This window comes from Pleuronectes platessa, chromosome 13 (genome assembly GCF_947347685.1).
Source record: "Pleuronectes platessa chromosome 13, fPlePla1.1, whole genome shotgun sequence".
Taxonomy (NCBI): Eukaryota; Metazoa; Chordata; class Actinopteri; order Pleuronectiformes; family Pleuronectidae; genus Pleuronectes; species Pleuronectes platessa.
In genome coordinates, this window is record NC_070638.1 from 19867293 (window position 1) to 19996599 (window position 129307).

Below are 129307 nucleotides of genomic sequence, written 5' to 3' on the forward strand. Positions count from 1 at the left end.
TTCAAAAGTATGTTTTTTTCACTTGTCACTTTTACATTAAACGTAGCTTCTTCTTCAACATCTCACCACAACTTTGACACAATAAAATACACACGCAGTTGACACTCCCTCCTCCCTTCATTACTCAACCCGTCGGACTGATAGATGCCGCGATACAGGAGAAAGGCGGGTAAGTAGAGGGAGGATCTTCATGTAAAAATCACTTAGCTGCCATATTTTGTTTCCTCCTGGACAAGATTAATTGTGTTATAAGTTGTTTCGGGTTGGGGCGGAGGCTGTGCGGAGAAAAAAAGAGCTCGCTGGTCGAACCCGAGCCCCTTCCTCCTTCCCCAACTCCCTCTGCTCTCCCCTCCTCTCGATGGCGAGCATCTCTTAATACATCCTGAGAAATTGAGGTTAAGAGGGGATATCCAGGAGGTTATCTGGCATCGCGGCACTCGGCGCGGGGAGATTGATGGTTTTAAGAGCCGGGGTGCCGTGGTCATATTCATATGGTAATTCCTCCCTATTGTCCCCACGGAAACCAAGGCTTTCTTTAATCTGAGAGGGAGGCCTCTCTTTCCCTCGCTCTGTTGAAACGAAGCCCGGCGTCACTTTATCATCTCCACAGATGCTGATGATGACGACGGGTGGTCGGTGACGTCTGGATGGATGTATCACAATAACCCGTTTTTCCCCCCGTAAATTAAAAAGCAGATGAGGTGGGAGCATTGTTGTTAGGATAATGTTGGTGGGTGATTTAGGGGGGGGGGGGGGGTAGTGAATACAACTATGGCTCTATAGTAGATGATATTTTAATCCCAACTCCCTCCCAGAAAAATAAACGATAACCTCAATCAATTTGAGAACAGGAAGCATTCAGTCCAATTCCGAGATAGCAATCCTGTGTGATAAAGGTATTCTGCTGTTACACTTGTAAATCCATCCATTCAAAGGTGCAGGATTGTATAAATGCCTCCTACCTTCCTATTTTGCTATCTAGTATTTTTTGTTACATATCTTCCTTTCGAATGGCTTTGTTCAAAGGGAGCAAACGGATTTTTGAAGAAGAGGAAAAACGTTTATTGTGTTAAAGCTTACATCTACAACTTTACATGGGTTTCTAGTCCCAGTATGAACCATGAAATGTGGTTTTCGCTGCTTTCTGTTCATTCTGTCTATTTCCTGTCGGTGGATCACAAGGAAGCCAATGTAAATTTACCAACCAATTTCTCTGGAGACACCGAGCAGCGTTTGAGCACAGATGCAGATACTGTGCAGTAAACCTGTCTGCCGTCGATCTATACACTCACATGCTGAATCTATACACGTGGACTGCCATAATAAATGGCTTATCTATATACTTGGTGGATCTATATATCCAGTACATGGCTGATCGATAGTAATGAATCTGAGCTCAGTAGATAGACAACGAGATGTCTCCTCTGAGAGTCAGCTATATAGGGCCAACACACACTAACACAGACACACACAAACACATATTAAGTCTGTACAAGATAAGTCGGTCTTTGCTGGATTTTCAGCAGTTAATGTAACTTTATAGATAATCCACTTGAATACAAAATCACATACATCTTGTGTTTTCCCTCTCATTTATTTAGTACATCCTGTGACATCCTCTTACATCACGGTCATGAAGGGGCTCTAACGGTTACAAACTTATATCTTAGCAGAGACACAACCTACCAAATATTTGATATTTTATTTAAGAGGGCATTTTTTTGTATTCGTGACTTTATATTTTCATCCAATTAAAGTCACTTTTGGCAGCTCAGATTACACTGGGTGTCATCATGTGGCAGGTCATATTCTAATTGGAGAGAGCACTTACATATGAAAGTAAAATAAATAAATATTTCTCCATATGCTGTGCAACTGACAGAGTGTACATAGATCTATTTCCACACTGCAGCTGTTAACAAATTTGTCAGATTGTTTATATGACCATTGAGTTCAAGTAAAGGCTGCGTTGCCACAGTCATGGGTGAAACAGGACAAGATTAAATACACACCAGGATATTGAGTTTAAAATCTTATCTCAGCGCTGTACGGCACTTTATCTACAATTAGTAATCCATAACGACTACAGCACTATTTTACCCATATAATAACGTAATTGATCTGTGCATTGTCAATAAGCTTGTTTTGACCAGTTTAATTATTTTCTTTAATGTTGATAAAAATTCAAAATTATTCTGTTCATTTTAATAAGTTACTTCTCAATCACCCGGACTACACAGGGATGTAACAATTAATTGCAGTGGTTTAACTGACATAGCTCAAAGCTGATGTTGGTTGAGATGTAGATTTTGATTGGCCCCCCCAGCCCACACTGGACACTCCAAACAATCAGAAGCAGTCAAAGGAACTGTGATATTTCATCCCATGGTCGAATGCCATCTTGCTGCTTCTCTGGACCCTTGATGCTGGAAAAAGGTGACATTTTTAAGACACCTATGTAAATATGGTTACACTAGTATGTAAAGTAATTAGATGAGTAAACTTGCTCAGGGGTTAAGGATCATTTTCATCAAATTAAATTCACCAGCTCTGTGCCTTTTGTAAACCTGCCTACTGGGAATGGACTGTTCTCTTGTCCTGTGTTAATGCTCCGGAGCAACTTGAGAATTATTCCTTACCACAAAGTTAAACCTAAAATTCTAGTCTGATTAAGTTGCACAACAGTGATGTTGAGACAGACACAGAGTCGGAGGCCGAGGCCAACACTCAAACCACAGCTCTGATTAACTTTGGCTGCAGTGATTTTCTCACCACTGCTCTGATCAGTCTGTTCACCGGCCAACCATTGACTTCCTGTAGCCCACTGCTGGTGTGCGCACTTTCCTCATCTCATCCCTACCGTCTCACACACACACACACACACACACACACACACACACACTTCTCCTCTTCTTAATCAATACTCATATTAATCATCCAAAATATCCGTGTGACAAACCAATTATTAATCTGCACCGTCAAGTCCAATACAGAGAGATAATGAATTTAGTGGGAATGCTGTGGACTCCATCCGTTCATTAACTGCTGATGGCTGCTGTAATGACTGCTCAATGTCACCTGGATATTCTACCGCTATTGATGAAGCGGAGTTGGTGGACGTGCACACTCACACACACACATACTTACACATGCATACGTATACAGTATATTCACAGTACATAGGGAGGCGTCTTTACATGATACAATTGCAGATGAACAAGTAGAAATGCATAGGTTAGATATCTGCCTCATCCACCAGAGGGTGTTGTTGTTTTCATTCCTCCCTCTTTCACCTTCACTCTTCCGCCCCTCCTTTCATTTCGTCCCCTTATCCTCAACTTTCAGTCCTCTTTCTTCCTCTCCCCCCACCTCCTCCTCCTCCCCTCTTCTTCATATTGATGTCTTTGCTCCTCGCTCCAATAAGCGTCTAATCAACGGCAGAGGGGATCAGATCCGATCACAGCCGGATGATGGATCTGGGAATCATTTACTAGGACTGGCCCACTCTGCTAAACCACGGATACGAATCTTCAGGATGATAGCTTGATGAAATGATGAGCTTGGCGTTCCACACCATGACCTAGCAGCTCGCACTAGATAAGACCAGGAGACACATAAAGGTATAGTTCACCCAAAAATGAAAATTCACTCATTATCTACTCACTGGTGGGGTGGTCGTAGTGTTTGAGCAGTATGGAGGAAATATTTCTGTTGAATTTTAACATTTAAAGATGTGGTATCTTGTGTGTGTATTGAATTTGGCTTTATATAGAGCTTTTCTAGTCTTGATGATCACTCAAAGCGCTTAACAGTACTTTTTCTTTTGCCATTCATAACACATTCATACAGTGCATCTATGGGCAGCACCTTTTCAATGAGAACAGGGTAAACAAAAGCAGCTTCTCTACAAATGCTGCAATTTGAATACACACATTTTGTCAATTTCAGAAAATGTTGCTTTACTGGGATTAGAATCATCACTAAAGTAGAAATGTGACAAGTGACAGCTCATTTCCAGAGACACTGAATCTTGACTTTCTTCAGAATGAAGAAGCCAACACTCATCCCACACTAGGCAAGGACACGTCAGATCCACTCTGTGTTGAGGTGGCTTCAGCAAAGTCATCATCAGCCCTTCACCAACATCTTCAACTTCTACCCTGTAGTTCCTGTCTGCCTGCTGTGTTTGGATCTGCTGCTATACCAAGTAGCAGCAGATCTCCACTGGTTGTCTGCATATGAGGACATCGTCAGAACTACGTCAGCTGTTTCCCCCCTCCTGCCCGTCTTGATGCAGATCTGAGCTCATTGCTTGCTGGCTAGCTTTATATTTAGCATGCAGACATGAGAGTGGTATTGATCTCTGCTTTCAGACCAGAATAAATATACAAGCATTTAACGAAAGATGTTTTAAGTCTTTAAGTGGGTATTAGGACGCGGTTGACCACAATCGACAACCAAAAACTCTAACCTTACAGGTGTCTCCTCAGTTTAATAAACTCTATTCAATAAAGTTATATCTGCATCTATATCTGATTTTAATTTGAGATGACTTCAAACAACTTTCAGTGGGTCAGACTACCACCACAACGCCTTCAATGTTCATGATCCGTACACCCAAAATAATGATGAATCATGTCACGCAGGCTAATGACTCTCATTAGAAATTGGTAGTTTAGTTCAGTTGAGTTTTTTGTTGAGTTCTTACTCCATGAGTTGAAATAAAGAAGCACCTCATTATTGTGTCATATTTCCTAAAGCTCATATTTATTACACTGTTTTTACATCATGTTAAACTCATTACCCTCTGTAATTATGGAAAATGTCAACAGTTGCTTGTTACTCATGCCTAACATTACTTTTCCTATTTTCAGATCAGGGCTGCTGATATTTCACCTTGCAAGATTTGGATTATAGAAGATTTTGGACAGTGGGTTATGGAATATGAGGCTCTGTGGCGCAATGGATAGCGCATTGGACTTCTAGCATCAGCACTGAGGAAGTGATTCAAAGGTTGTGGGTTCGAGTCCCACCAGAGTCGATATATAATTTAGCATGACAATTTAAATTAAGCACACATATGACATATTGTTGTTGGGCAAGATACTGAACGCCATAGTTAACTCTCATAGAAAGCAGTGCAGCCCATAGATACACTGTTTGAATGTGTGTGAATTAATCCATTACTCTCATGTGGTCGGTAAACAAGCTCCACAATGTTCTGTCATATTTCCCGAAGCTCGGATTTATTACCATGTTTAAAACTCACTTTTAAGATTTTAATGTCATTACCATCTGTAATTATGAAAAATCGCAACACTTGCTCATTACTCATGACTTACATTACTTTATGAATTACTAGCAATAGTAGTTACATTACACGCTCTGGCCAACGTTCCTGCGTGCGGGTCATTGTTTGGTGACTACTCCTGCCCTCCATGTTGTCTGATGCCAGCTCCTCTCTCCCCTCCCAGCAGCCTCCACATTTGCATACAAATGAACATCTAAATGGGCTCAATGACATAATTGACTCACAATTAGAAATTTTCTTGAGTTGGTCACTTTGCACTGGACGGACCATGTGCACAAAATGATTAACAGCGCGCGCACCCACCCACACACACACACACATACACACACAGAAGCAGAAAAAAATTGCTGCTGTTTTGCATATTAATGAGAGTCATTAGCTGTCGCTTGGCAATGGCTGACAAGGGGACTTATTTATGTCGTGGCCCTCGATGCCTGACCAGGGGAAAGTGTCCAATTCAGCGACTAGTGCTAATTGTTCCTGAGCATGTTGTCCGGACGATCATCATCATCATCATGGGAAATTAGGCTCGCTTCAGAAAGACGACTTGGCTGACGTGGAGCGTGGCCTATTATGATAACTCTGTGTAAAGCTTTTAACTTTTGCTGCTCTACAAGAGCCAAGCTTTTAACATGGAGCCATTAAGGGCCTCCTATTTTGCTGTTTCACATCGAGTAACAACTATTGGATTCCAAAAAGCTGCAGGATGAGCCAGAATAGCAAGTGACCCAAGATGCAGACCATTATGCTAATATTTTGATCAATGGGAGAGGAGGCGTTGCAGCAGCTACACTCTAACGAAAAGAGCTATTTTCTGTACTTAAAACAGACCGAATTCAAATAAATGTGTAACAACTATGTAAATTGTTACAGTTACATGTTAGTGAACATTGAAGTAAACCTTTCTATTTCACATGATGATATTCCCCCTTTAAAATAACACACAGCAAAAAATAACGACCTGTTATCGGCCCAAATACCACATTGTAAGAATATATGATGAAAACATCCGAATATTTTTTTAATTATAGCTGCTATGCAGCAAATATGAGGCTCTGTGGCGCAATGGACAGCGCATTGGACTTCTAGCATCAGCACTTGGGAAGTGATTCAAAGGTTGTGGGTTCGAGTCCCACTAGAGTCGTTATTATGAATCATCAACATCTTGTCCTTGAGGACCTGGGTTTGGCTGCACAAACACTTATAGGTCAGTGTAGCCTGCACGTAACCATTGTCAGAACCAAAAAAACTATTTCACCTGTATGTGCATTGCCATTTATCCCTGTTCACCAGGACAAACATTTCAAAGTACCATTGTTTCATAGATGCAGATGAATTTGAAATTGAATTGACACAAATTATCATTAGCTGCATGGTACTCGGACACTCAGTGTGCAAAGTTCTCGTTTTAAAAGACCATTGTGACTGTGTACCTGTGCTCATCTGTGTTGTCTATTCCTCCAGAATATAGAGGCTCCTTCAGCGAAAAGGTCTCTCTCCCCCTCTCTTTCTCCGTCTCTCTCAGCTGGAGTGCCAGGCAATCCAGCAGAGGAGGAGTGTGACAACAAAGAGGTGGGGGACAAGGAGGTATTAGTGCACACACACACACGCACACAGACACACACACACTGAGCAGTGTGCAGTAGTTATGGTCTCGACAGCTTTAGCACCCCCATATTGTAAACAGGGGGGTGGTGACCGCCTCCCTGTGCTTGTTAAGATCATCTCCGTCATTCAGCAGACGCAGCACTGTCAGCGCCTCGCTGTGCCCCAACACAATCAACATTAACCATGACACACACTCACAGTTGCACAGACACACCGAGTCTGTGCATTCATGAAAAAAGAAACTGCACATACACCACATCCCCAGACTCTCAGCAGCCAATTTGTTTACGTAGTCTGCGACAAATTTGCACAAAATAAATACACAATTTTATATTTATATTGAGATATAGATACACGTGTGTGCACATCAAACCTCTCCGGCTCCTCCACACACACAAACACAGACACACACACACAACATATCCTGGCAGCGGCCGGTGCAATCAACATTATCCTTGTGAGCCCCTTAATGGGCAACTCGTAAAACAGACGACAGAATTGCTACCAAAACCATCCAGAGACAAACTACCTGTGGTAACACACACACACACACACACACTGAAGATACACAGAAATGTATCTCAGCGAGTAGAGCAGTACACAAACAAATGTGAAATTGGTAGTTTAGTTCAGTTGAGTTTTTTGTTGATTTCTTCCTCCATGAGTTGAAATAAAGAAGCACCTCATTATTGTGTCATATTTCCTAAAGCTCGTATTTATTACTTTGCTTTTTACATCATGTTTAAACTCATTACCCTCTGTAATTATGGAAAACGTCAACAGTTGCTCATTACTCATGCCTAACATTACTTTTCCTATTTTCGGATCAGGGCTGCTGATATTTTACCTTGCTAGAAAATGCATTATACAAAATTTTGGACAGTGAGTCTTTGAATATGAGGCTCTGTGGCGCAATGGATAGCGCATTGGACTTCTAGCATCAACACTGAGGAAGTGATTCAAAGGTTGTGGGTTCGAGTCCCACCAGAGTCGACATAATTTTGTTCTTTTCATCCAAATGAGAAGAAAAGAACCAACAAGGACAGAAAATCAACACACACCACAAAGCAGGGATGCACTTCAAGGCTCAGTCGGGTAGAAGATCCTATCAGGTAAAGCTGGTGCCATGCCACGGGGTGTGTATATGTTTGCGTGTGTGAGTATGTGTGGTCACCGGGACATAAAAACGGGAGCACGCCACCCATGTCGGATATGCTGCCCTTTCTGTTAACGGCTCCAGAGGCCACAGAGGCTAACTGCCGTCACTGCCCCCACCGCCACCACCCACACACATCCTCTCTTTCTCACATGCACACACACACACACACACACACTCAGACATGCATAGGGCTGCAGTCTGCTCAGCCGCGGTCATCCTATGCGTCTCCAGCCAGCTCGTGGTGACGTTCCCGTCACAACTGCCAGTGCATTTGACCTTTCCCATCCAGGCCTAATCGGATTGTGTCCCTCTTTATGAAATCAGACGCTAAAGGTCAGCTGGCTGTTTAACATGGGGTGGAGGCCCAGAGCTATGGAATTTGCCTTGGCAGTAAATTACCTTTATTATGTTTGGTGCGTGTGATTCTATACCCTCCCAAAGGCCGCAGGGCGCTGGACATGGTGATACATGGAGATGGGCTACAAGGCCAGAACAAATCACAAATAAAGTCTTCCCTGTGCAGAAGGAAGACTGAGCTCAATGTGTCTCGAAAACTGTTGCAGTGTAGTTTGCACAACCATGTTTATTTTGTCTGTAAGATAACTAAAGATTGTTACCTTTGAAACCACTTTCTCATTAACGCAACCTTGTGAATGGGTTTTAAAGGAAAGGTGTGTTATTCGACCTTGACACCAGTGCATGCCTTTAGTAGCTGTTCTGGAGCTTTTGCTCACATTATGATCTTCCCTGACATATAGAATGTTTGGTAATTGTAGAGGCTCAAATTCACATTGTTTCATCATGTCAATGTTGGCTTAAAGATTACAACTCAAATTTGATTGCAGAGGAACACATAGGAAGACTGGGTCAACAAATCTGTACATTGATTTTTAAACCAGTAAGGCCAGTTTTGGAGTTTACCCTCTTTAGCATGCGATGATTTGTCTTTTTAGATTCTTAGTTGATCGGGAAGAAGATTACTTGGTCTGTTGTTGGAGAGGAAGTATTCTTAATGTTTTACTAATGCTAATAACTGCAGCATTCCAAAGTGAGACTATAATGAACCTTGCAGCTACAATATGCAAGTTCTGCAAATCAATACAAGAGAAAAGGCTTGACAGAAAACCACTTTGCTTCTTCCATCCCCTCCCTCTTACTGCTCTGTTACACTGCTCGTCACGTCTGCTACCTCAGCGGATGCAGGAGGAACCAAAAACTTTCATGCCTCTTCACCCCTCTCCCCAGCCAACGGCAGCTTTTTGTGACTGATACACAAATCTCTGATATGAGCACGGCCTCCATTCAACATGTGTATTCATTATTGACTGGCTTAAAAAACATCCTGTTGACCAACCACAGAGATGGTCCCTCAAATACAACATGTTCATGGTAAGGAGTGTGTGTAAGAGACAGAAACAAGGACAGATCAGAGACAAGGGATGAAGATAAAGACACAGACAGACAGAATGACCTGAGATGAAGAAAACACATCATCCTGGATACTGGACGCTGTCTATTTCTATTTTAGGGACTGATCTCTCTCGTCTCTCTCACACACACACACACACACACACACACACACACACAGATCATGACACGTTGTGCTGTCCATTTGAGGGATGCGTCTGTCAACCAGGAAGTCCTCGCTTGGTTGTCATGTAACCCTTTGATCCATCACGCAAGCCACTTCCTGATCCCTCACCCCTTCATTCCTACTGATCATCACTCACATCACACTGGGTGGGTGCCTATGTGTGGGATACTGAACACATGTTTGTGTCACTAACTGACTAAAAGTCTGCTGTATCCATGTTGACATCCGTCATGCTCCTGGCTACTGGCTACATGATGATCGAGATGAAACTGATACGGACAGACAACAAAGACAAAACCTCTTCAAGGCCTTTTACCCACCGATCATGCTAGAAGGCGGATAGCAATGGGGTTACCAAAGATGACAGTCATTAAAAAATTATAACCCTCACGTTCAGTCATTTATTAAATTGTAGCAGTAAACATGTGTTTGTACTCATAATCTATTGGTTGTGTAAGTATGCAATAGATACAAATCTGTATGAAAGCGAGACAGAAAAAAAGAAAGAAAAGGTGAGCAGTGGATTCTAATAGAATCTTTAGTCATCTCTCACTAAAAGCCTCCTCCAGAAACAATTACAAATAAAAAATGAACATTGCCTATTACGAACAGAACATGCACCCATTCATAACCCCCTAAACCAATTGTAAAAATGGCCTCTTCTCCGGATGAGCTGCAAATGTTTTCAGACTAATACCACTTCCCTCATCAATCGGCTGCTAATGACTGCGAGGTTTCAGAGTTGATGCGAGGGAAGGGTCGCTGGCACATGACTTTGTCTGAGGAGCATTCTCTGCAAACTCTGGGGACTGATGCTTTACAGTAGAGGTGAATCCACACCGTTTACATATGTGATTACCATGAACCAGGCCCATTAAATCAATATTGACTTTCTATCCGAGCCTGAGAACAAAGAGCAAAGATTGTAATTCGTAACGTTAGTGAGGGGTACTTGCTAACTATCAAACAGCAAGCTCGTTAGCTTTGATGTGAACACGACAGTAAGGTCACACAATTAATATTCTTTTATTTTTTTCCTCATCTCATTATTGGATTGTATTGTCCTTGACAAATTGCCAATATTGACTTTGTTCACGCCAATAAAGTATAGTGAGTTTAAATAATCTAAGAAGCAATTGTGCTGTGGAAACCTGTCATTTAATTTATAACAACCTAGTCTCTTCTTTGAGTCGTTAATATCCAAGCAGCGCGTTAAAGTGGATATAACATGCTAATATACTATGATAGGCTCTTCTCTCTGTCCTATTTACGAAAAGCACTGTCGTGATAGTTAGCTACTTGTCAGTAGAACGAAAATGCAACAATACATTAGAGATTCTCCCTCTCCAACAGAAAGGCTTTAGATTTTCAGGTGATTCCATTACGTGGCCTCTTGTCTCCTCCAGCTCTTGTCTCTTCTTTGACAGCTAAAATGCCCCAAACCCCCCTTTTCTGCTTCTTCAGAGAGTTATTTGAGGACTTGTCAGTCTTTCCCTGCCGTGAAAAGCCAATGTCTCTCAGGAAGAGCTCCCTTCCCATGGAATTGTCAGCCAACTATCAGGACACCCTTCTGTGTTGCCGACCAAAGGACGATGTCAGGTCTCAGAGTGGTGGAGGTGATGTCATTGACCTGTCATTTCCTGGGACCAGGACTGATGTTCTGTCCTCTGAGGGGCAGCTCTTCACAGACTCTGTCCAACTGTTACGAAATGGGCACATTGTTTCTGACGATGCTTGGGCTTCTTGTTTGCCAGTACTCTCATGTTCTCTGTGTGTTCTGCCAGCTTCCTTAGCACCTGTTCATGCCTCTATCTTTAATAGGCCTGGGCCAAGACAGTCTTGCAGCCACAGAGTATATGGTGAAGATTTACCTGGGCCATTGCACACAGGCCACATCTCTCATCTGAACCAAACCATTTTTGCCAGATTGGCTGGTCTGTCATTTGTGGCTCTTATTAAAAATCTCAGTCTTGACTGATGGATCTTCCACAGCTCACTCCATCCCAATAGCCTTGGGTGAATGCCGCCGTACTTTTTCCACCTTGGACATGAGCATCTGTTGTTCTCCCCAGCCAAGGCAACTTCTTCATTGTTAAATTCTTCTGACAATTTCTTGGTGCTTCAGTCTAGAGATGGCATTGTCTACGCAGTCTTCAGCCTTCCATAATTTCCCATGTCTCATCTTTGTACATGCATTCCTGACCAGTTGATCACTTGACTGTCTAAGTTCCAGCACCAACCTGCTCTTCTCCAGCTTGTACCCAAGGGTTATGTTCTTCAGTGGCTACTGTAGTGCAGTTCTTCCAAACAGCGCAACATTGAAGAGGCACCTCGCAATTCTTAGCCACTTCTGGATATATTTGTTTGCTTTGGCATCCAGTTTTGCGACTGTTGTTGTTGTTATTTTGCACATCATCAGTGGCCACATTATACATTGGCAGAGTGTGACAGGTAGTTGAACTGATAACAGACTTGCAAAGAAGGTAACACCCTTTCACTTGGTCTGTGACTCTAGTTGCCATGTGCTTGTCTGTGAGATCAGTCGTATACCCTGGCAGATTGAGAGGCTGCTGCATTTGGCAGTTTTTTTTTTATCCTGGCCTTGGACAGTAGGTCTTCATGACTTTTAAGGAGCCTTGCTGCGCATGCAGCTGTTGTCTGTCGGCGTATACATCATCTGTGAAGCAAAGGAGGGATGGCAACCGTTGACCTGCACTGTTGCGCACTCCTTTGGCCATTGTCCTCACTCCAATCAGGATGCGCTCCAAAAATGCTATAAATAGTATCGGTGAAATGGAACATTCCATTGCTATTCTCCTGTCAAGTTGCTGTCAGTTGGTTGTATAGTCCTGCAGCAAGTGGCAAATCTTCAGATCAAAATAGTAGCTCTCGGCGATTGTTGACTGACTCAAGGTTCTTGACATAGACTTGTATATGGAAGAAGTCCAGGGAAAACTAATCAGCTGATGTGGAACAGACCTGTAGGTATTTTCTAAGTCCAGTCATACAACATGGAGGTCCTTCTTGTCTCTCTTGGTGGACTGAATCTGATCCCAGTTTAGTTTAGCGTGTTCTGAACAATCTGAGAGGGACTCCAGCTTTCTGGCAGCTTGTGTCGATATAGTTATTGTATAGGAGGATCTTGGTTATCCTCATGATGATCACAGAGAACAAAGTCTTTCCTTCCACATTTAGCAGAGCGATGCTTTGAAATTGTCCAGTTGTTCCAGATCACCCTCATCAGTTGCCATAGCTCTTTAAGGACCTGAGGGCATCTTTTTTCAAGCTTGTGTGGGATACCATTCGACCCAGGGGCAGAGCTAGACCTTGCTCTTCTTACCACGTCATTTACTTCAACTCTGTGGATGGAGCAGTTAGTTGGGGCACACAGCCAGGGGACCCAGGAGAAAGATAGTTTCTGGTATCTGAGAACTGCCCTCTCACGTGCCACTCCATCTTTCTTCAAGCAAGCTTCTGGCCATCCTGAAAGGATATTTTAGGAATTCTAAGCATTGACTCTCTTTCTGATGTGATGTTAGGCTGCTGTAGACCTGATTCCATAAGGCTTTCAGACCTCCCCTCTCGTGTTTCTCTGCCTTCTTCCAAGCCTGAAGTAGTGTTCTTTGTTCTAATTGTAACCAAACCCCCACAAACCTGAACATACACCATTGTGAGGAACCATCTTTAAGAAAAAAATAATTTGACATGCCTTTTTTGTTTGGTTTACGTTCCATCCACTAACAAGGAAAAGGTAGAATGTATGAGTTATAATGCAGGCAGCTACCAGGAGGCGATTGAGATGCTTTGGCTTCACTTTTGTGGAGCTGCAATGTCAGCCATCTTTGAAAACACTAGTTTCTTCACGGTAATACTGTTGCATTCAAAACACTCTTGTATAATTATCAGCGATTCACAGTATAAAGAAATGAATGGAACTAAAACAAAGACACTTCAACAACAGGCTAAAGCAGGACTGACACCTGTGAGGCAGAAGTTTGGCTGAAATGCATCTTAACGCTCATTACATTACTCCACTCATAAAACTATAACCCCCATGATAAAAAACTAATTTACTCATTAAACACTCTACACTTGTTAATCTGAGACTCCGTTATCATTACAAAGTCCACCACTTAAGCCCACAACATAAATACAATGCTGCAGTGGACTGTACAGCGTGCACATGACTTCAATCAAAAATTAACTTGAGTAGCTTTGATAATTATACGACAGTGTTAAATATTTAACAGCGGGCGGTGAGAGAGCTCGATTGAGCATCAACTTCATCCAACGCCATAACAATTACAAACTGCTGACTGCTCTCTCTCTCTCTCTCAGCCACTCTACCCACACTGTTTCACTTTGGCTCCCTCTCTCTCTAGTTCTTCTCCTCTCTTTCCATACCTTTCTATTTGCATCTCTTGCTCTTTCTCTCTCTGTGATGAAGGGAAGGAGGGAGGGAGGGGAAGGGAAGGAGATGATTTAAGGTAATGAGAGGAGTAAAACATCATTAGTGCAAATTAACTTTTGTCAGCTGAGGTGATCTTGGTGGGGGCGCTTCTGCCACCGGCGGCAGCTCAGATAATGGCAATTTATGCATTAACGTGTGCTACAGTGTGTGTGGCTTTCAGTTTGTGTGTGGATGTGTGATGATGGCCACCAAGGACGCTTTCAGTCTTAAAGGGCAAGTCCAATCTCATGAGACCTTTCTAAGGCAACCCTAAATACTTAATAATGCTGTAGTTCGAATATTAAGGGGGCCAGAAAACACAGAGAATGGCTTATATTTGATCAATTTAAGAAAAACAACCAACAACAGGAACAAATCATTTTGTTTCAAAAGAAATCCTGAGTTTCCTGACGCCTGAATTCCTTTGGTAAACTGGAGATTATTTCCCAATGTTGCCATTTAATGAAACAACTTTACTTTTATAAACAAAATCACTTTCCATTTAAAAATCCAAACTCCATGTTCTTGAATTGAGCTGAACATCTCAGGAGCTTCTGGTTCTAGAATAATTACTTAGTTGCAAGTTAAATTGAGCTGTAGCAATGTCCCTCAACATGGAATGCACAATCGATGGGTGTCCGAACACTTCTGTGTCGGCTAAACCCTCCTGTAGCTGCCTTGCAGTCATGTGGGGGTTGGGCTTTGACTTTCTACCTTTCACACAGCAGGTTCTACATTCAAGATTTCTTGGTCCTAGTCCATCTTGTCTCGACTTCCATAGTTCCGCTCAATAGCATGTTTTTCAATTTAACAGCGTCCCCTGCTGAGTAGACATCAATTTTTTTCATTTTCAGATCCTCGGTTAGGTACTTAAGGGAAGTCTTGGTTGCTGAGTGAAACCACAGGCTTTGAAGAAATTTATCTCAATGTCTTGTCCTGCCTTATGAGTTTTAAGTAGTTAGTCGGTGTAAGGAGTAAAGATTAAAGTAGCAAGGACTTAAATAAGGTAATATTTGCACATGCAACAAGAAGTTTATTTTATATTATTCAAGGACATCATATGAAAATAACAGTTCATTAATATTTAAATAAATCCTTTTAATATTCTTTTTTACGGTGGCCCTGAGAGCTCAACGAACAGCAACTTAAGAAAACACATGCAAGTTGACAAAACACAAGCAAAGTAAGAAAACATCTTCATCAATTTCACAACACAACACAACACATTACAGAAACGCGCAGCAAATAGACAAACGCGCTGCAAATAGACAAACGCGCAGCAAATAGAGAAACGTGCAGCAAATAGACAAATGCGCAGCAAGTAGAGGAGAAAACACAACGGAAGTGTTTCCAGAGGACAGCTAAAAGTGATGGACACTGCTGCCACAAAAACGTCCAATACACCATACAAATCCGGCTCTACACAGGGTTCGGCCACCCGTGGCTCTGGAGCCCATCGCGGCTCTTCGGCCCCTCTGCAGTGGCTGTACAGTTCAGGTGGTGTTCATATGTTTCGCAAACGAATCAGTTTTCATATTATTAACGTGAACGTTACGATGAACGTGAGTGAACGTCACGTTAATTTTTTTAATCATCATCGTATCAGGCCATCATGAAATACCAGGAGCGGGCGAGTGTGTTTGTGTGTGTGTGTGTGTGTGTGTGTAGCGAGCGCTCCGGTCCCGGGCATAGACTGTGTAGGTCCCGGGTCCCGGGGCTCCGACCCCGCCCACTCGCTCTTTTGATTGTAAAGGTTTCGTACCCCTGCACACTATGGACAATATATTGCCTCACAAACAGGGGCTTGCTTGTTAGCTCTGTTTATTCAGTTTAACAGAAGACGACATGTCTCTAGATCGGATCATCTTCCGTGATCAGATGGGTCTCTCCGAGTAAGTGGGCGGGGTCGGAGCGCCGGGACACACGCACACACACACACACACACACACACACTCGCCCGCTCCTGGTATTTCATGATGGCCTGATACGGTGATGATTTAAAAAATTAACGTCACGTTCACTCACGTTCATCGTAACGTTCACGTTAATAATATGAAAACATTAACGTTAATAATATGAAAACTGATTCGTTAAGTTCAGCGTTTGCAAAACATATGCTCAACACTGTACTGTACAGCCACTGCAGAGGGGCTGAAGAGCCGCAATGGGCTCCAGAGCCGCGGGCGGCCGAACCCTGTGTGGAACCGAATTTGTATGGTGTATTGAACGTTTTTGTGGCAGCAGTGTCCATCACTTTTAGCTGTCCTCTGGAAACACTTCCGTTGTGTTTTCTCCTCTACTTGCTGCGCATTTGTCTATTTGCTGCACGTTTCTCTATTTGCTGCGCGTTTGTCTATTTGCTGCGCGTTTCTGTAATGTGTTGTGTTTTGTTGTGAAATTGATGAAGATGTTTTCTTACTTTGTGTTAAGTTATTCTTCCCCACTTAGCGTAAAAAGTATGAGCAAAGCGTCTCCTTCAAAAGTACTTTATTTTTTCCTGAACACCGGCTCTGTTCATCCGTTAAGTGCACAGGTAACGGGGACCAACTGACACCAGTGATACAAACAGATACCGTAACATCTCTAACAAACGGGCAATAGTGCTACCGTAAAACAATAAGAGCGTTCTCTATAATGATAATTTAACACTTTGCTTGTCTTTTGTCAACTTGCATGTGTTTTCTTAAGTTGCTGTTTGTTGAGCTCTCAGGGCCACCGTACTTTTTGCAAGAGATGCATTACTTCTTTTCACTATTCACAATTCAATAAGTTATGTATTTTGTAGAGCTGTGAAAAATAACGCGTTAACGCGTTATGATTAAATTACAGGATTAATTCGTTTTTGTTTTTTTTTAACGCATTTAACGCATGCGCAGAAGGACCTTCCAATTCCGCCGCCTCTGCACTAGTCGCCGCCGCCGGGTTCACACCGGACGCGGAAGCGACGCCGAAGCGAGGCGTAAGCGCAGCGCCAATCCTCTGGCTCCCATCCACTCCCATGTTAAACCGCAGCGCTGAACACACCGGAGGCTGAAGCGTAGCGTTGTGCCGCGGCTGCCTAGCGCCGTGAAGCGATCGTTTCGGCGTCGAGTCTATTTTTTCCGCTTGACGCGAGCGTATCGCGACAGGAAACACACTGAAAAATGATTTTAAACGATATAGATGACATATTTTATATGATGTAAATGATCAAATATGCATCCCATACTTTGTATTCACGTTCTGTTGTCTTGGAGTTTTAATTTTACCACTTTTACCAACCACATTATTAAATGTCCCCCTCTGCCCAGCCACTACAGCCACACAAGCAGTCATAAAGATAAAAAAGAGAGAGGGGGGGGGGGGGGCGGCTACGTATTCTCCACATAGGCTTGAGTGGAGAATACGTAATTTACCCTCGACACCCGACATTTAACGGAGCAAACAGCGGAGAAGTTCTTCAACATGGATGACATTAAATGAATCATTGAAGTGGAGAAGTAACTTGAGTTGTTGATTCTCAGCATATGTTGTATAAAGACAACACCAAAAAAGACACATGTTGGGACGCTGTTGCAGTTAATGTTGGAGCAACAAGTAAGTATATGCTTGAAAAAAATGATTAAATGCCGTTTTTACTGCAGGCTGATAACAGCAGAAGTATGTGATATTATTAGTAATGCGCGGCGCTTCGGCGTCGCTACCGCGTCCGGTGTGACCAGCCAAGCGCCGGCGCGCCAGGGATTAGCGCTTACGCCACGCTTCGGCGTCGCTTCCGCATCCGGTGTGAACCCGGCGTAATGCAGTCAGACGGCAGCTGCCATTCAAACAAACAAACAACATGGATAATTCTGATGAACCTGAGGACCTTCTGGACGGGAAGATCGTGTTCCAAAAAAACAAAGATCGAACATTCAGTAAAACCAAGGTGATATGCACACTCTGCGAGAAGACGTTATCACTCGCCGCACACATTGTGCAAAAGAAGCGGTCAGCTTTACTGTCAGAGAATTTGAACAAGTTAGTTTGCCTCACCAACTGGCTAAAGACAGAGTAGCTAAGAGGGCCTTTAGAGGCATTAGATTGTATCATGGTGTGGTTAATGGTTGTGTGACAAAAAATATAAAAAATGTCAACCATCCTATGGCTAAGAAGCTCAAATAATTTCTGTTTGATTTAAAAAAAAAAGTTTTATTCAACCACACAATGGCTAAGGAACCCGAATTCTGTTTAGGATGAAGATTATATTAATGTTCCATATGGAAAAGCAATGATAACTGCTGAAGAACTGCTGAGTTGCAGCACAAAAGAAAAGTTAAATGTCATAAATCTTGTTTTCACAAAAAAATTCCGAAAAAATCGGTAATGTGATTAATCATGATTAATCCATAGAAACCTGTGATTAATTTGATTAAAAATTTTAATCATTTCACAGCCCTAGTATTTTGCCATGGTGTGGTCAAACTTTGGCCTCTCAAATCTAACACCAATTTGTTCTTATCCATCATATTCTAATGTTATGTTCTAATGTCATGTTACAGTGTTGCGGGTGCATGTTGTTCTGTTTTGTCGCTTCCCTCTCTGTCCCGCTCTCCCTCCATCTTTCTGTCCTCCCAGCTCTGGCAGCAGAGGGAGGCATGGTCATCTTTAATGCATGGGGTTTGTGTTGCACTCAGCACTGGAGAATGGGCTCCAGTCCATTAATTAGTAACAAACGGCCATTGGAAACAAGACAGGCCCAGCACAGGTCATCCAGCTCCAAGGTCTGGAGTGATGTGGACACTGATGTCTGCCCTGGGCCATCTACTGTCTGCAGCTGGGCTTCACACCGAATCTTAACTGAGCCACAATGGCCACAACACTGGGCATATTCTTCTCTGAATTACTTATCTAGGGGCTTATTGGTATTTGCGCATGCTTCTGGTGGATTGTTGAAGAAGAAAAGGGCGTAATGATTATCTGAGTCCCATTCTAAGAAACTGCAAAAGGGGCTGTGAATACCAATTAGGCTGTTTAACATTTTGTTAAAATCATATATTTTGGACAAGGGTAATTTGTGAAAAGTCGTGATCTTCATCAGCAGCCACAAGCCACAAAAACAATGCTATTTTTGACACAAAAGCGTGCAGGAGGCAGGACATATGAATTCTGCTGCTGAAATAACATGATTCTGTTTACGGCACAATTTAACCTATTCCTCTGCATCTTGTACGTGTATGTCACCTCTTTTTGATCTTTTAGATTTTTTTCAGTTTTGCATCCATTGCATATTAGAAACAGTGTCAATGCAGCCACTCACTTTCCGTGAATCCTCCAGACATTATCCTCCTGCACTCTCACATGCATTGGCTTTTTCAGACATTCTCCGGAGAATTCAGTTGGGGTATGCGAGGAAAAACTTGTGAGATTGTTCGGAGAATCTGATTCTAAAAGACCTTTAGATAATAATATGAAAGTATAACATCTTTAGCTCCTTGTTACAGAGGCTGAACCCTGCACCTCAGTTGGACCAACAGATTACATACATTTAGTATGATCTGGTCGAGCAATCAGATTATCAGTATTTCAAGTACTTAAGTGGAATTACTAACAAGAGAAACATGAATTGTAAAATGTGAGGAGAGAACACAAACTGCTTCTCCTCTTGTTAAGTGGCTGTGACTTTTTGGCACATCACACTGCTGCTGAATCCGAATTCTCTTATTTGAATTTCCATGTGAGCTTTGTTTTCTCAGGGGTCGATTTAAGTCCACACCGCTCGGGCAAAAGCAGAATCTCAGAATCTTATAACTTCCTTAAAGCCGACAGCAGCCTGCTTCAAGTGATTTCATATCTGTGAGCAAATATTTTGTTTTGACTAATAAACGTACAGCAAGATCAAATGACCTGGCTTCACACACAGTCCTAAAGAACACAGTGTTTCCTGGGACTGTGTGTGGAGAATACCTGTTAATTAACCAGGAGGAATAAATTATTTGTAATTATCACCACAGGACCAAAACACAGAGAGGAGAAGAGGGAGACAAAATCGTGTATGTTAATCAAGCCATGATGAATTGTCCATGTTCATACAAACGCGGCCTCTTCACGAGTCCCCTGTGCATGGCTCTCAGAAACACACACAAACACACACACACACACACACACACACAGCACAACAGAGTGGGCGGAGAAGAGAGAATTAATTCTATGAAGTGAGCTGGCAAGGAGACAGTGTATGTAGATAAGTAGTGGGGGTGTGGACGACACGTGTGTTTCTCTATATGTGTGTGCTTGTGTGTGTGTGTGTGTATGAGAAAGCATGGGATACAAGTGCATTTGCATATCTGGAAGTGTTTGTGTGTGTGTGAGTGCGCAATAGCCAAGCAGAAGTGAGGTTATATGTAATACAGCAAGGTGTTCCCCCATGTGTGTGTATGTGTGTGTGTGTTAGATCATAAGTAGTGTACTGTTGTCATCCTGGTCACGGTGGCACTGACATATCTTAATCTGCTTAGTTAGCGGCCAGGGGTCTTTAGCTAACGGATTATCAGCCATATTTGAGTAATAGACTCCTCATTTAGCTTTAATGCGTTTTGCATAGAGAGCAACCTCCCCTCATCACTCTTTAAGATGAATCGGCTTTGCAGCTACAAGATAAAGGAAGAAAAAAAAAATTCTAAAGATATTAGTTTGCAAGCAACTGCATAAATCATAACATTTTGCTAATGGAGGCGAGGTTTAAACACTAACACAGCCTCTGCAGTACATAACACTGCTATATGCACACAGAGAGAGGCAAACATACACCCACCTGTACTAATACCATCACGAATTAGCATCCCTCTTTTCACCGTTACTTAGGAAATTGGACCATCAGTCCAGGACTAAACCAAATACACATTCTAGTCCCCAACCTGTGGTTTCCAACGAAGTATAGAGTTATGGGTTCCTTGTTCCTTGCCTAAGTCAGCCCTTGATTGAATAGTTAGATTTGTTAGAATTATACTTATTTCGTTTTGTGGCAATAGTTGCCTCTCTCAATAACAGTGACTCAATTCAGGGTCTGTATCCTTCAGAGGAGGTGGTCTATGAAGTTTACGAAGACTGCCTGCTTTGTGAGTGAATACCTATGCAAATAAAAGTAGAACCAGCAGCCCGTTAGCTTAGCATAAAGACTGCATCAGTATACAGCTCGTCTGGCTGTGACCAAAATCTGTGTAAGACTCTAAATCTCACTAATGATGATGCTCTATCTTGTTATTTGGACAAAGACTTAACAATAAAAACAACCAAACAAAAAGATTACATTTAAAACCACAAAGTTGTGGTTTAACAGAAAATGAAGTGCAAGGGCTTTTCCTCCTACTTCCATCATCATCTTTAGTAAACTGCATTTGTGGAGAGTTGTTTTTTTTAATGATTTCTTGTTTTTGTCTGCATCATTCTGATTCATGTTTAAACATGGGTCATATTTACAGAAGTAGTAATATCACATCCACTCCCCAGATTAAACTCTGGCAGCAAAACATGTAATGGAAATATTTGGGTTTCCTTTTTTTGGGCTTTCATATCCTATTAATCACTTTGTGGCCTCTCTTATTTTGTTTGCATCCCAGTGTGAGGTCACAAACCCAAGGTTGGGGACCACTGCCTTCTTAAATATGTAATGAGCCACAAATTGACTTTAGTTTGGAGGATTTGTCTCATATTTTGCTTGTCAAACTGCACACAGGCACACACACAAACACACCACACACACACACACATGCGCACACCAAGTGGGATACCCTGCAAATGATGCAGGGTTCAAACATAAAGGTTGCTTGCATCTGTGTCTGTCCACACTGCTTGCAGGAAACCTGAAGCTCTCCGTTGTTTTTTTTTTAAATCATTCATCTGATGTTCATTATATTATTTAATCTTTATTACTGAAAAACATCAATAAACTTCAAATTGAAATGGAAAGGTAATAATGTGACTGGAAAATGTGTGTGTCATATTGTAACAATTATAAAAATAAGCAGTACCTGATCACTGATTTTGATATTCTATATATATTATACAATTATTTTCCCTTAATGACTTCTGCACACTATCCATCCATGATCTATGCTGCTCATTCTTTTCAGGGGTTGTAGGGGGGCTGGGGCCAATCCCAGCTGAAGTTGGGCAGGAGGCTGGCTGCATCCTGGACTGGTCACCAGTCTATCATAGAGCCGACATGTAGAGAAAAACAACCATTCACTCTCAATTTAAAGTCTCCAATTACCCCAGTGTGCATGTCTTCAGACTGTGGGAGGAAGCCGGAGTAGTCTCCACAGAGAAAGACCCCGGCTCAAGCCAGGATGTGAATCCCGAACCTTCTTGGCCCCAACTTCTGATCATTTAAAATCCTCAGAATAGAGACATAAATCTTCAGTATGGTAAAGCTGAGTGTGTGTGTGTGTGACACTCGTTTCCCTTTTAGACCCACCTCATTAGATTCTTCCGTCACACATATGTATTTGTTTATTTCAAACAAGTGAAAGATGCATATAAAAGAAATGCATGCCACAAAATCCTAGTATCCTTTTCACCCACACACAAACACACACAAACATACATATATTCACCCACAAACAAACACAGACAAAGCAGCCCTAGGCCTACCACTGCCATCATAGACGCGACTTGGCCTGTCTGTGTGACATGCACAGTTTGTTTGGTAGTTTTAATTTGACAGGGCTCTGAATAGAGCCTCTGAAACGCACACATCTGCACACGCACGCATACACACAGACACACGCGCGCACACACGTTCTCAGACTTACACACACACCTTTAATTTGACAGCGCTCTAACAAGAGCCTGCTGCTTGTCAAATGTTCTCCAGTGGCAGCAGGGATCCGCAGAGCTGAGGGGGCTCTGTTCAAGGACATCTGTGAAGAAACATACACACACACACACACGCACCAAACACACACTCCTTCACGAACACACACTCGCTTTGAATAGGCTGTGAGAGGCAGCCTGCTGAACCACACGATGGGAGGGAGGCTGCACACACGCTGAGGGGTTTCTACACTGCTGTTCCTCTCACTCTCCATCATCCTCTCTCTCTCTCTCTCTCTCTCTCTCTCTCTATGTCTTTCTGTGTTTTTTATTCTTTATCCAACATTCCATCGCATTTTTTTTGCCTCTTTTGGTCTTAAGTAGAGGGCTGAGGGGCTGAGATAGACCAGAGGAGATTTTGATGACGGCTCCCTGTCTGGTCCAACAAGCTGATTCCCTTCTCACACCACACACACACACACACACACACACACACACACACACACACACACACACACACACACACACACACACACACACACACACACACACACACACACACACACACACACACACACACACACACACACACACACACACACACACACTTATAAACGCAGTTTTCACTTCTTGCTTCAATCCAAAACACCAGGACACCTTTTAAAGTTTCTCAAAGGCGGACAGGACTTTGGTCCTGATCCTCTGCATTTCATCCCATTGAAGGTGCCCGCCTGCACTTGTGACGCATAGAGTCCTCTTTGTGTGTGTATACTGTGTGAGTGTTCACATGGGCTTGTGGGAGCTCCCATGCTGTCTCAGACTTAGCTTCCATGGGACACTTTGCTCATTAGAGTGTAGAGAGGGCAACTTGAGTGACTTCTCGTCGGCTCCCTGCTCAACTTGATCACAGGGCCGGTCCCGTGGAGCGAGAGAGAGAGGCGAGGTTTCAACGCCACGTGTGTCACCTGTAAAAGACAGCACGACCCGCCTGGAGTGTGTGTGTGTGTGTGTGTGTGTGTGTGTGTGTGTGTGTGTGTGTGTGTGTGTGTGTGTGTGTGTGTGTGCGTGTGTGTGTGTGTGTGTGTGTGTGTGTAAAGAGAGATACAAATAAGAGGACTATAAAGATTGAGAAAAGGGAAATCAAAGTGAAATCAAAAAGTGTTTACCTAACACAAACTCTTGGGAACAACATTCATTATTGCAAACACAGCACTTTTGTTTTACCTTATTTTAGACCATCTGGGTAAAGAAGCACTCTGCTGGGAAAAATCACTGTTATCGCTGGCCAGAAAATCACAGTATGTCAGACCAAAAATCAAAATGTCAAACATAATACAAAATCAGTCCAGATCAGCGGAGACAGGGACACAGAGATTTGCCATTAGATCCTATCTGATACTTCTGTGCGCCTGTCAGATAAAATACTGCACATCCCCACCCAATGATCTAGAAAGTGGGCTCAGAGGGTCCCATCCAAAATGTCAACGTGTACATAAATAGCCACATTTCTTCAAATCGTACTGACATTAAACCAAGGACAAATTGTTGCCAAGAATAAACAGATTTCTTTTTTATTAAAAGAGTCGGTTTTGGGCTTTGCGTGATAACCAGAGAGGAGAAGGGAAACATTACCCTGTTTCAAGGTGTTGATTGTATTTTGTGATAAAACTGCCACTGATGTGACTCCAGGCTGAAGATGTCCTGCAGGTCCTGCGATGATAAAGAGCCGCTCGGCTTATTTGAATCCTGTAAATCACAGCTAAAAGTCAATGTGTAAAGCCAAGGTCTATGAAACTATCAGCGTGGAATAGAGAACATAGACGATATGTTACCGCATTGCCAAGTGCTACCACTTAATACCATTAATCTCGGTGTGCCCCCCCCCCCCCCCCCCCCCCCCTCTCACTCCATCTCTGCGTTGGAGTGCTCGGCGTCCTCTAAAAGTATGGATCTTGACCGCAGCCATTTTCCTCGGAAGAGGGAAAGGCTAAAGAGAAAGCGCTGACCCCTCTTCGCCGCAATTTTCCCCTCATCAACTTGTGAGACTTCATTAACTTCCACGGGGTAATTTCTTCTTTCAGTGCGTTCGTATGTGTGTGTGTGGGGGTGTGTGTGTGTGTGTGTGGGGGGGGGGGGGGGGGGGGGGGTGATATGATGACGCTGTCTTCCCATCCATTTTCGGCTCTTCTCTGTTCATATCTTCATCTCCCACTCAGAGCTGAAAAGACACATTCCTATTCCTACTTTATATTTGATGTGAAGCTGTTTTGTCTTTTTTGGAGGTTTCATGAAAAAAATCGGAGAAAGGCGAAGAGAATGATTATGTGAAACAAATGTTGCTGTTTATCTGCAGAAGTTCTTCATGAATAAATAAACTACACAGTGTTCAACTTTTCCCAATTTTTAAGGTGAGCCAGAATGCACAGAAATTGCTTTGGAGGGTCACGTTACAAAGCCTTTCTCCCTCAGGAGCCCTATAAAACATCCACTGCTGAACCTGATCCCGCTCGTACTGAAGCGCAGTTGAGGCCTCAGTGAAATGTTGCATGATGGGAACTGTGAGGCAATGCTGCCCTCTTTAGGAACCTCAGAAACACTGGATGGATAAAATGCCATTCAAGCGTTGTGTTTGCCTCTTGGATGTTGCAGCGCTCAGACGCCATTTGTGCTCCTTGGTTTCCCTGTATTACTTTACAGATGATATGAAAGCATTAGGATATATTTATATATATTTTGTAAGTAAATCATATTGTTGCAATTCATTCAAAATGATTTGCAAATAGTATTAGGATTGGCACTTATCTGCCAACATTGGATTTACTGTTTTCAAGAATGAATGAAATCTAGATATAAAGACAAGAGACAAACTAAATTCCCTGTGGTATGTAAGATATTTATAATGTCAATACGATTGATCACAGTACAGTATGAGTTTAATTAAATGTATGTAAAAGTACAGAAAAAAAATACTTCAAGAGATCTCTGGGGGTTTAACATGAGAGAATGATTAAAGCCGTTCCACCGTTTGTTCAGGTTCCAGGTGCCTACGTGAGCTGAAACTAATGAATTGCTGAGAGCTGTATTTGACTCTAATGTGCAGGTTTTAGTTGTCACAGTGGGGAAAGCACAGGTGTCATTAACAACACAGCCTGTGGCTCTGTTCTGTTCGCGTGTGCCAGTGAGACGTGACAGTGGGACAGGGAGCCACCAGAACTGTGCCAGGCGGGAAACTGAAAGCATTAAGCCTTCATTAATTTGACTTACACATGTTTCCTGCTGTGGCTAAATGTCTCGGTGTGATGAAGGACGATTGTGTACGTTTGCTCTGAATCTGTTCTCGCTGTGATGAATCTAAAGGTCTAATAGAAAGCTTGATTGTCAGTGTTGAACTTACGTACAAGTTTCGGGGGTTTACTTTTGGTGTTATATTAAATGTCATCCTATAGATTTCAGGGAACATATTTGATTGACATATAGCTGAGAGCCATACTTACAATCACCACCATTAGGAGGCTTACTTGTACTTTTTATAAAAATCTAGCTGATTATTTTACACAAATGTAGATGAATTTGTATCACTTCATGATCTATTATTATTATTGTTTTTTTTTATATATTGTTATATTGATCGATATTGTGTTTTTTAATTTGTTGTTTGTAAAGTGCACAAACCACACCAAGTCAATTTCCTGTATGTGCAAATATACATGGCAATAAAAATAATTCTGATTCTGATAAAAGATTAAGATACAAAACATTACAGTTGTTAGATTTATACATTTTCAATGGATCGTTCTCCAACAATTATTGTTTTACATTACAAGCTGTAGTGTATCAATGTAGTTCTGCAATGTATTATGGTGTTAGCATAAAGCAATTAGAAAACCATGTTTTGACTTATTGTACAAAAACCTTTGTCGACTTATTGTACTTGATTGATGTCATTAAAATAATTACTTCTGTTTGCAAAGCAATGCAATAATACTACAGTAACCAAGAAAACATTTAATGATCATTTCATTTAATTCCATGAAAACATTTAAGTGTAGCAGCAAAAAATGATTGTTAGTTCTGTAAGTAGAATTGATATTGGAACATTTTCCTTTTTTTTATATTGACTTATTGCATAACTTTTCTGAAGAAAAGAATCTGAATACATCTTTCACAATTAATGTTAAATCTATTTTTCTGAATCATAAAAATATGACAAATCCAAAATTTTGCAGACATAATTTCTGGTCTCAAAGTTACACAGTTCACAATAGTTGTTTCCTTGTTGTCAGTCAACCAAAGAAGTGTGTATTTGTAGATCCCTTTGATTCAGAGTATGCAGAGACATCAAAGACTTCCGATGTCACTGAAACAATTGCAGCAGGATCACAGCTGCCCGTCTCGTGTGCACTCCGGTAAGCGATGTTCATCTGTCTGTGCCGATATGTAAACTTTCCTCTTTCTCCCATTTCCTGCCAGCAGCTCTACATGGTACATGAAGTGCCAGGGCCGGGCCTGGTGCAGAGACAAATGCCAACCACTTGCTCTTTAAAATGTCAAACTTGACATGTCCTCGACATTCAATAACCGTCCCTGCTGGACCAATTCAGAGGCACGCTCTTCAAACAGCCGCTGATGTCTCCTGACGGGAGGCGAGTAGCTGGGTTTTATCTGCCTCTGGGTGTGAGATCACATAGAGACTCCCTCACTTGATGTCTTTCTCGCAGTAAGTTTGTGAGGTTTATTACATACAAGTAGTGCCGACTGGTCTGAAGGTGAGCAAGATGAAGAAATTAGGTGAAGTTGAATTAAGACAGCGCTCATAAACTGTCCCTTTTCCCTACACTAACTTTAAAGGCCCCATTAAAAAAAAGTTAAAGAAATGTAAGCCTGTGGCCTTGTCTTGATTAAGCAGGTACACTTTTGCCATATGCCCAATTTCTTTTTGAATCTGTTAAATCCTCAAATTTGCAGATGACACATCAGTCATCGGCCTCATCCAGGATAATGATGAGTCTGCATATAGGCGGGAGGTTAAACAGCTGGTCCTGTGGTGCGGTCGAAACAAACTAGAGCTGAACACGCGGACTTCAGGAGGAGCCCCCCAGCACTGCACCCCCTCACCATACTCAACAATACTGTGTTAGCTGTGGAATCATTCAGGTTTCTGGGATCAACAATCTCCCGGAACCTGAAGTGGGAACCCAACATCAATAAAATCCTCAAGAAGGCCCAGCAGAGGTTGTACTTTCTGCGCCAGCTTAGGAAGCACAACCTGCCTCAGAAGCTGCTAATCCTGTTCTACACTGCAGTCATCAAGTCTGTTCTTTGCACATCCACAACTGTCTGGTTTGGATCGGCCACCAAACTGGATAAGAATAGACTCCAACGGACAGTCAGGTCTGCGGGAAAGATCATCGGTGCCAACCTGCCCACCATCCAGGACCTGTACACTTCCAGAGTCAGGAAACGGGCAGGACACAACCTATTCCATCTCCTCCCCTCCGGGAGGCGCTACAGATCTCTGTTCACTAAAACCTCCAGACACAAAAACAGTTTCTTCCCCCACGCCGTCTCACTCCTGAACAGCCAATCCACCGTGGCACTGTGCAATAACCCTGGTTCTTTATAATAACCACTGTACAAATACTCCCGAAGTTATATTATATTGTAATTATATTTAATTATATTATTTATTTCACCCTCACTGTACAACTGTAATACTCATACCATTCAATATTTATCCCTGCACTTCATTTCTTTCTTTTTCTTAGACCATCACATTGTTTGTTTTGTTTTGTGTTATGTGTATTCTATGTAAGAACATTGAGAGTCACTTCACCATGTCAAATTCCTTGTTTGTACAACTAACTTGGCCAATTAAACTTGATTCTGATTCTGAAATCCATGGGCGTAGGCGAGGTTGGCAGCGAAATGTCGTCAACAACAGAGAGATGATAGTCATTGCAATTTTCCATGTTGAGTTAATTCCTGTAAACTTTGCCTTGGGGTCATGGGGGAGCTTCATAGCTATTGGATACTGTAAATACCAAGTACACACATCAACTCCTCCCATAACTTGACTTACAACAGAAACAAATATACAAAGCCTATTTTGCTGCATCAAGCAGTGACTGAAGACAACTGTTGAAAACAAGTCAGCCAGCAGAGGGCAGCATGGCAAAAAAAAGGAGGGCACAAGGAAGATTAAAACTGCAATTTGGACATTATTTCACTCTGTTTGGACAACATGCTCGCTGTACTTTCTAAAGTATGGTTTTCACATTCTTTAGAAAGTACAAATCACTCAGATGCTTCCTGACTGACTCACAAAACATCTGAATCACAGGCCGAGGTAGCTCGAGAACCAGAACTTAACATCCAATGCAATTGCACAACACTATATATTCAGTAATTCAACGTTGAGTTTTGTCACTCGCACATGTGGATCTTGACACCATCTCAACTTGTGTCAAATTTTCATTTTTTAACTGTAAAAGAGAAAAAAACATGTCTCCTTGTGTTGATCCTCTTAATTAATGAAGTCTTGCCAACCTATGCAGGGTTATCTAGTGAGAACCTCAAAACATTCTTTCCTGTGCTCTCTGTAACATCCCAAATAGAGAAACAACACATTTAATAGGTGGCTGGTCTTTCCAGGTCTCCCACAAACAGCAGCTCGCTCGACAGCTGTAAGTAACAGTTAATTCATTGTTAGCAACCGTTGTCGCTGACCTCCGCTGTAGTAGTGTTTCCGTTATGTGGCTTTTGAATTAGTTTTTCATCTCCACGCTTGTGTGGTGACAATTAAATAATCTGCAAAACAGCCAATATCAGTTCAATGATTCATGAGACACCAGACATCATGACTGACAGCGATCTCAACTCTTTTTGCCACCATTATAAAGCCAGTGTTTTGTTCTTTCATAACTGGTGCTTAACTTGTTAACACTGCTATCAAAACTGTCTGATGTAATTTGTAGTTAAAAAAAACTTTAAAAAATGAAACAAGCAGCTATAAAAAATAATTTGGTTGACAGTTTTTAATGAGCATTCTGGTTTATTGAAGGCACATCAGTTAAAAAGAACAGATAGGTTGTGCTGGACATATACATTCATCGTCAATCACTTTATCCCTTGAACTATATCAGTTTGTATCACATATTAGGGGCGGCCTATTCTACAATTTCTGGACCTAAAAATGCACCAGATTGCATTAAATGCTTAAGGCAAACATTTTGATACCTTAGGAAACATTAGGAAAACACTCACATTGTAATGTTCATAAGACGCCTTCATCGTAAGCACTCTTATAAATATAAGAGATTAATGTTGTTCAATAAACAGTCGTATTAGTTTAGAATCACTACTACTAATCTACAGTTTATCACATTTAACAGCAATATTAAATACCATTTAGATCATCATACTTGAGTCCCAATTTTCCAGTGTATAGAAATTAAGTTTGTATCATCATTTTTACATGTGGTGCATGACAGTAGAGTAGGCTGGGTTCAAACTTTGTGCCAGAGGCATGTGAAAGACAGTGTTTCATAAGGCTGGTTTTCCAGATGTGTAAAAAGCCCAACAGAGCAAGACCACATCTGAGGAACCTTCCCACTATGTGCACTGGGACAGAGAAACGTTGCCAGTGTCCGATACGAGTTCAGCGAATTTGACAGAACTACTGCGAAGGAATTAAGTTGGACTGTTGAGGACAGTTTCAAAGATCTTTCAGCAAACTCCTGTGAGGGTTCACGGATTTCGAACCCGGTGTCTCTTCTTCATATCGGTCCCGTCTGAGTCCTTCATGCAAGTGGCCAAAAATTCCCGACACTTGAGAGTATACTGCTCAGGAAATTCCCGGAAGTGCCCGACATGGGGACTGGAGACAAAATCAAAGCTGTCCACAGGGACACCTTTCTGCTTCACGGCTTCCACGAAGAGCTCGATGTCCCTGTGCCTGATCACTTGGTCGCCTCTGGAGTACAGGTAGAAATGAGGCCAGGCGGGCGGCTTCTCCTGCACCGCGTCGTAGTGGTTCTTGTGGATGTACTTAGTAATCGGGTAGAGCACGACTCGCAGGAGGAAAACAGTCACTGCAAAAAGCGCTAAAAGGACGTACCGCAGAACAGGACTGATTTTGGGCCCTAAGGTGGCCGTCAAGGCGCGCAGGGCCCCTCGGACATTCCCACTACCTGGGGCGCTGTCCACCACAGCCCCGATCACACACAGGGAACTGAACTGCTCGTCACTGTGCAGCAGCTCGACAATGTACCGGTACAACATGAAGCCGCCGTTGCTGAATACGTGAAAGCAAATAGGACTGTTCTCCACCTCGTAGTCAAAGAGGATCTCCAGCAGCTTCAGGGCAGTGCTGCTCAGCTCCTTGTAGCCAAACGACTCAGAGATGAAGACCGTCTTCAGGGGGGCCGTGTAGCGGATGGTGACGCATCCCTGAAAGGGGGGGTGGGGGGAGGAATGAATGACAGGTTAGTGACAGGTCTGCACAGGTGTCATGCCACACGGCTGCCAACACAGGGAGAAAGCAGAGCAGCTTTGCTAACTAGCCTCCACCTGCTCATTGTAGATGGAGCTGTACTTGGAGAGGTGCTTGTCTTTGCATCCAGCCCAGCCGAGCAGGATCACCACCGGCTCCTTGGTCCCCTGCCAGTGTCTCTCTGAAAAACAACACACAAACATAACCACACAAACACACACAGCTATTCGTTATCACTGCTGTCACCGCGGGCTAAGCTAACGTAAGCTAACAAAAGAGTTAGCGGGGTCTGCGTTTACACGGCGCTGTCACGGTGTTAGCACGATAGGCTAACCGAGGTACAATGAAAAGGGGGCTCACCCGATGTCGCTGCATCTGGAAACACGATGTTGTAGTCTATTTCCTCGTCAGCCATGTCTGTGCGTGCGAGGGGATCAGCTGCTGCTCCTCTCTGACGTGCGGTTCATTGGGCTGTCGAAGGGAGGAACGGGAAGAAGAAGCTACTCGCTGCTGGATGGAGGCAACAGCTGAATGAGCAGCAGATACACCACGACTGTGCAGCCCGGTCATGTGATTTACCCAAACCCGGGCTGCGTTCGGAGAGTCCCAACAATCTCCTTTTCCTAACCCCTCAAGGGAAGGTGTGAAGGAGACGACGCAAGGAGCGAGGAGAGGAGAAACGTTTTGCGGAGAAATTCCCAACTTTATTTATAACAGAAGATACGCATTAAATGCACAGTTCTCTGTTTTCAGTTCATACAGAGAAAACATTTAATCATCACCTACTCACAGGAGATAACAACACAACAGATTTGATCGAAAAATAAAACAAACTGAAATCAAATAATAACAATGTGAGGAATCACTATGTGGGGAAAGAAAATTATATATGTGGAGATAGAAAATGATAGTGTGTGTCTGTGTCGGATAGAGACAACTTCTATACAAGTATTAAGTTGTGATGATGATGTTTTGACCTATAATGTGTTTTTTATCATGTTTGTAGTGACTCCAGACTAGAGAGATGTGACAGAGAAGAATCAGACGATCACATCAGTTCTGGATCATGTCAGGAGAATAAAACAGCTGTTCTGTTTTTTATATTTACGTGGGTGTGTCCAGGTGCAAAACATTAAAACATAAAATCTAACTTGCAGACAAACCACTGAGGAGTGACACAAAGCTTTATAACATCACTTTGCACGATAGACTGTTTAAATAAATAGAAAGCTCCCCACACAACGTCCAGCACACAAACAATAAACAACAATAAACCCTTGACAGTGTCCTTTGAGTGCCAGACAACAGGAAAACACTTGTTCAGCTCTTGTTCTACCACATCCCAAAGGTTCTGCTGGATCCACACCCAGTAACTGGGGAGGTCATTGAAGTTCCCTGAACTCACTGTCATGTTCATGAAGTCGGTTTGAGACTTTTGCTTTGTGACATGGAGCATTATCCAGGTCGACGCTTGGAGTGGACGGAGCAAGCCCCTACTCCATCCGCCTGTTCCTGATGTGATTTTTCTATACACTACTGTATTTGAAATGGAGCGAAATTATACGGAATGTACACATTCTACAATTCTCATTTTCTTCTTCTTTGTTCGGTTTATTGGTGAGTGAAAAAAAAAATACATCAAGGTGCATTAACACCATCTACTGGATCTCAAATGTCTACATCATACGTCACCACAGAACGCGATGATCTACCCACCTGCATCGTCTCCATCATTTCATCTTCCTTTGATTTATTGGCGGGTGGCAACCAACGTCAAGGTGAATTACAATAAGAATTCTCAAATCGAACATACCGAACTGAATTTATTCAAGCAGGAAATTCCACAAAAAGTCTGACCAAGAGGAGTTGATTCCTTCAGGTATTTATGGTAGTCGAAAAACTACTATAATGGTACTTCCATAGTGCAATTAGTACTGGATTGAAGGCAGTTCTTATGGTCACATTTTAATTAATTTCTTACAAGGTGAAGGAAAGTTCATGAAGTAGAATGACATTACCTACAAGGTTTAACACAAAGAACAGTCTGAAGAGTCTGTACATTAGACTTAATACTTAAGAAGTAGCATCAAAGGCATTAGAGTTGACATGAAAAATCAAAGGCACTGATGTTTAATCATGAATAAACCGACCCACCCGCCAATAAACCAAATGAAGAGATGAACCTTGCTGTCGTCTTGGGTTAAAATTCGCTTCAGAGATGTCGACTGAAAGTCCGACTTCAAGTCCGACTTCAAGTCCATTGCCGACTTCATGTCCGACTTCAAGTCCGACTTCAAGTCCGACTTCAAGTCCGACTTCAAGTCCATTGCCGACTTCATGTCCGACTTCAAGTCCGACTTCAAGTCCGACTTCAAGTCCATTGCCGATTTCATGTCCAACTTCATGTCCGCCTTCATGTCCTTTACTGACTTCAAGTCCGACTTCAAGTCCGACTTCAAGTCCATTGCCGACTTCATGTCCGACTTCATGTCCTTTACTGACTTCAAGTCCGACTTCAAGTCCGACTTCAAGTCCGACTTCAAGTCCGTTGCCGACTTCAAGTCCATTGCCGACTTCATGTCCGACTTCATGTCCTTTACTGACTTCAAGTCCGACTTCAAGTCCGACTTCAAGTCCATTACCGACTCCAAGTCAGCCTTTAGGTATGCTGATATAATAGTCAGAAAACACTTGTTGCTTGCTTGTGATTGTGAACCAATCTCAAGATTATATGGTAACAAAATAAGCATTTTAGTATTTTAGTTGTTATTTGAGTTTAAACAGTAATAGTCAGTTGTCTTTTAACAAAGTTAAAATGTCTGTATATGTGGTTGTGCAGTAAAGCCTTCAGGTGACCCTTGTTGATAAAATGAGATTAAAATCAATCTGCATGTACTGTATATAAGTGCTGTTATGTCGACTGTTGACTGCATCATCCTCGATGTAACATCATAACATCATTTCATGTTAATCTTATCTCGTCCTCTACAGACAACTTCACTGTGAAGGAAGGTGCCAAGCTGGACTGCAGGTACAAGGTAGTAGCCTTCGTCGGAGAGGGGGTCTTTGGAAAAGTTGCCAAGTGTGACGACATTGAAACAAAACAAAAAATAGCCATCAAAATAATCAAATTTGGCAATAAAGAAGAAGCACAGAAAGAGGTAGAGTACAAACTCATTAGCAAAACTGAAGAATGTAAAGAAATGAAATGACAACTATGCAGTTTGGCTTTTAGGTGACAGGAAACAGAAAAATCTAATGTTTTATTTCTTCAACAGATTACAATTCTCAAGCAGCTTCAGACACTGGATGACAAAGGCCATTTTGTGAGATGGTATGGCTCATTTCTCCATGAGGACTTCATCTGTCTGAAGTTCGAGCTCTTGGACCTCAGCCTGTTTGATTACATGGTGCAGAGAAATTTCGAGTCAATGAGCATGGCTGAGATTCATCCAGTTTTGTATCAGGTGTGTTGAAGATGGCCATGTACCATGGACTCATGTAGACATCACACTTACATCATTATCTAAAACATCAATTTTTTCTGTATGTCTTATCTATCTCTTTGTGTCACTATTTTTACTAATTCAAAAACAATGTGTGCGTTAAATTTTCCTCTTAACTATTTCCAGAACCCTCTAGTGTTCAATTTCAATGTACATTTAAAATCTGATGAAAAAGAATCCTATGAACTTACACTAACAAATATTTGTGCATCTTTAGGTGACAACTGCACTGCTGCATTTGGAGGCCCTGGAAATCATCCATAGTGACCTGAAACCAGACAACATCATGATTGTGGATCGCAGGCAGCAGCCACTGAAAGTCAAGCTGATTGACTTTGGTCTGGCTCACCTTGTGTCCGACGTTGACGTAGTCAAATGTGTGCAGGCTCTGTGGTTCAGGTAGTCACAACAAGTCTGGTATCCAACAGGAGAAGCCTGTATCTGTATAGGCAAAAATAAGATTAAACAGCAAGACAGAAGTGAGATTTCAGTTTTTTTACCTATCTTTTAACTTTATTATTTTTTCTGTCTTGGCTCAGGGCTCCAGAGGTCATTCTTGGTATCTCATACAAGCAATCAATAGATGTCTGGTCGCTGGCTCTCATTGTAGCGGAACTTGCTGTGGCCTTCCCTATCTTTCAAGCGATAGATGAACATCACATGGTTAGCATCATCCTCCCAGAGCGCAAATCGTCCCAGCAACCTGGATTTGGTCATCAACAGTGTTTTTGTGAGCTAGAGATCTACTCCTAATGTCAGATCATATCTTTTTCCAGATGAAGTTCATTGTGAACACATTGGGTCAGCCACCAGATGATCTGCTTGAAGCTGGAGTGTACAGCAACACGTTCTTTAATTCTCAGGGGGGAATATGGGAACTGATGGTATGCATCCATCCATCCGTCTATCATCCATCCATCAATCAGGATAATTTATTTAACTGAAAATGTTTCGCTTTGTAGGCTCTAGAAGAGATCGAGGATCGTGAGGAAGTCAACGATACGAGATGTTTTAACTCTCTACAGGAATTGGAGAAGGTGGGTGGCTTAATCAGTCAATCTTTAATGTTATTACATGAAAAAAAAATCTTTGACTACATTTCCATAATCTCCTAAGGCTATAATAATAATAATATTCTGAACATTGTTGTTCCAGTTGATCTATTGGGACCATCACACTGAGGAGGCCGAGGTGCGAGACTTTGTGGACGTCCTTAAAAAGATGCTGCATTTGGACCAAAATCAACGAATAAGACCTCATGAAATGCTGGAGCATCCGTTCCTCTCTGCTGGAGCCCACCAACACCAAGCAGCCTACCAAGTTCATGGCTCTTGAGAAAAAAGTAATAGAAAGTTTCTTTGTGCTTTCAAGAAGTTTTACTTGAGAAAAAGTAGAAGAAGAAGAGGAAGGACTATAAAAACAAGGCTTTCGGTGTCATGAGCTTCTTCAACACCTTCAAGAACACTTTCTGTTGCTGTTTCGGCTTGGCAGTGAAACGCTGCAAATCAGCATAACATTCTGGTCCATGTGATGATTTGCATAATCTACTTTAGTACTTCATTGATTATTTCATGTAGTACGTCATTGGACCATGCCACTGGGGTCGCACAGACATAGCCACCAGGAGAGGAAGCCAGTCTACCCCCTGAGGCTCTCCAGGGTCGAGTAGGTGGGCTTCGCCCGCACGGGCGCCCTGGCAACAGGAACAGGGCCTGCAGGGGCTGCGAGCGTCGGCAGACCAGGAACTGGACCAGGCGTGGAGACAGGACCAGGTGACGAGACTGCAGCATGTGTCGACGTCACAGCCATCGTATCCAGAACCATGTAATATTGTCTCTGTCTTGTTTACTCCGCTCCCTTCACTGGTTACCAGTGGCTGCCCGCATCTGTTTCAAAACAGTAGTACTTGCTTGCGTATAGGTAGCACTTATATGGATCTTACATATAGCACTTTAGTTTTGCTATCCTGAAGAAAATTGTACTTGATTGATTCTTGGTGTTCTGGGTTTGTACCCTCATGGTTGAATGCACTTATTGTAAGTCGCTTTGTATAAAAGCATCAGCCAAATGTAATGTAATGTAATGTAATGTTTACCTAATTTCATTATTATTTAATTAATTTCTGATAAAGCCTATAACTGACTTCAAAATGTGTTCATGATGTGCTGAGACAACACACACACACATACACACACACACACACACACAGACTCATGGTGATCGTAGTAGACTCTGGGAACAGAAAATGTGAAAACACCTCCTTGGTGAAGGGAATAAATACAAATGAAAACATAAGCTCCTTGGCAGAGGTTACAAAATTCGTAATTTAACCAATGTTCTTACCAATTCACCAACTGGGCCAAACGATGTGTGATGGGCCAAAATATGTGTGATGTTTAGCTTCAGTGTGTGTCTACTTAAATTTCAAATGTCTGTTCTTGGCTGAGGGAAGTGGAACCTGACATGGTCTGTGCTGTTGTAGAGTATTCACCTCAAAGTTTGACATGTGCATCCTAACGTGCTTTTCTGCTCACCACAGTTGTTAAGTATAGTTTCCTGATGTTGTTTACGCCTCACCATTCTGAGTAAAGTCTGGAGACTGTTGTGTTTGAAATCTCAGGAGACCAGCAGTGTCAGAAACAAAATCTTGTTGGCCGAAGTCACTGACATCGCATCTGCCCTCACACAGTTGCTGCGGAAATTCACTGAAGCTTCTAAGCTGTGTCTCCTGGCAGATGATTGGCTGATCAGGTGTACAGGGGCTTGGTGAGTTATCCTATAGACAGATGGAAAGGCAAATCAGCACCTAAACAAACATCTACTGAGAGCAGGGACAGAGCCGTTGCCACTCTAGTCTTTGTATCAGAGCTTCAGAACATTAGGCAAGGTAAATTATTCCAGTGTCAAGACATTTTATCGTTTGACTCCATGTTAAACCTGTGGGTTGGAAGCTAAACTCTTGGAAAACTGCTCACCTGGAAGTAGTTGGAGACAAACTCAAGAAAAACAGAGGAAGGCAATTTATTTTAAACGTGACCTCTTGCTGGAAAAATGGCTTTTAATGGACCCCCCATGGAGGAGCACCTGCTGGCCAGAGTAAGACAGTGGATTTGCTACTATGCAGGTAAAATGTGTTTGAATATAAAACCTGGTTTGATGATGTACTGGGGTTAAGGAGAAAGGTCTCTGAAGGTTTCCTGTATTGCATACAGGACATGTATTTTCTGTAAGTAGCTCATCATGTTATTTGTTAAAAATAATTGTTGCAGAACTGGAAGTTATATTACATATAAAGGTGGTGGTAGGACCTTGTATGATGGAGGCTTTTCTACATGGTGGATGGGTTGCATCTGGTGTGATACAGTGTTCATATTAACGCTGTGTCCCAATTCAGGGGCCACATCCTTCAGAGGTCTCAGCCTACAGTAGAAGGACAAGGCCTACGAGTTGACCTCGAAAGCTAAACCAAAATGAGTCACTATGGTCAACAGAGGACTTTCTATTCCAACCATCTGCATATCCGACTGTTACCATTGCATAACCACTTTCAGTGACTGCCCTTAATGTGGCTTGTTGGCTTCGTCAACAGCGGACAATGAATCCTGGGATAGATTGTCCTGAGAAGGTTCCATCTCGTGCCTCCAGGGTTACGGAGCCCTTGAATTGGGACACAGCTTTATTTTCATAGTTACATTTATTGATTAGGACTTTGAGCATGTTTCAGCATATTTAAATGAAAAAAAGAATGTGACTTTTGATACTTTCCCCTACCCCCTTCCAGGTGCCTTATTTGGGCCACCGAACAACATTGAATGCCCTGATGCTCAAAGGCCTGAAGACAACATCGTAATGGACAATCCTTCTCTCCCCAATCATGGAGATGATGAAAATGGTGATGGTCATGGCAGCTTTGACCGGCCAAATAGCAGGAGAAGAGAGGAAAGAGAGGAACAGCTAAATTATAATGATTATCAATATGTCAGAGCTCACTCTTTTCTGCTACAACAGTTCCCACCACTGACCTGTGGGATGGACTGGAGACAGCAGGGTGCTGCTGGTCATTTTCCAGTTTATTATTCTCAATCCCACGCTTACCCTTATGAATTTGCTTTTGTTTTCCCCTGTGCTTATCCTTTTGTTTTTCCCTGTGCTTTTCCTTATGCTAATCCTTTTGCTTTTGCGTATGCTCCTCCGTATGCTCCTCCGTATGTTCCGTCTTATGCTTATCCTTATGCTTTTGCGTATGTTCCTCCTTATGCAACTCCTCAAGCTGCGCCGTATGTTCCTTGTTATGCTGCGCCTCCTGCCAATCCTCTTGCTTTTTTAAACGTTGATCCTCATGGAATTCTTGAGCAGCTGATTGCCAGGAACCAACACGAGAGACATGGACAAGGTCCTGGACTTGATGCCGATGGTGTAGATGAAGACAATGGACTTGAGGACCCTGAACTCGAGGGGTTTGGTCTTGGTTTTCCTGAGACCATTGGGCCACTCACTACAGAGGAGTGTTTCGAATTATTTAACGGCGACAGCTCTCAAGACGAAGAAGATGCTGTAGTTCCTTCAACCAATGGTGTCAGCTCCTTAACAAGGAGGAGCAGGGACGAAGGCAGCGACGAGGAGACTGCTGCTAAGAAGCCAAGGTGGTCTGATGCAGGGGCGTCGTTAGGCCTGTTTTAGGGGGGCTGAAGCCCCCCTAAAATGTTCTTCAGCCCCCCCCAAATAATTATTGTGATTTTTTTTTTTTTTTAATTAAACTATTGTTTTACACATGGACAAGTTATTTATAACTCTAACATGCTACATATGTGAGTGCGTTTCTGGTTTGTATGTTTTCTCCCCCTTCAAATTACAATCCAATAGCCTCTCATCATACTTAACATTAAAGATCGGGCACTAGGACCTTGGGGAGTCTGCATCGCTGCTGCGCTGGCTTTCTCACTCTGCCAAGTAACGTCTCTCATCAAGACAGCAGGATTATCATATGTATGTGTATTTTTCTTTTTTATTGTACTCTGACATTCACTTGACAAAACTTCTGATCCTTTTACTTAATATTTATGTTTTGACCATGGACCGCGGCTACTAATTTTGATGTGCTTTGTTCTGTATGTTATATGTGTTTGTATGCACTGTCTGTTCTAAAAACTGAAAACTTCAATAAACATATTTAAAATAAATAAGACAGCAGGATTACAGCCAAGGAGTTTAGCTCATAGTAAATGATGCACGGAGTGAAATTGTAAGTACAGGTAGTTACAGAATGTGGCTATCTGTAGTTGTTAACGATTGTTACCTGCTTAAATTTAGGTTTACTTGAGGCAAATGAAAGGGAATATTGTAATGAGCTATGTTAACACTAAGCTAGTTAGCTAGCTATTTTGTTAGAAAATGTCTCCAGTGAGCGTGAACGAGCAAATTTGAAATGTAAGAAATAACTATCGACAGCTCTCTATTCTTTGCATTAATATCTATCTTTAGTATTTTAAAACAATAATACCAGTGCCTATAGAATGTTGTTGTTTATAATCAGTTCATATTTGTGTTGTCAAATTTCACAATGACCCTGAAATTCTGTCTCTTCTGTTATCTTATACTGAATGAATGCAAGCAAAGATACAGAGAAAAATCACACTCTTTCTGATTGAACCAATCTATGAACTGTATGAAACATGAATATCCGCAGACCCAAATGAGCCCCAAAAAAATTGGCGCATTCACATTCAGCATCCTTAGGGGCTGAGCCCCCCATTTCTTTCAATCCTAGAAACGCCCCTGCACAGGTGTATCATTACCAGAAAAACGAAAAAGGCTTTAGGTGCAATTGGAAAAAAACGACTTTTTCGTTAAATCAACAATTTGAAAATAAAATCACTAAATACATCAAATATATGATTTAATGAAAATCCAATGTATTTATAGTTAGACCACCACATCCATACTGTAATATAATTTATATAATTAATTTACAAATTGATTATATAAATTAAATAATTACATTGACTTCAGTGCCATGAACATGTCTTCTGATCTGATATTGACCTCAACCATAAATAAATTGAAATAAATTACAGTAAATATATAAATGATAATGACTTGTGTGTGTGTGTGTGTGTGTGCGTGCGTGTGTGTGTATGCGTGTGTGTGTGTGTGTGTGTGTGTGTGTGCATGTGTGTGTGTGCGTGAGTGTGTGTGCGTGTCAGATGGGCGTGGTCAGTGTGATGGATGGGCCCTCAGATGAGATGATAGTATTATTATTGTATTGTTGTCATAATTAATATATAGATTTGACCAAATGTAAAAAAGTTAAGAAACATTGTTTGTCTATGCTCTGCTGTGTTCGTATGAATAGTAGCAAACTAAATGAATCACACTGATTTGTTTCACTCCAACACTGTGTTAATTGATCAATGAATCCTGTATCTATATTCAGAAAGACAGAGGTAGATGTTACTGTACTAGTTATTTTTATTCAAAAAGTTTAACATATCTACAACACATCATTAGATCATTTCAAATATGTACAAAGGGGGACAGGGGAGGGGTTTGTTTTGAGGAGTAGAAAAAGGGTGAGGGCGGGGGCTTCTCCACCTCTTCTCTCTCCTCCAGCTCATCTCGGCCTCCTCCTTTCTGTAGCTCAGTCCCATAGTTGGAGTTGTCTCCTGCTGCAGTTTCGTCTCCTTTCGGCCCTGAAGCAAGCACCTTCTCGTTCTCGTTCTCCTTGTCCTTCTCCTTGTTGACCTCCACCTCACTGCTCCTTCTTGTCTCAGCTTCCTGGTGCAGGCTCCTGATGCAGACTTGCTTCCAGAATTTTTGCCTTGGCCTGACAGTCAGTGAGCTCAGCCAAGCAGTCAAGATAGGCCCTGAGGCGAGCGCGCCGTTTCTTGACCTCCTTCGTTATGAATCATCATCTTTGTCTTTCAGGTGGTTTTCCAGCTGCTCCACCTTCTCCTTCAGAGCCTGGATCTCATTCTCCTTCTCCGTCTCCATCTCCTTCTCGGTCTCAGTCTCAGTCTCAGTCTCAGTCTCAATCTTAATCTCCTTCTCCTTCTCCTTCTCCTCCTCCTTCTCCACTGCCATCTCTATGACATCATCTCTGTCTTTAAGCTGGTTTTCCAGCCGCCACACCTCCTCCTTAAGAACCAAAATGTTCCTGTTGGCTCGGAGGATTTCGACATTGTAGATCGTCACAAGTTTCTCCTTCTCCTTCTCCTTCTTCTTGTCCTCCTCCTTCTCCTTCTCCTTCTCTTTTTCCTTATCCTTCTCCTTCTGTTTCTCCTTCTCTTTCTCCTTCTCCTTCTCTTTCTCCGTCTCCTTCTCTTTTTCCTTCTGTTTCTCCTTCTCTTTCTCCTTCTGTTTCTCCTTCTCTTTCTCCTTCTCCTTCTCTTTCTCCTTCTCCTTCTCCTTCTCCTTCTCCACCTCCATCTCACTGCTACATCCTGTATCAGGCTGAGGTGGCTCCTGGTGCAGCCTTGCTTCCATAAGCTTAACCTTGGCCTGACAGTCAGTGAGCTCAGCCAAGCAGTCAAGATAGGCCCTGAGGCGAGTGCGCCGTTTCTTGACCTCCTTTGTTATGACATCATCTTTTTCTTTCAGCTGGTTTTCCAGCTGCTCCACCTTCTCCTTCAGAGCCTGGATCTCCTTCTCCGTCTCCTTCTCCTTCTCCATCGCCATCTTTATGACATCATCTCTGTCTTGAAGCTGGTTTTCCAGCTGCCACACCTCATCCTTAAGAGCATTAATCTTCCTGTAGGCTGTGAGGAGTTCGTCATTGAGGATCTTCAGAATATCTGGTTTCTCCATGGTTTACAGCAGAGAGTAGATCTATCTTTTGATGAAGCTGTTGGAACAGTGGATGCACTATTTTCAGAAGAAGTTTCTGTTCTTGTCTGGATCTTGAAGTCAAATGGCTTTTGTCTGCAGGTGACAGGATGAAATAGTGTGTAAGATTTAGGTGAATTTGATCTATCAAACATTCAATATAAAACAATTGACACAGATAGACACACGCAGAGAGAAGGAGAGAGAGGGAGAGAGACAGACTGGCTGGTTTAAGCGGGCGAGAGAGAGTGAGAGAGAGAGAGAGAGAGAGAGAGAGAGAGAGAGAGAGAGAGAGAGAGAGACTCCCCTCCTGCTACGTGTGTATCTGGTTGCCATGGAAACTCAACTGAATGCACCTGTTCTCTCCTCACTGGGAAGAGAGAAATCTAAACTCTGAGTGCACCACTCAAACAACTATAATTCAGAAACTTTAAGTCCTATCTGTGAAATAAAGACATCGTGAGAATTCCAAGACTTTGCCGGACACAAAGATATATTTGAAATTTGTGAGAGTAAAAAAATGGGACCGTGTGAGCAAGTTATGCAAGTTGATGCTCCTTCCAGAAAAGTTTTCTCTGAAATAACATTAGACCCAATAGAGAGGGATTGTTTTTTTCCTTAAAGGAGCTACAAACCTCATGTAATGTGCTCCTAGCATTAACTTAAGCTTCCGTCAACATGTTCTTCAACACATTCAAACTACACATTTACCAAAAAATCTTTTTGAAATAAAACTTCCCTCATCAATCACCATGGCACCAAGCCATTGTTAAACACCAAGATTAATCTTCCCAATGTAACAAAAATCACATTCTTTGGTAGAATAAGATGTGAAATGTGAAAATATCCTGGTGCTACAGGTGTTTTGTCCACAATGCCTCGCTCTGCCTGGCCTCGGCGACCTAACGCTACTTAGCATTACGTTAACACATATCACTCATTAAGATAAGCAGCAGAAAACACAAAAGAAGCCAGCAACAATATTTTCACATTTGTCATAAAAGCAACAGAAAACAACACATTATCAACATGTAACAGCAGAAGCTTCATATTATACAGTGGTTTAATTTCAAACTTGAATAATGAGCCTGAATTGTATTGGTTAGCATGCTGGGTAAATACAGAGAGAGAGTGAGACATGACTTACCTCAGTCAAGGTCAGAGTGCAATAGCAACTGTCTTAAACTTTAACAGTATTTAAAGCAATCAACAGCCAATCAGTAGCCTGGATGCCAGACGAATTTAGCCCCGCCCACAACAGATTTGGTCGGGCAGTTCGGTCTGGGGTCGCTCCATTGGGAAAAAATTATGGCCGGACCGGGCCAATCAGATTGTCAGGGCGGGCTTTATACGATGATTGACAGATGATCAATGGTGACGTAATCACCCACGTCATCACAGTGCCCTCGGGTTGAATTCGTTTTCAACAAACATGCCTGCCGCTGGCGAGCTGAGATGTGTAGATGCTGCCATTGAGTCTGTTTTAGAAGACATCGACAGCGCATTCATTTTGAAAGAGGAACACAGAACGTGGAGGCGACGCCAGAGCACCGCGCTAATCCCTATCGCCCCGGCGCTTGGCTGTTCACAACGGACACTGAAGCGACGCTGAACCGCCGGGCAGCGCTAATAATATCACCCATTGATCCAGTAGATCGCTGCACGGCTTTGTGCCAGTCACACCGGAGGCTGAAGCACCACGCTGCGCCAAGGCTGCCTCGCGGTGCTTCAGCCTCCGGTGTGACCGGCACAAAGTTTTAACATGGGAGTGGATGGGAGCCAGCTGTTATTTAAGGCTTGGCGCTGCGCTGAAGCGTCTGGTGTGAACCCGGCGTTAGTAAATAACTCACAATGCGTTGCTTAGCATACGTCACATACTACGTTGCTCTGATTGGTTGTAGGTCTATCCAATTGAGCGAAGAGGAATTTTACTTCCTGGTCAGTTGAAACACGCCCCATAATTTTTTCCCAATGGAGCGACTCCAGACCGAACTGCCCGACCAAAATGTTGTGGGCGGGGCTAAGTTCGTCTGGCATCCAGGCTAGCCAATCAGAGGTCTCCTATCAAAATACCAACTTTGATGCTGTTCATCAAAGCATCAAAGGAGGTATTGAGAGAGTGTCCCTGTCAATCAAAAATAATCTTCTGTTTCAAATCTTAGCATCTGGTTGCTATGGTGATAGAACCACCTACTGATGAGGAAGTTTTGCGATCATTTATTTCGGTAAATAAAAACAGGACGTTTCATTTTGGTGGACTTTTAATTGCGTCATTCTTGCAGCATCTAATCTTTAATTTTTTAATGGCTCCTGTCTTATCACCTTCTTGTCTTAGTATTAATATATATATATATATATTATATATTATATATATATACAATATATACTTACATATATGTTTATATACATATACATATGCATGTATACATACATACACATACACATTGTGTGATGGTAGAAAATGTATTTTGTTTCATTTCATTCTCTATTGTTAATTTCGTCTTGTAACTCTTAGCCGCAGTATTTCATCACAAACGAACACGTGAACATTATACAACCCAGGATATTTCCAAACAAATTCAGACTTACATAGTTTAAATTTATTTTATCAAGAGGTTCATGTCACACTGTATGGAGAACATTTAAGAAAAGACGATTTTCTACAACCACAAATTCCATTGCACAAGTGTTTTGCAGCAGAAAATACCTTCGTAGGTGTCTATGGATGAGAGTAATACAGCTTAGAGCCCAAAAAAAAGCCTAAAGAATAACGGAGACGGATGACCAATTACAATACATATGACTAACTGGATATGAAATGACTTCTACAAGAGGATATGAGATTTTGATCATTTTGTTTAGCTCTAGTTTTCATTGAAATGCTTGTTCTCTCACATGAAAATACTTTGTTCTTTAAAATGCACAACAATGTTTGTCAGTAGGACTTCCTGATATCTTCCTCAACGATGAATGGACACACATTCTGTTCATCCACCGACTGCCCTACCTTACACACGGCATGAGAGTATGATTTTGAAGGTCAGAGTTCAAAAACATCTCAGAGTTAATTTTTACTGTTTTAGATTCTTACTACTGGAGATCCTTAACATCTTTCTGTCTAAAGTATATTTTAGGTCTATTTAAGAAGACGTGTACTGTTTGTAGTGATCTATTAATGCAAAATGCAATAAATTGGCAGATAACATGGTCTATCAATGAGGCCTAACTGGTTTAACCGCTATAGAGGCTTTTGGAATATATGAATTTTGTATGAACGGCATATAAACGACAATAAAGAACCAATGTCTGCTGCAGATGTTCTTTAGAAATTTGTATTATTGTACAAAGATAACAAGAACTGTAGGAGTAACCTTTTGTACTTAATTTCTTTGTCAACATAACACACCATTCACTATGTAAGAGAACTTTTTTATGAGATCAAATTATGACCTGATGTTTTACAGATTCTTCTTCAGCGTGTCTTACAGTGCAGGGCTGTAATATTAATGTTGCTCTCTGTCCTGCACCTCACGTCACCTCTCTGTTCCTCTGGTAACTCAGACCAAATGCTTTCCTGAAAATCCATGTCATATTTATACTGTATTTTGGCAAACTGTGTGCACACAGCAGCACTGGATGATCTTGAGTCTTTAATTTGTTGCTCATACTGTGAGTTATATCAGTCATTATAAGAGTGAAGTCCTCGCAAAGAGATGTAATCCCTGACACAGCCAATATTTTCAACATTATTAGAAAAAGCTACGTTTGTTTAAACCCCAGCTTATCAAACAAAGTGGAAAAAACTATTCTTCTCAGGTTCCCTTTCATCCTCTAATGCAATAAAGAGAAGAACTGAAAATAAAATCGACTGCATTAAATTACTACCAAAGATGCCGGCTTCTGAAGGCATGCACATGTATTTATTTTACAGTAATGGTAAATGGTTTTGTATTTATATAACGCTTTTCTAGTCTTGATGACCACTGAAAGCGCTTTACATTACAGTTTCACATTCACCCATTCAAACACACATTCATACTTGCAGAACTTTTGTTATTCTATGGGGGGCCATTCGGGGTTCAGCATCTTGCCCAAGGACACTTCGGCATGCAGATGGTTCAGACTGTGGATCGAACCGCCGACCTTCAGGCTGGAGGACGACCACTCTACCCCTCAGCCACAGCCGCCCAACAGCCGTAATGTGCTTCTTTTAAATGATAAACAGTGTAGTATATGAGGAATAATGCAGTGTGGCATGCATCTTAATTATCTTGACAGACACATAAAAAACATTTTATTGTTGCTAAACACAGTCAGTCATGAAGCCAAAATAAGCTTAAATGAATAAACACATTTTTTTTAAATCTTCTGACAGTTTTCTGATTAATTAGAAATAGTATAAACCATGTTTTTACCCATGATAGGGAGGAGTGACAGAGGCTGTTTTGAGGAAAATAAGAGCCTCTATGTGTCTCTGCATTAGTCAGTTTGAGAATACACAACCTCTGTACTCATCTGATTCGTCCTGTGCAAAGCAGAAACCTGATGCCGTGCTGCAGTGGCTGCAGTCGTAGCTGCTGCTCACCTGACACTCCAAGCGAGACCGGCCGGGCCTTTAGCTCGACCTCAGTCCGGTTCTCCCGACACTCGGCTTGGCACCAGTACCTGTCGGCCTCCTCCCGTGTTACTGCGGTGATGAAGTAGCTGTCACCGGAGACCAGGTGCCTGGGGGTGGGAGCCCTGTGTGGTCTGGACCTGAACCACCGGTAGCTCTTCACAAAAGCAGAGAGGGACTCCACTGTGCACTGCAGGAGCACACTCTCACCCAGGTAGATGTTTGGCCACGGAGGCTTCACAGAGACACTGGCCTCCAGAGATCCTGCAGGAACAGGGGAGGCTACATTATGGGCTTTTGCATGCCGGTGTCAAATACTAGTACTGTATCTGTGTGTCAGACAGGTGGACCCTGATTCATCATCTCTGCCAGTACCTTTAAATGCAGCAACATGGAGAACTACACCTGAAACCCAGAGAAATTATTTTACACAAACACAACTCATATCATCACTATTATTGTTTTTATATTCTTGTTTGTACAGTGCACCAACCACACCAAGGCAATTTCCTGTATGTGCAAATATACATGGCAATAAAAACAATTCTGATTCTGATTCTGATTTTGATAGCCTCTCCTGGAACCGTCACCTTATCGTGGTGGAGAGGTTTGCGTGTCCCTATGAACCTGAGGGCTGTGTTGTCTGGAGCCTTGTGCTCCTGGTAGGGTCTCTCATGGCAGAGTGGTCTCAGGTGAGGGGCCAGACTAAGAATGGTTAAAAAAAAACCTCAATGAATAACGGAAAAAGAGGAGATGTGACCCGGCTCGGAGGAAGCCCGGGGCCCCCGTCTGGAGCTAGGCCCAGACGGAGGGCTCGATGGCGAACGCCTGGTGGCCGGGTTTGCCACGGAGCCCGGTCGGGCATAGCCCGAACAAACTACGTGGCACCCCCCCTCTCTTCATCCCATGGGCCCACCACCTGTGGGAAGACCCGTTGGGGTCGGGTGCGCAGCCACATGGGTGGCAGCGAAGGTCAGGGGTCTCGACGGACCAGACCCGGGCGGCAGAAGCTGGCTCTGGGGACGTGGAACGTCACCTCGCTGTGGGGAAAGGAACCGGAGCTTGTGAGGGAGGTGGAGCGCTATCAGTTAGATCTGGTGGGGCTTACCTCCACGCACAGTCTCAGCTCTGGTACCGTACTCCTGGATAAGGGTTGGACTCTATTCTTCTCCGGAGTTGCCGAGGGCGTGAGGCGCCGGGCGGGTGTGGGGATACTCATAAATCCCCGGCTGAGCGCCGCGGTGTTGGAGTTTACCCCGGTAGACGAGAGGGTCGCCTCCCTGCGCCTAAGGGTTGTAGGGGGGAAAACTCTGACTGTTGTTTGTGCGTATGCACCAAACAGCAGCTCAGAGTACTCGGCCTTCTTGGAGACCCTGAATGGAGTCCTGTATGGGGCTCCAGTAGGGGACTCCGTAGTTCTGCTGGGTGACTTCAACGCCCACGTGGGCAACGATGGAGACACCTGGAGAGGCGTGGTGGGGAGGAACGGCCTCCCTGATCTAAACCCGAGCGGTCGTTTGTTATTGGACTTCTGTGCTAGTCATGGATTATCCATAACAAACACCATGTTCGAACATAAGGGTGCTCATAAGTGTACCTGGTACCAGAGTACCCTAGGCCGAAGATCAATGATCGATTTTGTGATTGTGTCATCTGATCTGAGGCCGCATGTTTTGGACACTCGGGTAAAGAGAGGGGCGGAACTGTCAACCGACCACCATCTGGTTGTGAGTTGGATCAGGGAATGGGGGAAATTTCCGGATAGACCTGGTAAGCCCAAACGAGTAGTGCGGGTGAACTGGGAACGTCTGGAGGAGGCCCCCGTCCTAGGTATCTTCAACTCACACCTCCGGCGGAGTTTTTCTGACATTCCTGTGGAGGTTGGGGGCATTGAGCCAGAGTGGGCGGTGTTCAAAGCCTCCATTGCTGAAGCTGCGGTGGCTAGCTGTGGCCTCAGGGTCTTAGGCTCCTCATATGATATGATATCCTGGAGGACTCCGGACTCGGTTGCAGGGTACCGACAGGCCCGAAGGGCTGCAGCTGCTGCCGTGTCGGAGGCTAAGCAGCGGGTGTGGGAGAAGTTCGGAGAGGCCATGGAGAAGGACTTTCGGTCGGCACCAAAGTGTTTCTGGAAGACTATCCGGCACCTCAGGAGGGGGAAACGGGGAACCATCCAAGCTGTGTATAGTAAGGATGGGACTCTGTTGACCTCAACTGAGGAGGTCGTCGGACGTTGGAAGGAACACTTTGAGGAACTCCTGAATCCGAATAACACGCCCTCTATGTTGGAGGCAGAGCTCGAGGTTGATGGTGTTTCGTCGTCAATTTCCCTGGTGGAGGTCACTGAGGTAGTCAAACATATCCGCAGTGGCAAAGCCCCAGGGATTGATGAGATCCAGCCAGAAATGCTAAAGGCTCTGGGTGTTGAGGGGCTGTCATGGTTGACACGCCTATTCAACATCGCGTGGGAGTCGGGTACAGTGCCAAAGGAGAGGCAAACCGGGGTGGTGGTTCCCCTGTTCAAAAAGGGGGACCAGAGAGTGTGTACCAATTATCGGGGTATCACACTTCTCAGCCTCCCTGGTAAAGTCTACTCCAAGGTGCTGGAAAGGAGGGTTCGGCCGATCGTCGAACCTCAGATTGAAGAGGAACAATGCGGTTTTCGCCCCGGACGTGGAACTACGGACCAGCTCTTCACTCTCGCAAGGATCCTGGAGGGGGCCTGGGAGTATGCCCATCCGGTCCACTTGTGTTTTGTGGATCTGGAGAAGGTGTATGACCGGGTCCCCCGGGAGAAACTGTGGGAGGTGCTGCGGGAGTATGGGGTAAGGGGGTCTCTCCTCAGGGCCATCCAATCTCTGTACTCCCAAAGCGAGAGCTGTGTTCGGGTCCTCGGCAGCCAGTCAGTTTCGTTCTCAGTGGGTGCTGGTCTCCGCCAGGGCTGCGCCTTGTCACCAATCCTGTTTGTGATATACATGGACAGGATATCGAGGCGTAGTCGTGGTGGGGAGGGGTTGCAGTTCGGTGGTCTGAGGATCTCGTCACTGCTTTTTGCGGATGATGTGGTCCTCATTGGGTCATCGGCTTGTGACCTTCAGCACTCACTGGATCGGCTGGCGGCCGAGTGTGAAGCGGCTGGGATGAGGATCAGCACCGCTAAATCTGAGGCCATGACTCTTAGCAGGAAACCGATGGATTGCTTACTCCGGGTAGGAAATGAGTCCTTAGCCTAAGTGAAGGAGTTCAAGTACCTCGGGGTCTAGTTCGCGAGTGAGGGTACTATGGAGCGTGAGATTGGCCGGAGAATCGGAGCAGCGGGGGCGGTATTGCGTTCGCTTTACCGCACCGTTGTAACGAAAAGAGAGCTGAGCCGCAAGGCAAAGATCTCGATCTACCGGTCGATCTTCGTTCCTATCCTCACCTATGGTCATGAGGGCTGGGTGATGACCGAAAGGACGAGATCGCGGGTACAAGCGGCCGAGATGAGTTTTCTCAGAAGGGTGGCTGGCGTCTCCCTTAGGGATAGGGTGAGAAGCTCAGTCATCCGTGAGGAACTCGGATTAGAGCCGCTGCACCGTCACTTAGAAAGGAGTCAGCTGAGGTGGTTCGGGCATCTGGTAAGGATGCCCACTGGGCGCCTCCCTTGGGAGGTTTTTTCAGGCACGTCCAGTGGGGAGGAGACCTCGGGGAAGACCCAGGACTAGGTGGAGAGATTATATCTCAACACTGGCCTGGGAACGCCTCGGGATCCAACCGTCAGAGCTGGTCAATGTGGCCCGGGAAAGGGAAGTCTGGGGCCCCCTGCTTGAGCTGCTCCCCCCGCGACCCGACCCCGGATAAGCGGATGACGATGAGATGAGATGAGATGAGAGATTCTGATTTTGATAGGAGTTATATTTATTCATGTCTTTGTACAAGAAACTGTTGGGGTCGAGTTCTACTGATAAGGAAGAAGAAACCTGATAATCTTTGTCTGGAATATATTGCATTCAGAAGTTTAGAGGACTAAAATCAATAAATATATCTGTATTAATTTTATTTATCTATAAATATTTATAACTATATGTTATTGAGTATGTGAAGCAATGCAGCCACTAATTTCTCTTCACTTACTTCTGCTTCTTCTTCTTCTTTTTTCCGGCTTACTGATCATCCTCGGGCTCTGCAGAGGTCGACTGTCTCCAGGTAATTAAAAAGGTATTTAGGCATATTTCACTGCCAGTCTGCCATGATTGTTCACCAGCAACAACAATGCACTCAAATGTCTCTAATGCCCAAAGAGGTCTAACTTCTTTTACTATTTTGTAAGTTTGTTCAAATGTGTAAACTGTGAGCAGGTTTATGCTCAAGCATACAGTGTATCAACTACAGAGGAAGACAGCAATCTGCAGAGAGCGACATGCTTTCAAAAGTCCTTTGAAAAAGCACTGGTTTCTATGAGGTATTATTGTTAAAATCCCATCACGCACCCAGAACCGGTCGGCAGTGTGTCACAGGGCCGACATACAGAAACAAACAACACTCTTCACACTTAAATCTTTACAAACAATTTAAATGGGAGGATTTTTCAATTTTCATGTTTACCTGAAAATACTCACTCAAGCACACTAATGCAGATCAATTATTTATTAATCAAATTGGTTTCCTCAAACATCTTAACGTTGACATCTACCGACAGTGAAGATGATGCAGATGGGTCCAAAGGGCTCACTCACTCTCCAAAACAACATCCTGCGAAAAAAGACTATTATCTGAAATCAATACATTTTCTCTGAAGACTAAATGGGCAGTTTTCCTGTCAGTGATAATAAAAACTCGCTGTTGGTTCAACTACATTTTGAATTAAAAGTCTTTAAATTAATATAGTTTAAAACAGTTTGATGAGTTGGACATCATTTGATATCACACATCACATCACCAATAAAGGTGTGCATATTTGAAATGAGATGGATGCTTCTTTCCTCCTCATTATCCCAAAATATTGCAACGAACGTTACATAGTGTGAATGCTATGAAGTGCAACATTTAAACTGGCATATAAATATGGATATTTAGGGCCCGAGCACTGACAGTGGGAGGCCTATTGAAATTGTAATGATTATTATTATTATTATTATTATTATTATTATTATTATTATTATTCAGGCAAATGAATTGGCTTTTTGAGGGCTTTAACACGCTCAAATTCTTACCAAAATTTGCAAAAAGTTAGAAAGTGGTGAAAAATTAAGTTACTGGAGGAATTTTCAATGGGCGTCGCAAAATGGCTCAATGGTGCCCCCCCCCCCAGACCCCCGGAACTTGTTCACGTTGCCCGATCTTCATAAAAATCAATAAACAGGTCATGAGAGGGACTTAGAATAAATACATAATGCTATTCAGGGCTGACAGACCACCCGCACAGGATAAGACCAAAACAATTGGCAGGCTGGCTGCAGTGAACCTTTTGCCACAACAACTGTCCTCTACGTCTTACAGGACCACTGTTTCCCCAATCTAGCCCTAGTATCTGGAAAGGTCAGTGACACCCCTGCTAGCGTCTTGCACTGGGAACAATCTCTACAATTTCTTAACGTTGGCAAAGTCTTTGGATTGACCCGATTTTACCCTGAGGGTCAGCCTCTGTGTCTGGAAAGGCAGTTAGTTGTGTCTTGCCCTCCCACTGAAGCTAGCCACCGGCAGATTAAAGTAGACTGGATGTCAACATTATGCGTCATGGAGGTTACACGTGGCTGTGTGCATTCCACTCCCAGGTCAACACCATGTCAACATCGGAGTTAGCGATGAGAAAATGAGTGGACTGTCCACCAGAGGGTGAGAGAGAGAAATACGGAAGACAAGATCCAAATACAAACATAACCACCACATTGACATCGAGTTTACTGAGTGGACATCTGTCTTTGAGTAAGCACAGTTAAAGCTATGTTATTAAACCTGTTGAGCTGTTTCATAGTATTTATTCAATATTTGAAAGATTTCTTTATTTAAACCATCATTGTTTCCTGATCATTGTGAACCAGTGACCTTCTGCTATTGCAAGACTTAAATTACCTAGATCAGACTATAATACAGAATAAAAATATGAAAATAATGTATGTGATTGTTTATGCTAAGTACATATTTGCTTCAATTTTTAATGCATATAATTTACAATTTTACATATACATTAAACATTAAACATTTAGTATTTATTGATCATTTTCAAAAGAAAAAAAGTGGAGAAAGTCATAAATGGTAAACAAGTCTTACCATAACGTCTGACGTTTTATAAATAAATGATCATCCTAACCACTTCTTTGTCTTTTATCTTACTGTACCACCTACACTACGAGCTTCTCACATGACAAATAATGGTGCAAAACTGTTTATTCATGTTTTGTATGTAAAGATTGACAACATGACAGGACCCAAAAGACTCATCTCTATCGCCCCTTGTGGAGGCCTGCAGCATATGTCATAAAAACCAACTCCTCCATGTGGATTGGGCATGGACCAAAATAAAAAAAGTACACATTTAATACACTTTTCTCAGAGATGTTTTTTGTCACTTAAAGTAGTTCTATAGATACTGCAGCTCCACACCAGGATCACAACTGCAGACTCCAACTGACTTCAGAAGTTCAAGATGGCCACACTCATTTCTGGGTTATTTTTTTTGGCTTCATTTTCTATAACAGGAGGAAATGCAGACTCCTCATCTTCACACGCAGAACCACTAATTACAGCAAGTTATTGTGCATGCCTTATTTCAAGTAATACAAGTCTGACTTACTTTTAAGACAAATCCTTTCAGCAACTTGCAGAAGAAAAACTTGATCTTTTCGAAAAATACGATTTGTTGACCTGAGGATGGCTCCAGATGAAAATCAATGTTGTTTCTGTCATCAAATGGTTTGTTCTCTGTATGGGAAATTGAATGACTACCTTGCCTCTGCTCTTACTATGCTCACTTTAACTTTTCAAACTGTACTCCCATGTCTGTTTGCCAGTTTTTGAATTTCTTACAAACCGTGTTCAAGATTTGAATTAAAACTAACTAGTCAGGGAGAAACTGTTATTTTGAGCACTCTGGCTGCTCACAAGTCACATCTGCATTTAATCACACTATCCGGCCAGTTAGCAAAGCATAGCCCCAGTTTGATTCTTTAATTAGTATAGGATAATAAATATATTTGCTAGTGCTAGTAACACAGCTTTTATGATGCCACTGTTGGCCAGTCTCTTGGTCCAAAATCAATCATTATAGTCCTCCAAACTGCATGTTCGGCATTTTGTAGTGCTGAACCTTTTGTGAATTTGTTGTACCCTATATAGTGGACACTTTGTTTCCCAAAATGCATTGTGAAAAGCAATGTACAACCAATGGTCAATAACCAAGCAACCGCCATGGATTACACTCGCGGTGGAGAGACGATAGGAGAGAAGGAAGCAGGAACAGCCCGACCTGTGGTCCAAATGAAAATATGAGCAGAGCAGCTCATCACAGCACAAACTGCAGCAAACAAGTTCATTTCTACATTAATTGTGGCATTTCCTACTGGCAGAGGTTGTTATACGTGATAATCCTTTATAAATGGTTGAATTCTATCAATAAAAGAAACTGACGAATCATGAGTTTATTTTATTTCAGAAAGGTCATTTTACAAAATCTGGAATTATCAGTCTTCTTCTCTCTTGTTCACTGTTTTCAGAACAGCTAATTCAATTGAAAGGAAAACATCTGAATTGCAATTTAATGATGGGTTTACAATCAGGTCACTAAGGCCATTATTCTCTCTTTTCTAAAAAGGTACTTATCTTTACACTCTGGTAGAAAAAAAACAGGACTGCCAGATAAATAAAAACTATGGGATCATAAAACAACGTGAATAAGTATCCGACAAATTAAAACTTGTTCATGGTTCTACATGAAGCATCAGGGAATCACAAAAGGGTTTAAAATTTAGCCTGATGGGAACGTGGACATTGAAAAGTAACCGAGATATCTCCCCATAAACTAAAATGTAAAGCTCATGGTTGACCTAGGGAAAAAGCCAGTGGACCACCAAATTCAGGATGGTTCATCTACTGGGCATAACAGGCCCAAACTTCCACAGCAAGTTGTTGACATATTTCAGTCTGGATCAAAGTGGTTGAAAAATAAATTGTGCTGCTGGTATGAATACAAACTTAGATTGTGAACCTCCACTTGTTAAACTGCTGCCCTGCTGTTTGCAAGTGTGCACACTACTTTCTCCCTCCCCACACCACCTCCATCTTCTGCACGTGGGCCTTGGATGACTTAGCGAAGGTGCTTTTCACCACGTTGAGAGCAGCTTCCTTTCCACTGAGATAAACCTTATTGCGACAGGAAGGAAGCCACAACTGCTCGTCCTCCTTGCAGTCCTCCTTTACAGCTGCTGCTTCTTTATTTTTGACGAAGGTATGCGAGTAAGCAAAGATGTATCCTGTCATAAAGGCATCGAAGCCCGCTCGATGAGTTCCAGACTCGGCTTTCTTCTTTTGAACGTCCGTCCCAGTTGAGTGGTCAATGACCTTCTCTTGTCCTCTATCTGCTGTTGATCTTTCTACACTGTCGTCTGTGTTGGTTTTCATCTTGGTCTCATCAGTTGGGGCTATTTTTACAGAGTTTCTGGAGTCTGCGTTCTCTTCACAAACTCCATTCCCCTTGCTTTCTGTGTTCATCTTCTCTCCTTCACCCTGTTCGGTGTTTCCATTACTGTCCACTGGTGGCACATTTTCTGGGCACAGATCAGGAGTTGCCTTTTGTTGGTCATCGGTTTCTTCCTGATCCACCTCCATGTGGGATTTTTTGTTTTCAGGGGCACCATCAAATATAGAGGATCCCTCTGCTGCATCTTCTCTATCTCTCTTCTTCTGCCTCTTCCTCTTTTTTCTCTTAGTATCCACGTGTTTCTCATCCTGGAGGATGATCAGGTCAGTGTCATGGGATAATGGACACTGGGTACCATTTGGACACCAGCCAAATGCCTGTCAGACGAATACAAACAAACACAAAGAGTACTTATTACAAACATTTCAATACAATTAAAGTGCAGGCAACATAGATTACAATGGAAACACACTAGTCAGAAAAATAATCAAAGTCTTGAGATTAGACTGAAAAATGAATGTCTTAGGACAACTTTGGCAAAGCACATGGTGCGGACAGGGTCAAAATTTAACCAATTGAGAAGAGATGGTGGTTTTAATGTTGGGTTTAGGGAATGGCTCCAAGAGGCTTTCGCCCCTACTAGACCTATCTCCAACATGCCATACATCTGGGCAAAGGCAAACAGGTAATTGATTTTAAGAACCATCAAAAGGCAAACTCAACCCATTTTGACACGCCATGTGTGACTACAATAAAATATGTAATGTTTTCCAAGACTGGACGTGTGTGCAATGTTTAAGGAGTTTTCAGGCGCTGAAAGACATAAATTTAAGGACGGAATACAAAATCGACATGGCTTGTTTGTTCTGACAGAAACAGAAAAGAAAAAAGGGCTTGTATCTCTTCTTATGCAACTTATTTTCAGTATATTCAATTGTTTAATGTCACATCAGATTGAAAGTTTCTTCAGGGTATGTACCAACTAATTCTACAAACGTCTGTTGATCTGTATGAGGAACGTTTATCTCGTAAACCTATCATCTTATGTGCTTCAAACTTGGCAGGTGTATTTCTAAGGTTCAAGGAAAGTGCAGTAAATATTCATAATACTAATATTATTCTATATTAATAAATTGGAATAAACAGGCATCAAGCACTCTGTAGCAGGCAGTGGAAGGCTGGGCATGGTGTATTCAGTCTGTGGACGGAGTTGAACATGTTTTCTTCTATGTCTTAGGAGAAACAACAGCAGTGGTAGGCAACGGGGTCAAACAGCCAGAGAATTACATTCATAGAATAACTTCCTCTGAAGCAATTGTCTTCAAGGTAAAAGCACATCGCTCCTATTGTTGCTGCAATGCTTTATATCAAGCTGAATTACAGAGTTTATATATCGAAAAGTTGTGAACTTGGCTCTGCAGATTGTGTCGATTGCATAATGGACCAAAAGAAACAGCCAAAAGGCAACATATGAAAATATAAGTTCAGTTCAGTAAATCATTCAAACGTATATATATCAGCCACACATGTGAATAGTAATAAAGCAAACTCAGCTTCATTTTATGAAAAACAAACTATAAATAAAAACTCTTATACCAGACTTCACGCTTTCTAATTATTAAACCAAAACACAAATATGGAAGCAGATGTACACTAAGAGGCATTTTGGCACAGTTACAAAAAAAAAATTGTAAAATTTTTCACACCATTTTCTGGTAAATTTTACTCACAGTTATGCTATTGATGTTGGAGATAGTGGCAAAAATAAATACTTTGGTGCTTTTTTTAGCTGAAAGTTTTCTCACCGCTTTCTTTTGTCTTTTTTGTGCCTGGAAGCACAATTACAAATAATCCAGTTCTTTTCTTATTTGGAATAGTGTTGTATTCTGTACCTGGACTTCAAGTTCTCAGATCTTTTTCTGTTATTGTGCAAGTCTGTATAAAATGCAACGACTGTGCCATCAATTAAAAAATAAATGTTTTGAAGCAGAATTTACAAAAATCAGAATTGTGGAGATATCGTGTGTCGTTTCAAAGAATCAAATCTCATACATTTTGTATTGGTATTATCATACAAATTGTTTCTAAATACTATCAGAAAACTATAACTCACATTAGTCTTGAGTTGATGTAACATACAATTTACAAAAAGAAGGAAAGGAAAACTAAAAATGAAAAAGATATCATCTGCTAAGGAGGTAATGTTTTCTGTCTGTTTATTGGTTGTTTTTTTCTTCAGATCACAAACAGATCAGGATCAGGGGCGGATACATCGTTGTTGTTTGTTTCAACAGTTTGAGATTTGTTGATTTCTATGAGAATAATTCATAGATCAATATTTATGAGTGTGTGGTATTTGGTGCACATTCAAATAAACCTGATCTAGTTAATTTAAAGGTGGTTTTATAGGGAGACTGTTGGTGAAGTATGAGCTCTACTGAGTGCCATTAATTTTTTTTTGTTATTTTCTGTGAACAGTATATTCAAACCAATTGAAAAAATACAAGAAAATACATTTACTGTAGCATTTCCTATACTAAAAGGTTATCAGTCATAAATTCCTGGTTACAACAGCGCTCTCTGGTGGAGTTTACACTTAACTCACAGTTTATTCTTGTGAAAGGTGAGAGGCAGGACACAAGTCTGCTTTGTCATGATGGAGAGCAGGGACGTGCACAGACATTCTGGGAGGCAGGGGCTCAACTTAGAGAAAGGGCACTTCTCATAATTATTTATAAAAAATAAGTACCCTCAAACTCACACAATTGTTAAATACTCAACAGTTCACATAGAGACAATGGTCTTCTTTAGTATTCACTAGGTTTCTATTTACAGCAGCAACAACAAAATTGCAGCCCTTACAAAAAAGGCATTCAACTCTGTAATAAATAGTATTTCAGGTAATAAATAAAATAAAATGTTAGGCATTGTTTAGTTACTTTTTTTCCGCAAGATAACCTTCAGCTTCTATAGCCAAGCAACTGGATCGTGAATTGCCTGAATACATTAGTTATCCAATACATTAATAATTATTATTATTATTACACTAGCCAGACACACAATAACTGATAATGCCAAGAAATTAGTTTCAGTGTACCTACATGTCCCTGCTTTAACATTTGAAGTAGGGCTGTCTTTATCATGTATGGATAAAGATCTGTCAGCAAACAACAAACCAGTAGCGACTAGATGAGTAGCCTTGTAACAAAAGTTGTAGTTACTGTCTAAGGCAGGAGACTACACGCAAAGATTTGGTTGATTCGTGTCCTGGTAAATTTTGAGATTTTGGTCTATTTTACTTCGGTATGTTCTTTCACTCTAATGGAAAAAAAAAAAAAAAATACACATTTAGATGGTGTTTCTGTCTGTATCAGTAGAGTATTTCATGGGAAAATACTGTATTGATGTCAATCATTACCTGAGGAACTTCTATGGAGAAATGTTTTAGTAAAATTTTTTATCATATTCATCTGCAGTGCATATAACCCTAACCCAGAGGAGGCAGTTTGTCTCATCCCGTTTTGTGTGTGTTCTTGTTTTCAGTTCATCATGGTGCCAAAAGCGATGCACACCAGACACCTGGAGGTGAGGCTGGCTCCTGTTGGATTATTGTGTGTATCACACACATTCATTTAAACACACACACCTCTGAACCTCTGTTTGTATTTTCTAAACACATTTTCTACGTCTTCTAATGTGTCTAATTGTGTTTATGTAGCAAAGGAAAGAGGATTTACGGAGCTCCAGGAGAAAGTGTTCCTTCTCCAGTGAACGTCCACAACTCAGTAAGTCTGGCTGTCTAGTTCACAGTCAACTCATGTGTCATATATTTATATTTATTTGTGTACAAGATGCTCTGACAGTTGTACACATTGGTAATTCGTGCTCTCCGTCTGTTTTTTATGTTTTCCCAAAGAAAGAGGAAACATGAGAGCCAGCAGGATGATGAGAGGCCTTACATCCCAAAGCCACCCAACGCCTTCATGCTTTTCAGGAAGGAGCAGAGGCTTTACGTTCTGGCCAGCCACAGATCCACTGACTCTGCTACTGTCAGAACCATCATTGGAAAGATGGAATGTGTCTTTGCTCTGTAGGTTTGAGACTCAGTGTCACACAAACTTCATCAGACAGTGTCTGAGACCACACTTCTAAAACCTTCCTCTAACTTTAATCTTGACACGACAGTAAGTTTTATTCCTTTGCATGATTTGTTACTTATTTTCACTTTACAAGAGAACAGATCTAAATTCACTGTGGAGGTTGCAATACAGGACCTGTACCTGACACATGCAGATCCATGTGGATTATGCCTGTTTGTGCACTAGTCAGCCTGTTGTTACATGTAGTTCCCAAAAGTGGAAAAGGGTCAGGAAGAGCGGCCCCACAGATGACTGAAGGGTACGTTAATAATTATGTGGTTTCATGTGGTTCAATTAATCATTTAATAATAGTACATTTAGAAACATAGAATAAAAAACATAATAAACAAATAATGAGGTTCCAAAGCTGCTTTTATCCCAAACTTATTGGAAGAGGTCAGAGCTTGTCAGAAACGAAATACAATTTTTTTTTTTAATTCAATTTTATCTTAGTGTATAAAGTAATACCCACTACAAGTTTGAGAAGCAACTTTAAAGTTTTTTCATAAAGTCTCAGTGACCTGATCAATTTCTTTCACTTCTCTCCAGGACGCATCTTCCTCACTGCATGATGAGTCCAGAGGACACTTCTAACCCTCCCCTCACTGTACATATTCCCCTGATGACTCTTCCTTTTTTTTACCTTTTAATGTTCATATTTTATATCTCTGTACATCTCAATAAAAAATGAAATGAATCCTTTTGTATCATCTTGTTATGAGTCCAGTTCTAAAGCTACTATAACAAGTTAAATTGAAGTTGATCTGATGTAAGCCCTGGTACAAGTACCATAAAGAAAAAATGTGGAATATGGCCAAAATGGCCCCTAAATGCAAAATAGCAGGCTTCCTGTAGCGTTTTTCAAATAGCTCCTAAGACTTGTTTGTTTGTCTGGTCATCGATTTTTGTGAAGATCGGTCAATGTGAACACATTCCGGTGGTCTCGGGGGCATCGTTGAGCCATTTTGTGACGCCCATTGAAAATTCCTCCAGAATACGTACATTTTCACCACTTTCTAACTTTCTGCTAATTTTGGTAAGAATTTGAGCATGTTAATGCCCTCAAAATGCCAATTGATTTGCCTGAATAATCAAATTAATAATCCTTACAATTTCATAGGGCCTCACGTCTGTCAGTGCCTGTCAGTGATCGGGCACTAAATATATATACACCTGATCTTCATTCCAGATAAACCAGGTGGGACGAAGACAAGTTTTCTAACTACACTCTGCACCATTAGCAAACAGGCAGGTTTAGAACATGTCATGCACTAGTAGAAGTAAAAAAAAGGTTCAAACTCACAGAGAAGCGCTGGCAAATGTCAGTCTGTCCCTCATGAGAGTCTACAACTGGACACACTCTGTAGTCCACATAGCTGGACATTTGACCGGCATAATGACAGAACTCTACATGAACATGATGTCCACTCCCTCCAGACGTCAAACTTCGACTGTTATCCAGCTTACTGAAGGGGGGAGGAAAGAACGTTGAGAATATTGTAACGGATGAAAACATATAGGTAAAACAGCAGTGATACAGGCATGATAGGTGTCCAGACATAATGGAGACATTCTGCATCACTCATCATTTTCAATTCGTGCACTTTGACTGACATAGCAACAAATATACACAAACATTTATTTGCATACACACAAACAATAATGAAAGATAAAAAAATATATAATATTTAAATGTTAATGTTAATGTTAAAATACAGATAATAAAATATATATTTTCACTAAATCTCAATCTGTTTTCAAACATCAAATAGTGTTAACAACTGTTTGTATCTCTGGATCATTTCAAATTGTTGATACTGTGTATATAAGTGTCTATACTCACCACTTCTTATAGGCATACTCCAGGTAGGAGGCACTGAACCGGAGCTCAAATTCGGTGATGTATTTGGTGTCATAGATACCAGCAGGAAACATCTCAGACAGATCCGCAGTGAAGGTGGTCAGACGCTCAGGCAGGTGAGCATAAAAACTCTAGTAAAGAGAATACATATATTAAACTATAAAGATACTACTGCAATTGAGCCTTTATCAGAATTTTTCTTCTCTTTTGGATAGTGGTTGACTGAAGAGTTTAACCAGCGTTGCTAGGAGATGTTCTACCTATGAATGTTTATACAGGGCAGTCTCCCCCTAATACAACAAGCCACAAAGATTTGTATATGCACTGTTAGAAATTTCCTCAAATTACAAATGGCACTAGCTCTATAGAGTTACAGGCCTGTGTTTCTATTGGATCTGAAGTAACAACACTAAATATTTCTGGTCCTGACCTAAACAGTCCGTTTATAGTCAGAGCAAAGGAATAGATTAAACTCAACAGTTCTATTTCCTGTTATTAACACTGTGACAGAAATGAGTGTACAAGTCAAATGAAACACAAAGGCTGTACAGTGTTATTTCTGACTAACTTAATTTAGACAATTTTAATGGTTTAGTGATAATGTAAATTTTTCCTAATTTGAAATAAAGATTTGCTTGTGCATGTTAAAGAAAGAGAAAACTAGAATTACTGCACTGCGGTTGTGTGACTCGGCCAATTAGTGCAGTTCCTGTGTACATATTACTTTTTTTCCATAATGAAATAAGGTCACTGCGACCTTTGACCTTCGACCACTGAAACCTAATCACTTTATCCTTCGACCACTGAAACATAATCACTTAATCTTTTAGCCCTAGTGAGAACTGATCAAAAGTTGAAGAAATTCCCTTACGCAGTGAAGGAAAGAGTAATGCTGGTACCTGGTAAAGGAAGGCCATGTCAATGAGGCCATTGTGGAACACCAGGGGTTTCCTGGCACGCAGCAGTTCAGTGAATAACGCCCTGATGTGGACCCCATGGTGATCAGATGCTCCCTGAAAGTGAAGGAAGAAAGAGAAAGGTGAGAAAATCAAACCTTGAGGAAGGTCAATGAGCCGATCCAGTGTCCTGTGTTATGTTGGCACCAGTGCAATAGGGTGGAAATTGGCCAAATGAAACAACTCAGACACACAGTTCAACACAAAAGAGTATTAATCATGTAGACATTCTCACCTTATTATTGCCTTTGCAGTAAGGGATTCCATGAGCATACTGCTTGTTAAAGTCAAATCCATGCTGCACCAGGAACTTGACCGACTGGGGTTCGATGATGTACTCCTCTGAACACAGCAGGGTGAGGTTATACACCTGGACCAGGTATGTGTCTGCAGCCTGAAGAAGGGCAACGTCACAGACATAATATGAGTATTAAAGCAGGGATTATGCAGATTTCAATTTGTTATGTTCAAGATTTTTTAAAACCCTTTTAAGAGGATAATGAATAATATGTGAGACCAATGTCAAGTAGGACAGATTTGAAGAAATATCTGAGTAGACAAGTCGAGAATAAGCACATTATCTTGGAAACTACAGATTGAGATAAATTCTGCCCAGTCACCAGTTCCAAGCTGGTCTTGTCTATAGTTTAATTAAAGTTTGCTAATATCTGTATAGTTGAGAAAGAACTACACACAGAGACATTACTAACTATTCACGCCACCAAAACGTTTATCTATAAATGAAACAATTTTAACAGAAATAGCACAACACGAACATTAACGTCATTAAGACCCAACTATTGCATGATAAGTTAACATATTACGACTTTTTAAGGACTACATTTCTGATAATTGAATTTTAGATTTTTAAAGATGCAGTATATCCCACATTCATCTAATTATGTGAGAGAACAATCTCTTTGGCTATCTTCTAGCTGTATGTCATTGGAATGATATCATAATCAGTCATATACAGCACAAGTTATAAAGTATTTAGACACCAGTGTCTACAAGGTGTGGTCACTTTATTTAGACATAGTCTTGTTGTACCTTGAGGTCCAGCTTCTTGTAGCAGGCAATTCCCAGGGAGAGGATGGAGCGAGAGCGTGCTGCATGGCATATGGCTTTATATCGGTCCTCGATGGATCTGAAACATCACAGCGAGTTAGGCTGAACTCAGGGGCGACGAAGCCAGATCTTCTGCACAGATGTCTGATGAAGATGGCTCGGTGTTCACAGTGGTGAATAAAATAATTTAATCGATGAGTCTCAGTTGTCCTTGCTTGGATATATAAGAGTACGAGTAAGAAGTCCAACAATTGGTGAAGTTTTTAGTATTACAGCAACAAGAGTCCAAAAGACATCGGCAAGTAATAAGTAACATGCAAGATTTAAGTGCAAGGAATATACAAAAATATATAGAAACCTAAAAACATATGAATGTTATTAAACTAGTATATACAGTGTAAAGACAGGGACAAATAAATGCAGTGGGTGGACATTCACAGTGAATGGATTGCACATGAACCGTTTATATTGCACAGACAGATGACTATAGCAAAGTGAATATTGCACAGTTGAGATATGAATTTATTCCAACATTCATTCACTTATTATCAGTATGGAGGCATTTAATTATGTTTAATACATTTGAAGAAGTGGTCACGAGTTACTTCAATTATATTGGATTCGTCTGCAACGCTGTATACCCCTGAAACTCCAATAGTGTTTTGAGGACTCAAATACTTCATCCACCCCTCCATTGGTTTAGTGGTGAGTAGATATTGAGTGAATTTTCATTTTAGGGTGAACTATTTAAAGTATAATTGAAGCATTTCAGTGTTACTGCAAATTGGAGAGAACAAATCGCAGTCACGAAAAGACATGACAACATTTCCGTTATCCTCAGGAGCTACAGACTCTCTAGGTTCACCTCATCACATCACCAGAGACAAGACGGCTGCTCCAAACACAAAACATAAACCATCTGATCTGAAGTATTCCTGCAGAGGCCTTCAGACCTCTCGCCATCATTCAGGTCAGGCACAGAGAAGTGACAGACACATACACTCAGCGTTCATGGCTTCGGCATGCCATCTTAAGACTACCACGTTCGTTAGGAAGGAGAGCAGAGGAGGACAGAATCTCTCTTTTACTTACTCTGCAAGCAAGGACTTTCTATTCCCAAGACCACTCAGCTCCTGGAAAACAACAGAGACAACACTTATTTCTTTGTTTACATGCAACTTCGATTCACAGCCAGTTTGTGTCGAGATGTCGAAGGAGGGGGGGGGGACCAGTGCTGCTGATACCTGTCTCTCCCAATTTCACTCACCGTGTCTAGTGCAACGAAGGAAGACGTTTTAATGGCCAGTACCATCGCAGGCCAGAGCTCTGAGAAGGTTTCATTCTGGACATCGATGACTGGAACAACCATAGGAGACTCCATGGTCGCCCCAACGCAGCAGTTCTCTTTCGCGGCTGAAACGTGTCCTGCAGCTACCGGTGCTAACTTCAGAATTAGCAGGCTTAGTTAACCCGCAGAGGTTTTCATTATCAGCTGCTCTGTGCACAGGCTCACTTTGCTGCTCGTCCGTGTTATAGTATCTTCACAACTGTTGTAATTGTTTAAACACTGGTTCATATATCTACTCGGGTCGGCGGCTCACAGCAGCTTCAACCATAAACATGTCAGCGTGCTACTTGGGGTCCTTTGAAAAACAACCTATAGCAGTTGGGCTACTGCCCGCGCGTAAAAAATAATAGTTTGTGGCTATATGCATGTAAAAAAAATATTCACATTTGATGAAAACAATAGTGAATTCATAATTTATAAAGGCAATGTTTTAATTTCCATTTAACTTTGAGGGTTTGCTTTTCAATAACTAGTTTCAGACAGGCGTCTACAACGGGCCCACATAAACAAATCGTCACTGCACTCGACCATCGAAGAGATGTGCGCCATTTTGGCTCAAACAAAGTAAGAGTGGTTTTACCTCAGACTCACTGATTTGAACTGTATTCATTAAATACCATGTAGACACCCGCAGGACATCACTCCGGTTTCCACCAGGGGACATTTAACGCACGTGTAACTTTTTCTCGCTTTTACAACGCGCGGGTACTTATCTACGAAGTGATGATCCCATCCCCAGCTGAGCTCCAGATACAGACAAGCTAACTTCATACCTGCTGCACCAGAGCTGATCCCTGCTGTGTGCTCTGCTGCTGCTGCCATGGGAGGCTGCTCCGCTCCCAACTGCTCCAACTCCACCAGCATCGGCAAACAGCTGTTCAGGTTCCCCAAAGACCCCGTGCGGAAGAAGAAGTGGGTGTTGAACTGTCGCCGAGACTTCGAGCCCACTGCTCACTCCAGACTGTGTCAGGTGAGTTCACACTGAGATCGAGGTGAACATCAACCAGCACAGAGACTGCAGCAGCCCCAAAACCAGTCCCACACACTGACTACATGTTGGACTCACTGTTTACATGACATTCAAATGATCTGTCTTATTATAATTGTCAGAATAAGAAACTGTGTCTCCCTGGAACCAAATCCCAACCATTTGTTCTGGGCCTGTTCAAATGTAAAGTCCTTCTGGCATAATACTGACAATTAGAAAATAACACATCTTTGGATTTCTGCAGTCAACCCTGAAAGATAATAAAACGAGTAAATACCCATTTAATGCGGTGTAGCTGCAAGAAAATCAATCTCAAAGAAATGGTTGAAGCCGCATTCCCCATCAGTAGAGGATTGGTATGATCTCATCTATGACATTTATTCAATGGAAGGAATCACCTTATCTATAAGGCTCCAGGAATACAAGTTTTTTTTTGGGAAATTTTGGAGAAATATAATAGTTATATTTCCCTGAAACGCCCCTTTTTGTCTAAAGTGTTATTGATGCCCTAAAGAACTATGTATGTATGCAAAGTAAGCACATAAAAAAAGCCAGACCCCACTCAACAATGTTGTAAAACAAACAGATAAAAGAACAACAATTTAGATGATATAAGAACAATCTCATAATTAATCGAATGCATACCTCGAGAATCGCTCTTCTCATCTGTCTCACACTCACATGTATATTGTTGATGCCCCAAGAAAGTGCAGTGTTGAATTTGGTGTGATGTGGACACATCATACGTTCAATATCAATGTACATTTGAATGAACAGGCGATCGGCACCTTGCTGTCTGTGGGCGCTTCATCTTAGTCCTCGTAGAACCTACAACAGTGGTTGTCACTTGGCAGCCCAGTAATATTTGGCCAGATCATTAGCATAACTGGTTTGTTTTTCCCCCACCAAATTGGACTGACAAAGACAGTCACAGTGGTTGCCGGTGCTGATCTCCAATATGTCAACAACATTCATTGAATCACTTCCTCTTTAGAAATTACAAAGTAAAGTCTGCAAGTACAAGCACAACTTTCATTTAGTTGCTACAATGCTTTATATCGTGCTGAATTACAGAGAATTGATTTTAACAGACCTCCGAAATAGACAACATCCAATGAATGAAAACAACACAAGTTAAGTAAATCATTACAAGGTTATATAAAAGCCTGACACGAGAACAGTTCACTTCAATTCCGCTTCATTTTAGGTCACCATTGACTATAAAATCTTCAATGCACCATAGACTGTTTATTAAAAAGCTCCGCACTCAAACAATAAACACACACAGTATATTGTAGATCTGTTTGAGGAGGACTCACTAATGACAGAATAATTCTGAGGTATCTCCAGAGATTTAACACAGGACAAGCGAACATTCCAAACAGGCAGACCTAGACACAGGCACTGATTCTGCTGATTGGAAATCGAGGGGGAGTTTATTCCTAAGCGGAGGAGCGAAAACCAGAGTAACTATAACAGCATCCTTTCCTTTGAATTAAGCCTGAAATATAAAGTGGAGCCAGACCATGTAGTGCTTTCTAAGTGATCAATTCAATCCCAAACTGACTTCTGTTCACATGTGTCTGTGTCTTTTATCTTCGTTGATTCTCCAAGGATCACTTTGAGCAGAGCCAGTTTGAGGAGATAGCCAGGTCTCCAGCAGGGGGCAGGAAACTGAAGCCCAATGCCATCCCTACTCTGTTCAGTGTTGGAGAGCCTCCGTACCCCGCAGTCACCGCTCCATACATCCTGATGCCCCTGAAACCCGAACCTGGTAACTGAATATACACCAAGTTCTCAACCGCATCTGCTTTCTCAGGAAGCTTTTAAGGGGCTGGGAGATGTTTTGTTTCCAGTTGACTACTCCACAGACAGCCTAGTATCGTGCAGTAATTCATTTCCAAGCTTTACTCCTAATACTCTTTGGGTGGTTTGTCATTTTAAAGTGGATTGAAATGCTCTGTGTAATAACAATCTACAGAGCATTTTGTCACTTTTAGCTTATTGTTGTTAAAGAGTCTACACAATGATCCTTGCCTCCATCCTCGGACATTTGTCAATAAATGTATTCAAACATTTAGCAGAGTAGGGACACATGTTTTAGTTGATGGAGACCAAAGCAGATTTTAAAGGATACTTGCAATTGAAAGTTAAATTCAGTTTTGTCTGCTCAATGTGCAAATAGGGAACTGTGTAGTTTTCAGCTTGTTCGTTGGCTGCCCCCTAGTGGCTTAAACTGATTACACCAGGTTTATGAGGCAACTGAAATAATCAGAAACCCTTCATCTTGGTTAAATAAATGTTATTTATCCTGTAACATCTTAGTGTTCTAAGTTTGGCATCACAACACGGAGCAATCTATTGAAAATGATGGCATGACGTTAAAAGTGTACCAGATTCCAGGCAGGAAATTCAGCACCACCCACACAATGCTTTGTATCTGTAGTGGAGAAGGAGCTGAACTTTGGGGACCATGGCTATGCCAGACGCACCCCTCTGCCCGGCATGGACGAGGAGGATGCTGACATGACGGGCGAGGACCAGCAGCCGTGCACACAGTGTCAACTCCTCAAGAAGCAGTTGGAGCAGGAGATGCAGCACACTTCAAGGCTACAGAAGGAGGTAGGATGGATGACAGTGTCATTGTGCAAGCGCAACTAAATTATGAAAGTCATCCTAAAATAAAATGTTATAAAGATTTACTAAGGATATTTAAAACACAGCTATACAATAAAATAAAGGTACAAGCAATAGAAGTATAAAATAAAGTTATTCAATAAAATATAAGTAAACATAAATCGAGTTAACAAGGATGCATATACTAGCATTTAAGTGTCCAATAAAGATAAGTATATTAAAAGAGATACTTTAAAAGAGCTACACCTTTTACCTTGGTGCAGAAATATGTGGTGGTTATTTTTTAAAGCTTTCAAGGATTTACAACCTGGATATACCTGCTTAACTATAATTATCTGTTAGCTCTAACTCTGATTCAAGAAACTATCAAAGGAGAAATGCTTATTAACTGTTCTAGCCCTGTTTAAACAATTCCTCTCTGTGTCTGCCAGGCAGAGGAGATGAAGAAACGTCTTTATCGGCTGGACCGGATCGAGAAGGGCCTCCAGAACTTTCTGTACGAGGACCAGGTCCGCGCCCTGTCCCTCACCAAGCGCTCCCGTCGGGCCGTCTGGTCTCCCGAGACCATCCTGAAGGCCCGAAAGATCCGCTGCGCAGTTGGCACCAAAGGCTACGAGTACCTGAGAGAGCTTGGATACCCTTTACCCTCATACCGGACTCTGTGTAACCGCCTGGAGACTAAGATCATGGTGACAACTGACATGAGCTGTGAGGAGCTGGCAGAGCTGGGACTCGGGCTCGTGGCCACCTGTGACAGTCCCACACAGGTTGTTGGGGACAATGACGCGGAGGAACTGATTGGTGTTTTGTCCTGATGCTGGCAGTTGACTTGGGTCTATTGACTTGAGCCAAAGGAAGAATGTGCAGGATCAGCTGTGTTAAACATCTTCAGATGTGTTGTCAAGGGAAAGAAGAAGGGCACTTCATGCTCGTTCTCTTATCTCTGTAAGATTAAAGTGTCGATATAAATGCTTCTCTTGACAGACATTGAAAGTTCACAGGTCGGGATTCTGATCTGCACTAAGAAGACACAGCTTTGCTCTGTGAGATGCTTGGGCTTGGAGCTCCCTTACGTTTTACGCTCTTGGTGTACCCTAGCATGGAGATGCTTCGTAACAGCACAAGCTTGAACATGTGACCAGTCATACTGTGTAGTAGTCTGGGAAGCAGACTACCACTAGGGTTGAGTGTTGTGTGTAGATAAACATAATTTGCACAGAGCCATTTGAATTTATTGCTTGGGTTCCAAGTGTTCCACACCTGGGGTATTGAGGGTTTCTCTGATTGTGTTTCCATGCACAATAAAAGCACACTGACCTGTTCTCAAAACACTAAGGGTTGATTTCCTTAAATCTTGTTTCCTGTTTCGATCACATCAAAAAATTGTGTTCTCCAAAAGGTCAGACACATTTTAAAATCTGTAAAATCCCCTCATTGGTAAAAAGCAGTGCATTTACCACAAGGACAATGAAAGAAGTCACTTGATATTGTACACAAAACACTAGCTATGTGATGAAATAAAGTGGCCATAAAGTGACCTTTCTTGTTTTTTTGCGTGAATGTGAGAGAGAGAAACGTACACATCTCACTAAATCTAAGTGCACAGTGCATGTAGGCCTGTGCTGCATATCAGGTAAAGGACGGTATCAGATAAACAGCATCGTTGGCCTCACCACAAAATTACGCTTATGTGTGTTGCCTCTGTTTAATTTATCTCTAAACTCAATAATACTACGGCTGGATCTTACTTCAGCACAGTCTGGACTTTGAGCAGCCACACGCATTAAAGATGTTGGTTAGGCCGCCTGCTTGTAGCCTGAGCTGAACTTTAACGTAGATAACATTGTGCTTGAAGGAGCAAAACAACAAATGCTGCATTGGTGTATGTGGACTGATCAATGCATTAAGCACTGTGCATCTGTACATTACAAATCTGCAGTGAGTCACTTTGACCCTCTGGTGCGGATCATCATTGATTTTTGCGTCTTGCTTCGTACATGATTGGAACAGTGGGCTTGTTTGTAATGGTGTCATTCACCTCCACACAGTCCAAAGCCTGACTCATGCATAGTAAAGTAAATAGTACTCTGAAATGAGGTCAATAGGACAACACAAAAAACTCCTTTTGAAGCATAAACAGCAGATCGTCAGAGGCTCAGTAAGGACATCACGCTAACGTGCTCATAAGACAATGCTAACATGCTAATATTTATCAGGTGTAGTTAGTATGTTCACCATCTTATTTTAGCATGCTAACATATGCAAATAAGTACAGAGCATGAAGTTTTGCTAATGGAAATATCCTTTGTTTTTTCAGATATTTGTCAAATCCGACTTTGGGAAAATTCCATTTTAAACCTGATGGAAGCGCTCTCTGAAATATTAAGTTATAAGAATTCATCCTGAGGTGAACAGGAATGTCTGTACAAAATCCTTCCTGTAGTTGCTGCATCTGTCAAGTAACATTAAACTACAAATGTCACCCTCAGGGCGGGGCTAACGGGAAACTCAGGGGATCACCTGACTCATTAGGATTTATTCTCTTGGGACCATGAATGTTGAAAAATATGTTACTGAGATATAATAACAATTCCTTAAAAGTCATATGGCTGAAAGCCTTTGCGAGAACTGCAGCATGTAGCCTGTTAGCCTAATAGTAAATGCAGTACTTTGTAATGATCACCTTTGTTTAAGAAGTGAATCGAACAAACAGATAGTCCCACTGATCCAATTACTTAGAATTAAATGATCATTGTTGATTCTGTTAAATAATGTTATTCATCTAGGTGAATATTGGCAAACACAAACATCAATACCAATATGTCTGTGAAGGGCTGCTGTCAGCCAACTACATGAAATTGAGATTTGTAACCAAAGTAACCAAACTTTATTTTTTATTTTTTTTAAGTTATCCTCATGTACTAATTCTGCACTGAATACTTTGGCTGGTACTTTTAATGTAGTTGTTTCATATGAACTTACAGATTTCTGCATGCAGAGCTTCAAAGGGATGCCTGTCTGATCCAGTGTTGTCATTGTGACTGGATACTGATATGGACACTTCAATAATCCCTCTTGACAAAGAGAATGAAAAGCCCCATTAAAACCATTAAACCTTTAAGAACTTTACTTGTTTTTCTTTATGTGATCATCGATTGGAGTGTGTAGATTTCGAAAACGGTCAATAGTACAGCGATTCTGTGAAATTCTAGTTTTTCACTCGGGGGAAGAAACATTACTGAACAATGAGATCGAAAAACTGCTGAATTAACACTTCTACTATGCTTATGCTATACTTCTGACTATTTTGTATTGTTAATTCAATTCTATCTGTTCTTGATTCAGACCTTTAGGTGAATTCATTCATATTTTTTTTTTCAGCATGATTGTCGTGCCATTCATTCTTTTTCAGCCTCTGTTTAGATGAGAGTGAGATTCTTTGTGAGATTCTGCTTCAACTGCTGATTTATCATTCATATAATTTATGTTTTGTAACAGCCCTGTTTATTTGGTTTGGCTGAAACTCTGCAGAGACAAAAGTCCTAATGAGACCAGGGAATTCAGACAAAGTGATTTTTAAATCTAACTTCCCCGTAAGGAGTCCATGTGTGATGTCATGTCACAGTGTACTGTTGGGAGGGAGGGGACCATGCCAGTGATGGTAGAGTTGTACACATCACTCTCTCTCTCTCTCTCTCTCTCTCCCTCTCTTTCTCTCGTTCTCTGATTTGGGGGAAGTGCTTGGTAAAGCAAGCTTTAAAAACAACTGTGTGTTTGTGGGTCACAGGACAGAGCCACAGAGGCAGAGGTAAGGGTCTCCTTCTTTACATCTGTATCATAAGACCTATTTGACCAATTAAACAATCAGCTTTTGCATCAAATTGATAAGCTTTGTTTTACACTGGTCCAAGTTTCAAATGTATTATTAATTGGGACCGGGAAAAAGTCCTGTTTCATGGTGGCTGTGAGATTGTTCTCTGATGAAGACGTTTTTGATTTAATAACTAAACTAATTTAAAATCAACTACCAGAAAAGACACAAACGCGACATGGATCATAACATCAGATCATATTTGTAGAGACAGTTCAGTTTGTGGCTGTGAATATCTCTGTCCCTGCCTCTTGTCTGTCTGTCTGTCTGCCTGCCAGCCTGTCTGACCAATTGTCCTGACATTCTTCTCTCTGTTGGCATTCACCCCATTGTGAGCTCGTTTTGCTGATTATCCCCGCATGTGATAACAGAGACAAAGAGTGTGCCCTTTTTTAATCATTCTGGGATCAGACTCAGTGGCTCATTTGGTCCAGGGAAGAAGAAACCTGCCAAAAGCATGCTGCTTTGAGATCAGAGCTGTGCATGCTGCTCTACACGCAGGCCTGCAGGCTGTATTTATGACATTTTAATATGACTGCTAAGATCTGTGGTTGTTTATTTTTTGTTTATAAAGCTGCATGCTGCATCGGTAGTATTTTTTGTCAGAATAACTTGGATAATCATTAATTCCCCCCCCCCAGACACATCTAGGGAAGGACCATGCGTTCGCTCTCTTTGCTGTGGCTGTGCGCGGCCCTGCCGAGTGTCCTGTGGGCCTCGCAGATCACTCTGTTAGTGGAAGGGGACAACGACGCCTCTCGCATCTGCAAACCCGCCCCCCACTGGGAGATTAATGGACAAGCTCCCATGCAGGAGCTGCTGGGAAACGTGGTGGTGGTGGTGCTCCTGAAGGCCACCTGACACTTCTGTCTCACTCAGGCCAGCAAGTAAGAAAATAAACTGTAACTAGAATTGCACTGATTGGAGTGCATACCTGAGTCCTTCAACAGTCTGTTTACATTTAATCAAGCTTCACAAAAGTACACATCCTTGTAGAAGTCAGTCCCCTAAACATGCTTCTTTAGGGGACGATGCATGATTGTTTTTCATCAAGAGTGAAGTGAAAATATCAGAAAATGCAACGTAAAAAAACAAAAAAGTTCCGGGATCGGCCCCCATTCCCTCTCCGACTCATACCACAGCCCAGTGGTTCTTGCACAATCTTGCCTAAAACCAACATTCAGGGGTCAACAGAGAAACTCCATGGTGGTGGGTGGTTTAGAAGAGTTAGGCAAAAGCAAAAATGTAAAGCAAAAAAGGAGAAACTAGTGAGTGTATTTCATGCTTAATGTCTGAAAAACTAACCTTGAGGAACACAATTGATAAATACAGCTCACACAACCGTTTGTACAGCTCTCCTCGTGACAGAGCAACTTTCCCTGGACGGTCACTTTCTATATTATCTGTATTATTCTTATGTTAAAATGAAGAGTTAGGGCCAAGGGCTGGGGCTGGGGCTGGGGGGGAGTGGGACAGGGCAAAGAGCGCTGTTAATTGAACATGCTCATATTTATGGTGAAAAGTAAAGTGAATGGGTCAGTTTTCATCTGCTGAACATTCACTATTGTGTGACGGAATGCTACTGATGTTTTACGGCACCGAAAAATGAAAAACTTAATTTCCACCTATCAAGACTTTACAGCCTTCATCCCCTATGACATCATCTCTTCTCTCTCTGCAGAATTGGGGGCCTGCGTGACAAGCTGAACCGCAGCAACCTGACCGAGGTGTCCTTCATGATAGTGAACGATCAAGAGGCTCATTCTAGGGCAATGTACTGGGAACTGGAGAGAAGAGCGCCACCTGGTGTTCCTGTTTACCAGCAGTCGGTCTTTCAGGATGACGTGTGGGAGGTTCTGGATGGTGACAAAGATGACTTCCTGGTTTATGATAGGTAAGGACCAGCCAACAACCCCGGTAGTGTTTAGCTCTTTGATAAGACTAGAGAGCAAACATACAGTAAAATAGTAGTTGCACAAGCTGTGCTTTCAGGCTCTCTTGTGATCTCTTTTTACCTTGCTCCATGTAAGTAGAACATAACAAAAACATTTGGATTATAGTTGAGAGTTCCTCTAGGGAAATATTTTAAATCCTTATGTGAAAAAAGACTTTGCTTCGTAATGGCCAGGATCTTGTTTTTTAACCAACGCCTGCACAGGAAAATGAATTAAAAAAAACATCATCTGTCTATGCATCATTTTGTGGATCATGAGTCACCCCTTTCAGCATTTCGATTCTCCCTGTCTTTGTCTTTTTACTCCAGGTGCGGTCTCCTCACCTTCCACATAGTGCTACCGTACAGTTTCCTGCATTATCCCTATGTAGAGGCTGCAGTCAGAGCCACTTATCAGAAAGACATCTGCAACTGCTCTGTGAGTAATCCCAATTGTTGTGCTGCTACCAAGTGGAGAAATGACTGCACTTACTGCAGCAAAATATAATATAATATAACAAGTATTTGATCTTTCCCAGGCTAACTCCACTCTACCAAGTGGGAGGAGCAGCAGCATGAAGAATGAGTCAGAACTGAACATCAACCACACAACTACATTACCCACAGATCCAGAGGGGGACAAACAACCTGTAACACATCAACACATCCATCATCATCATCATCATCACCAACACGACCACCATTCCCATCATACAATTCAGGAGAATCAGTCCCAGCATCAAGATACGAGCCAAGATCAAACTCAGCACCATCATCCTCATCATCATCATCACCAACACGACCACCATAACCATCATACAATTCAGGGGAATCAAGATATGAGCCAAAATAAAACTCAGAAACTTCATCATCAACACCATCATTAGCAAATTAGAAAGTTTCACTAACTTGTTTCATTTTCTTTATTCTGATGACTTTGTATCTTTTTTTCATTAAAACTCTTTAGAGTCTGCAGGTAGACAGCTGTCCACTGAGTGGGTGAATCTGTTCTGAACAGTAATCAGACTGTGGTCTCTCCTCCAACACATCCACCCCGTGCTCCTCTGTGGACGAACCAGGCGGTCCTGCTCCATCTTCTCTACTTTATGAAGTCTGCGGTGGTAAACCTGCCTGCAGGAGGCTGCAGATGGATGTGTGTGGAGAGATGAGGAGGACCAACAGGACATGTCGCTCACACAGAGAAGGAGGACAGTGTGAAGTGCAGCAGAGCAGACCTCAGTCTGGTAACTGTTCAAACTGGATTCCCTTCTCCTCCAGATTCAGCTTGAGCTCCCATGAATCCGTTCTTCCTGCTGGATGATGCCCTGTCCTCCTCTGCTTCTGATTGTAACCTGACTTAAGTTCCATATTTTACTAATGATTGTACAGACTACACTCTAACACATTGATGTAGTTTTACCAGTAAATTGTTTGAAATAAGTTATTGTTCTGGCATTTTTTTATAAAGTTTGACTGTTTGTCGCAATGCATCATGGGTTCAAAAACATAAACTGTACATAAAGATGGACAACAGAAGAAAATAAAAGAAGCCAAAGCGTCTCAATTGTCCCCTGGTGGCTGACCCTCTGTGTTAGTGGATGGGAGATAGACCAAATTAAAAAAGTCAAAATAAATTACCAAATAAGTAGACAAAAATGGATTAATAGATTAATTAATTAACGGTGAAAAACAAAGTTCTCAAAAAGGGTTTCTGTCATTTGATATTTGATGTCATAAAAACAAGGGGAAATGTCATGATTGACAGCTGAGACTGACTATCAGGACTGTACAGACTCTGGCTCCAAAACAATACAGAAACAACTTATGACATCGGACTATCAGACATCAGGAATTATTTTATTATATATACCTTTATAGTAATAATAATGTTACTTATAATGTAATACATATTACCGATAAATGGTTAAATCTGAATTTCACTAGAAACTGTGTTCAATGGGATTTAGCTTAAAATTATTAAGTTGCTACAGTGGTGTAAGGGAACATGCACTGAGAGAGAGAGAGAGAGAGAGAGAGAGAGAGAGAGAGAGAGAGAGAGAGAGAGAGAGGGCTGACCAACAGGTGGCTGATCCTCAGTGCTGCTGAACACGCAGCTGAGATGCAGCCGCCGTTTGACCGGTGGATAACCTGAGGAGAACAATCTGAAGCGTCAGAATGAAGGTGAGCTCACTCTCTCAGAGCTGTCCAAAATCTGTTTATCTTTTCTGCATCTTTACTATTTCGTTGTACTTGATCTTAATATCACACCAGATTATTAGCATTAATAAAATATGATGAAAGATAACTAATAGTCTCCATTTTGTATGGCTGCCTGCATGTGACTTAATCAGATGAACAGCACAACTGTTAACACTGTATATTATCTTGATGTATAGTAATGTACTGTGGACTGCTCATTGAAACAGTGGTCATTTTTTAACCATAATATTTCCTTGCTGATTTTCATATATTGCCATGTAGCTGTGGTCTTGTTGTTCTTGGACATGCAGCTCAGCAGGTTGTTGCTCTGTGAGGGATTTCCCTCCGTAAACCCAGGAGGAGCTAAACTACTTAGCTTCGTGCACACGGCCTCCTCCTTCTTAGGACACTCGGTATCTGCACTGCAACAACTACTGCAACACACACTCAGTGGCAGAATGTTGAACAAAATGTATTTGATTCAGGTGGAACAGTTCTTACATTTGTGCAAGTTAAATCTCAAAAACGTAAACTTTCAAATATTCTAGATTCATTACATGCAAAGTGAAATATTTCAAGCCTTTTCTCTTTAAGATGATTATGGTTTACACCTAATGACCATCAAAAAATACAGTTTGTCTAAATATTTGTTTTATTTTACTGCCCCTGTTATGCTGTTTTTGTGATTCTTCTTTCCAAAGACTGTATACATATTGCATTATACTGTGAATTGAGGGTATATGTCGTAAAGATTTCCGCTGAAAAAACTGTGAACTAAACAGAGTGAGTGGCCTTTTAATTGTGCTATTTTGTGAAATAATTAAAATAACACATGTAAATGATATGGCAGTATATTATGGTATTCCTTGGATGTGGTACCATGGTTACTTTATTGTTAGTGAGAAGAGAAGAAAAGACGATGGTGTTATTTTACGTATACCCACCCTTAAAAACTCTGTTTGTAATTTAAGATTCTGACACTATCTTCTTTAAGCAGTCAGATAAAATATGCCAGCATTTATGCATTATGAGATGTTAAGTATCTGCATCCCCACACTTTTTTAGAAAGCATCTTAAATGTTCAATTGCTATATATTGATATATTTCCTGCACATGCAGTATTTAATTTGAGTGGAGAAACACTAATATATCGTTGTAATTTTGTGTTTAGTTTAGTTTTATTTTGTTCCCCCAAATGTTCAATTTTAAACGTATTTAGTGAACGCTTGCAGAGCAATAAAAAAGACCACAACTCAACCACCACTCACCACAAGGTGGCGCAAAAAGCGCAAACAGCATACATTTGCAAACTCAGGTCTGTGTGAAATATGAAGGAGGACGAGGAAGAGCCGAAGTGACCTGTTGTATGCAGACATTTCACCTGCAAACGCAAGGTGGCAGCACTGTCCCACGTTAATCGCCCTGTTGTCCACATTAGGCAGCCGCTCATCAACAGGATTATGAGTTATTATCCATTATCAAGAGACACGTTTGGATTAGTGAACATAATCCTTGAACTATAATCCAGATCATCTCTGGGCGGTTTAATCAAATTTTGTACCAGTGTTCTTTAAGGCCTTTCAAAGGAAGTTACAGTTTAGGAATATATGGATTATACTTTTTCCTGCTGATGTTTCTTGTGTATATTTTCTTATTAATTTTTAATCTTTAATTTGTTGTCTTTGATTAACATTCAAACTAAATTATAATCAAAGCCTTTATTTAATGAGACACAATGACAACATTGTATAGGAACAATTAAATGAACAACATGTAAATAAAGTAAAAAGAAATGAAAAACTTCCCATCATATTAGTTGTGAAGTCTTTTGGCTTATCAGTGTCTCTGAATACAACTCTTTGAGGGAGGAAGACTGTATCATTATTTCAGGTGGTATCGCTCCCAAATGTTGTTTTTAAACATAATATGTATTTTCTGGGTAGAAATTTATCAATGAAAAATAATTTCCCCTGCTTGTGTGTTTCTGAGTCTCAGGGTGTCCAGTCTCTCGCCCTGTGGCAGAAAATCCAACTACTCTACCAAAGGATTCTGGACAATGGAGGCAAGTCTTAACCTGTATCACATCAGTGTAACTACTCATTTATTTCGTTGATGTAGTGTTAGATTGTTTTACGTGGAGACATCAGCAGAATGTTTGCCTTGACTTCTGCTCGTCTGACTCTCTCTTACTCACACAGACAAGAGGACAGACGGCTGGCTGCTGGTCTATTCTCCTGTTCCAATCGGCTGCATCTTCCTGTGTTACCTGCTCATCATATGGGCAGGGCCTAAGCTGATGGCCAAGAGGCAGCCAGTAAACCTCAAACCTGTCCTGATCGTGTACAACTTTGCCATGGTCTGCCTGTCTGCCTACATGTTCTATGAGGTACTGCTGTACTGTGCGTGGGGACATTTGTACAAGATGTTGACACATAATCTGGAGTATGTCAACTACATTTGAACCTGCAGAATGATCAGAACAACTCGATTGGGCAAACCTAACCCATCTGACCTGGTCTTAAGGTTTTAGAGGATATGATTTATGGAACAATAACAGATATATGTAATTTGGTCTTCAAAGTTGTATGATATTTTCAGGTGAAGATTGGGTCACATCAAACTGATGGAAATGTAAGCTGGAGAGAACCAAGTTTCTAAGAACCCTGAAGGGATCTGGTTCAAGGGCCACAAATAATTTGCTGGAAAATCCGTCTGAGTGTCATAGGACTTCAAGGGAATGTGAATGTAGGTTGTTTAAACAGGAAGCTGTTACCTAATCAATTTGTCAGTTGTGTGCTTACAGCATTTTCCTGCTGCCCCCAGTGGCAGAACAAGTATAGCTCCTCCACAGCCACGAGGTCAGACAGTCAAATCTCAGGGCATCTCTCACGTTTTTTATGTTCCCTGATAATTGTGACGACTGTCAGTCAAACAGGAAGTGATTTCACTCATTCACAGTCAAATTTTGTGTGACAAACCGGGATCAAAGCTCCCTGTGCTGATCGAGAGAAACCAAAGCAGAGATGAAAGCTGCCTTTGTCTTTCCAGTTCACAGCCTCTTCCTGGTTGGCCAGATACAGTCTGCTGTGCCAGCCAGTCGACTACAGTGACAGCCCGCCGGCCATGAGGGTAAATCTGTTTAACACACCTTACTTTATGGGACAATTGTCACGTAATGCCCCTCGTGATCTCCCACAGCCTTCAAATTACCCCTCCACATGTTCATACTTTAAATTTACAGTTTAAACACATTCTTAGGAATTCATCTATATGCAAGCTTACACAAAGTCCACATGATAGAATATAAATGAAATTTAAACAGCGAATTATGAGGAGACAACATAATTATCTTCCTCCTGTTGTGCAGATGGCAAGAGTATGCTGGTGGTTCTACTTCTCCAAGGTGATCGAGCTCAGTGACACTGTGAGTACAAACACTCTGGAATATTTCAAAAGATTTATATTTTTAATTTGTAACTGTTTCCTTTGTTGTTTAAACCATCACAAATGATGAGACTCAGAAATCAAAGTTGCATATCCATGCTTACGTGTATGCATGTATTCCTGTACCTGCAGCTTAAACACATAGCTGCATTATCTTACTGTTTGCCTGTTTTTGTTTTGTGTGGCTCAGATATTTTTCATCCTAAGGAAGAAGAACGGTCAGCTGACCTTCCTCCATATCTACCACCACGCCACCATGATCTTCAACTGGTGGGCCGGGGTTAAATATGTGGCTGGGGGCCAGTGTGAGTACGATCCACCAGCCCAGTCTCACAAAATGTCACAAAAGTACAGCAACTTTTACAAATGATATCTATTTATCTACAACACATGACAAATGTTCTCCTGCGTTTCTGTCCACAGCCTTTCTGATTGGTCTGATCAACTCCCTGGTCCACGTATTGATGTATTTGTACTATGGCCTGGCTGCTCTGGGGCCGAGCATGACCAAATACCTGTGGTGGAAACGCTACCTCACTTCCCTGCAGTTGGTCAGTATCTGCCTCTGTGTGTGTGTTTGATTTTTTGAACCTTGCCTTTACATCATGTTTTTTAATCTCAAGATATTACTCGGTACTTCTCTTATTTCACTTACTTATTGTATTTTACCTACATACTTTATTTAGCTACTTATTTTATTTGACAACCTGTTTTGTTTCACCAACTTACTTTATTTCATCATATTTTACTTTCTTATTGTATTTTACTTGTTTTATTTTCATTTCTGTTTTTACTTCTATTTTGCACTTACTCTGTATTATAAGCAAGTTTGTGCAAGTTACCCTGTTCAAGCAAGTTTGTTTCATGTCTGTCGCTGCGAAACGATAGCTCCTGGAAACTGTTGAAGAAACCTCCTCTCAGGATGTGCTGGAAGCTGGGGGGGGGGGAGACGTGGAGACCTCCTGCTTGGCTTGTCATTGTTCTGGCTGGGTTGGCATTGCTAGACAGATTAGCGGCACTGATGCGCCTCAGATACAGCAACTACTGGACCATCTGTTTTCTTTTTATTGACTTGATGAAGCAACAATGCAGCCTTTAGTGTTTGTCCTTCTACATGGCCGCAGCATATATGGGTCAGTACGGTGGCTGACTGCCATTATGTAACAATAATACTACTGACCTTAGACATGACCCCCCCGAAGCCTTCATTACAGCTGGCTTCACAATTCAGTGAACTGAAGCCAAGATAGTTGAGTTGATTGGGGAGATTAGAGATGGTATTTATCTGTCTGTGAATGTGTGTGTGTGTGTATGTGTGTGTGTGTGTGTGTGGGGGGGGGTCCTTCTGTGTTTTAGAGGTACTTATTATATACATTTAGGGGGGGGGGGACGCATAGTAAGATGCACAGCTTTAATTATGTTCGTTCAAACACACAATACCTGGCAGGGGAAGTCGATAGAAACTCTGTGTAGCACATAGGTCACAGATGAGTGTATACACAAGGGTCATCCTGCACTTTCTAGCTAAATTCGACTGATGTTCATGTGAGTGTCTGCTCATCCTGGTTCTCAGCACTCTAGCTAACTACGGCTCTTTTACTATAAAGCTAGAATCAAGTTATTCATATTGACTATTTGCTCTTTCACCAGCTGCTGATACACAGTATAAAAGGGATTCCGTGTTTGTGTCTATCAAAATCGTTTATTTATATTATCCATTGTTTTATTGCAAGACTAGAGCCAAGCAGTACAGCTAATCAAAGGCGCTTTTTAAATAAATAAATGATAGGGTTATCATTCAAATTCATCCTTTAATCAACGTTTTTGTTAAATTATTGAATAACACTAGGAATACTACATAATATTAATGTGGACCAGATAGTAACGACATCATGGCAGAAATAGTAATAATAATATTATGTGTATTATTAACATGATATAATTTTGTACCATGTAATTTGAATCAATAGGAAAACTAAAAAAAAAGTGTTTGTCTCTTTCTATTATTTCTCCTGTCCTGTCCGTCTCTCGCCCTCCCAGCTCCAGTTCTTCATCGTCACCCTCCACACCACCTACAACCTGTTTGCTGACTGCGACTTCCCCGACTCCATGAACGTGGTGGTGTTCGCCTACTCTCTCAGCCTCATCGCACTTTTCAGTAACTTCTATTACCGCAGCTACCTGGACAAGAAGAAGACCACGTAGACGTGAGGGGATGAAGAAGGAAACGATCTGGTTCCATCCAATGCTGAACGTGGAGGCAGAGAAAAGAGCTGAGAGGAGTTTGGGACCAGGGAGGTTATCCAGAGGCGGGCGAAGGAGAGGCCACATCTCTTCTCTGTTATGTTAATTACTTCATGATCATTAGGTTATGTTAATGACTGTATTGTTCATGTGTATACATACGTTATGTATATAAAAATACAATATTTGTGATTTTTTTTAAATAAAACCAAAAATGTTTTATAATTATTTTGATGAAATATGTTTTGCCTTTTACACAGAGGAGATGTTTACTAGACTTACGAGTCTCTTTATACATTCATACTATTTTTACCCACAAACAGTCAGCATACATTAAGCCGTGATTCATGTCTCCCCTCCCCCCAGCACTTAATAGATGAGACCTTCTAATCACTATTGGAGTCGCTTGATTCTTCTCTTTCCCCCATTGGCTGGGAGTCACAGCCAATCGGCTGATAGCTGCTATTAGGTCTGTATCCTTCTCTCCATCTTCTTCTTCTTTTTCTTCCTTGTATGGTTTATTTGCGGGTGGCAACCAGCGTCAAGGGTGCATTACTGCCATCTTCTGTGTTCTTCTTCTCTGCTCGGCCAATGTCACCTGCTCTCCTTGTATTCCTCCCCTCTTTTATACACCAGGGTCCCCCTACCCAGTTTAATTCCTCTTACCAATGGGGAGACCCCAGCCCACAACCCCCGCTGCTCCATCTGTCCATGGTGTAGAAACATAGTCGCCTGTGTCCCGTTCCGCTCCCCCTTGTGGACAGAAATGAAAGCACCATTAGAGGAGTGACTGAATTATCCATATCTCTTAGCCCGTGCAATATATTCCCTCAGCCACCATCACATATTCCCATTCTGTTCACTATCTATTCCACTACTTTTATCTCCGGCAGCATATTGGTTTTGAATATCCTCTGTTCCAAACTCAACAGGGGGGGTGGACAAAATAACAAAACAGCACATGAAAAGGCACTTTGAAGTGACTGAATCAAAAGTTCCACAGGCAGCTACTCAGGCGACTCATTTTAATACCAATCAGCACAAAGTGGCAACTTGTGGAATTTCACACAATCGCCCCTTAAACATCCGAGGATTTAAAGCAGAAGTTGTTCAGTCTGAATGGCTTAGAGGACTTGTAAACCGATGTTAATCTTGAGCAGTTTGTCTAATAGTCTTATATATAATACTTATAAAATGATTATGCTGTATTATGTTTTCTATATGCACTGCTATGGTCAATCTGGACAACTAACCCTATTGTCTGGGGTGGGAATGTAAAGTGTAGAGCAGAAATCCACTGAACTCTGCATAACAGTTATAGGGAGGAAAAGAAAGGATTTTTTTTATTTTTTATTAATGCATTTGCTAATAGTTAGAAGGGAAGGAGGTTCAACACACTTTTTGGCCACGAGGATATACACAGCTTCCTTTGGTTAGAGGTAAAAATCTCTACAGGGCAACTTTCTTAAAAATGTCTGATTGAAGTATCGCTACAAATCTTTTTCATTGTCTTTATTAGTGGAAGAAAAGCTCTTCTGAAGTCTGTGTAATGCTTGTGTGTGTGTGTGTGTGTGTGTGCGCGTATGTTTGTTTTAGAACATTTCGGTAAAGTGAGGACATTTTGACCGATCCATAGACATTTAGTTGAAATGGTTAAGGGCCGAGTGGCTCTCACAAAGCTAAAGTACAAGAGAGTGATTTTGTGTGTTTGCATGTGTGTCTGAGTGTGTGTGATGTCTGTGTGTGTGTATCTCATAATGCCATATGACCAGCACTAAAATAACACAGGACACACTTGTTGAGCATTATGAGCCATATTTTGTGGCTGGCAGGTACTTCTGCTCTGCATCTCATATCACAAGTGGGTTACAAGCACACACGCCCACACACACACACACACACACACACGCACACACACAGCTTGATTGCCAGAAGCCCATTTAAAGGCTGCTGTCCCTCAGCCTCGCCGCAGGCACAGCTCCAGGTTGATTACCGCTGAGTGCCGTGCAGCTCAGGCCTGACTGACTTCCTGGCACGCTGCCGCCTTGATCAGTCTACAGTTTAGCAACCAGGCGTTGGTTTCATCTGAGTGTTTAGTGAGTTTCGAGCTTTTGAGACGATGCCAAGTCAGTTACAGGTGTCGCTTAACCCCTCAATACTTATCACGCACGTGCGACTTGACTGAATAACTTTTGATCGATGCACGGGCAACTTCAAACACCGCAGTTGACACAAACACAGACTGAACAACCGAGCAACCACCGCGCCGAGAGCGTGCCCAAATCCAGAATCAGGTTTGTGAATGACTTTGTGTCGGTCTCCTTGGTAACGGTGTCGTACAATGTTTGGGCTGCGGACAGCCAGAGGCAGACTGTAATTAATAATCAGGTTAGGGGAGAGGAAATTGAAGCCCTCTCGAAGCTGCTGCCGCTAACTTCCTATCTAGTGAGAGGGAAGGGACCGGCAGACACACTCACACACACATCCGCACACATGTACACACACACACACACACACACCAATATAACTGTTGACAGTGAGAGAGGTTTGGGAATAAGAGGCTGGTGAGTGTGCTTGAAGGTGAGCCACTGGGTTGTTTCGTACAATGAGGGTTAACAAGAGGCTGCGGCAATCTCAGCGTGATGGGAGCACACTCACCCGCAGACAGGCTCGTGTTAATCAGCCAACCAACCAGCTCGTAGCTTCCTGTCAAGTGTGTGTGTGTGTGTAATTAACAGGCATGAATCTCCAATGCAGACAAGAGAAAAGCAGAGGGTCTCCCCCCCCCCCCCACCCCTCTACATTTACGTCTGTTTAAAAGCATCTATCGCCTGTTAAAAAGCATCTACCTCTCACTTTATCATCACTTGACGTGGCGTGGTTGTGCGTGTCTCTCTGTGTCTTTGTTGTCAACAAGAAAAACCCCATCTGTCGGTGAGGCCGTCTCTATTAATGGACAATGGGATGAGCCCAGCGCCACCTGTATCTGTGTTATCAAAGTAATATGGGGGATGTGCCATTTATCTTGACAGGCAGATAGCTTGATTTATGGCTTTTATTGTTCACCATGGGTCTTGGATATTTATTTCACAGGGGCTTGGGCCCGCCGGGTATTGCTTGATTTAATTCAGATTTAACATGAACCTGATTCTGTAAATCTGTTAGCCCAAAGTGATCCCTGCTGTCGTTTCTTATTCAAAATTCAAAATGCTTTGTTCATTCTATGAGGGAAAATATGGCTTTGTCACGATCTCTAAGGCCAGAGGGCAACAGGCTGTGTCTGTGTCCGATTTAGTGACTTGTAGCTGGTGGGCTTTATTGTGAGCTCATCTCCGAGCCAGTAAAAACCTAATTGTCGCAGGATAGTGATGTACAACAACAACTTAAATCCCATGATACTCTGTAAATGTATATTTTACACTTAGTTTTATTAATTTCAGGTAAAAAGCACATGGAATGACCAAATATATTTATATGTTTGAATGCTCTTCTTATATATTTGGCTGCCACATCTCACAGATATGCCTTGTGATTTTTTCATGAAAGAACTAACTACGCCATCGAAAAATTTTGGGGGCCTACGCTAAAACAGACAAATATAAACCTGTCCGTCTTTATCCTCTCAGTAATTCTAGTATTTAAAAAAAAAATACACTGCACGATACAATGAGTCAATCTCATAGTGTATACAACAGGACCACAATATCACAACTAATTAACACACACAAGATGATTTTTTATGTATTTTGTTACTTAAAACAATTTTTAATACTGTATTGTAAGTCTAATGTGTGGTTGGTAATATAAACACGTTTATATGTATTTTATGTAATATTAAGAACACCATCCCCAAACCGGAAATAGTATAATGGCGTCTTATGAAACTAGCGATTTCCATTAGTAGCGATCGCAACGAGCAGCAAAAATATGCTGGACCAGTTGTGTTGGATGTGTGTGTATGCTCGAAAACAGAAAAGCAAAGTCACAAGCAGCACTCATTAAAATACAATGTACCCGCAGCTGTTTTTGTTGCTGTGCTTAAAGTTAGCGCTAGCATTAGCTGGGAGAGCCTAACCGTATATATATATATATATGCTTATGTTATTGTTTCTTAGCGCAGCGGTTCCCCGGTCTTGTTTCCGAACTACAATGCTAATTCAACAGATTGAAGCTACACGGAGGCAGCTAGCTACCCCCCCAGCTTCCACACACAGTCAGGAAGGACTCCCGATAATAACTAACCATGGAATTAAAGTCGTGACAGCAGGTTTTTGCGCTGTTACCACCGCAGTTAGCATGGTGGCTAGGACACTAGCGTGGTTATGAAGTTCGTTATAACCGTATGTGACCATACACACATGCCGTCAGGGCTCTAACCATCCACCGTTAGCCGGACAACTCCGCTGGCTTAACACACTTGTCACATTAATCGTAGTATCGTAGTTGTGTTCTGGTTTATTGTGGTATAGGAAATGAAACAGGAAGTTTGAGGTCCGGAAATGATGTCGTTCCGAAATACTGTCGTTAGCGGACCAATCACAGCCAATGGCTATCCGTAGGCTCTCCGCCATGCCGACATGTAGTTAGAAAAATCAGAGCTGCAAGAAAAGCTCTCCGTGGAGCCCCGAGAAGGCGTTCCACGGCAAAGAAGGCGGTCCTATCTGCCCATGTCCCTCAAAACGGAGAAGCATAAATTGGCTTATAGGCAGGTTATAGACAGCTTGGTTTCTAAACCACAGTCATATTAAAAGCGAGACTTTTTGCTGACTCTAATTTGTAACTCTGTCCTACTGTAATGTTTGCTTGTCACTCAGGTGAGGCAAATAGAGGCCCAGTGAATAAAGAGAATTATAATTTGTAGTCTAGCAAGAATAATTAGCTATGGGTGCGCTGTTGCAAATCCCAGCTGACACTGGGTGGGAGGAGGGGTACATCCTGGACAGGTCGCCAGTCCATCACAGGGCCAACATAGAGAACATTCACACTCACATACACACCTACCGCCATTTTTGTTGCTACAGCCTTTTATTTTATCCGAAAGCTCTTGAATCTCGGTATCTTTCCAAGTCGACAGATAGATATTGAGATATTTGTATTCTTTATGATTTTTTTCAGTTTTGCATCCGTCACAAGGTATAAACGTCCAAAACACCCACTGGCTCACTGCGAATCGACAATCTCCTGCTGCATGGTCTCACTCAGACAGTTTACCAGGTAGCTGTTAAGAAAAGTTCCAGAAAATGTCCAGAATAACTGACTGGGACATTTGCCTATTTACGGACAGCCCCTCTGGATAATTTCAGGAGATAATCCGGAGTTCAGTACATGTCTGAAATCAACTTGCTTTCCCTGGTTTTCTCTGCCTTCAAACAAAGCTCTCTGTCCTTTGCTCAGCCCAGCTCACACCTTCACCTTCATTATTTAAAGAACAGAGGTATTTCTCTCCCTTCTTGTCTTTTCCTTTACCTTGTTCTTTGCTCACCTTGCCTTTCATCGATTCCGCCGATCTTTTATCTCTCTACTACACTCAGCTTTCAAACCTCCATGCTCCTCTCCTCTTCTTGCCTCATCTCTCCTCTCGCCCATACATTACAGTCTCTCCTCCGAGTCCCTGTATTTGTCCCACCCGCTCGTTCCTGTTTCTTTACCCTCAACTCCCCACACTTCTCGTCCTCCCTTGTCTCCCTCCCACCATCCCTTCCTCACATCTCCTCCATACCCCTTCCTCTCTAGCCCTCCCCTCCGGTAGTCGCCCCTCCTCGCACCACCTCGGCTTGCCCTCTGATGATTGCCGAGCACATTTCATTTGACACAAAGACAAAGGGCTGAGTACACATGTGGTTTCTCTGCAAGTCCCGTGTAATATGAAATATTAATGCGGGCATAATTTGGCTCCCTGGATGAGGGGCGGTGGTGGGGGCGGCGGGGGCTCTATAATCAGCAGTGACTGCCGTTTCCTTCCCCAAAGGATGGCGAAGCTGTCAGGACGGATTGAGAAACAGTAAAGATAACAACAGCAGAATGTTTACTGTTGGCGGCTACCGTGGCCTATTTCTGTTTCTCTGTTTAATGCTTAGATTGGCACGTTGCCCGAGTCCCTGACAGGCTTTGCAGAATGAAAGGTGCTAGGTGCAGCATTTCCAACCATGAACAGTCATGGTCAAATTAGATGTGATAGACTGGTATAATTACCATGAACAATTGGTGGCCTCACGACGGCACTATTAGCAGTTAAATATCTAATATTTTATCAACCATTTTGCTTGTTCTCCCTTTCACTCCACTGAAACGCTGAAACCTTAAGCACTGTACGTCAAAGGTGACGTGATATTCTGCTTTCTTACAGGCTCCATCTGTGCTTTTTTTAAATTTAAAGTGTTAAAATGGAACCTGCTGGTGGTGAATGATGCAGCTAACCTTCTCTTTTCATTAGTCTGAAAAGTCCTCTCAAAACAGTCTTTTTGTAAGGCGGCAACACCAATCCAAAGCTGGTACTCAAAACTCAACAGTACTAAAGCAGAAATCTAAAGAGGCAAATTAAGTGTACTACACCGCTACGATTCAGAAGGAAGTATTATATTTGATAGATCTATTACAAGTAAAGGTCAGATTGCCCATTCTCCCTCAATGACATAATATGCTCCATTATAATGTAATAAATCAGTGTTAATATTTGTCCAAATAACTCTCACGTACGTTTTTATAACTCTAAAATGAGGTCTTTCTCGTAACTAATTCACTAGTTCAACACTAAGAAATATTATTCTTAATGTTATTGAGGGAGAATGACCAATCTCATGGTACTACAGTAACACCTTATAGGAACAACACTCAGCAAAGCATTTTAAAATTCATAAAAGGCAGGGTAATAAAAAACTAGTTGATGGAGAATAAGAGTATCATATTCTAAAGTGTAACCGTAACCCTTACTGAAATTTCTGCAATACAAAAAAAGGGAGACGATGTTAGAAGAGCTGGTTTGTATTGCCGTAGAGTCATGTTAGCATTTGGGTGATAATGTGCTGTAAATACTTTACGTCCTATTTCGGCCAGCTGCTCCAGCCCTCACCTGAACACTGCACATTTCTTTGTTGTTGTGAACAGAATGTCCTGCCGTGCTGTGCATGTGTGAAAGGCAAACTCCAGAGAAAGTCTGGGCCCGAACTACATGTCGGAAAACAGCTTAAGAGACAGGGATGAGCTAAAAAAAGTATATTTACACAACATTTTTAGGGAGGTGTACACCAGTCTGCGCATTTTACTACTGCTATTGCTGTATTTTATTTCCCCTATCTTACACAAAGTAAAATGAGCTTGAAGAAAGCACATTAGTTAATTTAGTCATCTTGGTGACCTCATTACAAATCTGCCTTTAAGATGAATCCTGCAAAGAAGATTTTACCGAGGCAGCAGAAAGAGCTGGTGGGATTGGTACAGAGTCATGTGTGTGCTTGTTAAAGCTCACATGTATGTTGCAGTCCCCTCGGTGTCACCCTCAGTTGATTCACTTACACCTGTCCACATCCATTTCAATCATACATAACCAACCACGATGCTTCCAATCAAACCAGGTGAGGCAGTAATCTCTGAGAATGTGAGAGGATACACTCGCGTTTGTCTAACGCTGTGTTTGCCAAACACACAAGAACAAAACTTTTGCATCAAAGCAAACACACGCAAACACACACACACACACACACACACACACACCCCGTGCATGCCCGCTTTTCTCATGGGAGCCAGCTTTTTGCGCCCTGTCTTTCTCCCTTTCACTTAGTTTTCCCCCTCTCTCCTTCGCACACACACTCACTCATGCTGGGTGACCCCCGTGCACACACACAAACACACACACAAGGTCAAAATGTGTCTTTCGCAATTAAATTCCCTCTGTATATACTATCTTCACTCTCTCTCTCGTTCACACACTAAAAGGCAGACATACACTTTTCTCGTGCACTTAAACACACACTCACACACCCACACATAAGCTACAGTTGCATCACTAGTGAATTACGATGCCGTTCCGCGTTATTAAACATGACACTCGGCCCAGATAATGGAGCCTTTCTTCATCTCAATTTGGAAGGCTAATCTTATTGCTTTGATTAGCAGCAGCTTCATTTGCATATCAAGGCCTCCCCTCCTTTTAATTCCTCCATCACAAATCCCCCCTTTATAGCTGCAGATAAAAGGAATCTATCTATATGTATCTTTCTTTAGAATCTTCTCTCCCTCCCCCTCTTCCACTCGTTCATCTTCTCCTTCTTGTTCATATACTTGTTTTCTCTCGTATTCAACATCGGTTCTGTTGAGTTGTCTTCGGTTCGCTCTCCATAAGTCTGAGAACATAGTGGCGTACATCTGAGGATCATGAAAACAAGAGCAGGGGCAAAAGTGTTTATTGACATGAGGTCATGGTCAATAAAGTTAGTTACTTATTATCGACGATGATTTAAGGGATCAGAGAAAAAGGGAAATGTTTCACCAAATGATGAAAGAGCAGTTTACTATTAAGGTGTAACCACGAGGAAACAACTCAACAAGAAACTGTAAAAATTGTACTTTGCTCACGTTTAACTGCCGAGAGGGTTTCAGTTTGGAAGGACTTTGAGACGAGCAGATACAAATGACTTTAGATGAATTGTAACTCACATTCAGTACATTATGCAAAACACTTTGTTAGTCGCAGTAGATATACTCTACGTCCATGACATGAGTTGATCATTGCTGTTTTTTTTACGCTGTGGAGCATGCTAAAATGTAAATGAAGAAACAAAATGCAGCAATATCAGTCCCTCGCTGGATGTGATTATGATAAACTTTCTGCTTAGTTGCCTCATTATTTTTCAGCCCGGACCAAAATGCTACACCACTCCACAAACACTGGCATGACTGTCAACACAACACTGAGGTTCATATCTATACATGTGGAATCCATGTTTACAGATAAATTCACATCATATCATGCATAACATACAGGAAATAAGCTGCATGCAGAAAATAAGAATGCATTGTCCTCCAGGTGGTGATGATCACTATATAAAGAAAGTAACCCCTTCCATATACAGTCTATAAAAGATGTATTAGTCACTTATTACACGTTGTATAAACAGATTTTAGGAGGATCAATATACAAACATTTACTACAGTTGAAGGTAAACGCGAACCACTGAGGCAGTTTCCATAACTCAGTGAGAAACACGATGGATGTCCTGAAACCTTTATAATGAAGCTTGACCCGTGAGGCCCATGGAAGGCTGTGAATGTAAAGCAGCCATTGCAGGAGATGTTTGGAGACACAAACAGGAGATTAAATTAGATCTGAAACCACAGAGAAGCAAGCTGCACAGCACTGAGAGCTGAACCAAGAGAGGTTTTATTACCAGGGAATTGTGTGTAGTATCCAACAGTTTACAGGTCCATGTTGTAGGACTGGATTGGATAAAGTGTATCAGCATGTTTTAATGGTTAATCCTTTGTAGTTAAACTATGCCCATAAAATGTGAACTAGCATTTCTATTATTGATAATGTGTATTATAAAGGAAACCTAACAATGTGTTTTTGTTACCTGTGTGTTATCTTCACACCTGTTATATGATAGGAGTGGATGACCCATGCCAAGATGTACTCACACTGTAAGACAGTACACTATCACAGATACTGATGCCATTCCTTTTTATTATGATCTGGTTGAAATACAAGCACTTTTAATGAATGCAGTGTTAGCGTCCAAATACACACTTGAAGCACCAATAGGGAGATTATGCACAATGACCCAATTCAGAAATATGTTTGTAATATTATTGATACATTCAAGTAGATCAGATCATGTAGATCTACTCTACCTACGTTATACACTACTACCACTACCCTGCTGCTATTCATTAGTTGATTGTATTTTGCAGTTATAATTATATAAATATGTGTGAAAAAGTTGAATATTTGCCTCTAGAAGATATAGAAGGCAGAAGAAAATGGACATCATTCTGTACCTCAGGTTAGGGAACCTCAACATTGTACTTAATTACATTACTTGAATATATTTCTCCTTTACTTACCACATCCTACTTCACACATGTCTATCAAGACTCCACACACATTGTGGCAGAGCTTCAAATGGAGGGAAAAGAGATTGAAGCCGTTTCCTCTTCTTTGAGCAAATTGATGCATTTAAAACACAATGCAGTATTGACAGAGATAGTGAAACAGTAGACAAAGGGGCCGGGCAGCACATTAAAATAAAACAGATCCCTCACAAAGCCACATGAAGAAAGATGCATTAAGAGTCACACAGTCATTTTAATATTGTATAGAAGAAAACGCATCGTTTAGTCTATTCTCCGGCAGGAGTGAGCAACCTTTCTCTTTTTTAGGGCCATATCATATTTTACAACTTTCTTTACAGGCCAGACTGAACTATTGCTCGTATAAATTAAATTTGGTATTGTATCTGGATTGAGGCATTTGCTATAATAATTGAACCTTCTTATATTTAATATATTTTACATTTAAAGTGTATTTTGTAGTGATGTTAAGCAGTTTGTGGTTTTGTGTCTGTGAAAGTAGCTATACAAATAAAGTTTACTTAATTTGTTTGTACGGTGGTAGAGATGATGATGATGGTTTTATCCAAAACAATTTCCTCTGACAAAACGTAACCTTACAAACAGAGCATTGGTTTTCATTATCATATCAAACCAACAAACAGTTGACAGTTGTCAGTTGTTCCAGAGAAAGTTTTTTAATTCCTTGCAGTGTCCGTCAGTGTTCTTTCAATATCTTTTGTCATAATCATCAACCTGCTCTGAGATGCTTCTTTAAAGCAAACTGACCCTTTAGAACATTTTTACAATTTGTGGTTGTAGCAGCTCCACCGCGGCAAAAATGGATCCTTCATAAAATTTTTCATCTTCTCAGATTAGACAGCTTCAACTAATTTATCCAGGTTAGTTGCAGCTGTAAGAACGACCCTGAAGGACTTGCCAGTGTTGTATTTTAAGTTATTGTCTTCTATTGTGCTAAAAATTGGTACAAAGTAAAATGAATTAAATATGTCTTCATTGCTTATATGAGTTGTCTCATGGGTCAAATGAAATAGTCTCTATAAAGGTCCAGAGGCTGCAAGTTCCCTGGAGCTTTTTTAGAATGTCAATGTGAGGCAGTCAAAGAACTGTCTGAACCCGGTGACATATCACGTTGAGCATCACAACACACACGCACACACACACACAGCTTGTGCACCAAAAAATGTAAAGGTGCCGAACACGTAAAATCTGATGAAACAGTTTTTTTTTTTAAACTGTATTTCAACACTTCAGCACACTGACCCCATGTGCGAGTTTGTTCGAGAGAGTGAGCAGAGACAGTAAAGAGTGAGAGATAATGGTGTCTTTTATAGGATGTTGGCCAATGCAATGTTTTATGTATCTATAAAGACCTTCAAGGCCATGGTGACTTTTCACAGGGTAGAAACACTATCATTGGTCTGTGAAAACGGCTGCATTGTGCCAGATCGAAGTTAAGTGCAGCATAAAAAGCTTTCACCTATTCACAGTTTGGCAGAATTGAAAGCCTGAGGTGCTTCAGTCGTGTAGTCACCTTAATGGACAATTTTCACCATTACACTGAAATTCTGTTAACTGTGTGGCAGTTGAATGTATTTGTCATAAAGGAAGACGTGAAAAGTGCTTCTTTTTGTTGTTGGCTGATTTTATTCAATTTGCTGCCACACGCCTACAGTCAAAAATCTTTTTTGTTATCTGAAGGATTACGTATTACTCCTTATTGTGTGTTTTGTTGTATAGAGTTCAGTTAATAATGTCAAATTTACTTTAGCTTCACTTACATACTATTTTAACACTGGAAAGAAAACGATGACATCTCATTCGGTTCATTCATATTTGTCCTCAGAGTAGACACCAATGTATATTTATACCACTGAATTACATACGAGTTCAAATGAACAAATAAAATAATAGATAAAAACATTATCCCGCATTATTCGATTCAATCCCGATGCTTTGTTGAATATAAAATAATATATCACATTGTAATAGCATATATGTAATGCAGTCGTAGTACATGTACATTGACCCAATCACAAGTTGTGGCCTGAATAACCCATTCTAGAGCCCATCCCATCGTATTAGTTGACTGGCAGATGTTTTCATTAATGCTTCTTAGCTACCAGCCGACATGTGGAGTTCAGTCGTGTTCATGTAAATGAGCTGGATGCACAATTATTACAATGTAACACTAATATTATGCTGATACCTTCAGGCCCATGTCATTTGCCATTAGCGCCTGGTAAAAGCCAAATGTCCAAATTATGTGACCTAATTAGGACATCCATTTAATGTGGAAAGCCTAAACCAAAATCGTATTACTAACTATAACCAGGACTTGTTCATGCCTAACCTGAACCTAACCACAATTCACCCCCAGGACTCCAGACATAAAGTTTGATCACATTAGGCCACACACACACACACACACACACACACACACACACACACACACACACACACACACACACACACACACACAGACCACACCACACACACACACATACACTTTTTGTATACTGTGCATTTTGTACGTACCTCAATGTGTCCAGGTTGCCTTCAGGTACAGTACACACAGCTCCCTATAGATAGCAACTCCATTACATTTTGCCTGGAGACTCAGAAACCAATCTTTACACCTACCGGATGGTGCAGATGCAAAGATACCACCTGGCCACAGGTTTTCTGTGTGTCGGTTGCAACAAGCTGTGGTCAGCGAAGGGAAAACACCAAAAACAGAAAATGGTCTTTAACATTTATCATCTGTGTAAATTAAGTGAGATCAATTTTGTTTCTCTGAGCTACAGGGTTTGTGCCATAGATTTGTCCAAAAACTATTAACACACATAGTAGCAGTTATAAAAGCTGTTGCAGCTAAATAAGTCAAATTTATGTTGATATGTTTGTTGGTTTTGCCTTAACCTTTACGCACAAAACTTTATTATGGGTTTGTTTCATTCAGTAGGTATTTGTAGATTTTGTCAAAAGGTTCCTTCAACCATACAGACCCAGAAGATGGTGTTATAATACATTTAGATAAAGAGATTGTTTGTGTTGTATGATGCAAAATTCACAATTGTATAATTGTAAAAAGCTTGTGAAATGACTCGTATCGGTGCTAATCTTTCTATGAATAAAGATTCAAGGTCTTGAGTAAGTACATGATGATCTCATTCCAGATGAGATCATTCACAATGTAAAGATAACAAACTACGTCAGATTGAGGGATTAACTTTTAAACAAAGCTCTTTATTTAATTTTAAACTGTTCGGGCAGTAAAATGGAAGATGTGACCATAAAGCCATAGTAGGAGAGTTCATCGACCTAGAGTTGAGCCACCAGCTCGCCCGTGATGAGCAGTCAGCATTTTACTCACTGCCTCGGAGCTCCATAAACACCCGTTTACACAGGTTATTGCCCTCTCTCTCTTGTAGCACTCATAAGATGATTTAGTCATCATCTTCAGTTGTAATTACCCTCTTGTGTCACCACATGCAGATGAGGGAGGTGGCGTCCGGCATACAGTATATAAACAAGGAGCTGTCTCAGTCCCAGTACCTTGCTTTTTCCCTCAGCTTCCTCATTATCTCTGCTCACACGCCTCCACCCACCAATACCACCAAGATGTCTTTCGCTGGTAAATGGGAAACCGAGACCCAGGAGGGATACGAAGAGTTCTGCAAGCTGCTGGGTGAGAATGCAGACAAGAATCTGAAAACGTTTCTCACACAGCACGTGTGTTTTACTCTCTAGACCAAAATCAAAGCTATTTTATACCTCACACTCCTCTTGTCTTTTCGTCTTAGGTATCCCCGATGAAGTCATGGAGAAGGGCCGCGACTACAAGCTGATCACAGATGTCACCCAGAACGGCAATGACTTCACCTGGACCCTGGTTTACCCCACAAACGCCACGGTCACCAACAAGTTCACCATCGGCAAGGAGAGTGATATGGAGACTATTGGAGGAAAGAAATTCAAGGTAGGAGGGAAAGAATCCAGAGATTTGTCTCTTATCGTATTCAGTCTTGAGTTGCAGCTTTACAGGGAAGAGACATGAGACCATGACAGTGATGATAAACCTAGCAGAAAGCAGGAGGAGGAATTTACCCTGGTTCCCTGACTGATTGTAACCTTTATGTTTTCAGGCCACTGTGCAGATGAACGGAGGCAAGCTGGACGTGACCTTCCCCAACTACCACCACACCACTGAGATCGTTGGAGGCAAGCTTGTTGAGGTAAACGCACGCTCTTATGCCTTCACAGCAGAGAACCTTCAGTGTGATGACAGTTGTTCGGCTCAGCACCATTCAGAGATCACTACAGACCATAATGTTATATATCTGCAGCTGGGTAGCAGCTTTAGCTAACAAGAAAAACTGTCTCAAATGTAGTTTTCCAAATGTTACTAAGATTTGTCAATGTGCAAAATCATCTGTTACCGTTCCAAATCCAGCTTTTCAGAAAATTACCTTTTGAATATTTGGAAAATTAGAACAAATAAAGCACATACTGACAGAAAAACGTTCTCTTTTGATGACATACGCTTAAGTTCATCAAGGCACTGGAATCACATATTTCTGTCTTTAATAATTTACTTACTTTTCCGTCTCCCTACAGACCTCCAAATCTGGTGCTGTAGTCCTGAAGAGAACCAGCAAGAAGATCTAACTTCTGACCTCAGAACTACTTCAGTAAATAAACTAAGGCAATGATAGCAACGTGAATCTGTGTTTCCGTCTGCACTTTCTTGTGTGTGTGTCTGTGTGATTATGAGTGTGTTGTGTGATTTTTAGATCTCACACAAATGTAAATTTAAGCAAGGACATTGGATCAGTTCCACAGATTAAGGGGAGCCAGTGAATCCAGCCTAAGAGGAGTTGACAATCTAGATATTTTTGGCCATGTTTACTACTGGCATTAGAATATGTACTGAATTTTAAAGCACTAGATATGACAAAGTCATTTGATATGTTGAGAAAAAATGTATTCAAAAACTAAAACAGGCCATCACTGCCTGGAATTATGTTAGAGTATACAGACGCTACTCACATTGTGACGACTTCAGGAATATGAAAAGGTGGCTGGTCGGCTGAGGTTGGGCCGGGTTTACCTTGTCCCACACGCTACCAGAAAGCTTCACTCAGATCCAATATATCAGTGTTCAGGTTCCTATGCAGTCTAAGAAAGCGGCATCCAATTGACAGATCTTTGCAGAAAGGACAGATAGGACATGATACTATGTAATAAAGCAAAACAATAAAACATTATAAATACTAAAATAAGCATGAGATAAAAGTGCTCCAGGCTCCACCAATCTGGACTAAGAACCCATAATAAATAGAAAAAAACCCTGGACCTACCAACAGTAAAATAAATATGGTCAAAAAATATAATAAAGGGCCCATATTGTGTAAAATACGTTTTCTGGGCTTTGAAACTACATACGGTAATTTGGGACATTACTCCTACATTGGCTGACTGTCCTGTTAATATGCACCAGAAAGGTGTCAAATATGAGCCCTGTAAGAATGTAATGATTACTGAACTGAAGAGTTCAAGACACACTGACAAAACTGCAGCGAAACTCGGAGACTAAATACTGGAAGAGAAGGAGACAAAGTCACATTAGAGCAGGTGAGGGTCCTCAGGAGAGCAGTAACCAAGGAGGGACAGGAAGTGAAGTCACCTGAAACCAGACAACATGTGCGTTTCAAAATATAACTAAAGTGGACACATGGCATAAGACATCCTGTATCACATTCCGCGATGCCCAGCTCATCAAGTCCAGGCATTGCAGTTCATACAGAATTCAAGAACATTGAATGTATATAAAATATAAGTGAGTGATGATGAATGTCCTCACCCCCCGGGCCACACTGGCTGTGTGAGCGGCACACGTGTGTGCAGAACATCTTTCGTATAATTTCAGCGCCCGTGTTATCAGGTCAGAGCAGCCGCACTGGGCGAGCCGCGCTGCTCCTCTAGAGTCAGAGTCTCCTCTACAAATACACTGTGAAGATTTTCTTTCAACGCAGTTTCGACTGACAACATAAATATTTGCCACACTTCCTGGACCTGTTTCAAAGTAAAAGCAAGCAATTTTGTTGACTAAAGCCATTTATTTGTTTTAACAAGATTTCATTGTTATGGCAGGAATTGATTATGCAAAGCTTTATATCATAGTCTTAGTAGATATACACACATGCTCAGGCGCGGCGCGTCCCATTGGGCAAGTCGGGCAGTTGCCCAGGGCCTCGGCCACCAGGGGGCCTCGTCTTATTTATAATTTTTTTCTTTATTTTTCAAATAAATCACTCCTCATGTCCTCCTTCATTCAATATGAACCCAATAGCAAGACAGGCTTCATCGTACTTTCTTTTCAACTTGGTTTTTGAACACTGTGTCTTGTTTGTCATTGACCGGCTGCTTAACAGGAACGAGCTCTGATCTCACTCTGTGTCTCTGAGCGAATGTGAGAGGGCGGAGCCCCGGGGCCTGTGTGTGTGTGTGATGTCTGGGGACACACACGCACACACTCGCCCGCACAACACTGTACAGCAGACCTGGGCATTGTACGGCCCCCGGGCCGCATCCGGCCCTTTGGCTGTAAATAAGTGAACATCATGCAGAGAATACAACAACATTTCTTTTATTTTGAAGGTGCCTTTTTTTAACATTTACCTGACGTACATCCTGAATGCCGCGAGCGGATGATGTGTTGGCGAACGGAGTTAAGAAGAGATGTGAGTTAAGCCTGAAACATGCTTCTGCGTTTTCACGGGCCCGTAAGCGCAAGAGCCCTTCCGGGTCCCTTATGTGCTTATGTATCCCTCCTTACGTGCTGACGGTTGTCGACCCCCTTTTCTAAAATTTACGGCAAAGCTCCGCAAGCTCACTCAGCCCGCAAGGCTGTGATTGGTCTGCTCTACATCCCTTCTGGAGCTGCATTTCTGGTTTCATGCCCCATAATACAGGCAGAAACAACGGGAGATTTAGAAGAATGAATATGGACCAAATAGAAGAGCGTTTGGCAGAAGAGATCCGAAAGTATGTCCACTTGTATAACCCGTCACTGACTGGCGTATTTGTCCGCCTGAAAAAGGCTACAAGGAGCCGCAGTAGCTATGTAAATAAACAATCGATGAAGAAGAAAGAAGGCGTCTCTCAGGTCGTCTTCGACAAAAAGCATTACTCCGCCTAGTGTTCTGGCGCGGAATTGCTTTGTAAGACGCGCAACGGTTGGGGAAGCATGAATGACAACGAGTCTTGCGCCACAGCGGCGTGAAAAGACGCAGACGCAGTCGCAGAAGCATGTTTCAGGCTTTAGCTGTTAAAGTCCGCAAAAGTGTCAGCCCACGTTAAGAGAAGAAAGATAGAGTTTTTAACGAGACATGGACTGCTAAGTATTTATTTACTGAAGTCAAAGGGAAAGCCGTGTGCTTAGTTTGTGGAGAAAAGATCGCTGTTTTTAAGGATTACAATTTGAACCGCCACTACGAGACAAAGCACGGAGTGACTTTTACGGACGAAACGTAACGAGAAGGATCGAGGACATCGGTCATGAAAAACCTGGAAAAGTCATGGAATTGTTAAATGTTTATTTTCCAGTCCTGGAAAAGTGCTTGAAAAAAATCCCAAAAGTTTTGGAGAAGTCATGGAGATTTGTTATATTCATATTTTCATGTCGTTCATTTACGCTGAGTTTTAATTAATTCAAATGCTTTTAAAAGAAATACGCTCAAAATATAAGTAGGCATACTATCTCATACTAATTGAAATGTTCGGTGGGGAAGCAGGTGAGATAATGCACTACGCCAGGGAAGTGTAGATTTAACCATGCTTCGCTACAAATGGAAAAGTACATGCCATATGTTACAACAGACGTCAATCGAACTATTGTCTCACTCATTTGTGTAATTCAAGGTTTACTGTATGCTTTGAAATTCTCATTGTTAGCTTAAATACTAAATTTAGTCTCTTTTGCATGTATACACTGAGATCTCACAAAATGTTTGGTCATGGAAAGTTGGTTAAAGTCATTGAAAGTCATGGAAAAGTCATGGGTTAAAAATGTGTATGAACCCTGTGTAATATACATCAGGAGGTGTTGTGTAAGTCAGTGCTCAAAATGAATCATGTTACTGATGTAACTAAATTAGTTAACTTTATCAGGGCAGGAGCTGAATCACAGACAGTTTGTTGCACTGTTGGAGGAGCATGAGACTGAACATGGGGACATAGGCTACCACACAGCTGTCAGATGGCTCAGTCTGGACAAAGTGCTTAAAACAGTATGGGACCTGAGAGCAGAGATTCAAGAGTTTTGTGAAAAGAAAGGCACGGACAGCCCAGAGCTCTCAGATGCAGACTGGATGGAAGATGAGGTAAATAGAGAGTTTAATTCTGCGTGGACAGATTCATTTGCTTTCACTGCCAACGATGCAACGATGCAGGTGTATGACAATTCACCATACATTGTCATACACCTGTATGCTTGATATGTGGCGAGGAATTAGCAAGCAATAAGAAATGTCATGTTGAAAGACATTTCCAGAGCGAGCACACAGCATCTGCTGAACAGTACCAAGCTGGAGATGAGCAAAAAAAGCAGAGTTCTGTGTTTCATTTAATTCAAAGTAGGCCTACACATGTATTATGTTCTCCTCTTCATAAGAGTTTGGTGTTTTCCTTTTTTGTAACAGGTTAAAATAGCAGTTAAACAGTTTTTTTATTGTCGTTCTATAATTTAATAAACTATAGTTTTTATATATATTGTATAACTATATATATAACTTTATAACCTGTGTAATCAAATATTTGTTTGGCTCCAGGCAGATTTAATTTGGGGGAAGAGGGGGCAAAATTGCTCTTTCGATACTAAAGGTTGACTACCCCTGGGTTAGTATGACACAAACACTAACTCACTCACTCACATGTCTCCCTTTCTCACACACACTCACACACACAAGTCTCCATTTCACACACACTTATTTAATCACTTTCTCTCTCTTTCTCTTTGTCTCTCTCTCTCACACACATACACACTCACATAGTCAAAATAGAAAAAAAAAATTGTGGGGGGGGGGGGGGGGGGGCTCAAAATTGTTCTTTGCCCAGGGCCTCCAATTAGCCAGAACCGCCCCTGCACATGCTCCCTGTGTGAAAACAGAGGCATGTGAGATGCATCAAATCAGGGACAGAGCCCTGACATCGATGTCTTTACAGGTGAGGAAAGAATTAAAAACACTTAACTGAAAATCTGCAATGAAAAACTTTATTTACTCTGGTCAAGAAGTCTCTGGAGACATGATACTGTTATCAGTCAGTTTACAGTCCGACTGGTTTCCTTTATCACACAAACATTTCATAATGTGCTCTGCCTCTTTTTGTCATCACATAGACTGTTTACCTGTGGACAACCAAAGGCTGTGCAATCGTGATTAGTCAAACTACTGATTGTTCTTGCCCTCGCCTACAGATTGTGTATATTCACATGTGGAATCTACTTATAGAAATTAGTCTTTCTCAACACTGAGACATGTTGGGCTTTAGCTTCAATGTTCTGAGACAGATAAGGTTTTCTTACTTAGAAAAACACCAGAGGCTCACAGCTCACCTGGTGCAGGATTACTTCCTCACTCACTGAATTGCAAGTAGCACCAAACTCAGTGCTGCCACCGGTTCCTGGAAGCAGTATGACATCAAACAATTGATTAAAACAGTATCCTATACATCCCATATACATTCATTTTCTGATCATATCTGGATCATTATACCTTTTTTTTGTCTTCTCTACACTCATCATCTATTATTATTTTCATTCTTTCCCACTATTGTTTTCTTATTCCGCTATGCTTTCCTCCCCTTTTATTCTTTTCAGCCCCTTTCTCTCTTTTGTACTTTTCTTTCGCAGTGCCCCCTGTTCCTCTTCCGTGCTACGCTTTCCGTTTTGCCCTTCAGTACTCCCATTCTCTCCTGGCCTCTCCCCTTGTGTCCTCTCTTTTCCTCTCCTTCTTGTCTCCCTCCACATCTTCTCTCTCTCTCTCTCTCTCTCTGTGGCTTCCAGCCAAGCAAACAATCAGTTAATTAACCAGCTCATTCCCAGGATCATTGGAGCAGCTCTCAGAGGAGCACTGCAAATGCTCCCGTGTCTCTAAATTTACAGCTTCATTAAGTGGACCAAAGTAAGGTACAAATCTTTTGTATAAAATTGCCAGCCTACAGCCTCAGTGCATTTGTGTGTGTTGTGTGTGTGTGTGTGTGTGTGTGTGTGTGTGTGTGTGTGTGTGTGTGCGTGCAGCGCTGGCCTTGAGTCAAGAGCTGATGACTCCATAGCTCCCTCTGTTTTTTTGCCTCTGAGGTGGCGATTGTTTTGGTGTAATAATGAGACTTCCTCTCTTGCCAGCACCGATGCAATCAAGATCTCACGCTCCTGGAAAATTAGGGTTGGAAGGCAACAAGCAAGGTGTCATTTGGGCATGTTTGTGTAGCTCCGCACTGGTGCAATCACTCTGCAATATCACTTCCTTTCTCCTCACAGACAAAAAGGCCTAATTGGCTATTTCCAAGGCTACTGTTTCTGATTGGCCATTCTGCCTCTTTCTGATTGGTTTCTATCAAGGCAAACCGGAGTGGGGAGAAAATGGCTTGTTACCATTTCCATGTTGTGTTTCTCTTTCTGTTTTGGGATTTGCACCTCCATGCACACCTCAAGCCAAGCCACAATATGAACTTGCATTCCCCTACAACTTACTGCTACAAACATGAATTCTTCAAAGCATGGTTGACGTAGTATATCTATTTTAGTGTAGATGTGTTTTCTATTTTATAGAAATGTATGAACATGTGAGAAGTGAGTCAGAGACCAATAAAACTAGCTTAAGATAAAAACACAACTCTGTCAGAGCTGTGGCTAATATGTTTATTCCCCAAATAAACGTTTGCCCTCTGAATTGTTTAATTGTGTATGAAGGATGAAAAGCCATACACAATAAGTGGATCAATAAAAGAGTAGGAAACCTCTGCTGGCTACGTCTACCTATACGTGACATTGATTGATGAATAGACAGGCGTCTGTCTGACGTCTGATTGTTTTCAGTTTGGCGATTATGTTTGATGACTTTCCATTTGAAATGATGAAAAGGAACCCGTTCACTTTGTTAATTTGTCTTGTACTATCATTATGTTATTATAAACAGCAAAACGAATGTCCAGATACTTCAAACATTATATCTTCAGAGGCGGAGACTACAAGCAAACCTGTGAGTCCCTTCCACTTCTTCTTCTTCTTTCAACTTCCTGCAATTCATCCCCCAAAAAACCATGCACACGACAATTCCACACTGCAAATGATCCGTACCATTGTTCAGTTTGTTCCGGAGACCAGCTATTTTGGTCGGACTGAATTTTGGTGTTTTGATCTGTAAGAGGCATCTTCCACACTTGTTATTTTGGCTTGGATTAAACTGAAATGTCCAATGGTTCATCCGAATAAGGTGGGTGTGAAAGCTCCCTAAAGTTGACCTTTGGTTTGAAGAAATCCCTCTCAGATTTATCCAAGAATATGTGCACAGTTCTACTCGCAGCAGAGACATGTCAGTCATTGCACCAACCCTCACTACTCTAAGAGTCTGTTCACATTAAGCCGTTTAAATCTCTAAAGGCATTCTTTCAGACTGTGCCACATCATCTTCCGAATGACTGCTGGTTGATGGTGTGTGTATGGGCCGTGGTTAAAAAGCTGTTTCAACTCTATGAGAACCTGCAGTATGGAGACAATTGTGTTCTTGTGTCTCGCAGTCCACAAGATCTCCAGTTAGCGCTTGACATGCCTGTGAGAGCATACAGGGCCATGCAGGATGGGGCTGACCGTCAACACAATTCCAAACATCACTAATCTGCCAATACAGCGAAAACATCCCACCCACACATTTACTGTTCACTGCTGCTGATGAATAAGTGTCCGGAGTTCCATCACACATATACCTGGTGAGTATTCTCTGGTAAAAGACAACAGGTGCAGAGCTGAATCCACCTTCAGCCACCTTTGAGAGACTCTTGTGCTGGGTCTTCGAAGAAAAGAATTAACATCTTCGCTCGAAGGTCCACGTCTCCTCCCTCCACTACAGCTGTGAAGCTTGGGTAACAAACAGCTGACTCATCGTGTCTCTGGAGCACCCTCTGCATACCCTGCCGTCACCACATCTAGGAATAACCTGGTGTGACCATTTCTAGAATATTTCGATAAATTAAATACAGCCGGATATGGCAAGCTACTCCATGGATGGTGCTCCACAAAAGGCCATTTGAAGACCATGTTCAACAAGTACAAAAAGAAACCTGGTAACCTGAGGGGCCTGGAGGGGACCCATATGCTGGAAAATGAAAGGACAGCAAGAAAACGAAGAGCAACCCAAGCAGGGCTGTGATGCATCTACTATAGATAGATAGATAGATAGATAGATAGATAGATAGATAGATAGATAGATGGATACTTTATTAATCCCGTGGGAAATTCAGATCATCCAGTAGCTTGTACACTTAACACATCACTGACATACATACATAAATCACATTCGGAGAACATATTTACAGATACAGGAATGGAATTCAATGATGTGATTGTGCCAGTGTCCAGTAGGAAAGTGTTTTTGTGCTGCTGGAGTGAATAGTACTAATATCTGGACAAAACTATTTAGCAATCAAAGAATTCCCTGTTAAAGGACACAAGTGGTCGTCATTATTGGGTTCAGTGGACCATAAGAAAGACACTTTCAGTGAAATTGGTTGCATAATACTGGAGAAAATCTAATTCTGCCTGTTAGCAGCCTTCTTTGTATCTGACAGCATGAAGTCAACTTCAGTCGGCTTTATGGAACAGACCCAGAAATACTCACGTTGTTTTCCCCCAATTTCTTTAAGGGGGGGAAAAGTTTTTTTCTCTGTTTGCTATCATTGAAGTAACTCTATCATTCCCCAGCTCCAATTTCAATCACAGCAGCTCAAATCACAGTTCTTGAGAGGATGCACTGAAAAACAAGACACAGATAGACAAAAAGAGGAGGGATTCAGTAGGAATGAGTGAGGAATTGAGACAATAATAAAAAGTAGAAACAGCATGAGGGGGAGAATGCTCTGGGTAGGATAATGAAGGGGTTACATTGCCCAATGTGATTGGCATGTTAGGCATTAATAACCTGGAATTACCTGTAATAACCATGGTAACACTGGCAATTTGCTTGAAGATCTCCTGTCTTGGTGAAAGGTGGTTGGTCCAATTGGATGGAGGAAGAAAACCATGGAGCTCAATTTAGTATTATAGTGTGCATTTTCAGCCTATAGCTGTATTCTGTGACAAAGAACCTGCCGCTTTCCTCTCACTGAGCTTCTGTTGTTCTTTGGAGTCCTTCTATTAACTGGCACAGAAGGAAATGTATTCCCACTTCCAAAATAACTTTGCCAAACTATCTTATGTGTTTCGCACAACGTTTGCAAGATGGTTTGTACCTCAGAGAAGCAACTATGAAATTGCAGCATTTCAGTGTTTCTTCAGGATCCTTTTTGTCCACACAATTGAATCTGAAAGCACCGTTAATTGCATTGTATTGTAAAGGGATTAATATGCCTCTGACAAAGTGGTTGTTGGATTGTCTAAACCATAATTACATGACACCTTTCTGACCTCAGAATTGGCGGAGCTCCGTGTGTAACTTTCCGACTTTGTCGATGTTGTGTCGAGATTCGATGTCAGCAGGATATGAGGTTCGCTCTCAGGCTACTTTTGTCACTTTGGCTGTGTATAAACAGGTGAAGCCATGAATGCCTCTAAGAGGAGTCCTGCACACCGTTATCCAGCTAGGAATGGTTAGCACGTCTCTCCCCTCTCTATGCCAGCAGGCTTTTCACCCCACCATTGAGTGTGGCTGTCAGGAAATGCCACAAACACACTGACCCTCTGGTCAATATGTATGTCATACACAGCCTCCTAATTGTAACATCAGAAAGCTGGGGGGACGACAAGGTGGCCAACATGGTTTGATCCTCCGACAAACACGCCGATATTCACAATGAGCATCAGTCAGTGGACTGCATTAAAATGAGGAATGGGGATCATCTGGTTCAGTTCTACTTCCCTGTAAGTTTCACAAATGAGAAAATACTTTAGAGTTTTGGCTCAACATTATCTTTTTAGACTTTTAGAAAAGATTGAGAGTCTATTCTGAAGAAAGAACTACATGGACTTGGAGGAAATAGTTTCTTCTGTGGAGGAAGAAGTCTTTGGTAGTGGTCCACGGATTGAGACAGAGGATACCGTTGGTTACATCTACGTGTTATTCAAAAGGGTTCCAAGGTTTTTTAAGACACAATGTGTACTCACTTTTTTGTCCCACTTTTCCTTCTAAACCTTTGTGGCTTGTTCTTACACTTCTACTCTGATCTAATAACCCTCTGGTAGATGGACAACCTGTATCAGCATGTTGGATAAGATTAGATATTTACAGACCTACATTTCCTCTCCTGGAACCGTCACCTTATCGTGGTGGAGAGGTTTGCGTGTCCCTGTGAACCTGAGGGCTGTGTTGTCTGGAGCCTTGTGCTCCTGGTAGGGTCTCTGATGGCAGAGTGGTCTCAGGTGAAATCCCCGGCTGAGCGCCGCGGTGTTGGAGTTTACCCCGGTAGACGAGAGGGTCGCCTCCCTGCGCCTAAGGGTTGTAGGGGGGAAAACTCTGACTGTTGTTTGTGCGTATGCACCAAACAGCAGCTCAGAGTACTCAGCCTTCTTGGAGACCCTGAATGGAGTCCTGTATGGGGCTCCAGTAGGGGACTCCGTAGTTCTGCTGGGTGACTTCAACGCCCATGTGGGCAACGATGGAGATACCTGGAGAGGCGTGGTGGGGAGGAACGGCCTCCCTGATCTGAACCCGAGCGGTCGTTTGTTATTGGACTTCTGTGCTAGTCATGGATTATCCATAACAAACACCATGTTCGAACATAAGGGTGCTCATAAGTGTACCTGGTACCAGAGTACCCTAGGCCGAAGATCAATGATCGATTTTGTGATCGTGTCATCTGATCTGAGGCCGCATGTTTTGGACACTCGGGTAAAGAGAGGCGCGGAACTGTCAACCGACCACCATCTGGTTGTGAGTTGGATCAGGGAATGGGGGAAATTTCCGGATAGACCTGGTAAGCCCAAACGAGTAGTGCGGGTGAACTGGGAACATCTGGAGGAGGCCCCCGTCCTAGGTATCTTCAACTCACACCTCCGGCGGAGTTTTTCTGGCATTCCTGTGGAGGTTGGGGACATTGAGCCGGAGTGGGCGGTGTTCAAAGCCTCCATTGCTGAAGCTGCGGCGGCTAGCTGTGGCCTCAGGGTCTTAGGCTCCTCAAGGGGCGGTAACCCTCGGACACCGTGGTGGACACCGGTGGTCAGGGAAGCCGTCCGATTGAAGAAGGAGGCCTTCCGGGATATGATATCCTGGAGGACTCCTGACTCGGTTGCAGGGTACCGACAGGCCCGAAGGGCTGCAGCTGCTGCCGTGTCGGAGGCTAAGCAGCGGGTGTGGGAGAAGTTCGGAGAGGTCATGGAGAAGGACTTTCGGTCGGCACCAAAGTGTTTCTGGAAGACTATCCGGCACCTCAAGAGGGGGAAACGGGGAACCATCCAAGCTGTGTACAGTAAGGATGGGACTCTGTTGACCTCAACTGAGGAGGTCGTCGGACGTTGGAAGGAACACTTTGAGGAACTCCTGAATCCGAATAACACGCCCTCTATGTTGGAGGCAGAGCTCGAGGTTGATGGTGTTTCGTCGTCAATTTCCCTGGTGGAGGTCACTGAGGTAGTCAAACATCTCCGCAGTGGCAAAGCCCCAGGGATTGATGAGATCCAGCCAGAAATGCTAAAGGCTCTGGGTGTTGAGGGGCTGTCATGGTTGACACGCCTATTCAACATCGCGTGGGAGTCGGGTACAGTGCCAAAGGAGTGGCAAACCGGGGTGGTGGTTCCCCTGTTCAAAAAGGGGGACCAGAGAGTGTGTACCAATTACCGGGGTATCACACTTCTCAGCCTCCCTGGTAAAGTCTACTCCAAGGTGCTGGAAAGGAGGGTTCGGCCGATTGTCGAACCTCAGATTGAAGAGGAACAATGCGGTTTTCGCCCCGGACGTGGAACTACGGACCAGCTCTTCACTCTCGCAAGGATCCTGGAGGGGGCCTGGGAGTATGCCCATCCGGTCCACTTGTGTTTTGTGGATCTGGAGAAGGCGTATGACCGGGTCCCCCGGGAGAAACTGTGGGAGGTGCTGCGGGAGTATGGGGTAAGGGGGTCTCTCCTCAGGGCCATCCAATCTCTGTACTCCCAAAGCGAGAGCTGTGTTCGGGTCCTCGGCAGCCAGTCAGTTTCGTTCTCAGTTGGTGCTGGTCTCCGCCAGGGCTGCGCCTTGTCACCAATCCTGTTTGTGATATACATGGACAGGATATCGAGGCGTAGTCGTGGTGGGGAGGGGTTGCAGTTCGGTGGTCTGAGGATCTCGTCACTGCTTTTTGCGGATGATGTGGTCCTCATTGGATCATCGGCTTGTGACCTTCAGCACTCACTGGATCGGCTGGCGGCTGAGTGTGAAGCGGCTGGGATGAGGATCAGCACCGCTAAATCTGAGGCCATGACTCTTAGCAGGAAACCGATGGATTGCTTACTCCGGGTAGGAAATGAGTCCTTAGCCCAAGTGAAGGAGTTCAAGTACCTCGGGGTCTTGTTCGCGAGTGAGGGTACTATGGAGCGTGGGATTGGCCGGAGAATCGGAGCAGCGGGGGCGGTATTGCGTTCGCTTTACCGCACCGTTGTAACGAAAAGAGAGCTGAGCTGCAAGGCAAAGATCTCGATCTACCGGTCGATCTTCGTTCCTATCCTCACCTATGGTCATGAGGGCTGGGTGATGACCGAAAGGACGAGATCGCGGGTACAAGCGGCCGAGATGAGTTTTCTCAGAAGGGTGGCTGGCGTCTCCCTTAGGGATAGGGTGAAAAGCTCAGTCATCCGTGAGGAACTCGGATTAGAGCCGCTGCTCCTTTACTTAGAAAGGAGTCAGCTGAGGTGGTTCGGGCATCTTGTAAGGATGCCCACTGGGCGCCTCCCTTGGGAGGTTTTTCAGGCACGTCCAGTGGGGAGGAGACCTCGGGGAAGACCCAGGACTAGGTGGAGAGATTATATCTCAACACTGGCCTGGGAACGCCTCGGGATCCCCCCGTCAGAGCTGGTCAATGTGGCCCGGGAAAGGGAAGTCTGGGGCCCCCTGCTTGAGCTGCTCCCCCCGCGACCCGACCCCGGATAAGCGGATGAAGATGAAGATGAAGACCTACATTTGACATCATTTCAAAATACTTGTGGTCAAATTCATGTTACAGCGTTCATGAGAGCAGGGCACAGCCAAATGTTACTCTGCATTCAAATGCTCTCACTGCGTCTGCTCCTCGTCTCCATCTCCCCTCAGCTGCAGCTGTGTGACCTGTGTGTGTGTGTGACAGACGACCTGCAGCTCTGAAAGCATGTAAATTAATGCAGGGCAATACTTTATGAGGGGGTAAGTGCAGACCTCAATAGGCTACATGACTGAAAGCCCAAGTGACTCGATGTAAGGTTGAATAATGCAGAATGTGAACGTAGGACTGAATAGCACAGTTGTGCCAGTATCTTGACAGTAGCCTCCTTTATTCAGGGAGCGCCCCCACCCACCTTAACTGCCAATCCACTGTTCTTTTTAGAACTGCATTTACTGACTGACTAAATGTCAGAAAGTCCTCATGATTAACTTTGATTGTTTAGGTTTTTGCAACAGAGGAAACTAAAGGTGGTGATTTCAGAAATTAGACAAATGAAAGATAGGTAAAGATGAGTAGTGGAAATGGTTGAAGATGAGTGAGGACTCAAGATGACTGATATCAGACTCATCTCCATGATTTCCCCACATTATTTCTTTAAAGTAAGGAATGGACATTGGTGTCTTCTGATATGTTGGGATACTTTTTCTACCATTGGTGAAGTTTTCCCCAGTGAAGGGTTTAGATATTTTCCTCCTCTAATCCAACAGTGCTGAAACTATTACTCTAAGGATAAACTTGTGGACTAAACACACAATGGCTTAATATTATATAAAAAAAATTGATTGCCTGAGTGGTAAAATACAGTTTATGGTGAGGTTGCCAGAGGTCCAGGAGGTATTTGAAAACGCGAATGTCCGAGTGAGTTAATTGCACCTCTCACATAAAATGTCTGTGTGAGCTCATGTGAGAATACAGCAGGACAATTTCCAGAAAATTCATAGCAAGTGGGCGCAATGACATTTCTAACACGCCATTTCTATACAAAATAAATTAATTTGATATCCAATGGGTTTGACAGCTGTCGGCCACTGTGCGAGTGGAAAATGGGGCTGGGATTTTTTCATGTGACTCTAGGCAGACAGAGCCCTCAAAATCAATAGTAAAATGAAACGCACTGAAGTTTTGACAATATCAGAGTGAAAGTTTGTTTTCTCTCAGTAAAAATTCATCTCTGTCCGTATCATCAGAAACGTGGGGCACATTTGAAATTTTTTTAATTTGATATGAACTGCAGCTCTGACCCTGCTATTAGTTTTTGGGTGGATATTGATAGTGACTTCTAGAAACCACCCTCTGCACACATTGAAGATTTTTTAAAGGAATGCATTCATTAAGTAGGTACTTTCTCTCTGACTAGACCGGAGTTCGTTCAAACTCTTGTTCTGCTTTCTTGTCAGCCATCAGGCCAGCACTTTTCCAATATCCCTCCATCCGGAGAGCCTGGCTCCTCAAGCCCTGCAGTCCAGCACAGGGCCTCCCTCCAGGGGACAGTAGTCGGCTTTGTTCCCGTATCATGCTTTGCATTCCCCAGACCTGCCCCGGTTCCCTTACATGCCTCCTCCGTGGGCAAGCAAGCTGGCCAGCCTGCATAGTTGAAGGACCAGCGTCCATCCAGGCTATAGCCCGTCAGCCATCCATCTATTCATACACAGAGCGGCTGACTTCTTGTACCCCCCTGGCCCAGAACAAGGACTCTCTCTGGGGGACAGTAGTCGGCTTTGTTCCCCCCCTCATGCCTCACATTCCCCAGACCTGCCCTGTGTCCTCCACCCCAAGGCACTGGGCACTGGGAGGGGCACGGGCCTCTCCACGTCCCCATTTCCCTTTCTCTTTTTGATATTATCACTCTTTTAACTCCCCCTCCCACCACAGCTCTCCCCAGTAAGCTTTTACTAATGGCCTTTCTTGATCTTTCTTTTTTTTCCAAGCCATAAACATACAGTTAAAAGCCTTGTCTTTCCTCTCTCAAACTCCTACATCCATTCTCTCCCACACACTCCAGAACACACCGTATCTCTGCTACTTTCATGAAATCCTCCTTTATAATTGATTTAAAGTAGCTGGACTAGCTAACCTGAATCTATACATACCACAATTATACTTGTTTATTAAACCATTATGTTACACAACTACATGGTTTCACTTTCTTCTTTTCATTTTTTTTTCTAAAAATACCCTTATATCCAAGTTTCCATCCTGAGATCAGCTATTCCCCACTCTGTGATGCTGGTCCACCCTCCACCAGCACCACCTCCCTTTAACTGCTCGCTCAACACAAAACACAAAAACCTGATGCAGCGCCAGTGGCTGTCTGTACCTACAGCCCACATCTATTCACCGAGAAGAAGGGTGGGGGTGTAGGCCATAATTAAAGATGGCGGCCTTGCCGCCGCACAATGGCACTGCACAGAGAAGGCTTTTATTGCATGTATTTTTCTCAACAGGAGAGTGGGCAGTCAACCCTCTGTGAGCATTTAATTGGTTTAACAGCTGGAGAGGAGGAGGAGGAGGAGAGGTGGAGGGAGGGATTCAAAAGGACGTGAGGAAACAAAGCCATTGAAGAAAAGTGCGAGTCACCACGTTTTCAAATTTGTTGTGTCTGATGTTTATAAATGTATCAGCGGCAGACTGATTTAAGATATTGTGCGTCAGAGTGGAAGTTGATAATTTGCAGCCTTGTCACTTCCCATCAGCACAGCGTTCATTAGCAGGTATCTACATTCTGACCAGGAGTGTGTTGCAGCTGCTGGAGGAGAAATGTGCCAGGCGTGGGCCCATTGGCAGGTGACATTTTCCCTGCAGCATCAATGATACTTATTTTTTTTAAATACACTGAGATTAGAACGGGTAAGGCATGTGATTCTTTTTATTACAACCATGGCATATTACCTCCCACACTTGTGAAGCTGTGTATGTGCATTTCTTTTTGAGTGGTTTTGTTTGCCTGTTCGCTTGGGTGCATGTGGGTGCTGACAAGTGTCTTTGTCTGTCCTCTGCCAATAAATGAAAACTGGAGCAGAGCCTTGGGGCAAGGTGAGGCCATGACGTTCCTCTGGAGGCTTTAACTAATGGAGATCCAGTGTTTGGTTAGTGGGCCGGTCCTCAGGGGCTGGGTTGGGGGATTAAAGAGTAATCCACTGCACACATTAACACACAGAGTTGAGAATTTGCAATATAGGTTGTAAGTGCTATCTTCACCTGTGAAAATATGGGATCATATTTTAAACATGTACCCTTTGGGCATATTTTCCTCTCAGTGGTGATCGTGCACCCTCGATAGAGACTGTCGCATCCATGTTTAAAATCAAAGAAGATAGGGGGATGCTGCTCAGTTGCAGGCACACAGGCTGTTACTGAACTCCTCTCAGTGTCTTGGTCTTATTCTCTGTAAATTTCATTTACTTTACTTGTAAAGCCAACTATATTTCTAAATCCCTGATGTGGCTTAACAGAGGAAAAAACCCACATCTCAGTAACACAACAGAACTGGAGTAGTTGTTGCACATCTTATTCAAGGAAACAGAAACATTTGTTGGGTTGAAGGACTTGGAGCCTGCCATGGATTGGCGCTATAGGCAATAGGCTACTCTTTAACACATTCATAATAAAGGATATAAACCACAACCTAAAACAAAGCAGCATTAATCACTTGTAACCACATGGATCTGATATAGTCTTCACCAGCACCTGAAGGAAATACTCAAGCTCTCTGCAAAATGCAGCCATATATTCACCTTATAATGTAACTGCCAACGTTATATATTTTTTGGTGTGGAACCAATTTTGTACAGTTAATGTATTAGATCTTACAAAGAAAAAGAAGTTAAAAGTCAATTTGAAAATGCAGTTTAAAAAAAGAAAATGACTGGACAAATTGCATTAAGACTACCGACTTTAATCAAGTATTTAAAAGGGTTATTTCCTTTTTCCATTTGCACTTCAATTTCCCTGCTGTTTTCCTTTTTCTATTAGTTATTCAATTTACTTAGTCAATTAGCTTCTTCTTTCAGCATCTTCATTTAACCTCTCCATTAGACTTTGGGCCTTGATGTTTAAATAAGGTGAAACAATACAAACTAGAAAGCCACTCAAGCCAAGGCTAGACAAGCCACATTTCAGGTTTAGTTATAGTTTAGTTTGTGTTTGTGTGTGTGTGTGCGTGTGCGTGTGCGTGTGTGTGTGTGTTTGTGTGTGTGTGTGTGTGTGTGTGGGCTCAAGCGAGCGAAAGAGAGCTAGAGAGTCAAGTCAAGAGAGTCTGTATGAATCTTGTGAAGAAAGATTTCACAATTTAAGGAAGGTATCGATTATTATGGGGTGAACAGTGTTGATCTTGTCGCGTTGGTCATAAACAAATCAACAAGAACAGTAATAATATGTTCTACTTGTAGTGAAACTACACCGGGTCGGTGGACATCAGCTGAGTAGGAGTTCCTTCATATGTAGCCCAGGACAGATTGGCGTTCACAGTGCAAAAGATGGGCTCCGAATGTGGTCTGATCTATATCCGATTTGAGTTACTTAGAGCGGTCCACTTGTGATCGGATCAATAAAACCACATGTTAATACCAGATTTGTAGAAGGCCTCAGTCTGTCCGTGTCATCGTGATTTCTTAAGGAAATCTACACAATTTTCAGTTTTTGGTGATAGAAACTACTTTACTACTTATATTTGTTGGATTTAACCCCTTACTGCCTGAATTAATTTCCAATTATAGAAATCAATTATTATTTGTGTTTTTGACTGTCATACAGATGCTAAATTAAGTGGAGATTGTTAATTTAAATGTAGCATTTACAGTAGATATAAAATTAAGGTATGAGGCAAATTAGCGACATTAGGCATAATGGGGCTTAGCCTTAATTTGACCAATTTTACAGTCTCTTGTATGTAGATTGATGCTGCTTTTGATTGAAATTGAATAACAACATATGTTTCTTTACATCATTACTGTTCCATCATCACAGTATTTAAAATTCAGTTTAATACCTCAAAATAACTTTGCTGCACAGTCCCAAGGGGCTAGTATGTATTTTCCACTTCGACCACTAGATGGCGGCCGAGTGCTTCCAATACCTTCCTTGGTATGTGTAGTATTTGCACCATCAGGCACAATCGTCACCTCGGCGGCATTAAGACCGAAATTGGGTTTGAGGCAAATTCGCGACATCCATCTACAAGGTGTTAAGGTTATTCATTGGACCTGACCTGCTGAAATCTTAATATAAACATTGGTTTGTTCTAAATCTTTGGATTTGTGGTGTATGTAAACTGTTAAGGCTTCACATTCTCCTCATGTGTCTCTGTGTGTCTATTCATCAGCATTATATCCATGATGGTAAATCCACCTTGTCAATTTCAAATGTTCGCTTTAGTGGCGGTCTAATGGGCGAGGTGGGAGGCTGTGTAGATGGAGGGATAGATGGTAAACGCGTGTGATGTGCTGAGGGGGGGATTTCCCACAGCTACACTCCAGAGACAGAGGAGCTTATTTCACACTTCATTTCATTCTAATATCTACAACAACAGCACAGGAAAACACACTTATACACAGACACACACTCGAGTACACAAACAAACCTCTCCTTAATATATGCCAAATGTTGGCAGACACAGACACACACACACACAGAGACCCATGAAGCTAAAAACACCACACATTTCCATGTCTGAAGATGGGTTCATGCATTCGTCTGTCAGATATCCGCACACCTAACAATGTAGCATAGGAGGAAGGAAATCAATGAATGGATAAAAAGATAAACGCACACGGTCATGTTCTAGCAAGGTGTGTGTGTGTAAATAAAAATATTGTTTGTGAGCTATAATAAAAAATCAATACAGCAAAACTCCTGACCTGTAAATGGATCCTTTTTGAAATTGTATTAAAGTTTTCTCTGAGGTGTTGCAATCCTGCTAGCGGACACGTAATGAAATTATCTGTATCTAATATATGATGGCAGGGAACAAAAGCAATGCCTGTACAATCTCTGAAGTATTATTAATATTACTGTCACAAGTCTTCTTGATGTCAACAGTTATGACAGTGACAGTCAGGTATGTCAGAATTTGAGCAGGTCACATGTTCGTTTGAGTGGCATCTAGCAAAGCAGGTACAGCAGTTTTGTGGTTGCTGTGCGTTTCAGTGCAAGAGCGGTGGTTGAAAATACAAACAACACAACATTATAATATGGTTTTTATTCTCCATCCAAGGGCAGAGGTTTGACGTGAGCACGGAAGCGGCATGTGCGTTAGGAGAAGAGCTGAAGCTGGGAATACAGCAAGCAGGAAATCCATCCAGGCAAGAACATATCTTGAGTGCAAGCGCACAAGCAGAGCACAAGCAGAGCAAATCTAAGCACGATAAGGGGGGTAGTTGGGTGCCAGTGCAGCGTTTTGAGTGGGGGGAAAAATGAAGGAGAAATCACTAAGTCCTGCTCTCAAACTGAAAGACCACTCTACCATAATTCACATTTCAATCTTTTCAGACTTCTATAAGGTCTTTGTTTCTTTTTTTTTCAGATCTACTATGAAGGCAGTTCAAAGTTTAATTGGACACAGAGTTAAATCATCAATCTCCTAAATCACGTTATCACATTTCATAAAGGAGCAGAGGAGGGGAGAGGGGGACAGAGAGGGAGGGAGGCGGGTTGGGTATAGGATGGATGCGTTACACACAGCATCTTTATCCACTTTCCACCTCTCTGACTGCTTTTCTTCAGCTCCATGCAGGAGCCTTGTTTCTTATTCTTTGTCCCTCCAGTCTCCTCCTCCTCACTGGTGCTTCTCTGCTTCTTTTTGCTCCAGAAGTGCAGGTTGTTCTCTTTCTTCTCCATCTTATTTTGCTCCTGCTCATCCTCAGCTAAAGAGCCTGCAGCTCTCCTCCTCCTGCGCAGTCCTGCTATCTTACTTCTTCTTGCTCCAGAAGCCCTCCTTCTTCGACTCCTTCTTTTCAGGGGCAAGCTCCCGTAAAGAAAAACTGTTTAATGTCTTTCTAATCCAAAGAACCATGTTACCAAACACAATTTTGAAGTTGAAGCAGTGTATCTGAGGATGGATGCTTTGAACTATCATGAACCTGAGCTCCTCCTCTGCTTGGCTTGCCTGTCTTTTTATGGTATCCTCTTTTATTTGGCCCTCAGATATTCCTTCTCTTCCTGTCTCCTCTCACAGATCTGCTCTCTCTTGACAACCTCCTTCTTGGAACTTCTCACCGAGAGCTTTGCTGCTGCTGTTGCTCTGGGTGAGTTCACTCTCTTTGAGGCTCAGCATGGGCGAGAGGATCTAGTGTGGTTCTGAACACTTTGTCTCTCATTGTCTTCTCTGTGATCCTATGACTGTCTTGTGTTTGCTGGTTGTTCCATCCCAATCATTTGATCATGTTTCATCGTCCTTCCAGGAATCTGTTGTCCAGCATTGCACCTCTCTATGCTCCCTCTGCGGTGGGATGAAATGATCCTGATCTCAGTTTGAACTTTGAGAGTCCCTCCAAGTGAATAGAGACCCCTTTCTTTCTCTCTGGTTGTGTCCCTCTTCTTCTCCTTATCCTGGCCTACCTTTGTGGCTTCTTAAGCCTTTCAGCTTGTGGATGTGTGGCCATGTGCTGCTAACTCTCCAGTGTCTCCTGCGGGAAGCCATTCCTATTTGTCAGTCTTGGGTTGATTTCCTGCCGGATGGCTCACTTCTGTTTCAATGCAGCTCTTTCAGAGACCTTATTCAAATTCTCTCCTTAGCTGAAAGAAGGGCTTGTCTGAGGAAGTACGCGTCTGAGCTGGGACCATGGCTGGGACGCACTCCTACAGATGGCCCATAATGCTGGAGATACTGGAGACTGTTTCCATTCTACACTATATGCTTCAATATAAAACAAGTGATATGCCAAATCTAGTGCCATCCTCACTGTCAGAGCCTTTCATGAAACGATTATAGGCACTTTTTTCATTAAATTGTGTAAAATACTAAAAGTACAGAAATATTATAGCAAAATACAGTTGAAATAGTAAAATGCTGAATGTCATCTTGTATGATGTCAAATAGATTGTAGCGGCGGCTGTTGCTCAAGGGCAGAATTGGTCATCCACGAACCAGAAGGTCAGTGGTTCGATCTGTGGCTCCTCTAGTCTGCATTCTATAGTAATAATATAGTACAGCAGAGTTGCCCTGTATGAATGTGTTTGTGAATGAGTGAACTCGTACTGTAAACTGCTTTGATTGGTCCATTTAACAAATCATTGTTATAATAATTGTTCATTTTAACACAGCTTTTTTAAATGACTTAGTGTAGCTTTGTGTCATTTAAAATATAACATTGCATCATTCTTTATTTCCTTTTCATATGTTAGCTTGTTTATTGGATTTTATCTGCAAAGTAACTAATCACCAAAGGTCTCAAACGATTGTACTGGAGTAAAAGTATAAAATTCCCCTCTGCAGTATTTCTTTTTTTCTGAGCTCCAAAGTGTTTCATATGTATGTACTGTATGTAAATAACTTGAAATATATTGACCAACAAATAGATTGTCATTAACTCATTTAAGTAAATATGGTCTTCGAAATGGACAATTGGGTTTATTAAGGGTTCAGACCAAATATGAAGGAGAAAGGGTTGAAAAGGGCCCAGACTCAGAGGAAAAAGTTTATTCTGCAAAATATCCACATTATTGTTGACAGAGTATAGAGAGAGAGAGAGAGAGAGAGAGAGAGAGAGAGAGAGAGAGAGAGAGAGAGAGAGAGAGAGAGAGAGACAGACAGACAGACAGACAGACAGACAGACAGACAGACAGACAGATCTTACTCTTTTGAAAGTTAAATAAATAGGGTAACATAGAGCTTTCATTGTGCCATCGGGTATTACGTACGAATATTAAGGTAAATAGTTGCATTGCAGCTTAAAAAAAATATTTTCCTCTGTCTGCTCAGAGGCGAGTTATTATAAAGTGCATGCAATGGGTAAAACAAATCTTTTTCCTCTTTTGGAGAAACCTAAAAATAAAGAAATCTATCCATAGAAACATAAGAAAGATTTAATCGGTTGAAATTGAATGACAATAACGGGCATCAGAGAGGCAATGCATAACCTGTGCAAGATCTATATATACCGCAATCAGGCAATCTGATCACAAACACACACACACACTCATCCATCACTGCCTGTCATGTCTCACTCATTCATCCATTGTTGAACGGAGAAAAGCAACCATTTAAACACCGCTTCACAGCTGAGCCTGATTGGATTTGTGCTGTTTGGGTACCAGTTTACCATATGTCTGTTAACACACAGCCACGCACAAACTCAAGTGTACCGTGTGTAACAAGGAATCTGTTCACCAACAGGTCATAAAGCCTGGACTTGCTCGAACAAACCTCTGATGATTGTTAATAGTTCAATATTTCAATATGCTGGAGCAGAAGAAAATCTGTTCTGTAATGACAAGCATAATTTTCTCAAGGATTCCATCATTTCATCTCAATCCCCAGCTCATGGTCTCTTACTGTGTCTTTTGAAGAGACTTCGCTTTGATTGAAAGCTTTTATTTTTATATATGTTTTTTCCTGTTGAATTTCTCTGGCGCTGATTCGCTGTTATCACACAGCTGAAGATATAAGGCCTTTCACAGTTTTGCTGGGGCTTCAGTTAGCGCTTCATAGAAAGACATTTTCCTGTGACGTCAAGTAACTACAAGGTCATGTTTATATAAATGTAAAGAAATAGATTACATAGCATGAATCATAAGCAATGAGAATGTGTTTCATTTAGTAAGACAAACCACTGCCAGTGTTGGCAGTGACTTTGATGTATATATATATATATATATGTACATTTATAGATTGAAATATGATGATGATTTAGGGGAGAGCGGGGTAATGTGAGACATTTTTTACGTTTGCTCCCCTCTAGGCGAGCTAAAATGATATATCAGTCAGATTTACACATTTCCCATTAATTCAGGATGTTTTCTAGAAATTGAGATGATCAGAATGTCTTCAGGACAAAGGGCAGTGAAAATATGATTGTTTTAAAAAAAGTGGTCTTGTGTCCCACTTTACCCGGCTACGAGGTAAAGTTACGGTGGCCCTGAAAGCTCAACGAACGGCAACTTAAGAAAACACATGCAAGTTGACAAAACACCTGCAAAAAGAGAAAAGCGCTGCAAATACCGGAACGAGCTGCAAATAGAGAAACGCACAGCAAATACCGTAACGCGTTGCAAAAAGCCAAACGCGCAGCAAGAAGCCAAACGCGCAGCAAGAAGCCAAACGCGCAGCAAGAAGAGGCCACAACACAACGGAAGTGTTTCCAGGGGACAGCTAAAAGTGATGGACACTGCTGCCACAAAAACGTCCAATACACCATAGAAATTCGGTTCCACACAGGGTTCAGCCACCCGCGGCTCTTCGGCCCCTCTGCAGTGGCTGTACAGTACAATGTTGTGCATATGTTTAGCGAACGCTGAACTTAACGAATCAGTTTTTATATTATTAACGTGAACGTAACGATGAACGTGAGTGAACGTCACGTTCATTTTTTAAATCATCACCGTATCAGGCCATCATGAAATACCAGGAGCGGGCGAGTGTGTGTGTGTGTGTGTGTGTGTGTGTGTGTGTGTGTGTGTGTGTGTGTGTGTGTGTGCAGCGAGTGCTCCGGTCCCGGGCATAGACTGTATATAGGTCCCGGGTCCCGGGGCTCCGACCCCGCCCACTCGCTCTTTTGATAGTAAAGGTTTTGTACCCCTGCACACTATGGACAATATATTGCCTCACAAACAGGGGCTTGCTTGTTAGCGCTGTTTATTCAGTTTAACAGAAGACGACATGTCTCTAGATCGGATCATCTTCCATGATCAGAGCTCACTGTGGCTCTCTCCGAGTGAGTGGGCGGGGTCGGAGCGCAGGGGGACACACGTACACACGCACACACACACACACACACACACACACACACACACACACACACACACTCGCCCGCTCCTGGTATTTCATGATGGCCTGATACGGTGATGATTTAAAAAATGTACGTGACGTTCACTCACGTTCATCGTTACGTTCACGTTAATAATATGAAAACTGATTCGTTAAGTTCAGCGTTCGCTAAACATATGCACAACATTGTACTGTACAGCCACTGCAGAGGGGCCGAAGAGCCGCGGGTGGCCGAACCCTGTGTGGAACCGAATTTCTATGGTGTATTGGATGTATTTGCAGCGTTTTTCTCTTTTTGCAGGTGTTTTGTCAACTTGCATGTGTTTTCTTAAGTTGCCGTTCGTTGAGCTTTCAGGGCCACCGTATAAAGTGGGACACTTACTTTTTCCACTTTAAAACTACCACAACAACACATGTTGTTATAGTTAAAATCCTGACAGCTAGATGGACAATCACTATTATCAGACTAGTAACAGAATCATGGGGATTGGTCAATTAAGCACATTTATGATTATTATGATTCATTTGATCTCTTGCACACCCTAGCTTACCTGCACATTGTTTCTCTGTCCAATTGGCAGGGACAGGGATATTGTTTTTCTCTGCGTATTCAAATGCCAGTTCACGGCACTTCACTGGAGCAAGGCCATGGAACTGGTCAGCTAGTTGTTTCAAGTGTTTGGCAAGCTCCTCCTCCATCTCATCTGTGAATATTCTCTTTACCTCAGCTACTGCACCCCAGGCTACTGATTTTCCTTTTCCCTTTTTCTTTTTTCTTTATGAATCTTTTGAGGGTTGTCTTATCAATATTTCTATCCCTTCCAGCTTTTCTTAAGGACTTCTTTCCTTGCATGACCTCAGCGGCTGCACTCTCCATCTCTGTGAGGGGTGTTTGGCCCCAGGTTGTCTTCCTGGTGTAGTTTCTTGGCATGATGACTTTTCTACAATGTTTATGACATTAAAAATGTAATGTAATATAACACTAAATTATGTTTAAGACTAAACTTAACTTGTGCTTCATGGTAGGGTAAAGTGAGACAGTGTCCCACTTTACCCCACAGCAGTTGTCCCACTTTACCCCGAAGCCACAATTTTAGAAAAACAACATCTTTATCAATTCAGGCTAATCTTCAGCTAGCATCCATCACATGGTTTTATATGTTGGAAGTTCACCAACATGTATGATATAAGTTTTTCTACCTGATTCAATTTGTTTTGACAGAACAGTTGATTAAGTTCAAAGCAAGAAAATTGCTTTGTGAAAAAACATACTTTCCACAGCACCAGCATCAACTTCTCCTTCATGGCAAGCGGGGAATGGGAGGGGCTTGAAAACATAATGGTCAAATGATCAAAAATGTGTTCCGTTGCCTAGATACAGGGCGTGTCACACATTACCCGATGTCCCACATTACCACGCTTTCCCCTACACACACACACACACACATGTTTATACATATATATATATTATTTTCTTGGAGAGGTTTTGTTGTTGTTGTTTTGGTCCTGACAAAGCCCATACACATGAACTCTGGAAATTGTCCAGAATATTGGGTCCCGACATGTTCCAGTGTTTGTCTTTCACATATGATTCTCCAGGTCAAATGTGTTTAACGAGAAAATGTCGGAATCATTCAGTCAAAGGGGTGGGGTCTAGGTGGAGCATATAGAAGGTACATGACGTTTTAATTTCACTGCAGAAATCACATTTTACACCTCATCAACACCAACGTTGGCCTTCATCACCAAAAGCTCTCCAATCTCGTCGTCTCTCCAAGTTGACATCTTCTTTGGTGCCTCTTTGTGTATGGTCCCTCCTTTTCAGCCTGATATAATTGCATTCTTCCAGATTTGCGTCTGTCGAACGTTAGAATTGTCATCAACACACCTGCCACTACTATTCTATCAACAAATTCTCAAACAGTTGGGAACAACAGTATGAGTTCAAAGCAGGAGAAAGGATGGGGGGGTGGATGGCTCTTCTAACACGTGATGGACGCTAAATCAATGCATCACTTCCTGTTTCTGCCCGCTGCACTCGGCGGCTCCACCTCCCACCTGAATAATGCAGAGGAAAGTCTGTATTCTCTGGACTTTACCTTCAGGTCATGTCTGAAGACAGCTCCAGAGATTATTGGGTTTATAGCAGAAGAGTGTTTCCAGAGTGTGTTCAGAGTGTGTCCACCTCAACCTCAGTCGAGGTGGACAAGACAAGACTAAGATGACTAACTGGAGCAGGCAACTCAACCTAAGGCACATGCATTGGCCTTGAATACACTTTACTATGACCACAGTTGTGAAGCTCACAGTGCCGCTCCAACAAGTAATGGCGAAATATTTTCTGGAATGGTATAAAGTAGCTAAAAATTACATCGGCAATTGAAAAAAAGATTTTAGTTTAATTTAACTTTTCTTGGCCAAATTCATTTGATCTGAACACTATAGCACATTATACCACAGTGTTGTAGGTCTGCACACACAACCAATACCACTTGGTTTTGTTTAGGGTCACGTGTTAGCCATCCGGTAGAATGTTTGTGCATTTGTGTGTGTATATGTGGTTTTTTTGCTGGGGGCTGCATAGAGAATCTGGACACATTCAGGGCACTATCTATCCAAACAGTGGTCCATAACCTATAGATCATCTTTACACAGCCCCCACCATCCCCTAGGAACACACACACACACACACTCCTGGGACATCAACTCAAGATGCCCTTTGGACAGTGTGATGGTTAGCTGTATTAACAGGATGGGGTGTTGGGGGTGGGAGGAGGAAGGGAGGACGCAGAGTGGAGATGATAAAGTGCGGTGGTGAGATGGAGAAGAGGGCGACTGAGGGTAAAATGATGGCTCAGGGCAATGAAGATGGAAGTGATGGCTGAGGTGAAGAAGAGAGTGCAGCGAGGCGATGATAGAGTCAGACGCTGGATTTTCTCCTGTGTACCCTCATGAAATGCTCCATAACCTCTGAAATGTGAGATGTGTCCTACACTTGCTGAAATCATTTCACTTTGTCGTGCCGACTTCTTGCAATGCCCTTCGTAAAAGACATGCAGGTTTTGGAATATGTCTGAAGCCTCATCCTACAATAAATGTTGAATTGTACAACACAATTCAATGCGGTCTTATTTTTTGTTTGCACATTGCGCGTCCGGTACCCTTGTACTGTGCTGTATTACCCTGTCGCATGTCCTTCCTCCTTGCTCCCCCACTGACCTGCGCTCACTTTGCAGCATGATGGTGGACAGCGTCACTGGTCAGAGGTTCTTGGGACCTGCGCAATGCTTAGGATTTGCTTTGTGTTTCTTAGGCTCGCTCTGGAGCTTATGATACACATATTAAACAGAGCAACAGAGACGAGCAGACACACACACAGGCTCCTGCAGGCGGGGGAGAGGTGCCTCCCTCAGTTTGTGACACAACGCAGTGTTTTAACTTCATTGCATAGGAGGGCAACGCCAGTTTTATCCAGGAACATGGATGTTAGTTCAGCAGGTGGCTGTGGAGATCGGCTCTGTGTTTGGGTGATTGGATAAGTATATACAGTATCTGTGTGTGTGTGTGTGTGTGTGTGTGTGTGTGTGTTAGTGCATCCTCTGCTTTTTTCTTACAGTTATTGAGCTACACCTGATAAATGAAATGTCATAAGTTTCCTATATGCTACTGATTTATAATGTTAATAGTCTTTCCCTTTATTCATTAGTTGAAGAATACATAGCCAATGTTGTTATTTTGTATGTTGAAAGATTTTTTATAAAGGAGTGTGTGTTGAGCTAAAAGGGATTTATTGTTTTTCGCTGTGGTATCGAATTAGGTATCGGAAATTGTTGAAATTTCATGATTCGGTATCAACTACTAAAATGTTGGTATCGTGACATCTCTAGCTGGCATCAAACAAACGGTCATGCCACTGATCCATCTGTGTGTGAGAGAGAGAGTGACAGATAGAAAAAGACAGGGAGCGGCAGCAACAGTAGATTTCACAGAAGCAACAGCAAAAGTAACCAACTTAAAAATATTTTATTTTGTGACAAATGTTTAGTAAATTTACATTTATTTCTGTATCATTGTGAAACTCTGTAGGTCAAATATAGCCGGCTATATATAGTTTAGATATAATGCCTCATATACAATACATGTGCAGGTATTGCTACTTTCTTTTCTTTTTTTTTACAAACATTTTTATTGATTTCACATTTGCAGTAGACAATACAATCAAAGACAGTTTCATTTCCATTTTGTATAGGTATTGCTACTTTAACCAAAACTCTTTCACTGACCTTAACAAAAATGCTTTCATTGCCTGAACCTAACCACAGACAGGACTGTGGATGCATCTGGTGAATGGGGAACAAACGCGTTATACACCTGACATCCAGACCAGCAACCTCCTGGCTTCAATCAGTATTTTGATAGAGGGTAATTCAGCCAGATATGATGTAACCACCACCATGTAACTGACCCAGTTTAGCAACCTGCACACACAATTTGTAGGAGACAGGGTTGTACACTGTGTGTACAATCGGCAATGCCAGCAGAACAAAAACAACCAACCCAAGGGATATTTTTAACAGTGTTCTAAATCTGTAACAATCCACATTCAATGAAGGGAGGTCTGCCTCTTATTCCATGTTGAAATATGATCATATGTGAATCTGTGACAGCCAGAGCAGGGGCCGTAGGAGGTTTGTGCAGGACAGAGCAAACTGGTGAGCCTGTTCAGTTGATAAATGTTGCATGATGACTATGATCATTAATTTACAGCAGGGCTCTGTGATGATGAAACGCCGCCTCAGGTGGACTGCAGAAAACTCCCAAATGTAAACACACACACGCTGCGGCATTAGCATACAGGTGCAGGTTCTCTCATGCAAGCATAGGCAACCACCACCTATGTATCTCCGCATATACAGTACACACAGAGGCGCACATGCAATTTCACTGCCTGTCAGATTTAATTTTCCAGATGACCAAACAGAGAAAATTCATTGCATACCTCTGATTGGTTAATTACTCTTTGTTTATCTGTGTTCGTTTGTCTGTCTGTAGGAACCCACATTGGTTTGTAGACTGATCTGCAAAAAAGATGTAGCAATGCTGCTGGTAGGTCTCTCCCAGTTTCATAGTTATTTCCACCACTTGATTAAAAATGAAATGAATGCACTCAACGGAATGTATGCACAAAGGTAATTGTAGTTAATTGTGGCTCTATAAAGTCAATGATGTCATCGGGGTATAATTTGAGTTTGAGACTACGTCATTATTAGAAAAACTATACAATTCAAAGTATGTGTTTGACAGACATAGGCGACAATCATTTATTGATTTGCATGATGAGAAGTGAAGGATCCAGAGTTTTTGGAGCCTAATGTGGCTCTAATCAATAATCTAGAAATGACAGCATGTGAATCAACAATGTAAAAACAGTGTGTCACGGTGAAAGGGTGCCTCACTGTGTAAAATGTTTAGTATCTGTCGCTCGACTTTACAGAGCTGTGAGCTCATTGTTTAAATGTCCAGCCCACTACACAACAGAAATACACAGTTAGCAACTAACTAGCGTGTGATCTTTGTGGATCATTTAGCAGCTAAAGAGACACATATTTCCCTCAGGCGTTCACAGAGACTGGAAACCAGAACAATCCGAAAGCTCATGTTTATTCGCTCTTGCAGAAGGGTTTAATATTCCTTCCCATTCAGACAGTTTTCAATCTGAGGCTACATCCATACTAATACATTTAAGTAGGAAAACAGCAACAGAACATCCTCTGCTGGGCCTTCTTGATGATGGAGGTGATGTTCTCCGCCCATCTCAGGTCCTGTGCGATGATCGTCCCCAGGAATCTGAAAGACTCCACTGTTTTAACTGGGGATTCACACATGATGAGGGGAGCTGTTTGGGCTGGGCTCCTCCTGAAGTCTGCTACCATCTCTACAGTTTTTAAAGCGTTCAGCTCCAGGTGGTTCTGGCTGCACCAGGAAGCCAGGCTGTTAACTTCCTCTCTGTAGGCGGCCTCGTCCCCATTGGAAATTAATCCAATAAGGGTTGTGTCGTCAGCAAACTTCAGGAGTTTGACAGAGGGATGGCTGGAGGTGCAGTTGTTGGTGTAGAGGGAGAAGAGGGGAGGAGAGAGCACACAACCTTGAGGGGCTCCAGTGCTGATGGTCTGGGTCTCAGAGACAAGCTTGCCCAGCCTCACGCACTGCTTCCTGTCAGTCAGGAAGTTAGTGATCCACCTGCAGGTGGGCTCAGGCACGCTCAGCTGTGTCAGCTTGTCCCGGAGAAGAGCTGGGGAGATGGTTTTGAATGTGGAGCTGAAGTCCACAAACAGGATCCTGGCGTAGGTGCCAGGGGAGTCGAGGTGCAGGAGGATGAAGTGGAGTCCCATGTTGACTGCGTCGTCTACGGACCTGTTGGCTCTGTAGGCAAACTGCAGCGGGTCGAGGAGGTGGTTGGTTATGGTCTTGAGGAGGGTCAGCACGAGGCGCTCAAAGGTCTTCATTACTACAGAGGTCAGGGCGACTGGTCTGTAGTCATTAAGGCCTGTGATCCTCTGCTTCTTGGGAACGGGGATGACACTGCTCCTGTTTAGCAAACATCTGTTTCCAAACATCTGTTTTTGTCCATCCAGACTAAAATACAGCTTTTGAGTTTTCAAACTAAAAAGGGCCAAGCAGCGTTTACCCCACTTGTAGCAGAGTTGTGTTTTCAAACAGATGGATGTAGCCTGACCAGATATTCGGTAGTTTGATTCACGGTTCTATAATCTGCTATAATCCAGCAGTATGTGAATGGTATATGATAGAAACAGCGCTGCGTATAGGAGTGCTGTATGAATGTGTGCATTTTATGTTGTTGAAAAGGCTGGAAAAGCGCAATATAAATACAGCCCTTTTATTTTTGTTCAGAAATTGCAATGACTAACAAAAATGTAAACAATGTAATAAAAACGTGAAGCTTTGTTTACACCTTCATTCTGACTTTCAGGTGTAAAACCAGCCCACAAAAAGAGGCTATTGACTCCTTCCACCAAAATACTTTCACCTCGCTTTCATGCGAAATCAGCACGTTCATTCGGATGTCAGGCTTCCATCACTGCTGATCGTATCCAGAGCCAATAAAACCCGGGTCTTCTTCAGAGACATTTGACCTGGAAGTGAATACGGGGACCAAAGCCAAATGTTAGTGAGTGTTCGTTGATTTTTTTACATTTGGTAAATGAGCTTTAGATCGTCTTCAGCTTACGAAGCTGTCGTCTTCACTGCCCACATCAGAAAATAAGAGCAAACTGAAGAAGCTCAAGTTGAATTCAAGTGGTCTCCACATGGTGTTTTAGTTGCTGCTGTAACTGCAAACCATAGCTCCATTTCTGAGGAGAATCTCTGCAGCTCCCTTTCTGCTTTCAGAGGTGAAGGTTCCCTCAGAGACTTGAATCAGCAGCTTCACTTTGGTCAAACACACACAAACCGTCACACAGCAAAGATCGCCTAGCCTCTTGTAATCTGATCTGCATTGCTAATCTGCTGCGTCAAAGAAATGTTTATTCTCTCAGCACACTTAATCCTGTTTGAACATGCAAATTAGGGATCGAGGAACAGGACATGATATACACACAGATACACACGCATACAAACAATCAGAAACATACAAACAGGGGGTTCATTCAAACAAGCACCATGAATGCTGATGTGGGCCTCTCTCGCTCTCTCTCTCTTTTTTCTCTCCCTCTGACACACACACAAACACAAACAAACACACACACCAGACAATGCCTTCAACTCGCGTGAGCCATTTGGTCGATTTTCTGGCTGATGAGACTATAAGGCTGCTCTGTGTGAAATCACATCCTAACACTCTTTACTCCAGACAAACTATCCCTGCAACTGTCAGAGACATCAAACACACACACACACACACACACACACACACACACACACACACACACACACACACACCCCCCCCCCCACACACACACACACCAATCCAGGCCCAATGATCGCATATTGAGTGAGAAATGGGAGTTGAGAGTTGGGGTTTTGAGAGAAAGACAGACATGATATATGCAGATTTCTGTAAGTTTGAAGTAATGTCTGCTTTTCAAATAGACCGTAACCCTCTCTCTTATTTGGTGTGAGGCCATTTTGTTGTAATGACACCAGCTGAAATTCACTGGTGTCAGCATTTACCTTAATGTTCATATTTCCTCTTGGTTTCACAATATCCTCTCTAATCAATTCACTTGTGATGACAATTTCTTCATTGTACACGTCCCCTTCTGCCATCTCAGTGTCTGATTCCATCATTAT

At 42.1% G+C, this 129307-nt stretch overlaps 7 protein-coding genes and 3 non-coding genes across 12 annotated transcripts; 8 read left to right on the forward strand and 2 right to left on the reverse strand.

Moving 5' to 3' along the window:
• The first annotated feature begins 4948 nt into the window (after positions 1-4948).
• trnar-ucu (transfer RNA arginine (anticodon UCU)) lies at positions 4949-5041 on the forward strand. Its single transcript has 2 exons — positions 4949-4985; positions 5006-5041. It is a non-coding gene; the product is annotated as a tRNA-Arg (tRNA).
• Positions 5042-6362: 1321 nt separating this feature from the next.
• trnar-ucu (transfer RNA arginine (anticodon UCU)) lies at positions 6363-6455 on the forward strand. Its single transcript has 2 exons — positions 6363-6399; positions 6420-6455. It is a non-coding gene; the product is annotated as a tRNA-Arg (tRNA).
• Positions 6456-7819: 1364 nt separating this feature from the next.
• trnar-ucu (transfer RNA arginine (anticodon UCU)) lies at positions 7820-7912 on the forward strand. Its single transcript has 2 exons — positions 7820-7856; positions 7877-7912. It is a non-coding gene; the product is annotated as a tRNA-Arg (tRNA).
• Positions 7913-29910: 21998 nt separating this feature from the next.
• Positions 29911-31941, reverse strand: tmem53 (transmembrane protein 53). Its single transcript, XM_053437813.1, has 3 exons — positions 31746-31941; positions 31463-31566; positions 29911-31342 (listed from the first exon to the last, which is right to left on the reverse strand). The coding sequence occupies exons 1-3, from the start codon at positions 31798-31800 to the stop codon at positions 30641-30643; spliced, it is 861 nt and encodes a 286-aa protein (XP_053293788.1). The 5' UTR covers positions 31801-31941; the 3' UTR covers positions 29911-30640.
• A 1715-nt stretch (positions 31942-33656) lies between these two features.
• LOC128455243 (homeodomain-interacting protein kinase 2-like) lies at positions 33657-36226 on the forward strand. The gene is made up of 9 exons (XM_053438926.1): positions 33657-34048; positions 34112-34119; positions 34377-34546; positions 34664-34852; positions 35109-35290; positions 35431-35554; positions 35668-35775; positions 35854-35928; positions 36047-36226. The coding sequence occupies exons 1-9, from the start codon at positions 33657-33659 to the stop codon at positions 36224-36226; spliced, it is 1428 nt and encodes a 475-aa protein (XP_053294901.1).
• An 18707-nt stretch (positions 36227-54933) lies between these two features.
• toe1 (target of EGR1, exonuclease) lies at positions 54934-65615 on the reverse strand. Its single transcript, XM_053437485.1, has 8 exons — positions 65233-65615; positions 65058-65098; positions 63948-64044; positions 63133-63291; positions 62841-62954; positions 61924-62072; positions 61384-61546; positions 54934-56318 (listed from the first exon to the last, which is right to left on the reverse strand). The coding sequence occupies exons 1-8, from the start codon at positions 65344-65346 to the stop codon at positions 55554-55556; spliced, it is 1602 nt and encodes a 533-aa protein (XP_053293460.1). The 5' UTR covers positions 65347-65615; the 3' UTR covers positions 54934-55553.
• Positions 65616-65848: 233 nt separating this feature from the next.
• si:ch73-382f3.1 (uncharacterized protein LOC100151273 homolog) lies at positions 65849-70475 on the forward strand. The gene is made up of 4 exons (XM_053437487.1): positions 65849-66283; positions 67916-68075; positions 68748-68923; positions 69370-70475. The coding sequence occupies exons 1-4, from the start codon at positions 66134-66136 to the stop codon at positions 69751-69753; spliced, it is 870 nt and encodes a 289-aa protein (XP_053293462.1). The 5' UTR covers positions 65849-66133; the 3' UTR covers positions 69754-70475.
• Positions 70476-72586: 2111 nt separating this feature from the next.
• Positions 72587-76182, forward strand: selenop2 (selenoprotein P2). 3 transcript variants are annotated; one of them, XM_053437489.1, is made up of 6 exons: positions 72587-72746; positions 73451-73696; positions 74491-74703; positions 75073-75181; positions 75282-75421; positions 75521-76182. In XM_053437489.1, the coding sequence occupies exons 2-6, from the start codon at positions 73470-73472 to the stop codon at positions 75627-75629; spliced, it is 798 nt and encodes a 265-aa protein (XP_053293464.1). In that variant the 5' UTR covers positions 72587-72746; positions 73451-73469; the 3' UTR covers positions 75630-76182. The 3 variants fall into 3 exon arrangements, with proteins under 3 accessions (XP_053293464.1, XP_053293465.1, XP_053293463.1); XM_053437490.1 differs by having other exon boundaries at positions 75282-75418; XM_053437488.1 differs by having other exon boundaries at positions 75282-76182.
• Positions 75908-82712, forward strand: elovl8a (ELOVL fatty acid elongase 8a). Its single transcript, XM_053438927.1, has 7 exons — positions 75908-75986; positions 79140-79327; positions 79990-80070; positions 80309-80365; positions 80576-80690; positions 80809-80936; positions 82426-82712. Exons 1-7 carry the CDS (start codon positions 75908-75910, stop codon positions 82588-82590), a joined length of 813 nt encoding a protein of 270 aa, XP_053294902.1. The 3' UTR covers positions 82591-82712.
• Positions 82713-84674: 1962 nt separating this feature from the next.
• LOC128454198 (gastrotropin) lies at positions 84675-97365 on the forward strand. The gene is made up of 5 exons (XM_053437491.1): positions 84675-84923; positions 96270-96385; positions 96501-96676; positions 96843-96932; positions 97315-97365. The coding sequence occupies exons 1-5, from the start codon at positions 84829-84831 to the stop codon at positions 97363-97365; spliced, it is 528 nt and encodes a 175-aa protein (XP_053293466.1). The 5' UTR covers positions 84675-84828.
• Positions 97366-129307: the final 31942 nt, after the last annotated feature.

Coding starts and splice junctions, on each gene's coding strand:
- tmem53 (XM_053437813.1), bottom strand. CDS start 31,800: ATGGCTGACGAGGAAATAGACTACAACATCGTGTTTCCAGATGCAGCG. Junction 31,567..31,745: donor TCCAGATGCAGCGACATCGG/GTGAGCCCCCTT, acceptor GTTGTTTTTCAG/AGAGACACTGGCAGGGGACC. Junction 31,343..31,462: donor GCTCCATCTACAATGAGCAG/GTGGAGGCTAGT, acceptor CCCCCCTTTCAG/GGATGCGTCACCATCCGCTA.
- LOC128455243 (XM_053438926.1), top strand. CDS start 33,657: ATGTCCGACTTCAAGTCCGACTTCAAGTCCGACTTCAAGTCCGACTTC. Junction 35,291..35,430: donor GTGCAGGCTCTGTGGTTCAG/GTAGTCACAACA, acceptor GTCTTGGCTCAG/GGCTCCAGAGGTCATTCTTG. Junction 35,555..35,667: donor CGATAGATGAACATCACATG/GTTAGCATCATC, acceptor ATCTTTTTCCAG/ATGAAGTTCATTGTGAACAC.
- toe1 (XM_053437485.1), bottom strand. CDS start 65,346: ATGGAGTCTCCTATGGTTGTTCCAGTCATCGATGTCCAGAATGAAACC. Junction 62,955..63,132: donor ACTGCAAAGGCAATAATAAG/GTGAGAATGTCT, acceptor CTTCACTTTCAG/GGAGCATCTGATCACCATGG. Junction 62,073..62,840: donor ACATGGCCTTCCTTTACCAG/GTACCAGCATTA, acceptor TCTCTTTACTAG/AGTTTTTATGCTCACCTGCC.
- si:ch73-382f3.1 (XM_053437487.1), top strand. CDS start 66,134: ATGGGAGGCTGCTCCGCTCCCAACTGCTCCAACTCCACCAGCATCGGC. Junction 66,284..67,915: donor CTCACTCCAGACTGTGTCAG/GTGAGTTCACAC, acceptor TGATTCTCCAAG/GATCACTTTGAGCAGAGCCA. Junction 68,076..68,747: donor GCCCCTGAAACCCGAACCTG/GTAACTGAATAT, acceptor TTGTATCTGTAG/TGGAGAAGGAGCTGAACTTT.
- elovl8a (XM_053438927.1), top strand. CDS start 75,908: ATGAGGAGGACCAACAGGACATGTCGCTCACACAGAGAAGGAGGACAG. Junction 80,071..80,308: donor ACAGCCCGCCGGCCATGAGG/GTAAATCTGTTT, acceptor CCTGTTGTGCAG/ATGGCAAGAGTATGCTGGTG. Junction 80,937..82,425: donor ACCTCACTTCCCTGCAGTTG/GTCAGTATCTGC, acceptor TCGCCCTCCCAG/CTCCAGTTCTTCATCGTCAC.
- LOC128454198 (XM_053437491.1), top strand. CDS start 84,829: ATGCACGGGCAACTTCAAACACCGCAGTTGACACAAACACAGACTGAA. Junction 96,386..96,500: donor AGAGTTCTGCAAGCTGCTGG/GTGAGAATGCAG, acceptor TTTTCGTCTTAG/GTATCCCCGATGAAGTCATG. Junction 96,933..97,314: donor TTGGAGGCAAGCTTGTTGAG/GTAAACGCACGC, acceptor GTCTCCCTACAG/ACCTCCAAATCTGGTGCTGT.